Source organism: Ranitomeya imitator, chromosome 7 (assembly GCF_032444005.1).
Source record: "Ranitomeya imitator isolate aRanImi1 chromosome 7, aRanImi1.pri, whole genome shotgun sequence".
NCBI classification, from domain to species: domain Eukaryota; kingdom Metazoa; phylum Chordata; class Amphibia; order Anura; family Dendrobatidae; genus Ranitomeya; species Ranitomeya imitator.
In genome coordinates, this window is record NC_091288.1 from 183,227,262 (window position 1) to 183,341,096 (window position 113,835).

Consider the following 113,835-nt stretch of genomic DNA (forward strand, 5'->3'; position numbering starts at 1 on the left):
TGGAGAAGACAGGATCTGAGGAGGGGAATGAGGTCTGCATGCAAAGTCTGGATCAGAACAGGCCATCAATCCACAGAAATGTTTCCTGGATTTCTGTGGAGCAGACTGTCCATTTATATCTATGTGTATAAAAGACAGCGCTCTATGTACAATCCCTGGTTGCTCCGCGCACCAAACAGGGTGCCCCCCTGAAATACTTTGTGCTGCTGTCACCCTGCTCCCTCTACCATATATCTCCCAAAATCCTTGCTGCCTGCCATCCTCGGTGACCGTGTACTTGTCAGTATAACTCTGCAGTCACCAACAAAATGGCTGCTCACTGGGTTCCTGAATATCATCCTCTCTTATACCTTAGCAAACACCCAGAAGGGGAGGAGAGGAGACATCACACACGTCAGCAGACTCCGCCCATAATTACTGCAGTGCTGTAAGGTGAGCTAGTTGTACACTAGGTTTTTGTGAGATTTCAGCAGCTGCTCCCCCGAGTGTTTAAAAGTGGAAATTCCAAAACTTTTCAAATTATTTTTCATATTTTACTAAATTATAAACAAATGATATTTTTTTAAAAAATGTAAACATTAATTCTTAACATTTTTTCAATTGCTGTAAAAAAAAAATTTTTTGATGGCAGCTTCCCTTTAAGCATGTGTATGTGTAGTGCAGTAATTTCTCTGTTAATCCATTTCTAGTTAATGTAACTGTATAGGCTGTATTCTCTGCCAGCTCAGATACTCAGAAGCTATAACTGAGATTTATACAACTGGAAGTTTCTCCTAATGTTTTTCTTTACATCTGATCATCCAGAATAATTGATCCCCTTGTATCATTGTCAGATTACGAGAATTAGACCACTGTGTATTTTTCATTATTAAGAATTTTTACTATTTTCAATTGGAACCTGAACCCTGCACCTGCATCCTCCTTTCCATGCTATACATGCTGTATCGGTAGCAGGAGGATGCCCTCTACTGGCAGGGAATTATGTACCTGGATCACCTGACTGACACTGAACTGCTGGAGTCTATGGATACACAGAAGTGATTATACAGCAGAAGAGGGGCAATGAACTGAAGATCGTCCTGGGCAAACATTGTGCATCTGGTTAAGGTCCGCAAACTCATCCCTTTCTTCATCAGTGTGAACTGAGTGTTTTTTTTATCACCAAGCCCTCACGAAGTTTGTTTCACTCATTATATGTAACCAGTAGTGTCCTGTCAATGGTGGCAGACCTTGTGGCCGTTATGGGGCTCGTGATGCGGGGATGGCCTAGTGGCAGCGACAATAATGGGCCCAGCATTGTATTTCATATGTGTCGGCATTCTGAATGCGTTACAGTTTAAAACAATGATGGCTACTCAACTTTCTTCCCTCCCTTCTATTAGTATTAATTATATTGTTTTGTATTGTATTACAAAAATTTCAATAAAAATTCAGTTAAGAAAATATTCAGAAAAGTTCCCACGCTAGAGATCATTATGAGTTTATGCCACCAGGGGGCGCAGAACCACAAGTCAGCGAAACTGCATTCCATTCATTCCCCAGTTTTTACAGCCAGGGGCAGCTGCATTAGCAGGCTCCTGGTTGTAAATTTATTTAACCCCTTCAGATCGATTTACATCGTGGGACATGACTGTATGGTGGACAGGTATGTGATATTGTTGCTTTTTTATTTTCCTTTCCTGTCAGAAGATCGAGGATCGTCAGTTGGATTGAGAGTACAATAAAGATATTAAAACCCCATGTGTTTATTTATTTCATTAAAATACTTTATTCGTAATGTGTGTGTGTGTGTATTTTTTAACCCTTTATTACTATTGGATTAATAATGGATAGGTGTCTTATTGACATCTTTCCATTAGTAACCAGGCTTAATGTCACCTTACATTAGCAAGGTGACATTAACCCTTATTACCCAATATCCCACTGCTACTCAGGAGTGGGAAGAGAGTGGCTAAGTGCCAGAATAGGTGCATCTTACAGATGTTCCTTTTCTGGGGTGGCTGGGGGCAGATGTTTTTAGCCGGTGGGGCCAATAACCATGGTCCCTCTCTAGGCTATTAATATCTGCCCTCAGTCACTGGCTTTCCCACTCTGGCGGAGAAGATTGTGTGGGAACCCACGTCAGTTTTTCGGTGATTTAACCCTTTATTTTAACACCTAGAGCTCCCAAATTTTGCACACAGACACTTGTAACATTATTAGTGAGGAATACGTAAACATATAACAGATATGAAATGGTTTACTGTATGTAAACCATGTCTCATATCCTGTCGAGTTTGGGAAGGAGATAGCAAAAGCCAGCAGTTGAATTACTGGCTTTTATGCTATCTAGCTCTGTATTAAATATAAATATATATATATATATATATATATGTGTGTGTGTCAATGACATACATACTGTGTATATATATATATATATGTATATATATATATATATATAGAAAAAAACCAATAGAGAAAAAAAAAACAATCAGCACTCCCAATGTGAACACGTGCAAGCTGCAAACTGCAACATACAGAGAGAAAAAAATCACAGCAGCACATGTATAGGAATCGGCCATGTGAAAACACAAACAAATATACATTTCTCAAAAATATTTTTTCATAAAAATTTTTTCAAAAATTTTTTTTTCATAAAACTTACAGTAAAGATGAAATGGAGATTCTTAGCGCATAAATTGGCCAATTCATGTATGCCCATCAACCACGGCAAGGTGATCTCCCCCTGATGGGTCCTACTCTACCATAGATGCCACTCTTGGGCCACCAGCCTACAACTCTGGACAAAACATGTCACTCTGGGCTAAGCCTACAATATATGGGCAGGAAGAGTTTTTGAAAAAAATTTTATGAAAAAATATTTTTGAGAAATGTATATTTGTTTGTGTTTTCACATGGCCGATTCATATACATGTGCTGCTGTGATTTTTCTCTCTCTGTATGTTGCAGTTTGCAGCTTGCACGTGTTCACATTAGGCTGGTGGCCCAAGAGTGGCATCTATGGTAGAGTAGGACCCATCAGGGGGAGATGACCTTGCCGTGGTTGATGGGCATACATGAATTGGCCAATTTATGCGCTAAGAATCTCCATTTCATCTTTACTGTAAGTTTTATGAAAAAAAAATTTTTGAAAAAATGTTTATGAAAAAATATTTTTGAGAAATGTATATTTGTTTGTGTTTTCACATGGCCGATTCATATACATGTGCTGCTGTGATTTTTTTCTCTCTCTCTCTCTCTATATATATATATAGATAATCTACCAATTCTATGTGTAGACATTAATTTTTTGTCTATTCTATTTTAACCTGTGTGATTTTACTGTACACCGCACTGAATTGCCAGCTTTTCTATAGAACATCGGTGAGTATTTCTCGCAAGTCACACGTGTGGTCCATGTGTAATCTGTATTTTTCTCACCTTTCATTGGCGGATTTTTTGTGCAATATGCTGACAATTGCAGCATGCTGCAATTTTCTCAGCCCATAAAATACAGCGGAGAAATATACGGCTGTTGGGAGCTGCCCCATAGAAAAACATTGCTCGTGTGCAAAGCGTTGTTTTTACGCCTCTCCCTCGTCCGAATTCCTCTTTAGTGTGACCCTGGCCTAACAGTGTCAGGTAGAGAGAAGATCTGTACGTGGCTCTTAACCTCTTGAATGCCACTGTCATTCTCTGACAGCAGCAATAACGGTACGTAGACCAGGGGTACGCTTTTCAAACCAACCATCTACTCAATCTCTCTACGCAATTAGGGGGCGCTAACAGTCTTGCGGCACTCACCACATTGAGAAGGATATCAGAGTTCTTTTATTTCTTCTGTGCGACAAAAAACTTTGATGGGGATATGCAGGCATAGGAGGCATGCGGGGAGTGCAAGGGTGGACGACGGCCGTTTCGCATTAATCGCTTCAACACGTCCGTTTCTTCATTGCTGAGCACCGAAGACCAGTTGAATATGCTGTTTATAAATTCAGTTTACTTAAAGCAGGGGTCCCCAACTCCAGTCCTCAAGGCCCACCAACATGTCATGTTTTCAGGATTTCCTTAGTTTTGCCCAGGTAATAATTGCATCACCTGTGCAATGCAAAGGAAATCCTGAAAACATGACCTGTTGGTGGGCCTTGAGGACTGGAGTTGGGGACCCCTGACTTAAAGGATCCGACATTAAATGCAAAGTGTGAAAAAGACCATTCTGGTGCAGTTCACCTTTTTCTCTATTTCAAAGACAATAATACTTTAGTACAAGCAACTGTCTGATGGTTCATTCCAGAGGGGACGGCAAAAAAATTCTGAAAAATGTTTTTAAAAATAAAAGTTTGAATAACCTTTCTTTTCTACCATTAAAAATAAAAAAATTCACATCTGTAAAAGTCTGATCAATCAAATTGCAAAATTGATTAATCTGATCTGTAAATGTCATACAAAAAAATATCAACATGCCAGAACCTTTATTTTTCAGCTGCTGCAACATAAAACAACATAAAAATGCAATAAGCAATCAAAACAAAATGGTATAAATAAAAAAGTCAGCTCAGGGCTCATACAACTCTAAGCCTGCAGATCCATGCATTGGGAAACGTAGACAATAATCCCACAGCTTCCTATACTCAGTATGATGCCTCACAGCCCCCATCACTGTATATAGGTGGCAACTAGAACCCTCTCACACAGCATGATAGCGTTAGTAGCCCAAACACAGTAAATAGTGACATTCATGTTTTCTCCACCAAGTAGGATTGTAACACCTACAACCCCACCCCATGCAAAATGATGGCCCCTCCCGCAGTATGATAATTGCCCCTACACGTATTATAATAATATTCTCCACAGTCCCCCAACACACTATGATGGACCCCATAGTCCTTTCACATTATATTGGCTGTACACTACTCCCCACCTTCCCACACAAACATCATGAGATCACCATAATTTTTCTTTCCATTACTTTGGCTTTGCATCATTTCTCATGAAGCTCCTGAAGAATTAAATTTATTAATAAAATAAAATATGTCAGGAACAAAATATTCTCAGAATAACTGGGATATGGGATATTCCACCATTATTACCACATAAAGTAACACATGTCAGATTTGAAAAATAGAGTTTGGTCTCTAAAGGACTAAAATGCATTCTTCCCAATATGAGTTCTCTGATGTCTAATAAGTTGAGATTTAGATGAAAAAATATCCCACATTCTGAATATGAAAATGGCTTAGTTCCTGTGTGAATTCTCACACGTGTAACTAGATTTGATTTTCGACTAAAGCATTTTCCACATTTTGAACATGAAAATGGCTTCTCTCCTGTGTGCCTTTTCATGTGTAACAAGCTGATTTGATTGTAAAACAGTTTCCACATTCTGAGCATGAAATTGGCTTCTCTCCTGTGTGAATTCTCTCATGTTTAACAAGATAAGATTTCTCTCTAAAACATTTTCCTCATTCTGAACATGAAAATGGCTTCTCTCCTGTGTGATTTCTCTGATGTGTAACAAGAACTGATTGTCGACTAAAAGTTTTCCCACATTCTGAACATGAAAACAGCTTCTCTCCAGTGTGAATTCTCTCATGTCTAACAAGATTAGATTTCTGTGTAAAACATTTTCCTCATTCTGAACATGAAAACAGCTTCTCTCCACTGTGAATTCTCTCATGTCTAACAAGATTAGATTTCTGTGTAAAACATTTTCCACATTCTGAACATGAAAACAGCTTCTCTCCAGTGTGAATTCTCTCATGTGTAACAAGAACTGATTTTTGACTAAAACATTTTCCACATTCTGAACATGAAAATGGCTTCACTCCTGTGTGAATTCTCTCATGTGTAACAAGATGAGATTTCTCTGTAAAACATTTTCCACATTCTGAACATGAAAATGGCTTCTCTCCTGTGTGAATTCTCTCATGTGCAACAAGAGATGATTTCTGTGTAAAACATTTTTCACATTCTGAACATGAAAATGGGTTCTCTCCTTTGTGATTTCTCTCATGTGTAACAAGATTAGATTTCTGTGTAAAACATTTTCCACATTCTGAACATGAAAATGGCTTCTCTCCAGTGTGAAGTATCTCATGTGTAACAAGAACTGATTGTCGACTAAAACATTTTCCACATTTTGAACATGAAAATGGCTTCTCTCCAGTGTGAATTCTCTCATGTGTAACAAGAACTGATTTTTGACTAAAACATTTTCCACATTCTGAACATGAAAATGGCTTCACTCCTGTGTGAATTCTCTCATGTGTAACAAGATGAGATTTCTCTGTAAAACATTTTCCACATTCTGAACATGAAAATGGCTTCTCTCCTCTGTGAATTCTCTCATGTGCAACAAGAGATGATTTCTGTGTAAAACATTTTCCACATTCTGAACATGAAAATGGCTTCTCTCCAGTGTGAATTATCTCATGTGTAACAAGAACTGATTGTCGACTAAAACATTTTCCACATTCTGAACATGAAAATGGCTTCTCTCCGGTGTGAATTCTCTCATGTTTAACAAGATTTGATTTCTGTGTAAAACATTTTCCACATTCTGAACATGAAAATGGCTTCTCTCCGGTGTGAATTCTCTCATGTTTAACAAGATTTGATTTCTGTGTAAAACATTTTCCACATTCTGAACATGAAAATGGCTTCTCTCCGATGTAAATTCTCTCATGTCTAACAAGATGCGATTTCTCTGTAAAACATTTTCCCCATTCTGAACATAAAAATGGCTTCTCTCTTGTTTGAATTCTCTCATGTGTAACAAGAATTGATTTCTCTGTAAAACATTCCTCATATTCTAAACATGACAACGGCTTCTTCCTTGTGGGAGCTCTTTCATTTTCCACACTTATTTTGTGACTTTTATTTTTCTGTGATGAATTAGGACATTGTACTTTAAAAGGATCCTTGTCTGAGTTGTTGTCAAGCTCTTCATATTGGTCTTGTGCAATGCTACAATCATGTGCTTTGAAATCCAAACATATGAAATGTCTTTCGGGGCTCCTGGTGCGGCCATCTGCCAAGAATAAATCTGATTTAATTTTTGTGCAAAATAACCTTAATACTTATGTTTATCTAAATGTAAAATATTAAGAAAAGTAAACATAAAAAAGTTACATACAAATTGCAAGGTGTGTAGCAATGTTCTATTATTAACTCACTCAAGTGTAATTTGCATAATGTGATGATTCCACAAAGAATCAATTATTCTAATGTTTATTCTCAATCATTGGCCAGTGCAATCATCAAATAATAAAACATTTGCCCTTGGTCGCATAGTTTATATGAGTATTAAAATGATCATTGTCGACAGCACATCATCCCCTTTGTGTAAATTGAGAATATACTTCATTAATAAAAAGCCATGAGATAAAGAAACAAATCTTTATTGCTACATAAAAATTAAAGCTAATAAGCCACAATCAAATTCTTATATCATCAATCAGTGCTCATTGATTATTATTATTTATTTATATAGCACCATTTATGGTGCTGTAAACGAGAAAGGGGTTACTTACAGAGTTGATACTTACATTGATGAAATTATATTCTTCTTGCAGCCACTCGATTTTATACTTCAGGAGAAGTAGAGGGCTGTAGCAGTCAATAGGGTTGAGCGAAACGGGTCGTTCATTTTCATAAGTCGCCGACTTTTGTCAAAGTTGGGTTTCATGAAACCCGACCCGATCCCTGTGTGGGGTCGGCAATGCGGTACGCGACTTTCGCGCCAAAGTCGCGTTTCAATGACGCAAAAAACGCCATTTCTCAGCCAATGAAGGTGGACGCAGAGTGTGGGCAGCGTGATGACATAGGTCCTGGTACCCACCATCTTAGAGAAGGGCATTGCAGTGATTGGCTTGCTTTCTGCGGCGTCACAGGGGCTATAAAGGGGCATGCACGCCAACTGCCATCTTACTGCTGCTGATCTGAGTATAGGGAGAGGTTGCTGCCGCTTCGTCAGAAGCAGGGATAGCGTTAGGCAGGGTACATTAACCTCCAAATCGCTTGTGCTGTAGCGATTTCCACTGTCCAACACCACCTTTTTTTTGCAGGGACAGTGGAGGCTACATTTTTTTTTTCATCAGCTCTGTAGCTCATTGGGCTGCCCTAGAAGGCTCCCTGATAGCTGCATTGATGTTTGTACGCCGCTGTGCAAACCAACTGCTTTTTTTCAAAGCACAAATCCTGTTGCTCCTTCCTTTCTGCACAGCTATCTTGTTTGTTTGTCCACACTTTTGACTTTCTTATGCAGCAGTCCACTCCTTGTTATTGCTGCCTGCCATACTTTGCTGAGATTACTGCAGGGAGATAGTAATTGTAGGACAGTCCCTTTTTTTTTTTTCGTTATATCTCTTCAAGCCACTTTCTGCCACAGAAAATATACTCTAATACAGTGGCCCAGATTTATTCACTACTCTCCCTGAAGAGAAAAAAAAAGGGTGCAGATTAAAATTGTCAAATCTGCATCAGTGGCAGTCCTGTGTGTGGTATCTGTGTCTTATTTTCTGGCACAGAAAACATACAGTCTAACAATGGGCCTGATTTCTTGCCAATTCTCCCATAAATAAAAAAAAAATAGTGGGGGATTAAGATTGGCATTTCTGCTTTGGTGCCAGTGCTGTGTGTGCCACCTGTCTCAAATTGTGTGCCACATTAAACCTAGTGTGTAACACTGGGCCAGATTTCTTTTAAATTCTCCCTGGAAAAAAATATAGTGGGAGATTAAGATTGGCATTTCTGCTTCGGTGCCAGTGCTGTGTGTGCAACCTGTCTCAAATTGTGTGCCACATTAAACCTAGTGTGTAACACTGGGCCAGATTTCTTTTAAATTCTCCCTGGAAAAAAAAAATAGTGGGAGATTAAGATTGGCATTTCTGCTTCGGTGCCAGTGCTGTGTGTGCCACCTGTCTCAAATTGTGTGCCACATTAAACCTAGTGTGTAACACTGGGCCAGATTTCTTTTAAATTCTCCCTGGAAAAAAAAATAGTGGGAGATTAAGATTGGCATTTCTGCTTTGGTGCCAGTGCTGTGTGTGCCACCTGTCTCAAATTGTGTGCCACATTAAACCTAGTGTGTAACACTGGGCCAGATTTCTTTTAAATTCTCCCTGGAAAAAAAAAATAGTGGGAGATTAAGATTGGCATTTCTGCTTCGGTGCCAGTGCTGTGTGTGCCACCTGTCTCAAATTGTGTGCCACATTAAACCTAGTGTGTAACACTGGGCTAGATTTTTTTAAAATTCTCCCTGAAAAAAAAATAGTGGGAGATTAAGATTGGCATTTCTGCTTCGGTGCCAGTCCTGTGTGTGCCACCTGTCTCTAATTTTGTTCCACATTAAACCTAGTGTTTAACACTGGGCCAGATTTCTTTTAAATTTTCCCTGAAAAAAAAAAATAGTGGGAGATTAAGATTGGCATTTCTGCTTCGGTGCCAGTGCTGTGTGTGCCACCTGTCTCAAATTGTGTGCCACATTAAACCTAGTGTGTAACACTGGGCCAGATTTCTTTTAAATTCTCCCTGGAAAAAAATATAGTGGGAGATTAAGATTGGCATTTCTGCTTCGGTGCCAGTGCTGTGTGTGCAACCTGTCTCAAATTGTGTGCCACATTAAACCTAGTGTGTAACACTGGGCCAGATTTCTTTTAAATTCTCCCTGGAAAAAAAAAATAGTGGGAGATTAAGATTGGCATTTCTGCTTCGGTGCCAGTGCTGTGTGTGCCACCTGTCTCAAATTGTGTGCCACATTAAACCTAGTGTGTAACACTGGGCCAGATTTCTTTTAAATTCTCCCTGGAAAAAAAAATAGTGGGAGATTAAGATTGGCATTTCTGCTTTGGTGCCAGTGCTGTGTGTGCCACCTGTCTCAAATTGTGTGCCACATTAAACCTAGTGTGTAACACTGGGCCAGATTTCTTTTAAATTCTCCCTGGAAAAAAAAAATAGTGGGAGATTAAGATTGGCATTTCTGCTTCGGTGCCAGTGCTGTGTGTGCCACCTGTCTCAAATTGTGTGCCACATTAAACCTAGTGTGTAACACTGGGCTAGATTTTTTTAAAATTCTCCCTGAAAAAAAAATAGTGGGAGATTAAGATTGGCATTTCTGCTTCGGTGCCAGTCCTGTGTGTGCCACCTGTCTCTAATTTTGTTCCACATTAAACCTAGTGTTTAACACTGGGCCAGATTTCTTTTAAATTTTCCCTGAAAAAAAAAAATAGTGGGAGATTAAGATTGGCATTTCTGCTTCGGTGCCAGTGCTGTGTGTGCCACCTGTCTCAAATTGTGTGCCACATTAAACCTAGTGTGTAACACTGGGTCAGATATCTTTTAAATTCTCCCTGAAAAAAAAAATAGTGGGAGATTAAGATTGGCATTTCTGCTTCGGTGCCAGTGCTGTGCGTGGCATCGGTCTCTAATTTTGTGCCACAGAACATATACTGTATAAGAGTGGGCCACATTTCTTCAATATTCTCCCAGAAAAAATAAAAAGGGGGAGATTTTAATTTGTAGTGTCTGCATCAGCGTCAGTCCTGTTAGTGGCATATCTGTCTGCCACTGAAGCTGTGTACTGTTATACATTGGGCCTGATTTTCCCTGCAGTCTCACCGACCTATAAAGGGATATATAAATCCAACAGAAGTTTTAGTTCACCTTGTAACTGGTTTTACAGTAACAAATACCGTTAGTTTGGTTACGTTTTTAAAACAATGAGGAAGTCTGGTGGAAGAGGTCGTGGCCGTGGGCGGTCATTGCCAGCAGGTAATGATGGTAGTGGTGGTGGAGCATCAGGTGGTCGTGGGAAAAGCAATATAGCACCTACGTCTCGAGTTGTTGAGCCAGGTTCGTCGTCAGGCTACACAAGGTCTCGAACGCTCCCTCTTCTGGGAGTAGGAAAACCGCTTTTAAAGCCGGAGCAGCAAGAACAAGTTTTGGCTTTCCTTGCTGACTCAGCCTCTAGCTCTTTCGCCTCCTATTCTGAAACTGCTAAATGTAAAAGCAGTGGATGTTCACGCTCAGGGACAAGTTGCTTCCTTGTCTTCTTCACCAAGAACAACAGAGAAGGATGCTTCAGGCGACACAACGGGTTACTCCATGGAGCTCTTTACACATACCATTCCTGGGTTAGAAAGTTAAACAGTTAACAGGCCATGCCCATTACAAGTTGAATCGGACATGGAGTGCACAGATGCACAGCCACAGCCAGATTACTATGCTGTCCCTTTCACTCAGACCAGAACATTGCCCTCGCAGTGTACTGATCCAGAATCAGACCCTGATGAGACTATGGTGCCCCGTCACGAACGCTATACCACCGGCTTACACGGTGATACAGACGAAGTTGCACACGAGATAGAAGAGGAGGTCATAGATGACCCAGTTGTTGACCTCGATTGGCAGCCATTGGGGGAACAGGGTGCAGGCGGCAGTAGCTCTGAAGCGGAGGAGGAGCCGCAGCAGGCATCAACATCGCAACAGGTTCCATCTGCCGGGCCCGTATCTGGCCAAAAACGCGTGGCAAAACCAAAACCAGTTGTAGGACAGCGTGGCTATCCGGTTAAAGAAGCTCAGTCTGCAATTCCTGAAAAGGTATCCGATAGTAGAAAGAGTGCAGTCTGGCATTTTTTTTAAACAACATCCAAATGATCAGTGCAAAGTCATCTGTCAAAAATGTTCAACTACCTTAAGCAGAGGTCAGAATCTTAAAAGTCTAAATACAAGTTGCATGCGTAGGCATTTAACCACCATGCATTTGCAAGCCTGGACTAACTACCAAACGTCCCTTAAGGTTGTAGCACCCTCGGCCAATGAAGCTAGTCAGCAACACTACATCCCTTCCCTCACTGTAAGCCCACCATTTCCCGCACCACCTGCAGTAAATGTGCATGTTTCGTCGCCAGGCCAAAGCAGCCAGGGAATGACCAGGTTCGTGGTAGGAAACACTGCATGTAGGGCACCAGCAAGAATACCATCTCCAACCCTCTCTCAGTCTGCCATGTCCACCGGCACCCCTGCTAGTTCCCCGATCTGCAGCTCTCCAGTCCAGCTCACCCTACATGAGACTCTCGTTAGGAAAAGCAAGTACTCATCCTCACATCCACGTAAACAGGGTTTGAACGCCCACATTGCTAGACTAATCTCATTAGAGATGATGCCCTACCGGTTAGTTGAAAGCGAAGCTTTCAAAGTCCTGATGGACTACGCTGTACCACGCTACGAGCTACCCAGTCGACACTTCTTTTCTAGAAAAGCCATCCCAGCCCTCCACCAGCATGTAAAAGACCGCATCGTCCATGCACTCAGGCAATCTGTGAGTACAAAGGTGCACCTGACAACAGATGCATGGACCAGTAGGCATGGCCAGGGACGTTACGTGTCCATCACGGCACACTGGGTTAATGTGGTGGATGCAGGGTCCACAGGGGACAGCAATATTGGGACAGTTCTGCCTAGCCCACGGTCTAGGAAACAGTTGGCTGTAGGCGTTCGCCCCCCCCCTCCTCCTCCTCCTCGTCCTCCTGCAGAAGCGAGAGCTCGTCCACAGACCGCAGTCGCACGACCACTCCATCCGCAGCTGCCACTGTTGTACACGAGGTGTCCCATTATGGGACAACTAGTGGCAATCGTCAGGAGGCTGTATTGGCAAAGAAGTGTTTGGGCCACAACAGACACACCGCGGAAGTTCTGTCTGAGTTCTTGCAGAACGAAACTCAGTCATGGCTGGGCTCTGTATATCTTGAGGCAGGCAAGGTAGTGAGTGATAACGGAAGGAATTTTATGGCTGCCATAGCCCTTTCACAACTGAAACACATTCTTTGCCTGGCTCACACCTTAAACCTGGTGGTGCAGTGCTTCCTGAAAAGTTATCCGGGGTTACCCGACCTGCTCCTCAAAGTGCGCAGACTTTGCGCGCATATCCGCCGTTTGCCCGTACACTCCAGCCGTATGTAGAACCATCAGCGGTCTTTGAACCTTCCCCAGCATCGCCTAATCATCGACGTTGCAACAAGGTGGAACTCCACATTGCACATGCTTCAGAGACTGTGCGAACAGAGGCGTGCTGTTATGTATTTGTGGGAGGATACACATACACGGGCAGGCAGTTGGATGGCAGACATGGAGTTGTCAGGTGTGCAGTGGTCGAAGATACAAGACCTGTGTCAAGTCCTTCAGTGTTTTGAGGAATGCACACGGCTGGTTAGTGCAGACAATGCCATCATAAGCATGAGCATCCCCCTAATGCATCTGCTGATGCAAAGTTTGACGCACATAAAGGAGCAGGCATCTGCAGCCGAGGACGAGGGAAGCCTTGATGACAGTCAGCCATTGTCTGCTCAGGTAAGTCTACAGGACGAGGTGGCGGGCGAAGAGGAGGAGGACGAAGAGGATGATGGGGATGAGTATTTTTTGGATGAGGAAGCTTCTCAAGGGGCCATAGAAACTGCTGGCGTTGCAAGGCCGGGTTCAGGGTTTTTGAGGGAGACAAGTGACGTTGATTTGCCCGAAAGTGCTCCTCAACCCAGCACATGCACTGATTTGACAACTGGAACATTGTCCCACATGGTGGATTATACCTTACGTATCCTCAAAAGGGACCCACGCATTATAAAAATGATGACCGATGACGATTACTGGTTGGCCTGCCTCCTTGATCCTCGCTATAAAGGCAAATTGCAAAATACCATGCCACATGAGAACCTCGAACAAATATTAGCAACCAAACAAGCAAGTCTTGTAGACCATTTGATTCAGGCATTCCGAGCACACAGCGCCGGTGATGATTCTCACACGAGGTGCAGGGGGCAACAGGGCAGAGGTGTTAGAGGTGCACAAATCAGAAGTGGCGTTGGACAGAGGGGTTTTCTGACCAGGTTCTGGAGTGATTTCCCAATGACCGCAGACAGGACAGGTACTGCAGCATCAATTCAAAGTGACAGGAGAAAACATATGTCCAGTATGGTTACTAACTATTTTTCATCCCTTATCGATGTTCTCCCTCAACCGTCATTCCCATTTGATTACTGGACATCCAAAATAGACACCTGGCCTGAATTGGCAGAATTTGCATTGCAGGAGATTGCTTGCCCAGCAGCTAGTGTGCTATCAGAAAGAGTACTCAGTTCTGCTGGTTCAATATTGACCGAAAAAAGGACTCGTCTGGCTACCCAAAATGTTGATGATCTAACCTTCATTAAAATGTACCACTCATGGATTTCGAATTATTTTGCCCCACCTTTCCCGGCTGACACCTAGCTTTCCTATAAAAAAGGTCTTGCTTGTGGACTGGTCTTACTGACTGTTCCAATCTCTTAATCTGCAGCAGCTGTTTGTCCAGCATACAACAGGTTTACACCTCCCTAAATGGGCAAACTACCCCCACGGGGCCGTGGTCTCGCCACTTGGCGCAAGCACCCGTGAGAGTGCCGTTTGTCTGAAGAGGTGGGTGTGCCCGCTTTTGGTCGACGGCACTGCCACTGGGTCCGTCATAGTACAATAAAGTGTCTCTGGAGGTGGTGGCGCGCACCCAACATCAGACACACCATTGTAACATGAGGGGCCCTGGGCCTGTACCGCCAGCCACAAGAGAGTCCCCCCCACCCCAGCTCAAACAGTGCTCTACCACTTGCAAAATTATCTCTCACAGCTCCACCAATGTTTAGTCTATGCGCTGACATCCTTCAATGCCTGGCACTGACAATACCAATATGTTGACATGCATGATGCTAGTTAAAGGACCCCGAAAATCGCGCTTGAGGTAATCCCACCGGCATCAGGGGCTTATCTGCAGCATTCTGTAATGCTGTAGATAAGCCCCGATGTTACCTGAAAAAGGAGAAAAAGACGTTAGATTATACTCACCCAGGGGCGATCCCGCTGCTGGTCAGGTCGGATGGGCGTCTCCGGTCCGCTCCGGCGCCTCCTATCTTCTTTCCATGACGTCCTCTTCTGATCTTCAGCCACGGCTCCGGCGCAAGCGTACTTTGCTCTGCCCTGTTGAGGGCAGACAAAGTACTGCAGTGCGCAGGTGCCGGGCCTCTGACCTTTCCGGCGCCTGCGCACTGCAGTACTATCCTCTGCCCTCAAGAGGGCAGAGCAAAGTACGCCTGCGCCGGAGCCGTGGCTGAAGATCAGAAGAGGACATCATGGAAAGAAGATGGGAGGCGCCGCAGCGGACCAGAGACGCCCATCTGACCTGACCAGCAGCGGTACCGCCCCTGGGTGAGTATAATCTAACGTCTTTTTCTCCTTTTTCAGGTAACATCGGGGGCTTATCTACAGCATTACAGAATGCTGCAGATAAGCCCCTGATGCCGGTGGGATTACCTCACCCGCTATTTTCGGGATGACAGGTTCCCTTTAAAATAGTCAGGGTCAGTGTCCTATATTGACACCAGTAAATACTTAGCGGCGCCAAATTACTATGTCTGAAACTCAGCAGAGGAACCCACCCCTGTACCTAAGTATGCCACCCTTTTGTTTTTTGGTTTTGTTGTTTTGCGAGACATTAACATCTATTTATTTTTTGGGAGTACTAACTGTGTCAGACACTCCTTCCAATCGTCCTCCGCTGACCACACCAATGCTGCCTGTGTACCCCTGCAAGATAATTCGAACTGCATTGAGCCTAATTTTTTTATTTTAGGCCTACTAAGTCTGTCTGCGGTCCCTCCTTCCAATAGTCCTCCGCTGACCACACCAATGCTGCCTGTGTACCACTGGAACCTATTTAAAAGTGCATAGAGCCTACTTTTTTTTATTGTAGGCCTACCAAGTCTGTGTGCGGTCCTTCCTTCCATTTGTCCTCAGCTGAGCACACCAATGCCGACCGTGTACCCATGTAACTTTTTTCAACCTGCAGTGAGCCAAATTTGTGGTGTAAGGCCTACTAGCAGTGTCTGTCTGCGCCACTTAATACAGCTGTTCTCCTCCAAAAAAAAGGCTGGTTTTCAGCCTGTCAGAATTATAAAACTGCATTGGGGCCACAAGTTTCGTTGTGGTCTACAAACTGATTCTTCCGCTCCAAGGTGTTCTCCTGGTTGCCTTTCCTGAGCTTCAATCTTCAGGCTCTCGTTAAATAGTTTTTTAATCAAACTGCAGTGGGGCTACTAATTGGGTTGGGGCCTACTACCAGTGTCTGCCGCTCCAAGGTGTTCTCCTGGTTGCCTTTCCTGAGCTTCAATTTTCAGGCTCTCGTTAAATAGTTTTTTTAATGAAACTGCAGTGGGGCTAGTACTTGGGTTGGGGCCTACTACCAGTGTCTGCCGCTCCAAGGTGTTCTCCTGGTTGCCTTTCCTGAGCTTCAATTTTCAGGCTCTCGTTAAATAGTTTTTTAATCAAACTGCAGTGGGGCTAGTACTTGGGTTGGGGCCTACTACCAGTGTCTGCCGCTCCAAGGTGTTCTCCTGGTTGCCTTTCCTGAGCTTCAATCTTCAGGCTCTCGTTAAATAGTTTTTTAATCAAACAACTGCAGTGCGGCTACTAGTTGGGTTGGGGCCTACTAACGGTGTATGCTGCTTCGTGCTGTTCTCCTGGTTTCCTGTCCTGAAATTCCATTTTCAGGCTCTCGTTAAGTAGTTGTTGAAACAACACTGCATTAGGCCTACAAGTTGGGTCTGGGATTTAGAGACGGTGTCTGCCGCTCCAAGGTGTTCTCCAGGTTGCCTCTCCCTAGCTTCTATCTTGAATCTCTCGTTAAGTAGTTGTTGAAACAACACTGCATTAGGCCTACAAGTTGGGTCTGGGTTGTAGAGACGGTGTCTGCCGCTCCAAGCTGTTCTCCAGGTTGCCTCTCCCTAGCTTCTATCTTCAGGCTCTTGTTAAATTGTTTTTAATATAACACTGCATTTGGCCTACTTGTTTTGTTGGCCCTACTAACGGTGTCCACCACTCCTTGATGTTCTCCTACACTGAACAAACCAGTGCCGCCTGTTGTGATCTGGTGGCCTTGGAGCCGTATGGAACTTTCTCTGGAGTTGGTGGAAACTATACTGACCGCAAATCCTGAACTTAACACCGCAACTAGAAGTAGCCGTGGGGTGTGCCTAACAGATCCTAGACACCTCGACACAGCCGGAGGACTAAATACCCCTATAGATGGAAGTAGGAATTCTACCTTGCCTCAGAGCAGAACCCCAAAGGATAGACAGCCCCCCACAAATATTGACTGTGTGCCACAGAAAAAAAAAAAAACCAAACACTTATCTTTGCTGAATTAGCAGCAAGGCAGGAGGAACCAGACAGAGAACCAACTCCTCCCAGAACCATGGACAACTGGCAAGGACTAATTAATCCTGCACACCTAAATACCCCAGTCAGAACTGCAATCAGCAGAAACACCTGACCAAGACTGCACTTCAGGGACAACTGCATTACCACCTACAACCACCGGAGGGAGCCCAAAAGCAGTATTCACAACAGTACCCCCCCCTTGAGGAGGGGTCACCGAACCCTCACCAGAGCCCCCAGGACGATCAGGACGAGCCAGATGAAAGGCATGGACCAAATCAGCAGCATGGACATCAGAGGCAAAAACCCAAGAATTATCCTCCTGGCCATAACCCTTCTATTTGACATTGTACTGAAGCCTCCACCTCGAAAAACGAGAATCCAAAATCTTCTCAACCACATACTCCAGCTCTCCATCAACCAACACAGGGGCCGGAGGATCAACAGAGGGAACAACGGGCACAACATATTTCCGCAATAAAGATCTATGGAAGACATTATGGATAGCAAAAGAGGCCGGAAGCGCCAATCGAAAAGACACCGGATTAATAATCTCAGAAATCCTATAAGGACCAATAAACCGAGGCTTAAACTTAGGGGAATAAACCTTCATAGGAACATGACGGGAAGACAACCAGACCAGATCCCTGTTGTGAATTCTGTGGCAGAGCTCCCTCCTGTGGTCACAAGTGGTACTTCGGCTGGTTCTCTCTGTGAGCTTCCGTTGGTGGAGGAAAGTGGTACTGTGGCTTCTGAGTTTCCTTCCTCAGGTGATGTGGTGAAGTCGTTAGGTGCTTCTCTATTTAACTCCACCTAGTGCTTTGATCCTGGCCTCCAGTCAATGTTCTAGTATTGGACCTGTTTCCTCCTGGATCGTTCCTGTGGCCTGCTGCTCTGCATAGCTAAGTTCCTCTTTGCTATTTGTTTGCTGTTTTTTTCTGTCCAGCTTGTCAATTTGTTTTTTTCTGCTTGCTGGAAGCTCTGGGACGCAGAGGGTGTACCTCCTTGCCGTTAGTTCGGTACGGAGGGTCTTTTTGCCCCCTTTGCGTGGTTTTTGTAGGGTTTTGTGTTGACCGCAAAGTTACCTTTCCTATCCTCGCTCTGTTCAGAAAGTTGGGCCTCACTTTGCTAAATCTATTTCATCTCTACGTTTGTCTTTTCATCTTAACTCACAGTCATTATATGTGGGGGCTGCCTTTTCCTTTGGGGTATTTCTCTGAGGCAAGGTAGGCTTATTTTCTATCTTCAGGCTAGCTAGTTTCTCAGGCCGTGCCGAGTTGCATAGGCAGCGTTAGGCGCAATCCACGGCTGCCTTTAGTGTGGTTGGAGAGGATTAGGGATTGCGGTCAACAGAGTTCCCACATCTCAGAGATCGTTCTTGTTTTTTGGGTTATTGCCAGGTCACTGTATGTGCGCTGACCTCTATGTCCATTGTGGTACTGAATTACCTTTCATAACAGTACTGGAGGCCAAAAGTACTAATGATTCTCAATAGAGGGAAAAAAGAAGTTCTGCGACCATTTTTTTTTCTTTGCATTGTGTTTTGCCTTTTTTTTCCCCTAGACATTTGGGTGGTTCAGGACACAGGTGTAGCAATGGATATTAAAGGTCTGTCTTCATGTATGGATCAGCTCACGGCAAGAGTACAAAGTATTCAAGACTTTGTGGTTCAGAATTCTATGTTAGAACCGAGAATCCCTATTCCTGATTTGTTTTTTGGAGATAGAACTAAATTTCTGAGTTTCAAAAATAATTGTAAACTATTTCTGGCTTTGAAACCTCGCTCCTCTGGTGACCCAGTTCAACAAGTTAGGATCGTTATTTCTTTTTTGCGTGGCGATCCTCAGGACTGATATGCCCTGAAGAAGAGAGTAAGAAAGCTCTTGAAACGCGTAGGCTTCAATAAAAAACCTAAAATCTACCTCGTGAGCGCGGTCTTCAGTTCGCCTAAGACTACGATCCTCAGGACTGGGCATTTTCCCTTGCGCCAGGGGATCCTGCATTAAGTAATATCGATGCATTTTTCCTGGCGCTCGGATTGCTGTACGATGAGCCTAATTCTGTGGATCAGGCAGAGAAGATTTTGCTGGCTCTGTGTCAGGGTCAGGATGAAATAGAGGTATATTGTCAGAAATTTAGAAAGTGGTCCGTACTCACTCAGTGGAATGAAGGTGCGCTCGCAGCTATTTTCAGAAAAGGTCTCTCTGAAGCCCTTAAGGATGTCATGGTGGGATTTCCTATGCCTGCTGGTCTGAATGAGTCTATGTCTTTGGCCATTCAGATCGGTCGACGCTTGCGCGAGCGTAAATCTGTGCACCATTTGGCGGTATTACCTGAGCTTAAACCTGAGCCTATGCAGTGCGATAGGACTTTGACCAGAGTTGAACGGCAAGAACACAGACGTCTGTTAGGAGTCGAGTTTCCTCTGCTGCACAGGGGGAATCTCGATCCGTCTCCGCTGCGGTCTCCCATTCTCCTCCAGCCGCAGTGGAGTCTGCTCAGCAGGGACGTCGCTCCCAGCGTCTTGCTCGCCCTCACTCTGTACAGAGAGTTACTGCTGCTTCTTCAGCTCCTGCCATTAAAGTCAGTGCTGGTCAGCGGCGAGCGGACTTCCCTGGGACTAAGTCCTTGTTTGCGCACACTGAGCATGCCCAGAGCAAGATCTCCCGTTGGAGATCGAGGGTCATGTGCTCTGGCTCTGCAGCGCATTCCATTGGTCCTCTTGGCAGGTCTTGGAAGGGCAAAGTTTCTGTGGCCACTTCCTGTCCTGCAATTATATAAACTGCGCATGACCGCACGGCCATGCGCTAGTGTACATTTGAATACGTGTGTTTGTGGTGAGTGCAAGTCGTTCATTAAATACCCCTACCCTATTGTATGACTGTTCGCGTATGGAGTATGGCTGCTATCTAGCGCCTGACAAATCACTCAACATGTCACACACATATCAGCGTCTATTGCTGTGACCGTCAGTGCGGCGCCACGCGCCAGTAGTGCGCTTCCTGACCCACGTCTGGGTGCTTAGTGGTGCCTGCCAGCACGGCACAGTTCGCACTTCGGTGCTCTAATTATAGTGTTGCCTTTACACACCCAGTTGACGTGTTGTGCCAGCAAGGGTCTAATCGGACTTCAATCCTAGTTGGGGTTAAGTTCGCTGACTGCTTGCTCGCCTTCTATGTGCGGTACCGCGATCCTGTGACGCAACAGGATCGCTTCCTTCACGTTGGGTGAGGTTTAACCCACGTGTGTATTCTTATGAGTACCGCCATATAGTCCGTCGTTACTTAGCAGCAGGTTCCATCTCTGCACGGTGGACCCCGGGCTGCGAACGCACCGTACACTATCAGTCTTATTATTTGGTGCATTCCGCTAGCCCTAACATTACACTAGCGCCAGGGTCTGGCTAGTAATGACGGACAAACAGCAATCCCTGCGGTATATACAGCAGCTGGAGGGTAGGTTGGCGGCTCTCGAGAGCGCAACCTCAGCTGTGGATGTTACCGCAGTTGCTGTACAGGCTGCCAGCGTGGCTGCAGCAACTTTGTCCATTGCCACCCCTGTTCCGACATTTTCTCGCCTCCCGCTGCCAGAAAAATTTTCTGGTAATAGCAAATTTTGTAGGGGATTTGTGAGTCAGTGCTCTATTCATCTCGAGCTTCTGGCTGCACGTTTCCCCACAGAGCGGGCTAAGGTGGGATTTATTGTGTCTCTATTGTCGGACAGGGCGTTGGAATGGGCTACGCCGCTGTGGGAGCGTGGCGATCATGTGGTGCAGAGTGCTCCCCTGTTTTTGAGCACTTTGAAACAGGTCTTTTTAGGACCTCAAGTCACCCATGACACTGCGCTCAAACTGCTGGCATTAACTCAGGGAGAGTCCTTGGTCAGTCATTTTGCCGTCCAATTCCGCACTTTAGCATCTGAGCTGGAATGGTCGGATAAAGCCCTTATCCCCATATTTTGGAGGGGCTTGGCTGACCACGTAAAGGACGCTCTAGCCACTAGGGAGATTCCTGCCACACTGGAGGAGCTAATAACTGTCTCCACTCGAATTGACCTCCGTTTTAACGAGCGGAGGTTAGAGCGAGCCCAGTGTAGGCAGAGGTTTCGGCTGGCTCCTACTTTCGCCAAACCTCTGGAATCTCCGGTCCTGGTTCCTGAGTCACATGAGGCCAGGGAAGTGTCACAAGCGGGATCTAAGTCCCGGACCGCTTGTGCACTCAGGGTCTGTCATGTTTGCCAGCAGTCTGGACATTTAGCCACCAGATGTCCTCAGCGGTCGAGGAAACGTCAGCGTCTAGTGGTCGTAGGTGGAGGTACACTAGACACGGCGACGTTTGCCTCTAAATTGTCCTTTAAGGGGACAATTACTATTGGCTCATTCTCCCACTCGGTAGAGCTCTGCGTGGATTCTGGGGCGGAGGGCAATTTTATGTCTTCTGCCTTCGCCCAACGCCACGCAATACCTCTGGTTATGCTAGCTCAACCTGTAACGGTACGAGTGGTGAATGGGTCGACTCTGCCCTCACAGATAACTCACCAGACCATCCCTTTTACTCTGTCCATGTCGCCATCTCATCAGGAGATTATTTCTCTGCTCGTCATTCCCGAGGGAATTGATGAGGTCCTGTTGGGAATACCTTGGCTACGGTACCACTCTCCTCATATCGAGTGGTCCTCAGGCAGAATTCTGGGATGGGGTGAATCTTGTGGGGGTAGGTGTCAGAGGGAGTGCGTTCAGGTTGCTACAACAGAGGTACCCGCAGATCTTTCCTCTCTCCCCAAGCAGTATTGGTCTTATGCAGACGTATTCTCCAAAAAGGCAGCGGAGAACCTTCCGCCCCATCGCCCCTATGACTGTCCTATTGACCTCTTGCCTGGTGCTGAGCCTCCCCGGGGTCGAGTCTATCCGCTATCTCTCCCGGAGACGGAGGCAATGTCACAGTACATTCAGGAAAATCTGGCAAGAGGGTTCATCAGGAAGTCAGTGTCACCTGCTGGGGCAGGGTTCTTCTTCGTGCAGAAGAAGAGTGGGGAATTGCGCCCATGCATAGATTACAGGGGTCTTAACGCAATCACCGTTAAGAATAAATACCCTTTGCCTTTAATATCTGAACTATTCGATAGGCTTCGGGGAGCAAGGGTATTTACTAAACTGGATCTGCGGGGTGCTTACAACCTGATTCGCATCCGTGAGGGGGACGAATGGAAGACGGCTTTTAACACCAGGGATGGGCACTATGAATATCTAGTGATGCCCTTCGGGCTCTGTAATGCCCCAGCCGTTTTCCAAGACTTTGTGAACGATATCTTCCGGGATATGCTTTCCACCTCGGTCGTAGTCTATCTGGATGATATTCTCATCTACTCTCCAGATATTGACTCCCACCGGAGAGATGTTTGCAAAGTCTTCAACCTCCTACGGGCAAACTCCCTCTATGCCAAGTTGGAGAAGTGTATGTTTGAGCAGGAGTCCTTACCTTTCCTAGGCTACATCATCTCAGCTCAGGGATTGGCTATGGATCCTGCCAAACTACAGGCTGTGATGGACTGGCAGGAACCCCATTCTCTTAAAGCGGTGCAGCGCTTTATGGGGTTCATCAATTATTATCGCCAGTTCATCCCGCACTTCTCAACTTTGGTAGCTCCCTTGGTTGCCCTCACCAAGAAGGGGGCGAATCCCAAATTGTGGTCTGAGGAGGTCTCCAAGGCCTTTATCTCTATAAAGTCACACTTCGCTAGCGCTCCCATTCTTCATCGCCCCGATGTTGATAAGCCATTTATCATGGAGGTGGATGCCTCTTCTGTTGGTGCTGGAGCAGTCCTCTTCCAAAAGGATGCTCAAGGTCGGAAGCATCCTTGCTTCTTTTTCTCCAAGACCTTCGCACCAGCAGAGAGGAATTATTCCATCGGGGACAGGGAGTTGCTAGCCATGAAGTTGGCTTTCTCAGAGTGGAGACATCTCTTGGAGGGAGCACGTTTTCCCTTCCAAGTCTTCACAGATCACAAAAATTTGGTGTATCTGCAGACAGCTCAGCGGTTGAATTCTCGCCAGGCCAGATGGTCCTTGTTCTTCTCCCGGTTTCATTTCACCCTCCATTTCCTTTCTGGGGAGAAGAACATTCGGGCCGACGCTCTCTCTCGCTCCGTTGTGTCATCTGCGGAGGAGGAGGAGGAGCCTCGGCTTATTGTCCCCACCGAGAGTTTGAGAACCGTGGCCCCGGTTTCGCTGGAGTCTGTGCCCCCGGGCAAGACTTTTGTTCCATCTAGTTTGCGACCGGAGGTTCTCTCTTGGGCGCACTCGTCCAGGGTGGGTGGACATTTTGGTACTAAAAGGACATCAGAGTTACTGGCGAGGACATACTGGTGGCCGCATATGGCTCGTGATGTCGCGGAGTACGTTCGGGCGTGTGTCTCTTGCGCCAGGAACAAGACTCCTCGGCAACGGCCAGCTGGTTTGCTGTATCCTCTGCCCGTGGCTGACAGGCCCTGGGAGATGGTCGGGATGGACTTTGTGGTTGGCTTACCCAAGTCTCGTAATTGCACCATTATCTGGGTGATCACCGATCATTTTTCCAAAATGGTGCATTTGGTGCCTCTTCCACGGCTACCATCTGCACGGGCGTTGGCTGTCTTGTTTATCAAGCAAACCAGGGATTCAAGCTTCAGAATTTTTGCCTGTAGGACATTATTGCAAGAGAGCTTGGCTGAGTAGATTACACAAGAAGGAAAACACACAGCAAGTCAGCAGGATCTAGGAGCAACATGGCAGATGTGACAACCTACATGGTGAGCTGCAGCATGTGCTACATGTTCACAGATCGACCAGAAGAAGAATCCAATTTCACCTGTCAGAAGTGTAGACTAGTGGCCCTTTTAGAAGAAAAGGTGCGGGGTCTGGAAGAAAGAATAGCAACTTTGAAACTCATCAAAGAGAATGAAGACTTTCTAGACAGAACAGAAGCATCTCTACTGGTCACAGAAGGTGCAAAAAGTGTCAGAGAACCTCCAAAAGCAGATGAGTGGAAGCATGTGACCAAAAGAAGCAAGAAGACCATGGAGAAATCACCAACCACACAACTGAAGAACCGATATCAAATCTTTGTAGAGGATGAAGATGGCACACCTAAGAATGAAGCAATACCAGCAAGCAAAAAAGAAAAGGGCACACAGCAACAAGTGACAGCAAAAAGTACAGCCAAGAAGCAACGAAGAGTGGTGGTGGTGGGAGACTCACTACTGAGAGGCACAGAAGCAGCCATCTGCAGACTGGACATAACTGCAAGAGAAGTATGCTGCCTTCCAGGTGCGATGATCAAGGATGTGACCGATAGGATACCAAAGCTCTTCAGCTCCAAGGACGTCCACCCATTTCTTCTGATACATGTTGGCACCAATGACACGGCAAGGAAGGACCTACCGACAATCTGCAAGGACTTTGAAGAGTTGGGGAAGAAAGTAAAGGAACTGGATGCACAGGTAGTTTTTTCTTCTATCCTTCCAGTAGATGGGCATGGCACCAGGAGATGGAACAGGATCCTTGATGCAAACAACTGGCTAAGACGATGGTGCAGACAACAAGGATTTGGATTCCTGGACCACGGTGTGAATTACTGGTATGATGGACTCCTCGCCAGAGACGGACTACACCTCAACAAACCTGGGAAACACACATTCGCCAGAAGACTCGCTACACTCATCAGGAGGGCGTTAAACTAGAAGAAGAGGGGACGGGAAGAAAAACATTAGACTCGAACAAAGACGACCCAGGAAAACATACTCAGAAGGGAGGTAAGAACATTTCTAAAACAATCCACAGTGAGGAGATTGGAACAAAACAAAATCCTCTAAACTGCATGCTCGCAAACGCCAGAAGCCTGACAAACAAGATGGAAGAACTAGAAGCAGAAATATCTACAGGTAACTTTGACATAGTGGGAATAACCGAGACATGGTTAGATGAAAGCTATGACTGGGCAGTTAACTTACAGGGTTACAGTCTGTTTAGAAAGGATCGTAAAAATCGGAGAGGAGGAGGGGTTTGTCTCTATGTAAAGTCTTGTCTAAAGTCCACTTTAAGGGAGGATATTAGCGAAGGGAATGAGGATGTCGAGTCCATATGGGTTGAAATTCATGGAGGGAAAAATGGTAACAAAATTCTCATTGGGGTCTGTTACAAACCCCCAAATATAACAGAAAGCATGGAAAGTCTACTTCTAAAGCAGATAGATGAAGCTGCAACCCATAATGAGGTCCTGGTTATGGGGGACTTTAACTACCCGGATATTAACTGGGAAACAGAAACCTGTGAAACCCATAAAGGCAACAGGTTTCTGCTAATAACCAAGAAAAATTATCTTTCACAATTGGTGCAGAATCCAACCAGAGGAGCAGCACTTTTAGACCTAATACTATCTAATAGACCTGACAGAATAACAAATCTGCAGGTGGTCGGGCATCTAGGAAATAGCGACCACAATATTGTACAGTTTCACCTGTCTTTCACTAGGGGGACTTGTCAGGGAGTCACAAAAACATTGAACTTTAGGAAGGCAAAGTTTGAACAGCTTAGAGATGCCCTTAATCTGGTAGACTGGGACAATATCCTCAGAAATGAGAATACAGATAATAAATGGGAAATGTTTAAGAACATCCTAAATAGGCAGTGGAAGCGGTTTATACCTTGTGGGAATAAAAGGACTAGAAATAGGAAAAACCCAATGTGGCTAAACAAAGAAGTAAGACAGGCAATTAACAGTAAAAAGAAAGCATTTGCACTACTAAAGCAGGATGGCACCATTGAAGCTCTAAAAAACTATAGGGAGAAAAATACTTTATCTAAAAAACTAATTAAAGCTGCCAAAAAGGAAACAGAGAAGCACATTGCTAAGGAGAGTAAAACTAATCCCAAACTGTTCTTCAACTATATCAATAGTAAAAGAATAAAAACTGAAAATGTAGGCCCCTTAAAAAATAGTGAGGAAAGAATGGTTGTAGATGACGAGGAAAAAGCTAACATATTAAACACCTTCTTCTCCACGGTATTCACGGTGGAAAATGAAATGCTAGGTGAAATCCCAAGAAACAATGAAAACCCTATATTAAGAGTCACCAATCTAACCCAAGAAGAGGTGCGAAACCGGCTAAATAAGATTAAAATAGATAAATCTCCGGGTCCGGATGGCATACACCCACGAGTACTAAGAGAACTAAGTAATGTAATAGATAAACCATTATTTCTTATTTTTAGTGACTCTATAGCGACAGGGTCTGTTCCGCAGGACTGGCGCATAGCAAATGTGGTGCCAATATTCAAAAAGGGCTCTAAAAGTGAACCTGGAAATTATAGGCCAGTAAGTCTAACCTCTATTGTTGGTAAAATATTTGAAGGGTTTCTGAGGGATGTTATTCTGGATTATCTCAATGAGAATAACTGTTTAACTCCATATCAGCATGGGTTTATGAGAAATCGCTCCTGTCAAACCAATCTAATCAGTTTTTATGAAGAGGTAAGCTATAGACTGGACCACGGTGAGTCATTGGACGTGGTATATCTCGATTTTTCCAAAGCGTTTGATACCGTGCCGCACAAGAGGTTGGTACACAAAATGAGAATGCTTGGTTTGGGGGAAAATGTGTGTAAATGGGTTAGTAACTGGCTTAGTGATAGAAAGCAGAGGGTGGTTATAAATGGTATAGTCTCTAACTGGGTCGCTGTGACCAGTGGGGTACCGCAGGGGTCAGTATTGGGACCTGTTCTCTTCAACATATTCATTAATGATCTGGTAGAAGGTTTACACAGTAAAATATCGATATTTGCAGATGATACAAAACTATGTAAAGCAGTTAATACAAGAGAAGATAGTATTCTGCTACAGATGGATCTGGATAAGTTGGAAACTTGGGCTGAAAGGTGGCAGATGAGGTTTAACAATGATAAATGTAAGGTTATACACATGGGAAGAGGGAATCAATATCACCATTACACACTGAACGGGAAACCACTGGGTAAATCTGACAGGGAGAAGGACTTGGGGATCCTAGTTAATGATAAACTTACCTGGAGCAGCCAGTGCCAGGCAGCAGCTGCCAAGGCAAACAGGATCATGGGGTGCATTAAAAGAGGTCTGGATACACATGATGAGAGCATTATACTGCCTCTGTACAAATCCCTAGTTAGACCGCACATGGAGTACTGTGTCCAGTTTTGGGCACCGGTGCTCAGGAAGGATATAATGGAACTAGAGAGAGTACAAAGGAGGGCAACAAAATTAATAAAGGGGATGGGAGAACTACAATACCCAGATAGATTAGCGAAATTAGGATTATTTAGTCTAGAAAAAAGACGACTGAGGGGCGATCTAATAACCATGTATAAGTATATAAGGGGACAATACAAATATCTCACTGAGGATCTGTTTATACCAAGGAAGGTGACGGGTACAAGGGGGCATTCTTTGCGTCTGGAGGAGAGAAGGTTTTTCCACCAACATAGAAGAGGATTCTTTACTGTTAGGGCAGTGAGAATCTGGAATTGCTTGCCTGAGGAGGTGGTGATGGCGAACTCAGTCGAGGGATTCAAGAGAGGCCTGGATGTCTTCCTGGAGCAGAACAATATTGTATCATACAATTATTAGGTTCTGTAGAAGGACGTAGATCTGGGGATTTATTATGATGGAATATAGGCTGAACTGGATGGACAAATGTCTTTTTTCGGCCTTACTAACTATGTTACTATGTTACTATATCTTTCGCTTACACGGTATGCCAGACAAAATTGTTAGTGACCGGGGTCCCCAGTTTGCGTCTCGATTCTGGAGGGAGCTATGTCGTCTACTCAGCATTGAGTTAAATCTCTCTTCGGCATATCATCCCGAGACGAATGGGTTGGTAGAAAGGGCCAACCAGACCTTGGTCACATATCTGCGACATTTTGTTTCTGCCAGACAGGATGACTGGGCATCCTTGCTACCGTGGGCAGAGTTTGCACTTAACAATGCTGTAGCCGACTCCACCGGTCAGACTCCATTCCTCTTAAATTACGGCCAGCATCCGCGTGTTCCTGTGCCCATGCCTGTGTCTTCTGCTGATCCCAGGGTGGCAGACTGGGCTGTGGAGGCACGGGAAATTTGGGATCGCACGCAGGATGCCATTCAGGCCTCCAAGGAGAGAATGAGGTCCTCCGCCGATGTTCATCGGCGCCCCGCTCCGACTTTTGCCCCTGGCGACTTGGTGTGGCTCTCCGCCCGTAACATCAGGCTGCGAGTTGAGTCCACTAAGTTTGCTCCTCGCTACTTGGGTCCCTTCAAGGTTCTCGAACAGGTTAATCCTGTGGTCTACCGCCTGGCTCTTCCTCCACGCTTGGGTATCACCGACACCTTTCATGTGTCCCTCTTGAAACCCGTATACATGTCCCGGTTTTCCGAGTCATCTGCCGGGACATCGGGTTCGTCTACGGACGATTACGAGGTGAACGCTATTTTGGGGTGCAAGGTGGTACGCGGCAAAAAGTTTTATTTGGTGGATTGGAAGGGTTATGATCCAGAGGACAGGTCTTGGGAGCCTGCTGAAAACATTCGGGCCCCACAGCTCATTGCTGCCTTCGAGCGTAGCGAAGCCCAAGGAGGGGGGGGCCCTAGGAGGGGGGGTAATGTTAGGAGTCGAGTTTCCTCTGCTGCACAGGGGGAATCTCGATCCGTCTCCGCTGCGGTCTCCCATTCTCCTCCAGCCGCAGTGGAGTCTGCTCAGCAGGGACGTCGCTCCCAGCGTCTTGCTCGCCCTCACTCTGTACAGAGAGTTACTGCTGCTTCTTCAGCTCCTGCCATTAAAGTCAGTGCTGGTCAGCGGCGAGCGGACTTCCCTGGGACTAAGTCCTTGTTTGCGCACACTGAGCATGCCCAGAGCAAGATCTCCCGTTGGAGATCGAGGGTCATGTGCTCTGGCTCTGCAGCGCATTCCATTGGTCCTCTTGGCAGGTCTTGGAAGGGCAAAGTTTCTGTGGCCACTTCCTGTCCTGCAATTATATAAACTGCGCATGACCGCACGGCCATGCGCTAGTGTACATTTGAATACGTGTGTTTGTGGTGAGTGCAAGTCGTTCATTAAATACCCCTACCCTATTGTATGACTGTTCGCGTATGGAGTATGGCTGCTATCTAGCGCCTGACAAATCACTCAACATGTCACACACATATCAGCGTCTATTGCTGTGACCGTCAGTGCGGCGCCACGCGCCAGTAGTGCGCTTCCTGACCCACGTCTGGGTGCTTAGTGGTGCCTGCCAGCACGGCACAGTTCGCACTTCGGTGCTCTAATTATAGTGTTGCCTTTACACACCCAGTTGAGGTGTTGTGCCAGCAAGGGTCTAATCGGACTTCAATCCTAGTTGGGGTTAAGTTCGCTGACTGCTTGCTCGCCTTCTATGTGCGGTACCGCGATCCTGTGACGCAACAGGATCGCTTCCTTCACGTTGGGTGAGGTTTAACCCACGTGTGTATTCTTATGAGTACCGCCATATAGTCCGTCGTTACTTAGCAGCAGGTTCCATCTCTGCACGGTGGACCCCGGGCTGCGAACGCACCGTACACTATCAGTCTTATTATTTGGTGCGTTCCGCTAGCCCTAACAACGTCTGAATGGGCTGTGTTTCTACTGTGGTGATTCCACTCATGCTATCTCTGATTGTCCTAAGGGCACTAAGCGGTTCGCTAGGTCTGCCACCATTGGTACAGTACAGTCAAAATTTCTTCTGTCTGTTACCTTGATCTGCTCTTTGTCATCGTATTCTGTCATGGCATTTGTGGACTCAGGCGCTGCTCTGAATTTGATGGACTTGGAGTATGCTAGGCGTTGTGGGTTTTTCTTGGAGCCCTTGCAGTGTCCTATTCCATTGAGAGGAATTGATGCTACGCCTTTGGCCAAGAATAAGCCTCAGTACTGGACCCAGCTGACCATGTGCATGGCTCCTGCACATCAGGAGTTTATTCGCTTTCTGGTGTTGCATAATCTGCATGATGTGGTCGTGTTGGGGTTGCCATGGCTACAAGTCCATAATCCAGTTTTAGATTGGAAATCCATGTCTGTGTCCAGCTGGGGTTGTCAGGGGGTACATGGTGATGTCCCATTTCTGACTATTTCGTCATCCACCCCTTCTGAGGTTCCTGAGTTCTTGTCTGATTACCGGGATTTATTTGATGAGCCCAAGTCCGATACCCTACCTCCGCATAGGGATTGTGATTGTGCTATCGATTTGATTCCTGGTAGTAAATTCCCAAAAGGTCGACTGTTTAATTTATCTGTGCCTGAGCACGCCGCTATGCGGAGTTATGTGAAGGAGTCTTTGGAGAAGGGGCATATTCACCCGTCATCATCGCCATTGGGAGCAGGGTTCTTTTTTGTAGCCAAGAAGGATGGTTCACTGAGACCTTGTATAGATTACCGCCTTCTAAATAAGATCACGGTTAAATTTCAGTACCCCTTGCCATTGTTATCTGATTTGTTTGCTCGGATTAAGGGGGCTAGTTGGTTCACCAAGATAGATCTTCGTGGTGCGTATAATCTTGTGCGTATTAAGCGAGGTGATGAGTGGAAAACTGCATTTAATACGCCCGAGGGCCATTTTGAGTATCTAGTAATGCCATTCGGACTTGCCAATGCTCCATCAGTGTTTCAGTCCTTTATGCATGACATCTTCCAAGAGTACCTGGATAAATTCCTGATTGTGTACTTAGATGACATTTTGATCTTCTCGGATGATTGGGAGTCTCATGTGAAGCAGGTCAGAACGGTGTTTCAGGTCCTGCGTGCTAATTCTTTGTTTGTGAAGGGATCAAAGTGTCTCTTTGGTATTCAGAAGGTTTCATTTTTGGGGTTCATCTTTTCCCCTTCTACTATCGAGATGGATCCTGTTAAGGTCCAAGCCATCCATAATTGGACTCAGCCGACATCTCTGAAAAGTCTGCAAAAGTTCCTGGGCTTTGCTAATTTTTATCGTCGCTTCATCTGCAATTTTTCTAGTATTGCTAAACCATTGACCGATTTGAGCAAGAAAGGTGCTGATTTGGTCAATTGGTCTTCTGCTGCGGTGGAAGTTTTCAAGAGTTGAAGCGTCGTTTTTCTTCTGCCCCTGTGTTGTGTCAACCTGATGTTTCGCTTCCGTTCCAGGTCGAGGTTGATGCTTCTGAGATTGGAGCAGGGGCTGTTTTGTCGCAGAGAAGTTCTGATTGCTCGGTGATGAAACCATGCGCCTTCTTTTCCAGGAAGTTTTCGCCTGCTGAGCATAATTATGATGTGGGCAATCGAGAGTTGCTGGCCATGAAGTGGGCATTCGAGGAGTGGCGTCATTGGCTTGAAGGAGCTAAGCATCGCGTGGTGGTCTTGACTGATCATAAGAACTTGACTTATCTCGAGTCTGCCAAGCGGTTGAATCCTAGACAAGCTTGTTGGTCGTTGTTTTTTGCCCGTTTTGACTTTGTGATTTCATACCTTCCGGGCTCTAAAAATGTGAAGGCGGATGCTCTATCTAGGAGTTTTGTGCCCGACTCTCCAGGTGTATCTGAGCCGGCGGGTATCCTCAAAGAGGGAGTAAATGTGTCTTCCATCTCCCCTGATTTGCGGCGGGTGCTGCAAAAATTTCAGACTAATAAACCTGATCGTTGCCCAGCGGAGAAACTGTTTGTCCCTGATAGGTGGACGAATAAAGTTATCTCTGAGGTTCATTGTTCGGTGTTGGCTGGTCATCCTGGAATCTTTGGTACCAGAGAGTTAGTGGCTAGATCCTTTTGGTGGCCATCTCTGTCGCAGGATGTGCGTAATTTTGTGCAGTCCTGTGGGATTTGTGCTCGGGCTAAGCCCTGCTGTTCTCGTGCCAGTGGGTTGCTTTTGCCCTTGCCGGTCCCGAAGAGGCCTTGGACACATATCTCTATGGATTTTATTTCAGATCTTCCCGTCTCTCAAAAGAGGTCAGTCATTTGGGTGGTCTGTGATCGCTTCTCTAAGATGGTCCATTTGGTACCCTTGTCTAAATTGCCTTCCTCCTCTGATTTGGTGCCATTGTTTTTCCAGCATGTGGTTCGTTTACATGGCATTCCAGAGAATATCGTTTCTGACAGAGGTTCCCAGTTTGTTTCGAGGTTTTGGCGAGCCTTTTGTGGTAGGATGGGCATTGACTTGTCTTTTTTCCTCGGCTTTCCATCCTCAGACTAATGGCCAGACCGAACGAACCAATCAGACCCTAGAAACATATCTGAGATGCTTTGTTTCTGCTGATCAGGATGACTGGGTGTCCTTTTTGCCTTTGGCTGAGTTCGCCCTTAATAATCGGGCCAGCTCGGCTACCTTGGTTTCACCGTTTTTCTGCAACTCTGGGTTCCATCCTTGTTTCTCTTCAGGGCAGGTTGAGTCTTCGGACTGTCCTGGTGTGGATACTGTGGTGGACAGGTTGCAGCAGATTTGGACTCATGTGGTGGACAATTTGGCTTTGTCCCAGGAGAAGGCTCGACGTTTCGCTAATCGCAGACGCTGTGTGGGTCCCCGACTTCGGGTTTGGGACTTGGTTTGGTTATCTTCTCGTCATATTCCTATGAAGGTGTCCTCTCCTAAGTTTAAACCTCGTTTTATTGGTCCGTATAGGATTTCTGAGGTTCTTAATCCTGTGTCTTTTCGTCTGACCCTTCCAGATTCATTTTCCATACATAACGTATTCCATAGGTCATTGTTGCGGAGATACGTGGCACCTATGGTTCCATCTGTTGATCCTCCTGCCCCGGTTTTGGTGGAGGGGGAGTTGGAGTATATTGTGGAGAAGATTTTGGATTCTCGTGTTTCAAGGCGGAAACTCCAGTATCTGGTTAAGTGGAAGGGTTATGCTCAGGAAGATAATTCCTGGGTCTTTGCCTCTGATGTCCATGCTCCCGATCTTGTTCGTGCCTTTCATATGGCTCATCGTGGTCGTCTTGAGAGCTCTGGTGAGGGTTTGGTGACCCCTCCTCAAGGGGGGGGTACTGTTGTGAATTCTGTGGCAGAGCTCCCTCCTATGGTCACAAGTGGGACTTTGGCTGGTTCTCTCTGTGAGCTTCCGTTGGTGGAGGAAAGTGGTACTGCGGCTTCTGAGTTTCCTTCCTCAGGTGATGTGGTGAAGTCGTTAGGTGCTTCTCTATTTAACTCCACCTAGTGCTTTGATCCTGGCCTCCAGTCAATGTTCTAGTATTGGACCTGTTTCCTCCTGGATCGTTCCTGTGGCCTGCTGCTCTGCATAGCTAAGTTCCTCTTTGCTATTTGTTTGCTGTTTTTTTCTGTCCAGCTTGTCAATTTGTTTTTTTCTGCTTGCTGGAAGCTCTGGGACGCAGAGGGTGTACCTCCGTGCCGTAAGTTCGGTACGGAGGGCCTTTTTGCCCCCTTTGCGTGGTTTTTGTAGGGTTTTGTGTTGACCGCAAAGTTACCTTTCCTATCCTCGCTCTGTTCAGAAAGTTGGGCCTCACTTTGCTAAATCTATTTCATCTCTACGTTTGGCTTTTCATCTTAACTCACAGTCATTATATGTGGGGGCTGCCTTTTCCTTTGGGGTATTTCTCTGAGGCAAGGTAGGCTTATTTTCTATCTTCAGGCTAGCTAGTTTCTCAGGCCGTGCCGAGTTGCATAGGCAGCGTTAGGCGCAATCCACGGCTGCCTTTAGTGTGGTTGGAGAGGATTAGGGATTGCGGTCAACAGAGTTCCCACGTCTCAGAGCTCGTTCTTGTTTTTTGGGTTATTGCCAGGTCACTGTATGTGCGCTGACCTCTATGTCCATTGTGGTACTGAATTACCTTTCATAACAGATCCCCAACCCGAAGCCGGGAACCAACACACCGACGACGGTTAGCAAAACGTTGAGCCTCCTCCTGAGACAACACCAAATTGTCCACCACATGAGCCCAAATCTGCTGCAACCTGTCAACCACAGAATCCACACCAGGACAGTCAGAAGGCTCAACCTGCCCAGAAGAAAAACGAGGATGAAAACCAAAATTACAAAAGAAAGGTGAAACCAAAGTAGCCGAACTAGCCCGATTATTAAGGGCAAGCTCGGCCAATGGCAAGAAGGCCACCCAATCATCCTGATCAGCAGACACAAAGCATCTCAAATAAGTCTCCAAAGTCTGATTAGTTCGTTCGTGGCCATTTGTCTGAGGATGAAATGCAGAAGAAAAAGACAAATCAATGCCCAGCCTAGCACAAAAGGCCCACCAAAACCTAGAAACAAACAGGGAACCTCTGTAGGACACAATATTCTCCGGAATACCATGCAAACGAACCACATGCTGAAAAAACAACGGAACCAAATCTGAAGAGGAAGGCAATTTAGGCAAAGGCACAAAATGAACCATCTTAGAGAAGCGGTCACAAACAACCCAGATAACAGACATCTTCTGGGAAACCGGAAGATCAGAAATAAAATCCATAGAAATATGCGTCCAGGGCCTCTCAGGGACCGGCAATGGCAAAAGCAACCCACTAGCACGGGAACAACAAGGCTTGGCCTGTTGTGAATTCTGTGGCTGAATTCACTCCTGTGGTCACAAGTGGTACTGCAGCTTCTGAGCTTCTTCCCTCAGGTGTTCTGGTGAGCTCGTTAACTGCTTCGTTACTTAACTCCGCCTGATGCTGCTATCCCTGCTCCTTGTCAATGTTCCAGTGTTGGATCTGAGCTTCTACTGCTTGTTCCTGTGTCCTGCTGCTCTGTATAGCTAAGTGCTTTTTTGCTATTTTGTTGCTTTTTTTCTGTCCAGCTTGTCTTTTGTTTTGCTGGTAGCTCTGAGAAGCAAAGGGTGTACCGCCGTGCCGTTAGTTCGGCACGGTGGGTCTTTTTTGCCCCCTTTGCGTGGTTTTTGCTTTAGGGTTTTTTGTAGACTGCAAAGTTCGCTTTACTATCCTCGCTCTGTCTAAGATTATCGGGCCCCACTTTGCTGAATCTATTTCATCCCTACGTTTTGTCTTTTCATCTTACTCACAGTCATTATATGTGGGGGGCTGCCTTTTCCTTTGGGGTATTTCTCTGGGGGCAAGTCAGGCCTATTTTTCTATCTTCAGGCTAGCTAGTTTCTTAGGCTGTGCCGAGTTGCATAGGTAGTTGCTAGGCGCAATCCACCGCCGCTTTTAGTTGTGTTTAGGATAGGTAGGTGTGCAGTCTACAGAGTTTCCACGTCTCAGAGCTCGTTCTTTGTTTTTGGGTATTTGTCAGATCACTGTGTGCGCTCTGATTGCTAGGCACACTGTGTCTCTGGATTGCCTTCATTACACCTTTCATTAGCAGACATAACAGTACAAGGAGCCAACTAATGATTCTCAATAGAGGGAAAGAAAAAGTTCTGACATCTTTTTTTTTTTTTTTCCTCTGCTCTGTGTTCATTTTTTTTTTCCCCTAGACATTTGGGTGATTCTGGACACAGGTGTGGACATGGATATTCAGGGTCTGTGCTCTTCAATGGATAATCTCGTTTTAAATGTACAGAAGATTCAAGATGCTATTGATCGGAAATCTATGTTAGAACCAAGAATTCCTATTCCTGATTTGTTTTTTGGAGATAGAACAAAGTTTCTAAGTTTCAAAAATAATTGTAAGCTATTTCTGGCCTTGAAACCTCATTCTTCTGGTAATCCTATTCAACAGGTTTTGATTATTATTTCTTTTTTGCGCGGCGACCCTCAAGACTGGGCATTTTCTCTTGCGCCAGGAGACCCTGCATTGAGTAGTGTCAATGCGTTTTTCCTGGCGCTCGGATTGCTGTACGATGAGCCTAATTCAGTGGATCAGGCTGAGAGAAATTTGCTGGCTTTGTGCCAGGGTCAGGATGATATAGAAGTATATTGTCAGAAATTTAGGAAATGGTCAGTACTCACTCAGTGGAATGAATCTGCGCTGGCAGCTTTGTTCAGAAAGGGTCTCTCTGAGGCTCTTAAGGATGTCATGGTGGGTTTTCCTATGCCTGCTGGTTTGAATGAGTCTTTGTCTTTGGCCATTCAAATCGGTCGACGCTTGCGCGAGCGTAAATCTGTGCACCATTTGGCGGTATTGCCTGAGGTTAAACCTGAGCCTATGCAGTGCGATAGGACTATGACCAGAGTTGAACGGCAGGAATACAGACGTCTGAATGGGCTATGTTTCTACTGTGGTGATTCCACTCATGCTATTTCTAATTGTCCTAAGCGCACTAAGCGGTTCAATAGGTCTGCCGTCATTGGTACTGTACAGTCCAAATTCCTTCTGTCCATTACCTTGATATGCTCTTTGTCGTCGTTTTCTGTCATGGCGTTTGTGGATTCAGGCGCTGCCCTGAATCTGATGGATTTGGATTATGCTAAACGTTGTGGGTTTTTCTTGGAGCCTTTGCGGTGTCCTATTCCATTGAGAGGAATTGATGCTACACCTTTGGCCAAGAATAAACCTCAGTACTGGGCCCAGCTGACCATGTGCATGGCTCCTGCACATCAGGAAGTTATTCGCTTTCTGGTGCTACATAATCTGCATGATGTGGTCGTGTTGGGGTTGCCATGGCTACAAACCCATAATCCAGTATTGGATTGGAATTCCATGTCGGTATCCAGCTGGGGTTGTCAGGGGGTACATGGTGATGTTCCATTTTTGTCGATTTCGTCATCCACCCCTTCTGAGGTCCCAGAGTTCTTGTCTGATTATCAGGATGTATTTGAAGAGCCCAAGTCCGATGCCCTACCTCCGCATAGGGATTGTGATTGTGCTATCAATTTGATTCCTGGTAGTAAATTCCCTAAAGGTCGATTATTTAATTTATCCGTGCCCGAACACGCCGCTATGCGCAGTTATGTGAAGGAATCCCTGGAGAAGGGACATATTCGCCCATCATCATCACCACTGGGAGCAGGGTTCTTCTTTGTAGCCAAGAAGGATGGTTCGCTGAGACCGTGTATTGATTACCGCCTTCTTAATAAGATCACTGTTAAATTTCAGTATCCCTTGCCATTGTTATCTGACTTGTTTGCTCGGATTAAGGGGGCTAGTTGGTTCACTAAGATAGATCTTCGTGGTGCGTATAATCTGGTGAGAATCAGGCAAGGAGATGAATGGAAAACTGCATTCAATACGCCCGAGGGTCATTTTGAGTATCTAGTGATGCCGTTCAGACTTGCCAATCCTCCATCTGTGTTTCAGTCTTTTATGCATGACATCTTCCGTGAGTATCTGGATAAATTCCTGATTGTTTACTTGGATGACATTTTGATCTTCTCAGATGATTGGGAGTCTCATGTGAAGCAGGTCAGAATGGTTTTTCAGGTCCTGCGTGCTAATTCTTTGTTTGTGAAGGGATCTAAGTGTCTCTTCGGTGTGCAGAAAGTTTCATTTTTGGGGTTCATCTTTACCCCTTCTACTATCGAGATGGATCCTGTTAAGGTCCAAGCCATCCAGGATTGGATTCAGCCGACATCTCTGAAAAGTCTGCAAAAGTTCCTGGGCTTTGCTAATTTTTATCGTCGCTTCATCTGTAATTTTTCTAGCATTGCCAAACCATTGACCGATTTGACCAAGAAGGGTGCTGATTTGGTTAATTGGTCTTCTGCTGCTGTGGAAGCTTTTCAGGAATTGAAGCGTCGTTTTTGTTCTGCCCCTGTGTTGTGTCAGCCAGATGTTTCTCTTCCGTTCCAGGTCGAGGTTGATGCTTCTGAGATTGGAGCAGGGGCGGTTTTGCCACAGAGAGGTTCTGATTGCTCAGTGATGAAACCATGTGCTTTCTTTTCCAGGAAGTTTTCGCCCGCTGAGCGTAATTATGATGTGGGCAACCGAGAGTTGCTGGCCATGAAGTGGGCATTCGAGGAATGGCGCCATTGGCTTGAAGGAGCTAAGCATCGCGTGGTGGTATTGACTGATCATAAGAACTTGACTTATCTCGAGTCTGCCAAGCGCTTGAATCCTAGACAGGCCCGTTGGTCGTTATTTTTTGCCCGCTTCGACTTTGTGATTTCGTACCTTCCGGGCTCTAAAAATGTGAAGGCGGATGCTCTGTCTAGGAGTTTTGTGCCCGACTCTCCGGGTTTATCTGAGCCAGCGGGTATCCTCAAGGAAGGAGTCATTGTGTCTGCCATCTCCCCTGATTTGCGGCGGGTGCTGCAAAAATTTCAGGCGAATAAACCTGATCGTTGTCCAGCGGAGAAACTGTTCGTCCCTGATAGGTGGACTAATAAACTTATCTCTGAACTTCATTGTTCGGTGTTGGCTGGTCATCCTGGAATCTTTGGTACCAGAGAGTTAGTGGCTAGATCCTTCTGGTGGCCATCTCTGTCACGGGATGTACGTACTTTTGTGCAGTCCTGTGGGATTTGTGCTAGGGCTAAGCCCTGCTGTTCTCGTGCCAGTGGGTTGCTTTTGCCCTTGCCGGTCCCAAAGAGGTCTTGGACACATATTTCGATGGATTTCATTTCTGACCTTCCCGTTTCTCAAAAGATGTCAGTCATTTGGGTGGTCTGTGATCGCTTTTCTAAAATGGTCCATCTGGTGCCCTTGGCTAAATTGCCTTCCTCCTCTGATTTGGTACCTTTGTTCTTTCAGCATGTGGTTCGGTTGCATGGCATTCCTGAGAATATTGTTTCTGACAGAGGTTCCCAGTTTGTTTCAAGGTTTTGGCGAGCCTTTTGTGGTAGGATGGGCATTGACCTATCCTTTTCCTCGGCTTTCCATCCTTAAACTAATGGCCAGACCGAACGAACCAATCAGACCTTGGAAACATATCTGAGATGTTTTGTTTCTGCTGACCAGGATGATTGGGTGTCCCTTTTGCCGTTGGCTGAGTTCGCCCTTAATAATCGGGCCAGCTCGGCTACCTTGGTTTCTCCATTTTTTTGCAATTCTGGGTTCCATCCTCGTTTCTCTTCAGGACAGGTTGAGTCTTCGGACTGTCCTGGTGTGGATTCTGTGGTGGACAGGTTGCAGCAGATCTGGACTCAGGTAGTGGACAATTTGACCTTGTCCCAGGAGAAGGCTCAACTTTTCGCTAATCGCAGACGCCGTGTGGGTCCCCGACTTCGTGTTGGGGATCTGGTTTGGTTATCTTCTCGTCATATTCCTATGAAGGTTTCCTCTCCTAAATTTAAACCTCGTTTTATTGGTCCATATAGGATTTCTGAGGTTCTCAATCCTGTGTCTTTTCGTTTGACCCTCCCAGACTCCTTTTCCATACATAATGTATTCCATAGGTCGTTGTTGCGGAGATACGTGGCACCTATGGTTCCATCTGTTGAGCCTCCTGCCCCGGTTTTGGTGGAGGGGGAATTGGAGTATATTGTGGAGAAGATTTTGGATTCTCGTGTTTCTAAACGGAAACTCCAGTATCTGGTTAAATGGAAGGGTTATGCTCAGGAAGATAATTCCTGGGTTTTTGCCTCTGATGTTCATGCTCCCGATCTTGTTCGTGCCTTTCATGCGGCTCATCCTGGTCGGCCTGGGGGCTCTGGTGAGGGTTCGGTGACCCCTCCTCAAGGGGGGGGGTACTGTTGTGAATTCTGTGGCTGAATTCACTCCTGTGGTCACAAGTGGTACTGCAGCTTCTGAGCTTCTTCCCTCAGGTGTTCTGGTGAGCTCGTTAACTGCTTCGTTACTTAACTCCGCCTGATGCTGCTATCCCTGCTCCTTGTCAATGTTCCAGTGTTGGATCTGAGCTTCTACTGCTTGTTCCTGTGTCCTGCTGCTCTGTATAGCTAAGTGCTTTTTTGCTATTTTGTTGCTTTTTTTCTGTCCAGCTTGTCTTTTGTTTTGCTGGTAGCTCTGAGAAGCAAAGGGTGTACCGCCGTGCCGTTAGTTCGGCACGGTGGGTCTTTTTTGCCCCCTTTGCGTGGTTTTTGCTTTAGGGTTTTTTGTAGACTGCAAAGTTCGCTTTACTATCCTCGCTCTGTCTAAGATTATCGGGCCCCACTTTGCTGAATCTATTTCATCCCTACGTTTTGTCTTTTCATCTTACTCACAGTCATTATATGTGGGGGGCTGCCTTTTCCTTTGGGGTATTTCTCTGGGGGCAAGTCAGGCCTATTTTTCTATCTTCAGGCTAGCTAGTTTCTTAGGCTGTGCCGAGTTGCATAGGTAGTTGCTAGGCGCAATCCACAGCCGCTTTTAGTTGTGTTTAGGATAGGTAGGTGTGCAGTCTACAGAGTTTCCACGTCTCAGAGCTCGTTCTTTGTTTTTGGGTATTTGTCAGATCACTGTGTGCGCTCTGATTGCTAGGCACACTGTGTCTCTGGATTGCCTTCATTACACCTTTCATTAGCAGACATAACATTGGCCCGCGCACAAGTCCCACAGGACTGCACAAAAGAACGCACATCATGTGACAAAGAAGGCCACCAAAAGGACCTAGCAACCAAATCTCTGGTACCAAAAATACCAGGATGACCAACCAACACAGAACAGTGAACCTCAGAAATCACTCTACTAGTCCATCTGTCAGGAACAAACAGTTTCCCCACTGGACAGTGGTCAGGTCTGTCAGCCTGAAATTCCTGAAGGACCCGTCGTAAATCAGGGGAAATGGCAGAAAGGACCACCCCTTCTTTCAGAATGCCGACCAGTTCAAGGACCTCAGGAGAATCAGGCAAAAAACTCCTAGAGAGGGCATCAGCCTTAATATTCTTAGAACCCGGACGATACGAAACCACGAAATCAAAACGGGAAAAAAATAAGGACCATCGAGCCTGTCTAGGGTTCAGCCGTTTGGCAGACTTGAGGTAAATCAGATTCTTATGATCGGTCAAGACCATAATACGGTGCTTAGCTCCCTCAAGCCAATGTCGCCACTCCTCAAACGCCCACTTCATAGCCAACAACTCCCGATTGCCGACATCATAATTGCGCTCAGCAGGCGAAAACTTACGGGAAAAGAAGGCACACGGCTTCAACACGGAACCAACAGAATCCCTCTGAGACAAAACGGCCCCTGCCCCAATCTCAGAAGCGTCAATCTCAACCTGAAACGGAAGCGAAACATCCGATTGGCGCAACACCGGAGCAGAAGTAAATCGGCGTTTAAGCTCCTGAAAGGCAGAGACAGCCGCAGAGGACCAATTCGCCACATCAGCGCCTTTCTTAGTCAAATCGGTCAAGGGTTTAACCACGCTGGAGAAGTTTAGCAATGAAACGGCGATAACAATTTGCAAAACCCAAAAATTTCTGAAGGCTCTTCACGGACGTGGGTTGAATCCAATCATGAATGGCCTGAACCTTAACCGGATCCATCTCCATAGATGAGGGAGAAAAAATGAAGTCCAAAAAAGAAACCTTCTGCACCCCAAAGAGACACTTAGACCCTTTCACAAACAAAGCATTGTCACGAAGGATCTGAAATACCATCCTGACCTATTCCACATGAGACTCCCAATCATCGGAAAAAATCAAAATATCGTCCAAATATACAATCAAGAATTTATCAAGATAAGTCTGGAAGATATCATGCATGAAGGACTGAAAAACAGATGGAGCATTAGAGAGCCCGAATGGCATCACAAGAGATTCAAAATGGCCTTCGGGCATATTAAACACAGTTTTCCATTCATCACCCTGCTTAATACGAACAAGATTATATGCCCCCCGAAGGTCAATCTTTGTAAACCAACTAGCCCCCTTAATCCTAGCAAACAAATCAGAAAGCAAAGGTAAAGGGTATTGAAACTTGACCGTGATCTTATTCAAGAGGCGATAATCAATACAGGGTCTCAAGGAGCCTTCCTTCTTAGCAACAAAAAAAATCCCGCTCCCAGCGGTGAAGAAGATGGCCGAATATGCCCTTTCTCCAAAGTCTCCTTAATAGTTTTGAGCGACTTTTACTTTTATAGGATCGGGTCGGATTTCACGAAACCCGACTTAATCAAAAGTCGGGTCGAGTGAAATCGGCCGATCCTATAAAAAAGTCAGGGTCGGGGTTGGCCGAAACTCGAAACCCAATGCAGTGCATTGGGTTTCCAATGGTTCCCAGGGTCTGAAGGAGAGGAAACTCTCCTTCAGGCCCTGCGATCCATATTTAAGTGTAAAATAAAGAATAAAAATAAAAAATAACGCTATACTTACCTTCTGACGCGCCCTGGTACTAACCGGGAACCTTCCTTCCTTCGAATCAGGCCTTCCAGGACCTTGCGGTGAAGTCGCGGTGACGTCGCGGCTTGTGATTGGTCGCGCGACCGCCCATGTGACCGCTCGCGCGACCAATCAGAAGCTGTGACGTCACCGCGACGTCACCGAAGGTCCTGGAAGCACTGATTCTTAGGAAGGAAGGCTTGCCGGAAAGAAGCAGGGCGCGTCCGAGGGTGAGTATATACCTAATAGGAATATACTCACCCTCGGACGCGCCCTGCTTCTTTCCGGCAGCCTTCCTTCCTAAGAATCAGCGCTTCCAGGACCTTCGGTGACGTCGCGGTGACGTCACGGCTTCTGATTGGTCGCGCGAGCGGTCACATGGGCGGTCGCGCGACCAATCACAAGCCGCGACGTCACCGCGACGTCACCGCAAGGTCCTGGAAGGGCTGATTCGAAGGAAGGAAGGTTCCCGGTTAGTACCAGGGCGCGTCAGAGGGTAAGTATAGCGATATTTTTATTTTAATTCTTTATTTTACACTTAAATCTGAATTCCGATACCAATTCCCGATATCTTAATCATATCGGGAATCGGTATCGGAATTCCGATTCCAGATTCAGAAGATCGCCGACTTCATGGCCGACCCACACAGGGGTCGGGTTTCATGAAACCCGACTTTGCCAAAAGTCGGCGACTTCTGAAAATTGCCGACCCGTTTTGCTCAACCCTACTCCTTAATATAACTCCGCATGGCGGTATGTTCAGGCACAGACAGATTGAAAACTCGGCCCTTAGGAAACTTACAGCCTGGAATCAAGTCAATAGCATCATCACAGTCCCTGTGCGGTGGAAGGGAACTGGACTTGGGCTCATCAAATACATCCTGAAAATCAGACAAAAACTCTGGAATTTCAGAAGAAGAAGAGGAGATTGACATCAAGGGAACATCATTATGAACCCCCTGACAACCCCAACTAGTCACAGACAGACATAGACTTCCAATCCAACACATGATTATGTACCTGCAACCACGGAAAACCCAGCACGATAGCATCATGCAAATTATGCAACACCAGAAATCGACAATCTTCCTGATGGGCTGGCGCCATGCGCATGGTCACCTGTGTCCAAAACTGGGGCTTATTTTTAGCCAAAGGTGTAGCATCAATGCCCCTTAAAGGAATAGGGTTCTGCAAAGGCTGCAAGGGAAAACCAAAACGCCTGGAAAACTCAAAGTCCATTAAGTTCAAGGCGGCACCTGAATCCACAAACTCCATGACAGAAAATGATGACAATGAGCAGATCAAGGACACAGATACCAGAAATTTAGGTTGTACAGTACTGATGGTAAATGAACTAGCGTTCCTCTTTGTACGCTTAGGGCAGACTGAAATGACATGAGAAGCGTCGCCACAATAATAACACAACCTATTCTGACGTCTGAATCCTTGTCGTTCCATTCTAGACAGAATCCTATCACACTGCATAGGCTCAGGAACTGTTATGACCTGGTGGTTAGGAGCACCCGGCACGACCTGATAGTTAAACTCACACAGGATGAGCTCTGAGATGTGGGAGCTCTGCTGACCGCAAGCCCTAATCCTATCACACACACTAGACATAGCCGTGGAGCGCTCCTGACATGACCTAGGCGCCTCGTCACAGCCTAAGAGCTAGATAGCCCTAGAGTTAGAAAATAAAGCCTACCTTGCCTCAGAGAAATTCCCCAAAGGAAAAGGCAGCCCCCCACATATATTGACTGTGAGTAAGATGAAAGTCACAAACGCAGAAATGAAACAGGTTTTGGCAAAAGGAGGCCAGACTTACTAAATAGACAGAGGATAGGAAAGGTATCTTTGCGGTCAACACAAAAAACTACAAAAGACCACACAGAGTGTGCAAAAATGACCTCCGCACCGACTCACGGTGCGGAGGTGCCACTCTGCATCCCAGAGCTTCCAGCTAGCAAGACAAAATCATGATAACCAGCTGGACAAGGAAACATTGAACTAATAATAACTATCAGGAACTTAGCTTCTGCAGGAGAAGACAGGTCACCAGAAAGATCCAGGAGCGAACTGATCCAATGCAGAGACATTGACAGCTGGCCTGGAGTAACGATCAGAGTGGAGTTAAATAGATCAGCCAAGCAAAGGATAAACCACGTCACCTGTGTCAGGAACCTCAGAAGCAGCAGCTTCACTCATAGCCACCAGAGGGAGCCCATAGACAGAACTCGCCGAAGTACCATTCACGACCACAGGAGGGAGTTCAACAACAGAATTCACAACAGGAATTTGCTCTGAGGACAACGCCACAGCGCGCACAGTTCTGCGCTCCCGCAAGCTCCGGTCAATCTGAATGACCAGAGACATAGAATCACTCAGACCGAAAGGTGTGGGAAACCCCACCATAACATAACATCTTTAACGGATTCAGAAAGACCCTTTCTGAAAATTGCCGCCAAAGCATCATCATTCCATTTAGTCAACACATACCATTTTCTAAATTTCTGACAATACAATTCTGCCGCCTCCTGACCCTGAGACAGGGCCAACAAGGTCTTCTCTGTTATGACCTGGTGGTCAGGACAATAATGGACCTGGTGGTTAAGAACACACGGAATGACCTGATAGTTACTGATAATAAGGACGAGCTCTGGGACGTGGGAACTCTGCTGACCGCAATCCCTAAACCTATCAAACACACTAGAAATAGCCATGGATTGCGCCTAACGCTCCCTATGCAACTCGGCACAGCCTAAGAAACTAGCTAGCCCTGAAGATAGAAAAATAAAGCCTACCTGGCCTCAGAGAAATTCCCCAAAGGAAAAGGCAGCCCCCCACATATAATGACTGTGAGGAAAGATGAAAATACAAACACAGGGATGAAATAGATTTAGCAAAGTGAGGCCCGACTTACTGAACAGACCGAGGATAGGAAAGGTTACTTTGCGGTCAGCACAAAAACCTACAAAAAGACCATGCAGAGGGCGCAAAAAGACCCTCCGCACCGACTCACGGTGCGGAGGCGCTCCCTCTGCGTCCCAGAGCTTCCAGCAAGCAAGACAACAAATTAAATAGCAAGCTAGACAGAAAAATAGCAAACCAAAGAAATACAAGCTGAAACTTAGCTTCTGATGGGAAGACAGGTCACAAGAACGATCCAGGAGTGAACAGACCAATACTGGAACATTGACAGGTGGCATGGAGCAAAGATCTAAGTGGAGTTAAATAGAGCAGCAGCTAACGAATTAACCTCGTCACCTGTGAAACTCAGAAACACCCACTAGAGGAAGTCCATGGACAGAACCAGCTGAAGTACCATTCATGACCACAGGAGGGAGCCCGACAACAGAATTCACAACAGTACCCCCCCCCCTTGAGGAGGGGTCACCGAACCCTCACCAGAGCTCCCAGGCCGACCAGGATGAGCCAAATGAAAGGCACGAACCAGATCGGCAGCATGAACATCAGAGGCAAAAACCCAGGAATTATCTTCCTGACCATAACCCTTCCACTTGACCAGGTACTGGAGTTTCCGTCTCGAAACACGAGAATCCAAAATCTTCTCCACCACATACTCCAACTCCCCCTCAACTAACACCGGGGCAGGAGGATCAACGGATGGAACCACAGGCGCCACGTATCTCCGCAATAACGACCTATGGAACACATTATGGATGGCAAAAGAAGCAGGAAGGGCCAAACGAAATGACACAGGATTGATAACCTCAGAAATCTTACACGGACCAATGAAACGAGGCTTAAACTTAGGAAAGGAAACCTTCATAGGAACATAACGAGACGACAACCAAAGCAAATCCCCAACACGAAGTCGGGGACCCACACAGCGCCAGCGGTTAGCGAAACGTTGAGCCTTCTCCTGGGATAATGTCAAATTGTCCACCACATGAGTCCAAATCTGCTGCAACCTATCCACCACAGTATCTACACCAGGACAGTCTGAAGACTCAACCTACCCTGAAGAGAAACGAGGATGGAAACCAGAATTGCAGAAAAACAGCGAAACCAAAGTAGCCGAGCTGGCCCGATTATTAAGGGCGAACTCAGCCAACGGCAAAAAGGACACCCAATCATCCTGATCAGCAGAAACAAAGCATCTCAGATATGTTTCCAAAGTTTGATTAGTTCGTTCGGTTTGGCCATTTGTCTGAGGATGGAAAGCCGAGGAAAAAGACAAATCAATGCCCATCCTAGCACAAAAGGATCGCCAAAACCTTGAAACAAACTGGGAACCTCTGTCAGAAACGATGTTCTCCGGGATACAATGTAAACGAACCACATGCTGGAAAAATAATGGCACCAAATCAGAGGAGGAAGGCAATTTAGACAAAGGTACCAAATGGACCATCTTAGAAAAGCGATCACAAACCACCCAAATGACCGACATCTTTTGAGAGACGGGGAGATCCGAAATAAAATCCATAGAAATATGCGTCCAGGGCCTCTTCGGGACCGGCAAGGGCAAAAGCAACCCACTGGCACGAGAACAGCAGGGCTTAGCCCGAGCACAAGTCCCACAGGACTGCACAAAATAACGCACATCCCGCGACAAAGACGGCCACCAGAAGGATCTAGCCACCAAATCTCTGGTACCAAAGATTCCAGGATGCCCAGCCAACACTGAACAATGAATCTCAGAGACAACTCTACTAGTCCATCTATCAGGGACAAACAGTTTCTCCGCTGGGCAACGGTCAGGTCTATCAGCCTGAAATTTTTGCAGCACCCGCCGCAAATCAGGGGAGATGGCAGACAAAATTACCCCCTCTTTGAGAATACCCGCCGGCTCAGGAACACCCGGAGAGTCAGGCACAAAACTCCTTGACAGGGCATCAGCCTTCACATTCTTAGAGCCCGGAAGGTACGAAACCACAAAATCAAAACGGGAGAAAAATAATGACCATCGAGCCTGTCTCGGATTCAACCGTTTGGCAGACTCAAGATAAGTCAAATTCTTGTGATCTGTCAAGACCACCACGCGATGCTTGGCTCCTTCCAGCCAATGACGCCACTCCTCGAATGCCCACTTCATGGCCAACAATTCACGATTACCAACATCATAGTTACGCTCAGCAGGCGAAAACTTTCTAGAAAAGAAAGCACATGGCTTCATCACCGAGCCCTCAGAACTTCTTTGCGACAAAACAGCCCCTGCTCCAATCTCAGAAGCATCAACCTCAACCTGCAACGGAAGCGAAACATCTGGCTGGCACAACACAGGGGCAGAAGAAAAACAATGCTTCAACTCCTGAAAAGCCTCTACAGCCGCAGAAGACCAATTGATCACATCAGCACCCTTCTTGGTCAAGTCAGTCAACGGTTTAGCAACAGTAGAAAATTTAGCGATGAAGCGCCGATAAAAATTAGCAAATAATACAAAACCCGGCACTCAACTTTGTGGTGTGAAGAAACGAAAGATTTATTATCCCAAATCAGAAAACGTTTCGGTCCCACAACTGGACCTTCATCAGTAACGTTTACTGGGACAATGTATAGATTCAAGTGGCTATATGGCCTGCCCGGAGGTTGCTCTGGGAAGTGGAACCTCTGCTGACCGCCATCCCTAATCCTATCACTCACACTAGAAATAGCCGTGGAGCGCTCCTATCATGACCTAGGCGCCTCGTCACAGCCTCAGAACTAGCTAGCCCTAGAGATAGGAAAAATAAGCCTATCTTGCCTCAGAGAAAATTCCCCAAAGGAAAAGGCAGCCCCCCACATATATTGACTGTGAGTAAGATGAAATCACAAACACAGAGATGAAATAGATTTAGCAAAGAGAGGCCCGACTTACTAAACAGACAGAAGATAGGAAAGGTCACTTTGCAGTCAGCAAAAAACCCTACAAAAGCCACACAGAGAGTGCAGGGAAAAATACCTCCGCACCGACTAACGGAGCGGACGCCCTGTTGTGAATTCTGTGGCTGAATTCACTCCTGTGGTCACAAGTGGTACTGCAGCTTCTGAGCTTCCTCCCTCAGGTGTTCTGGTTAGCTCGTTGGCTTCTTTGTTATTTAACTCCGCCTGATTCTGTCTTCCTTGCTCCTAGTCAATGTTCCAGTGTTGGATCTGAGCTTCTGGATCTTTCCTGTGGCCTGCTGCTCTGCTTAGATAAGTGCTTCTTTTCTTTTGTTGCTACTTTTTCTGTCCAGCTTGTCAATTCGTTTTGCTGGAAGCTCTGAGACGCAAAGGGTGTACCGCCGTGTAGTTAGTTCGGCACGGTGGGTCTTTTTGCCCCCTTTGCGTGGTTTTTTGCTTTAGGGTTTTTTGTAGACTGCAAAGTTCTCTTTGCTATCCTCGCTCTATCTAGAATATCGGGCCTCACTTTGCTGAATCTATTTCATTCCTACGTTTGTCTTTTCATCTTGCTAACAGTCATTATATGTGGGGGGCTGCCTTTTCCTTTGGGGTATTTCTCTGAGGCAAGTCAGGCTTGTTTTTCTATCTTCAGGCTAGTCAGCTCCTCAGGCTGTGCCGAGTTGCATAGGTAGTGTCAGGCGCAATCCACAGCCACCTTTAGTTGTGTTTAGGATAGGTTCAGGTTTGCAGTCTACAGAGATTCCACGTCTCAGAGCTCGTTCTATTGTTTTTGGGTTATTGTCAGATCACTGTATGTGCTCTGATTGCTGGCACACTGTGTCACTGGATTGCCTTCATAACAGTACTAGGAGCCAACCTAATGATTCTCAATAGAGGGAAAAAAGAAGTTCTGACATCATTTTTTTTTTTCTCTCTCTCAGCTCTGTGTTCAGTTTTTTTTTTTTTCCCTAGACATTTGGGTGTTTCAGGACACAGGTGTGGACATGGATATTCAGGGTCTGTGCTCTTCAATGGATAATCTCGTTATAAATGTACAAAGGATTCAAGATACTATTGATCAGAAATCTATGTTAGAACCAAGAATTCCTATTCCTGATTTGTTTTTTGGTGATAGAACTAAGTTTCTTAATTTCAAAAATAATTGTAAGCTATTTCTGGCCTTGAAACCTCATTCTTCTGGTAATCCTATTCAACAGGTTTTGATTATTATTTCTTTTTTGCGCGGCGACCCTCAGGACTGGGCATTTTCTCTTGCGCCAGGAGACCCTGCATTGAGTAATGTCAATGCGTTTTTCCTGGCGCTCGGATTACTTTACGATGAGCCTAGTTCAGTGGATCAGGCTGAGAAAAATTTGCTGGCTTTGTGCCAGGGTCAGGATGATATAGAAGTATATTGTCAGATATTTAGGAAGTGGTCAGTACTCACTCTGTGGAATGAATCTGCGCTGGCAGCTTTGTTCAGAAAGGGTCTCTCTGAGGCTCTTAAGGATGTCATGGTGGGTTTTCCTATGCCTGCTGGTTTGAATGAGTCTATGTCTTTGGCCATTCAGATCGGTCGACGCTTGCGTGAGCGTAAATCTGTGCACCATTTGGCGGTATTGCCTGAGATTGAACCTGAGCCTATGCAGTGCGATAGGACTATGACCAGAGTTGAACGGCAAGAACACAGACGTCTGAATGGTCTGTGTTTCTACTGTGGTGATTCCACTCATGCTATTTCTCATTGTCCTAAGCGCACTAAGCGGTTCGATAGGTCTGCCGTCATTGGTACTGTACAATCCAAATTCCTTCTGTCCATTACCTTGATATGCTCTTTGTCATCGTATTCTGTCATGGCGTTTGTGGATTCAGGCGCTGCCCTGAATCTGATGGATTTGGATTATGCTAAACGTTGTGGGTTTTTCTTGGAGCCTTTGCGGTGTCCTATTCCGTTGAGAGGAATTGATGCTACACCTTTGGCCAAGAATAAACCTCAGTACTGGACCCAGCTGACCATGTGCATGGCTCCTGCACATCAGGAAGTTATTCGCTTTCTGGTGCTACATAATCTGCATGATGTGGTCGTGTTGGGGTTGCCATGGCTGCAAACCCATAATCCTGTATTGGATTGGAACTCTATGTCGGTATCCAGCTGGGGTTGTCAGGGGGTACATGGTGATGTTCCATTTTTGTCTATTTCATCATCCACTCCTTCTGAGGTCCCAGAGTTCTTGTCTGATTATCAGGATGTATTTGAAGAGCCCAAGTCCGATGCCCTACCTCCGCATAGGGATTGTGATTGTGCTATCAATTTAATTCCTGGTAGTAAATTCCCTAAAGGTCGATTATTTAATTTATCCGTGCCTGAACACGCCGCTATGCGCAGTTATGTGAAGGAATCCCTGGAGAAGGGACATATTCGCCCATCGTCATCACCACTGGGAGCAGGGTTCTTTTTTGTAGCCAAGAAGGATGGTTCGCTGAGACCGTGTATTGATTACCGCCTTCTTAATAAGATCACTGTTAAATTTCAGTATCCCTTGCCATTGTTATCTGACTTGTTTGCTCGGATTAAGGGGGCTAGTTGGTTCACTAAGATAGATCTTCGTGGTGCGTATAATCTGGTGAGAATCAGGCAAGGAGATGAATGGAAAACTGCATTTAATACGCCCGAGGGTCATTTTGAGTATCTAGTGATGCCGTTCGGACTTGCCAATGCTCCATCTGTGTTTCAGTCTTTAATGCATGACATCTTCCGTGAGTATCTGGATAAATTCCTGATTGTTTACTTGGATGACATTTTGATCTTCTCAGATGATTGGGACTCTCATGTGAAGCAGGTCAGAATGGTTTTCCAGGTCCTGCGTGCTAATTCTTTGTTTGTGAAGGGATCAAAGTATCTCTTCGGTGTGCAGAAAGTTTCATTTTTGGGGTTCATCTTTTCCCCTTCTACTATCGAGATGGATCCGGTTAAGGTCCAAGCCATCCAGGATTGGACTCAGCCGACATCTCTGAAAAGTCTGCAAAAATTCCTGGGCTTTGCTAATTTTTATCGTCGCTTCATCTGTAATTTTTCTAGCATTGCTAAACCATTGACCGATTTAACCAAGAAGGGTGCTGATTTGATTAATTGGCCTTCTGCTGCTGTGGAAGCTTTTCAGGAGTTGAAGCATCGTTTTTGTTCTGCCCCTGTGTTGTGTCAACCAGATGTTTCTCTTCCGTTCCAGGTCGAGGTTGATGCTTCGGAGATTGGAGCAGGAGCGGTTTTGTCAGAGAGAGGTTCTGGTTGCTCAGTGTTGAAACCATGTGCTTTCTTTTCCAGGAAGTTTTCGGCTGCTGAGCGTAATTATGATGTGGGCAACCGAGAGTTGCTGGCCATGAAGTGGGCATTCGAGGAATGGCGTCATTGGCTTGAAGGAGCTAAGCATCGCGTGGTGGTATTGACTGATCATAAGAACCTTACTTATCTCGAGTCTGCCAAGCGCTTGAATCCTAGACAGGCCCGTTGGTCGTTATTTTTTGCCCGCTTCGATTTTGTGATTTCGTACCTTCCGGGCTCTAAAAATGTGAAGGCGGATGCTCTGTCTAGGAGTTTTGTGCCCGACTCTCCGGGTTCATCTGAGCCGGCGAGTATCCTCAAGGAAGGAGTCATTGTGTCTGCCATCTCCCCTGATTTGCGGCGAGTGTTGCAAAAATTTCAGGCGAATAAACCTGATCGTTGTCCGGTGGAGAAACTGTTCGTCCCTGATAGGTGGACTAGTAAAGTTATCTCTGAACTTCATTGTTCGGTGTTGGCTGGTCATCCTGGAATCTTTGGTACCAGAGAGTTAGTGGCTAGATCCTTCTGGTGGCCATCTCTGTCACGGGATGTACGTACTTTTGTGCAGTCCTGTGGGATTTGTGCTAGGGCTAAGCCCTGCTGTTCACGTGCCAGTGGGTTGCTTTTGCCCTTGCCGGTCCCAAAGAGGCCTTGGACACATATTTCGATGGATTTCATTTCTGACCTTCCCGTTTCTCAAAAGATGTCAGTCATTTGGGTGGTCTGTGATCGCTTTTCTAAAATGGTCCATCTGGTGCCCTTGGTTAAATTGCCTTCCTCCTCTGATTTGGTGCCTTTGTTCTTCCAGCATGTGGTTCGTTTGCATGGCATTCCTGAGAATATTGTTTCTGACAGAGGTTCCCAGTTTGTTTCAAGGTTTTGGCGAGCCTTTTGTGGTAGGATGGGCATTGACCTATCTTTTTCCTCGGCTTTCCATCCTCAGACTAATGGCCAGACCGAACGAATCAATCAGACCTTGGAAACATATCTGAGATGTTTTGTTTCTGCAGACCAGGATGATTGGGTGTCCTTTTTGCCGTTGGCTGAGTTCGCCCTTAATAATCGGGCCAGCTCGGCTACCTTGGTCTCTCCATTTTTCTGCAATTCTGGGTTCCATCCTCGTTTCTCTTCAGGACAGGTTGAGTCTTCGGACTGTCCTGGTGTGGATTCTGTGGTGGACAGGTTGCAGCAGATCTGGACTCAGGTAGTGGACAATTTGACCTTGTCCCAGGAGAAGGCTCAACTTTTCGCTAATCGCAGACGACGTGTGGGTCCCCGACTTCGTGTTGGGGATCTGGTTTGGTTATCTTCTCGTCATATTCCTATGAAGGTTTCCTCTCCTAAATTTAAACCTCGTTTTATTGGTCCGTATAGGATTTCTGAGATTCTCAATCCTGTGTCTTTTCGTCTGACCCTCCCAGACTCCTTTTCCATACATAATGTATTCCATAGGTCGTTGTTGCGGAGATACGTGGCACCTATGGTTCCTTCTGTTGAGCCTCCTGCCCCGGTTTTGGTGGAGGGGGAATTGGAGTATATTGTGGAGAAAATTTTGGATTCTCGTGTTTCTAGACGGAAACTCCAGTATCTGGTTAAATGGAAGGGTTATGCTCAGGAAGATAATTCCTGGGTTTTTGCCTCTGATGTCCATGCTCCAGATCTTGTTCGTGCCTTTCATGTGGCTCATCCTGGTCGGCCTGGGGGCTCTGGTGAGGGTTCGGTGACCCCTCCTCAAGGGGGGGGTACTGTTGTGAATTCTGTAGCTGAATTCACTCCTGTGGTCACAAGTGGTACTGCAGCTTCTGAGCTTCCTCCTTCAGGTGTTCTGGTTAGCTCGTTGGCTTCTTTGTTATTTAACTCCGCCTGATTCTGTCTTCCTTGCTCCTAGTCAATGTTCCAGTGTTGGATCTGAGCTTCTGGATCTTTCCTGTGGCCTGCTGCTCTGCTTAGATAAGTGCTTCTTTGCTTTTGTTGATACTTTTTCTGTCCAGCTTGTCAATTCGTTTTGCTGGAAGCTCTGAGACGCAAAGGGTGTACCGCCGTGCCGTTAGTTAGGCACGGTGGGTCTTTTTGCCCCTTTTGCGTGGTTTTTTGCTTTAGGGTTTTTTGTAGACTGCAAAGTTCTCTTTGCTATCCTCGCTCTATCTAGAATATCGGGCCTCACTTTGCTGAATCTATTTCATTCCTACGTTTGTCTTTTCATCTTGCTAACAGTCATTATATGTGGGGGGCTGCCTTTTCCTTTGGGGTATTTCTCTGAGGCAAGTCAGGCTTGTTTTTCTATCTTCAGGCTAGTCAGCTCCTCAGGCTGTGCCGAGTTGCATAGGTAGTGTCAGGCGCAATCCACAGCCACCTTTAGTTGTGTTTAGGATAGGTTCAGGTTTGCAGTCTACAGAGATTCCACGTCTCAGAGCTCGTTCTATTGTTTTTGGGTTATTGTCAGATCACTGTATGTGCTCTGATTGCTGGCACACTGTGTCACTGGATTGCCTTCATAACAGCGCCCCTCTGCGTCCCAGAGCTTCCAGCAAGCAAGGCAAAAATCACATAAGCATGCTGGACAGAAAAAATAGCAAAGCGAAACTTAGCTTCTGCTGGAGGAAACAGGTAACCAGAAAGATCCAGGAGCGAACTAGACCAATGCTACAACATTGACAGCTGGCATGGGACAAAGATCCAAGTGGAGTTAAATAGAGCAGCCCACTAACGAATTAGCCTCGTCACCTGTGGAAGGAAACTCAGAAACACCCACAGGCATCAGAGAAAGTCCATGGACAGAACCAGCCGAAGTACCATTCATGACCACAGGAGGGAGCCCGAAAACAGAATTCACAACAAGGGGCTGCCTTTTCCTTTGGGGAATTTCTCTGAGGCAAGGTAGGCTTTATTTTTCTATCTTCAGGGCTAGCTAGTTTCTTAGGCTGTGCCGAGTTGCATAGGGAGCGTTAGTCGCGATCCACGGCTATTTCTAGTGTGTTTGATAGGTTTAGGGATTGTGGTCAGCAGAGTTCCCACGTCCCAGAGCTCGTCCTTATTATCAGTAACTATCAGGTCATTCCGTGTGCTCTTATTGTCCTGACCAACAGGTCATAACAGTACAGGTGGCCCAAAGTACTAATGAATCTCAATAGAGGGATAAGAGAAGTTCTGAGACCATTTTTTTTTCTTTGCAGTGTGTTTTGTCTCTATTTTCCCCTTTACCTCTGGGTGGTTCAGGACACTGGTGTAAACATGGACATTCAAGGTCTGTCCTCTTGGATGGATAATCTCACTGCAAGGATACAAAACATTCAAGATTTTGTGGTTCAGAATCCGATGTCAGAGCCTAGGATTCCAATTCCTGATTTGTTTTTTGGTGATAGATCTAAGTTCTTGAATTTCAAAAATAATTGTAAATTGTTTCTTGCCTTGAAACCTCGCTCCTCAGGTGACCCTGTTCAACAAGTAAAGATCATTATTTCTTTGTTACGTGGTGACCCTCAAGACTGGGCATTTTCCCTTGCGCCAGGAGATCCGGCATTGCGTGATGTTGATGCGTTTTTCCTGGCGCTTGGATTGCTTTATGACGAACCTAATTCAGTGGATCAGGCAGAGAAAATCTTGCTGGCTCTGTGTCAGGGTCAGAATGAAGCAGAGATATATTGTCAGAAGTTTAGAAAGTGGTATGTGCTCACTCAGTGGAATGAATGTGCCCTGGCAGCAATCTTCAGAAAGGGTCTCTCTGAAGCCCTTAAAGATGTCATGGTGGGATTTCCCATGCCTGCTGGTCTGAATGAGTCTATGTCTTTGGCTATTCAGATCGATCGGCGCTTGCGTGAGCGTAAAACTGTGCACCATTTGGCGGTACTATCTGAGCATGGGCCTGAGCCTATGCAGTGTGATAGGACTTTGACCAGAGCTGAACGGCAGGAACACAGACGTTGGAATGGGCTGTGTTTTTACTGTGGTGATTCCACTCATGCTATCTCCGATTGTCCTAAGCGCACTAAGCGGTTCGCTAGGTCTGCCACCATTGGTACGGTACAGTCTAAATTTCTATTGTCCGTTACTCTGATTTGTTCTTTGTCTTTCTACTCTGTTATGGCATTTGTGGATTCAGGCGCTGCCCTAAATTTGATGGACTTGGAGTATGCTAGGCGCTGTGGTTTTTTCTTGGAGCCCTTGCAGCATCCTATTCCATTGAGTGGAATTGATGCTACGCCTTTGGCCAAGAATAAGCCTCAGTACTGGACCCAATTGACCATGTGCATGGCTCCTGCACATCAGGAGGATATCCGTTTTTTGGTGTTACATAATCTGCATGATATGGTCGTTTTAGGGTTACCATGGCTACAGGTCCATAATCCAGTATTGGACTGGAAATCTATGTCTGTGTCCAGCTGGGGTTGCCAGGGGGTACATGGTGATGTTCCATTTTTGTCAATTTCGTCTTCTACTTCTTCTGAAGTTCCGGAGTTTTTGTCGGATTATCAGAATGTATTTGATGAGCCCAAAGCCAGTGCCCTACCTCCTCATAGGGATTGCGATTGTGCAATTAATTTGATTCCTGGCAGTAAGTTTCCTAAGGGCCGATTGTTCAATTTATCTGTGCCAGAACATGCCGCTATGCGGAGTTATATAAAGGAATCCTTGGAGAAAGGCCATTTTCGCCCATCGTCATCACCGTTGGGAGCTGGGTTCTTTTTTGTGGCCAAGAAGGATGGTTCTTTGAGACCTTGTATTGATTACCGCCTTCTTAATAAAATTACTGTCAAATTTCATTATCCTTTGCCGTTGCTGTCAGACTTGTTTGCTCGTATTAAAGGGGCTAGTTGGTTTACCAAGATAGACCTTCGAGGGGCGTATAATCTTGTGCATATTAAACGGGGCGATGAATGGAAAACAGCATTTAATATGCTCGAGGGCCATTTTGAGTACCTGGTGATGCCATTCGGGCTTTCCAATGCTCCATCAGTATTTCAGTCCTTTATGCATGACATCTTCCGAGAGTACCTGGATAAATTCCTGATTGTGTATTTGGATGATATTTTGGTCTTTTCGGATGATTGGGAGTCTCATGTGAAGCAGGTCAGAATGGTGTTCCAGGTCCTTCGTGCGAATTCCCTGTTTGTGAAGGGGTCAAAGTGTCTCTTTGGAGTTCAGAAGGTTTCATTTTTGGGGTTCATTTTTTCCCCTTCTACTGTCGAGATGGACCCTGTTAAAGTCCAGGCCATTCATGATTGGACTCAGCCGACATCTGTGAAGAGCCTGCAAAAGTTCCTGGGCTTTGCTAATTTTTATCGTTGCTTCATCGCTAATCTTTCTAGTGTTGCTAAACCGTTGACTGATTTGACCAAGAAGGGTGCTGATGTGGTCAATTGGTCTTCTGCGGCCGTGGATGCTTTTCAGGAATTGAAGCGTCGTTTTAATTCTGCCCCTGTGTTGTGCCAGCCAGATGTTTCGCTCCCGTTTCAGGTTGAGGTCGATGCCTCTGAGATTGGAGCAGGGGCTGTTTTGTTGCAAAGAAGTTCTGATGGCTCGGGAATGAAGCCATGTGCTTTCTTTTCTAGAAAGTTTTCGCCTGCTGAGCGCAATTATAATGTTGGTAATCGAGAATTGTTGGCCATGAAGTGGGCATTCGAGGAGTGGCGTCATTGGCTTGAAGGATCCAAGCATCGCGTGGTGGTCTTGACAGATCACAAAAATTTGACTTATCTTGAGTCTGCCAAAAGGTTGAATCCGAGACAGGCTCGATGGGCGTTATTTTTCTCCCGTTTTGATTTTGTGGTTTCGCACCTTCCGGGCTCTAAGAATGTGAAGGCTGATGCCCTGTCAAGGAGTTTTGTGCCTGACTCTCCGGGTGTTCCTGAGCCGGCGGGTATTCTCAAAGAGGGGGTAATTTTGTCTGCCATCTCCCCTGATTTGCGGCGGGTGCTGCAAAAATTTCAGGCTGATAGACCTGACCGTTGCCCAGCGGAGAAACTGTTTGTCCCTGATAGATGGACTAGTAGAGTTATCTCTGAGATTCATTGTTCAGTGTTGGCTGGGCATCCTGGAATCTTTTGTGCAGTCCTGTGGGACTTGTGCTCGGGCTAAGCCTTGCTGTTTTCGTGCTAGTGGGTTGCTTTTGCCCTTGCCGGTCCCGAAGAGGCCCTGGACGCATATTTCTATGGATTTTATTTCGGATCTCCCCGTCTCTCAAAAGATGTCGGTCATTTGGGTGGTTTGTGATCGCTTTTCTAAGATGGTCCATTTGGTACCCTTGTCTAAATTGCCTTCCTCCTCTGATTAGGTGCCATTGTTTTTCCAGCATGTGGTTCGTTTACATGGCATCCCGGAGAACATCGTTTCGGACAGAGGTTCTCAGTTTGTTTCGAGGTTTTGGCGATCCTTTTGTGCTAGGATGGGCATTGATTTGTCTTTTTCCTCGGCTTTCCATCCTCAGACAAATGGCCAAACCGAACGAACTAATCAGACGTTGGAAACATATCTGAGATGCTTTGTTTCTGCTGATCAGGATGATTGGGTGTCCTTTTTGCCGTTGGCTGAGTTTGCCCTTAATAATCGGGTCAGCTCGGCTACTTTGGTTTCGCCGTTTTTCTGCAATTCTGATTTCCATCCTCGTTTCTCTTCAGGGCAGGTTGAGTCTTCGGACTGTCCTGGTGTAGATTCTGTGGTGAATAGGTTGCAGCAGATCTGGACTCATGTGGTGGACAATTTGACATTGTCCCAGGAGAAGGCTCAACGTTTCGCTAACCGCCGGCGCTGTGTGGGTCACCGACTTCGTGTTGGGGATTTAGTTTGGTTGTTGTCTCGTTATGTTCCTATTAAGGTTTCCTCTCCTAAGTTTAAGCCTCATTTCATTGGTCCGTATAAAATTTCTGAGGTTATCAATCCTGTGTCATTTTGTTTGGCCCTTCCAGATTCTTTTGCCATCCATAATGTGTTCCATAGGTCGTTATTGCAGAGATACGTGGCACCTGTGGTTCCATCCGTTGACCCTCCTGCTCCGGTGTTGGTTGAGGGGGAGTTGGAGTATGTGGTGGAGAAGATTTTGGATTCTCGTATTTCGAGACGGAAACTCCAGTACTTGGTCAAGTGGAAGGGTTATGGTCAGGAGGATAATTCATGGGTTTTTGCCTCTGATGTTCATGCGGCCGATCTGGTTCGTGCCTTTCATTTGGCTCATCCTGGTCGGCCTGGGGGCTCTCGTGAGGGTTCGGTGACCCCTCCTCAAGGGGGGGGTACTGTTGTGAATTCTGTTTTCGGGCTCTCTCCTGTGGTCATGAATGGTACTTCGGCTGGTTCTGTCCATGGACTTTCTCTGATGCCTGTGGGTGTTTCTGAGTTTCCTTCCACAGGTGACGAGGCTAATTCGTTAGTGGGCTGCTCTATTTAACTCCACTTGGATCTTTGTCCCATGCCAGCTGTCAATGTTGTAGCATTGGTCTAGTTCGCTCCTGGATCTTCCTGGTTACCTGTTTCCTCCAGCAGAAGCTAAGTTTCGCTTTGCTTTTTTCTTGTTTGCTATTTTTTCTGTCCAGCATGCTTATGTGATTTTTGCCTTGCTTGCTGGAAGCTCTGGGACGCAGAGGGGCGCCTCCGCTCCGTTAGTCGGTGCGGAGGTATTTTTCCCTGCACTCTCTGTGTGGCTTTTGTAGGGTTTTTTGCTGACTGCAAAGTGACCTTTCCTATCTTCTGTCTGTTTAGTAAGTCGGGCCTCTCTTTGCTAAATCTATTTCATCTCTGTGTTTGTGATTTCATCTTACTCACAGTCAATATATGTGGGGGGCTGCCTTTTCCTTTGGGGAATTTTCTCTGAGGCAAGATAGGCTTATTTTTCCTATCTCTAGGGCTAGCTAGTTCTGAGGCTGTGACGAGGCGCCTAGGTCATGATAGGAGCGCTCCACGGCTATTTCTAGTGTGCGTGATAGGATTAGGGATTGCGGTCAGCAGAGGTTCCACTTCCCAGAGCTTGTCCTGTATTAATGTGCTATCAGGTCTTTTCTGGTGCTCTAACTACCAGGTCCACTATTTGTCCTAACCACCAGATCATACCAGCCCCCCACATATAATGACTGTGAGTAAAGATGAAAATATAAACACAGAGATGAAATAGATTTAGCAAAGTGAGGCCCGACTTACTGAACAGACTGAGGATAGGAAAGGTTACTTTGCGGTCAGCACAAAAACCTACAAAAAGACCATGCAGAGGGCGCAAAATGACCCTCTGCACCGACTCACGGTGCGGAGGCGCTCCCTCTGCGTCCCAGAGCTTCCAGCAAGCAAGACAACAAATTAAATAGCAAGCTGGACAGAAACCAAAGAAATGCAAGCTGAAACTTAGCTTCTGATGGGATACAGGTCACAAGAACGATCCAGGAGTGAACAGACCAATACTGGAACATTGACAGGTGGCATGGAGCAAAGATCTAAGTGGAGTTAAATAGAGCAGCAGCTAATGAATTAACCTCGTCACCTGTGAAACTCAGAAACACTTACCAGAGGAAGTCCACGGACAGAACCAGCCGAAGTACCATTCATGACCACAGGAGGGAGCCCGACAACAGAATTCACAACACTTCTCCGCTTGATCCACAGAATTAGGTTCATCATATAATAATCCTAAAGCCTGAAAAAAGGAGTCTACATTAAGCAAAGCCAGATTCCCAGATTCCAGGGAAAATGCCCAATCCTGTGGATCGCCACGCAGCAGGGAGATGATGATTTTAACCTGCTGAATGGAATCACCGGAGGATCGAGGTCTCAGAGCAAAAAACAGTTTACAGTTGTTTTTAAATCTCAAAAATTTGGACCTGTCACCGAAAAACAAATCAGGAGTAGGAATCTTCGGCTCTAAAGCAGGAGTCTGAATAATATAATCAGAAATACCCTGTACCCTAGCAGCAAGCTGGTCTACACGAGAAGCTAATTCCTGAACATCCATGCTAGCACAAGACTCCTCAGCCACCCAGAGATAAAAAAGGAAGAGAAGAAAAAGCAGACTACAGAAAAAAAATGGCTCAACACCTTTCTTCTCTTCTTCTGAGATGCATTTAAGTCATCATTGGCCAGTTGTACTGTTGTGATCTGGTGGCCTTGGAGCCGCATGGAACTTTCTCTGGAGTTGGTGGAAACTATACTGACCGCAAATCCTGAACTTAACACCGCAACTAGAAGTAGCCGTGGGGTGTGCCTAACAAATCCTAGACACCTCGACACAGCCGGAGGACTAAATACCCCTATAGATGGAAGTAGGAATTCTACCTTGCCTCAGAGCAGAACCCCAAAGGATAGGCAGCCCCCACAAATATTGACTGTGAGTAGTAGAGGAAAGACACACGCAGGTAGGAAACAGGATTTAGCAAAAGAGGCCACTTCTAGCTAAATAGGAAAGGATAGGACAGAGTACTAAGCGGTCAGTATTAAAACCCTTCCAAAAAATATCCACTGCAGATGATACAAAAAATTCCACCATCTAACTAAAGATGTGGAGCGTATATCTGCAACTCCTGAGAATCCAACAAGACTGAGAAAACACTGACACAATCTAAGCTGGACAAGAGAAAACAAATGAATAGCACAAAATAATTAAGCACACAGCATGTGTGCCACAGAAAAAAAAACCAAACACTTATCTTTGCTGAATTAGCAGCAAGGCAGGAGGAACCAGACAGAGAACCAACTCCTCCCAGAACCATGGACAACTGGCAAGGACTAATGAATCCTGCACACCTAAATACCCCAGTCAGAACTGCATTCAGCAGAAACGCCTGACCAAGACTGCACTTCAGGGACAACTGCATTACCACCTACAACCACCGGAGGGAGCCCAAAAGCAGAATTCACAACAGCCGCCTGTTTACTTCTGTTACCAATTTTGAACTGCATTTAGCCTACTTACTGATTTGAACCTACTCACTGTGTCAGCCTCTCATTACAGTTGTACTCCACTGAACAAAGCAATGCCCCCTGGTTAGTCCTGTTACCAATTTTGAACTGCATTTAGCCCACTTTATTATTTGGGCCTATATCTGTGTTTCCTCCTCATCCTGCCCATTGCCCAGCCAGTGATAGATGAGTCTGCTGGTACATTGACCCAGAACGCTACATTCCCCATGCACGCTACACAGCCAGAATGTGACCCTGCTGAAAGTCAGGTTCCCCTTCCCGCATACCATACCACCTTACACGGGGACAAAGAGGAAGGTGCAGATGAAAGTGCAGGTTCCTTCATCAGGTGTGGGGGGGAATACTCGTTGGCGATGTCACTGGCACAGGGCCCCTCATAGTACGCAAAAGTGTCGCTGCCGGTGGGAGGCGCCCCCGCCGTGCAAACACACCGCCGTACTTTGAGGGGCCCTGTGCCAGTGCCAATGCCAACGAGTGGGCCCACCCTGCTTGCTCAGGATCACAGTACTTGCAAAGTTGAAATACTTACCTCTCCCTGCTCCACTGCCGTGACGTGGTCCAGATTTCCTGGGCCCACTAAATACTTGAACCAGCCCTACCCCCCCACAACTTTAGCCAAATGACCCCCAATTTCCAATGCCTTACTATTATTATAAGGTAAATTAAGATTGACAAGCTTCAGTAACAAGAATGGATGTTTTTGCCATTAAAATGGGCACTGTTGGTGTTTTCCTGGCCTCCACTCTCTGCCGACTATGCTTCCCCATTAACTTGCATTGGGTTTCGTGTTTCGGTCGATCCCCGACTTTTCGCGATAATCGGCCGATTCCACTCGACTCGACTTTTGACCCTTTTGACCCTAAAAAACTAAAAGTCGCTCAACCCTAGCAGTCACCTCTCTGTGTTGGAGCTTCATGCAACACCTCAATGACTGGAAGCGAACGGCTGCAGGGAAAATATAACTTCAATTACTGGTAGCCGCTTTCCCAGTAAAACAGCCTAACATACTTTAAATATTATTTTCCTACAGGTTACCAATATATCTACAAGTAAATAGCATTTTTGTAGCTGACAGGTTATCTGTAAGGGTTTATTTACGCAGGCAGATATTGGCCTGTAACAAGCACCGATTCATGATGTGGGAACATTTTTCCTCTCCCCCCATTTTGTTGAATAATAAATAATTAAATAATAATAATAAGTGGTTTCCATATACCATCTTTTAGTGTGTGCTGTAGAAATGATATCTATTCTATACCACTAACACCCCATCATCCATGTGACAGAGTGCGGGAGTTGATCATATTGTGTTACTTGTGCCTAAAGAAATGCTCATGCATGTAAAGAAGCTGCGGAGACACCATCACGTGTTTCTCGACGCAAGCAGTGAATAGCCAGGCCTTTCCCCGGGAAGGAACAACCACGGGAAGGGCAGCATCCTATGAAGGAAAGCCACCTATGCCAAGCATGGTATCCATCCACAGACAGCTGTTTTGGGGTTTTTGCCCCTCATCAGTGTGGAGTAGGAATCTGGCTATTAGGAGCAGTGCCTAGTAAAAAGGCTATAAAGGCACAGATGATTGGCCTCGGGGAGACCAAAACATCCAACACCGCGGAGACACCATCACGTGTTTCTCAACGCAGTGATTCCAGAACACTGCCCCTATCCCTTATGGGAAATATGCAGATGCATGTAAAGAAGCTGCGGAGACACCATCTCGTGTTTCTCGACGCAAGCAGTGAATAGCCAGGCCTTTCCCCGGGAAGGAACAACCACGGGAAGGGCAGCATCCTATGAAGGAAAGCCACCTATGCCAAGCATGGTATCCATCCACAGACAGCTGTTTCGGGGTTTTTGCTCCTCATCAGTGTGGAGTAGGAATCTGGCTATTAGGAGCAGTGCCTAGTAAAAAGGCTATAAAGGCACAGATGATGGGCCTCGGGGAGACCAAAACATCCAACACCGCGGAGACACCATCACGTGTTTCTCAACGCAGTGATTCCAGAATCATCTGTGCCTTTATAGCCTTTTTACTAGGCACTGCTCCTAATAGCCAGATTCCTACTCCACACTGATGAGGGGCAAAAACCCCGAAACAGCTGTCTGTGGATGGATACCATGCTTGGCATAGGTGGCTTTCCTTCATAGGATGCTGCCCTTCCCGTGGTTGTTCCTTCCCGGGGAAAGGCCTGGCTATTCACTGCTTGCTTCGAGAAACACGTGATGGTGTCTCCGCAGCTTCTTTACATGCATCTGCATATTTCCCATAAGGGATGGGGGCAGTGTTCTGGAATCACTGCATTGAAAAACACGTGATGGTGTCTCCGCGGTGTTGGATGTTTTGGTCTCCCCGAGGCCAATCATCTGTGCCTTTATAGAGAAATGCTCAGGCATCAGTACTACTGGGTGGTGTCTGTCTCACACAATCGATGACTGTTGCATGCAGAATAGAGGAGCCATATGGTCGTGCATTAGGAAGACACGGCCATAGAGAAAATATAAAGATGGATCAGGCCAAGCAATTTCCTGATTTCTCTTATTATCTACTCCTTGCAGTGACTATGAGAAAATTGTGTTAAAACAGTTTTTTAAGCCCCAGCAAGTTCAGTATATCAATATGTTACTTAGGTTCCATATTAATCGTGAAACCATAGCCATGATGGATATGATATTAAACACTAAACTAGATACTTTGCCCATAAAGTTTTATGCGTATCTTTGATGCTCTATCATCCTAGTCTATTCTTCAATCCAGGGCTGGCATTATGGGCAGGCAGAACAGGCAGCTGTTTAGGGCCCCGGCTTCTCCAGGGGCTCTCAGCCAGTGGCCATTATGTTGCCCGTGTGTAAGAGGAGCCCGGCACCTACCCGCATTCAACTTATCAGCATCATACATGCCGATATAGCTGAAAGCAGTGATGCAGGAGAGAGCGTCAGATGACATTCAATCTCCCATCACTCCCCCTCTGCCTCTGACTCAGCGTGTGCCAGCTGAGGAGTTGAGACGCTCTGCAGAAGGCAGAGCAGGGGTGAATGAGGAGAGGTAAGTATTGTGTGTGTGTGTATGCATTATAGCGTGTGTGTGTCTTCTGCACTATACTTTTTGTGGGAGGAATGCACTATACTATGTATGTGTGCAGCTGCATTATACTGTGTGTGGCGGGACTGCACTATACTGTGTGTTGGGTGTTGTGAATTCTGTGGCTGAATTCACTCCTGTGGTCACAAGTGGTACTGCAGCTTCTGGGCTTCCTTCCTCAGGTGTTCTGGTGAGCTCATTAGCTGCTTCGTTACTTAACTCCACCTGATGCTGCTATCCTTGCTCCTTGTCAATGTTCCAGTGTTGGATCTGAGCTTCTCCTGATTGTTCCTGTGTCCTGCTGCTCTGTATAGCTAAGTGCTTTTTTGCTATTTTGTTGTTTTTTTTTTTTCTGTCCAGCTTGTCTTTTGTTTTGCTGGAAGCTCTGAGACGCAAAGGGTGTACCGCCGTGCCGTTAGTCCGGCACGGTGGGTCTTTTTGCCCCCTTTGCGTGGTTTTTGCTTTAGGGTTTTTTGTAGACTGCAAAGTTCGCTTTACTGTCCTCGCTCTGTCTAAGATTATCGGGCCCCACTTTGCTGAATCTATTTCATCCCTACGTTTTGTCTTTTCATCTTACTCACAGTCATTATATGTGGGGGGCTGCCTTTTCCTTTGGGGTATTTCTCTGGGGGCAAGTCAGGCCTATTTTTCTGTCTTCAGGCTAGCTAGTTTCTTAGGTTGTGCCGAGTTGCCTAGGTAGTTGTTAGGTGCAATCCACAGCCACTTTTAGTTGTGTTTAGGATAGGATCAGGTGTGTGGTCTACAGAGTTTCCACGTCTCAGAGCTCGTTTCTTTGTTTTTGGGTATTTGTCAGATCACTGTGTGCGCTCTGATCGCTAGGCACACTGTGTCTCTGGATTGCCTTCATAACACCTTTCATTAGCAGACATAACAGTACTAGGAGCCAGTAAATGATTCTCAATAGAGGGAAAGAAAAAGTTCTGACATCATTTTTTTTTCCTCTGCTCTGTGTTCATTTTTTTTTTTTTTCCCCCTAGACATTTGGGTGTTTCTGGACACAGGTGTGGACATGGATATTCAGGGTCTGTGCTCTTCAATGGATAATCTCGTTATAAATGTACAAAAGATTCAAGATACTATTGATCAGAAATATATGCTAGAACCAAGAATTCCTATTCCTGATTTGTTTTTTGGAGATAGAAAGAAGTTTCTAAGTTTCAAAAATAATTGTAAGCTATTTCTGGCCTTGAAACCTCATTCTTCTGGTAATCCTAGTCAACAGGTTTTGATTATTATTTCTTTTTTGCGCGGCGACCCTCAAGACTGGGCATTTTCTCTTGAGCCAGGAGACCCTGCATTGAGTAGTGTCGATGCGTTTTTCCTGGCACTCGGATTACTGTACGATGAGCCTAATTCAGTGGATCAGGCTGAGAAAAATTTGCTGGCTTTGTGCCAGGGTCAGGATGATATAGAAGTATATTGTCAGAAATTTAGGAAATGGTCAGTACTCACTCAGTGGAATGAATCTGCGCTGGCAGCTTTGTTCAGAAAGGGTCTCTCTGAGGCTCTTAAGGATGTCATGGTGGGATTTCCTATGCCTGCTGGTTTGAATGAGTCTTTGTCTTTGGCCATTCAGATCGGTCGACGCTTGCGCGAGCGTAAATCTGTGCACCATTTGGCGGTATTGCCTGAGGTTAAACCTGAGCCTATGCAGTGCGATAGGACTATGACCAGAGTTGAACGGCAGGAATACTGACGTCTGAATGGGCTATGTTTCTACTGTGGTGATTCCACTCATGCTATTTCTAATTGTCCTAAGCGCACTAAGCGGTCCGCTAGGTCTGCCGTCATTGGTACTGTACAGTCCAAATTCCTTCTGTCCATTACCTTGATATGCTCTTTGTCGTCGTTTTCTGTCATGGCGTTTGTGGATTCAGGCGCTGCCCTGAATCTGATGGATTTGGATTATGCTAAACGTTGTGGGTTTTTCTTGGAGCCCTTGCAGTGTCCTATTCCATTGAGAGGAATTGATGCTACACCTTTGGCCAAGAATAAACCTCAGTACTGGGCCCAGCTGACCATGTGTATGGCTCCTGCACATCAGGAAGTTATTCGCTTTCTGGTGTTGCATAATCTGCATGATGTGGTCGTGTTGGGGTTGCCATGGCTACAAACCCATAATCCAGTATTGGATTGGAATTCCATGTCGGTATCCAGCTGGGGTTGTCAGGGGGTACATGGTGATGTTCCATTTTTGTCGATTTCGTCATCCACCCCTTCTGAGGTCCCAGAGTTCTTGTCTGATTATCAGGATGTATTTGAAGAGCCCAAGTCCGATGCCCTACCTCCGCATAGGGACTGTGATTGTGCTATCAATTTGATTCCTGGTAGTAAATTCCCTAAAGGTCGATTATTTAATTTATCCGTGCCCGAACACGCCGCTATGCGCAGTTATGTGAAGGAATCCCTAGAGAAGGGACATATTCGCCCATCGTCATCACCACTGGGAGCAGGGTTCTTCTTTGTAGCCAAGAAGGATGGTTCACTGAGACCGTGTATTGATTACCGCCTTCTTAATAAGATCACTGTTAAATTTCAGTATCCCTTGCCATTGTTATCTGACTTGTTTGCTCGGATTAAGGGGGCTAGTTGGTTCACTAAGATAGATCTTCGTGGTGCGTATAATCTGGTGAGAATCAGGCAAGGAGATGAATGGAAAACTGCATTCAATACGCCCGAGGGTCATTTTGAGTATCTAGTGATGCCGTTCGGACTTGCCAATGCTCCATCAGTGTTTCAATCTTTTATGCATGACATCTTCCGTGAGTACCTGGATAAATTCCTGATTGTTTACTTGGATGACATTTTGATCTTCTCAGATGATTGGGAGTCTCATGTGAAGCAGGTCAGAATGGTTTTTCAGGTCCTGCGTGCTAACTCTTTGTTTGTGAAGGGATCAAAGTGTCTCTTCGGTGTGCAGAAAGTTTCATTTTTGGGGTTCATCTTTACCCCTTCTACTATCGAGATGGATCCAGTTAAGGTCCAAGCCATCCAGGATTGAATTCAGCCGACATCTCTGAAAAGTCTGCAAAAGTTCCTGGGCTTTGCTAATTTTTATCGTCTCTTCATCTGTAATTTTTCTAGCATTGCCAAACCATTGACCGATTTGACCAAGAAGGGTGCTGATTTGGTTAATTGGTCTTCTGCTGCTGTGGAAGCTTTTCAAGAGTTGAAGCGTCGTTTTTGTTCTGCCCCTGTGTTGTGTCAGCCAGATGTTTCTCTTCCGTTCCAGGTCGAGGTTGATGCTTCTGAGATTGGAGCAGGGGCGGTTTTGTCACAGAGAGGTTCTGATTGCTCAGTGATGAAACCATGTGCTTTCTTTTCCAGGAAGTTTTCGGCCGCTGAGCGTAATTATGATGTGGGCAACCGAGAGTTGCTGGCCATGAAGTGGGCATTCGAGGAGTGGCGTCATTGGCTTGAAGGAGCTAAGCATCGCGTGGTGGTATTGACTGATCATAAGAACTTGACTTATCTCGAGTCTGCCAAGCGCTTGAATCCTAGACAGGCCCGTTGGTCGTTATTTTTTGCCCGCTTCGACTTTGTGATTTCGTACCTTCCGGGCTCTAAAAATGTGAAGGCGGATGCTCTGTCTAGGAGTTTTGTGCCCGGCTCTCCGGGTTTATCTGAGCCAGCGGGTATCCTCAAGGAAGGAGTCATTGTGTCTGCCATCTCCCCTGATTTGCGGCGGGTGCTGCAAAAATTTCACGGGAATAAACCTGATCATTGTCCAGCGGAGAAACTGTTCGTCCCTGATAGGTGGACTAATAAACTTATCTCTGAACATCATTGTTCGGTGTTGGCTGGTCATCCTGGAATCTTTGGTACCAGAGAGTTAGTGGCTAGATCCTTCTGGTGGCCATCTCTGTCACGGGATGTACGTACTTTTGTGCAGTCCTGTGGGATTTGTGCTAGGGCTAAGCCCTCCTGTTCTCGTGCCAGTGGGTTGCTTTTGCCCTTGCCGGTCCCAAAGAGGCCTTGGACACATATTTCGATGGATTTCATTTCTGACCTTCCCGTTTCTCAAAAGATTTCAGTTATTTGGGTGGTCTGTGATCGCTTTTCTAAAATGGTCCATCTGGTGCCCTTGGCTAAATTGCCTTCCTCCTCTGATTTGGTACCTTTGTTCTTTCAGCATGTGGTTCGGTTGCATGGCATTCCTGAGAATATTGTTTCTGACAGAGGTTCCCAGTTTGTTTCAAGGTTCTGGCGAGCCTTTTGTGGTAGGATGGGCATTGACCTATCCTTTTCCTCGGCTTTCCATCCTTAAACTAATGGCCAGACCGAACGAACCAATCAGACCTTGGAAACATATCTGAGATGTTTTGTTTCTGCAGACCAGGATGATTGGGTGTCCTTTTTGCCGTTGGCTGAGTTCGCCCTTAATAATCGGGCCAGCTCGGCTACCTTGGTTTCTCCATTTTTTTGCAATTCTGGGTTCCATCCTCGTTTCTCTTCAGGACAGGTTGAGTCTTCGGACTGTCCTGGTGTGGATTCTGTGGTGGACAGGTTGCAGCAGATCTGGACTCAGGTAGTGGACAATTTGACCTTGTCCCAGGAGAAGGCTCAACTTTTTGCTAATCGCAGACGCCGTGTGGGTCCCCGACTTCGTGTTGGGGATCTGGTTTGGTTATCTTCTCGTCATATTCCTATGAAGGTTTCCTCTCCTAAATTTAAACCTCGTTTTATTGGTCTGTATAGGATTTCTGAGATTCTCAATCCTGTGTCTTTTCGTCTGACCCTCCCAGACTCCTTTTCCATACATAATGTATTCCATAGGTCGTTGTTGCGGAGATACGTGGCACCTATGGTTCCATCTGTTGAGCCTCCTGCCCCGGTTTTGGTGGAGGGGGAATTGGAGTATATTGTGGAGAAGATTTTGGATTCTCGTGTTTCTAGACGGAAACTCCAGTATCTGGTTAAATGGAAGGGTTATGCTCAGGAAGATAATTCCTGGGTTTTTGCCTCTGATGTTCATGCTCCCGATCTTGTTCGTGCCTTTCATGCGGCTCATCCTGGTAGGCCTGGGGGATCTGGTGAGGGTTCGGTGACCCCTCCTCAAGGGGGGGGTACTGTTGTGAATTCTGTGGCTGAATTCACTCCTGTGGTCACAAGTGGTACTGCAGCTTCTGGGCTTCCTTCCTCAGGTGTTCTGGTGAGCTCATTAGCTGCTTCGTTACTTAACTCCACCTGATGCTGCTATCCTTGCTCCTAGTCAATGTTCCAGTGTTGGATCTGAGCTTCTCCTGATTGTTCCTGTGTCCTGCTGCTCTGTATAGCTAAGTGCTTTTTTGCTATTTTGTTGTTTTTTTTTTTTCTGTCCAGCTTGTCTTTTGTTTTGCTGGAAGCTCTGAGACGCAAAGGGTGTACTGCCGTGCCGTTAGTCCGGCACGGTGGGTCTTTTTGCCCCCTTTGCGTGGTTTTTGCTTTAGGGTTTTTTGTAGACTGCAAAGTTCGCTTTACTGTCCTCGCTCTGTCTAAGATTATCGGGCCCCACTTTGCTGAATCTATTTCATCCCTACGTTTTGTCTTTTCATCTTACTCACAGTGATTATATGTGGGGGGCTGCCTTTTCCTTTGGGGTATTTCTCTGGGGGCAAGTCAGGCCTATTTTTCTGTCTTCAGGCTAGCTAGTTTCTTAGGTTGTGCCGAGTTGCCTAGGTAGTTGTTAGGCGCAATCCACAGCCACTTTTAGTTGTGTTTAGGATAGGATCAGGTGTGTGGTCTACAGAGTTTCCACGTCTCAGAGCTCGTTTCTTTGTTTTTGGGTATTTGTCAGATCACTGTGTGCGCTCTGATCGCTAGGCACACTGTGTCTCTGGATTGCCTTCATAACACCTTTCATTAGCAGACATAACAGTTGGGGACTGCATTATACTGTGTGTGTGGGGGACTGCACTATACTGTATGTTATTATTTTTGTCTGGTTGTGTATTTATTAGGGAGCTGAATTATACTGTGTGTGTGAGATTGCATTATATTCTGAGGGAGCGGCATTATACTCTAGTGGCACTGCATTGTACTCTTATTGGGCTGAATTATACTCTGAAGGGGCTGCAATATGCTCTATGATGGGACTACATTATACTCTATGAGGAGGACTGCAGTATACTCTGAGGGGGCATAATTGTACTCTATGAGGGGGCTGCAGCATACTCTGAGGAGGGCTGCAGTATACTCTGAGGGGGGCTGCAGTAAACTCTGAGGAGTGCTGTAATATACTCTGAGGGGGGCTGCATTTCACTATATGTACTATATGGGACCTGCATTATACTGTATTGAGGACTATCTGTACCAATCATTCTTCCACAGCCGTAAGGGTAGGTTCACACGGTCAGTAAACAATACAGGTTGGACACTGCGTACTTTTGCAGCTTCCAGATGTTACAGCATAGTGTATGGGATTTCAAGAAATCCCATGCACACCATGCATGCATAGAGGCCCGTGGCTCACCCACGGAGAAGGACATGCGTCGCGTCTCTCCAGACTGTAGCATGTCTATTTATCTTTAAGGAGACAGGAGCCTCAGCAAGGTAAATTTCACCCATATGATGTATTGGATGCGGTGAATCCGAACGGTTCAATGAACACATGCGGAATCACCTACATTCAATAGCCAGTAGCGGACATGTGCTGCATCCAAAGCGCTGCCAAGTACTGAACTTGGGAACATACCCTAAAGAGGCCGGGAAACAAGCATCAAGCGACTTCAATATTTTCAATCACGCTCATTAAGCTGCCTGAACTCAGCGCATGTAAATACAACAGAAATGTTTCTGTGTGATGGTGCAATATGTGAGCATTTGGGACACGACTTTAAACTTTTACCCAGGGCCCCACTTTGTCTAAATATGGCCCTGCTTATATCCAAGTTATAGATACACATCCGGTCTTATTACATATTGCGTCATTACATTGTTAGCCATATATAATCTGTATTTTAGCTGAAAGGAGGAATCGCTAGCCAAAAACACTGAGAAAACACATAACATATAGCTTCAAGCCTAAAATTGTCCGGTCCGCTGAATGAGGAGAAATTGACTCTTCTCTGCTCTATTTAATGGTGACTCTCACTGGGGCAGTTACCTGTAGGAACGTCCTCTTTGCACCACTCATCATATCGCACATCACGTTTTCCTTTCTCCATTATGGCTTCAGATTTGATTTTCTTCAGATATTTTCCTGGATGTCAAAGCTGTGAAAGTAATAATGTTAGAGTCACAGACAGAAGGAAAACTTAATTGGGATGATCTAGATGGAGGCTTTTACTACAAGCTCATGGGGCACTTGAGCTGCCAAAAGATGCCAACATCTCCGCCTCCTACAGTATATAACTGGGGCTGCCCTCAGTCAATGCGGCGGCGTGTAGTGATAGAAGCAGGCGTCACTGTAAGTAACTGCATTATGGCAAATTGATTTCCTTCATTATTGTGTCTTCACATTTCAGATGCACTAACATTTTTAATTTTCCATCATTTCAGGAATATTTTGTCTGGAAATGTTGTATTTTTGAGACACTATTTTTTTGTGAGGTTGGAAGCAATTTAGCAGTTTTTCATGGCATTCACTTCTGATATAAATGTCATGTTAGAAAAGTCGTTCACCCATTTTTTAATATTTACTTGCATCCTTGATGCCAATGCAGTTGAAAGCAATGATGAAGAAGGGAGCGTCAGCCATCAATCTCCCTCTGCGTCTGCCTTCTCAGCGCAGCAGGTGCAATAACATCTCTATTTTACATCCGCAGTGCAGACTGAAGAGCTCCACAGTGCTCGCTGTGTAGATTGGAGAAGTAGGGCACCGGGGAGAGCTGAGTATTTATTTTTTTAATGTAGGGATCAATTTACTGTATGGAGGACTTTGTGGGGCCATTATACTGTATGGAGGGCTATGTTGGGACATTATTCTGAATATAGGACTATGTGTGGCAAATTATACTGTAGGGATGAATATGTGAGGCTATTATAACGTATGGAGGACTATCTTTGGCCATTATATTGTTTGAAATACTTTGTGGGGCCCATTATTATTCTCTATGGAAGACTATGGGAGGGCATTATACAGTATGGAGGACAATATGGGGATATTATACTGTATGGATGACTATGTGGAGCCATTACACTGCATGGAGGACTATTTTGGGTCCATTCTACTGCTTGGAGGACTATGTGGGGCCATTCAACTGTAATGTGGACTATGTGTGGCCATTATACTGTACGGAGGACTATGTGGAGTCATCACACTGAATAGAACACTATTTCTTGCCCATTATATTGTATGCAGGACTCTGGGGCCCATTATACTGTTTGGAGGACTATGCAGGGATATTATACTGTATAGAGTACTATATAGAGTCATTGCTCTATATTGAAGACTATTTGATTCCCATTATATTATAATTAGTACTATGTTGGACCAACTATTTTGTATGGATGACTACGGGGGTTCCACTATACTGCATGGAGGACTATATGGGCCCATTGTACTATGTGGTTGGCTTTGTGGAGATCACAGTTGTGGCATTTATATATATATATTTATATATATATATATATATATATTCCTTATGAGAAAAGCAACAAGGGCACTCACCAGTCTTCAACGGGTCCCGCAGAAGCGCAGGCACAGCGCAAATTGGCCGTCGTCCTCCCCTGCTCACACGAGCTTCGGCTCCCTCTCCCCCGGTCATGAATTTTATCTGGAGTTGTCATTAATAAAGAAGTGACTTGTTGAAGACTGGTGAGTGCCCTCGTTGCTTTTCTCATAAGGATTATGTGGATAGAAGTCTTTCTTTCTGAAGGAGCACCCGAAGTCTAAAAGTCAGCGGCCTATGTATGAGTGACATCTACCCTGATTATAAGAAGTATATAGCAGGGTAAACCATCAGCACTCAGACAGCGGATGCACGCTCCAGGGTCCAAGGATCCAAATGGACAAAAACGTATAAGAAAAAAGAAGAGCAGCATCCATACCAGGTGATGAAAATCCAAAACGTATCTTTATTCTGCCATGGTAAAATACAACTTGACAAAGGCCAACCTGGCCGAAACGTTGTATTTTACCATGGCAGAATAAAGATACGTTTTGGATTTTCATCACCTGGTATGGATGCTGCACTTTTTTTTTCATCTACCCTGATTATAGTCTCGTTAACACAGTTGGATGAGGGACTGTGCCGCTTGTTTTTTACTTTTGCGGTAGTATTATATATATCTATCTATATATATACATATATATATATATATATATATATATATATATATATATATGTACGTACACACACACATGTGGAGCTAATAATGAAATACAACATTGTCTATATACTGTATTTTGAAGGAGAGGGGGGTATTGATGATCTCTTCACCTAGCTGATTTATACAATTTTTCAATGTAAATAACACAAAAATCCCCTGTTACTATTTGGATGCTGTAGTATAATATGTATAGCTAAAGAGAAAGGAGTCATTAAGGGAGATTCCCAACTTAGGTAGAACCCTGTATGAATGTAATGCATGTGAAAATTGGTCTGGAACCATGTGGAACTAATAATGGAACATAATATTCCTCCTTGAATTTAAACCCTGTGGGAATCGAAGCTGCTGATAATCTCCTCTCCTGGACGGTTTATGTAATTTTTCAGTGCCAAAAACCTGGAATCTCCTGGTGCTACGTGAATGTTGTAATATAACAGGTTTAGGTGCATTCCAAGTGAGGCAATCTGATGAATTGTAAATATCATTTAGGGCACGTGTCCCCAATCAGGAGTAGCAGCGAATTGGACGCGGGGCATCTGTTCTGCATCCAAACGATGCGTCCTGCATTGCCAGCACAGTGGTTGTGATTTATAGAAATTCCATGCCCACTGTGCTTCTATTTAGCTTTGCGTAAACTCACCCACAGAGCCGGTCTTTGAACCGCAGCACGTCAATCATCCACTGCGTAGTTTCACCCATAGCCATTCATTAGATGCGGTAAATGCGCACGGTTCAGTGAACACATGCGGACTTACCTGCGTGATTAGATCGCAGCATTTTAGAAGCAGTGAAAATACGCTATGTCCAAAAACGCTGCTATTTCCTGATAGCACATAGCCTTAAAAGCTCAAGAATATGCTTTTTCACAGACCTTGTAGTGCAGGCATGTCAAACTCAGGGTACCCCGAGGGCCACATGAGTAACAAGAGGTTGTTGCGAGGGCCGCACACAGCAGCTAATGTCACACACGTATTTTAACAGCAGTCATGAAAACAAGATATGAAGTAGTAATATGTAACAGCAACATATATTTGCAGTGCGCAAGAGCAACTAATATATTTAACAAAAATACAGCAATTAAAAACTAAACATTTATTTGCTATCATTTTTTGCAATCATTAGTGTTTTGTCCTGAGGCTTGACACCTCTTTGTGCTAACAATTATTCGTATATCAGGCTGAAATGACAACGCAGTGCCTACTTTGATCAAAGATGATAAGTGGTGATCAGTCAGCCTTGTTCTCTGAGAAGATTTTGTAAGTTTCATAAAAGAAAATAACTGTTCGCAAACATAGGTTGAACCAAACATTGCCATAATCTTTGTGGCAAACTTTTTAAAGTTGTTAAACTTTTCAGGAAGGTATGAAAAGAAACCAGGTATTCCCACTTCAAGATACTTTGCTCTGAGTGTAGAATCAGATTGTATTTCTAAAAGTTCCATCTGCAGGCTTTGTTGGGGGCGCATTGGCCATTTTATAATCAGAGTTTTCTGTGAAGAAAATTATCTGTTTACAAACTTTGCAAACACTGGATTTCTCTAGCCTAAGCACACAGCTTGCCAAAATGCAGTCCCCAGATGCTGTCGTTAAATCCAAATGGAGCAGTTCTGCCGGAACATATAGTAACGACTCCCCCAGCAGGTTTTATACAGATGGAGCTGTTCCACTGGCCAATATAGTAATAATTCCCCCAAAAGGTTATGTACAGATGGTGCTGTAATACTGGTATCTATAGTAACAGCACCAATGGCAGGTTACATACAGATGGTGTTCCACCAGTTCATAGAGTAATAGCTTTCCATTTGCATCACAATTATTTATAATCTGAGTGCTCACCCCTCTCTTTAATTTTTAATGGTTACATACAGGAGGGCCACTCACTTGCTTGGACTTTGCCTGTGCGGCAGTGGGTCCCTTCTTCCTCAGCACGGTCACAGTATCCCAGTCACTCTCAGCCACGACTCTTCCTCCGCTCACAACAAAACTGACTTAGGACGGTGATGAGCAGCCACGCGAGCCGCAGATGTACAAAACTCACAATCAGCACTTCCGGGTCGTCATTCAGGGAGAATTTAAAAGAAATCTGGCCCAGTGTTACACACTAGGTTTAATGTGGCACACAATTTGAGACAGGTGGCACACACAGCACTGGCACCGAAGCAGAAATCCCAATCTTAATCTCCCACTATTTTTTTTTCCAGGGAGAATTTAACAGAAATCTGGCCCAGTGTTACACACTAGGTTTAATGTGGCACACAATTTGAGACAGGTGGCACACACAGGACTGGCACCGAAGCAGAAATGCCAATCTTAATCTCCCACTATTTTTTTTTCCAGGTAGAATTTAAAAAAATTCTGGCCCAGTATTACACACTAGATTTAATGTGGCACTAAATTAGAGACAGGTGGCACACACAGGACTGGCACCGAAGCAGAAATGCCAATCTTAATCTCCCACTATTTTTTTTCAGGGAGAATTTAAAAAAAATCTGGCCCAGTATTACACACTAGGTTTAATGTGGCACACAATTTGAGACAGGTGGCACACACAGGACTGGCTCCGAAGCAGAAATGCCAATCTTAATCTCCCACTATTTTTTTTTCATGGAGAATTTAAAAGAAATCTGGCCCAGTGTTACACACTAGGTTTAATGTGGCACAAAATTAGAGACAGGTGGCACACACAGGACTGGCACCGAAGCAGAAATTCCAATCTTAATCTCCCACTTTTTTTTTTCCCAGGGAGAATTAAAAAAAAATCTGGCCCAGTATTACACACTAGGTTTAATGTGGCACTAAATTAGAGACAGATGCCACACACAGCACTGGCAATGAGGCTGAATTGCCAATCTTAATCTCCCACTATTTTTGTTTTATTTATGAGAGAATTGACAAGAAATCAGGCCCACTGTTAGACTGTATGTTTTCTGTGCCAGAAAATGAGACACAGATGCCACACACAGGACTGCCACTGATGCAGATTTACCAATTTTAATTTGCACCCTTTATTATTTTTTTCTTCAGGGAGACTAGTGAATAAATCTGGGCCCCTGTATTAGAGTATATTTTCTGTGGCAGAAAGTGGCTTGAAGAGATATAATGAAAAAAAAGAAAAGGGACTGTCCTACAATTACTATCTCCCTGCAGTAATCTCAGCAAAGTATGGCAGGCAGCAATAACAAGGAGTGGACTGCTGCACAAAAAAGTCAAAAGTGTGGACAAACAAACAAGATAGCTGTGCAGAAAGGAAGGAGCAACAGGATTTGTGCTTTGAAAAAAGCAGTTGGTTTGCACAGCGGCGTACAAACAGCAATGCAGCTATCAGGGAGCCTTCTAGGGCAGCCCAATGAGCTACAGCGCTGAGGAAAAAAAAAATGTAGCCTCCACTGTCCCTGCAAAGAAAAGGTGGTGTTGGACAGTGGAAATCGCTACAGCACAAGCTGTTTGGGGGTTAATGTACCCTGCCTAATGCTATCCCTGCTTCTGACGAAGCGGCAGCAACCTCTCCCTATGCTCAGATCAGCAGCAGTAAGATGGCGGTCGGCGTGCACGCCCCTTTATAGCCCCTGTGATGCCGCAGAAAGCAAGCCAATCACTGCAATGCCCTTCTCTAAGATGGTGGGGACCAGGACCTATGTCATCACGCTGCCCACACTCTGCGTCCACCTTCATTGGCTGAGAAATGGCGCTTTTCGCTTCATTGAAACGTGACTTTGGCGCGAAAGTCGCATACCGCATGGCCGACCCCACACAGGGATCGGGTAGGGTTTCATGAAACCCGACTTTGCCAAAAGTCGGCGACTTATGAAAATGACCGATCCGTTTAGCTCAACCCTAATAATGACTCTTTGTTTTTCCCCTAAAATTATAACAATCCCTCATTGTGTCGCCTTATAATAATTATCCTCAGTGCCTCTTTATTGTAATAATGCTCCTGAGCAGGGGTGTACATAGAAATAACAGGCCGCACATAGAAAAAGTCCTATCACGTCACAGTCAAAGAAGAACATATCTCAAACATTTAAAGAAATAGAGAAGGTTATGTATTGCAGCACTTAGGGGCTTCAGCAGGGGTAAAATAACTAACTGGTCTTACTTTCTATGATACCCCTTTCATGACCTGCGTAGAGTATTATGCCTCTACAAAGTATGAGGACCCCACACAGTATGATGACTCCATAGCACATAAAGTGTGATGTCCATCAAAACCACCCGTACAGTGTTGAGGACCTCACAGCCCCCATACAGTATGATGTCCCCCATAACCATCCCATACAGTATGATGGTCACCACAGCCCCCAACATAGTATAATGTACCCCATAGACCTCCAGACAGTATAATTTCCCCCACAGCCACCTCACACAGTATAATATCAACCACAACCACCCTACACAGTAAGATGGTCCCCCCACGCAGCATGATAGATGCCCCATACACTATGAAGATCCCCTATAGTCCCAATACTGTATGATGGTCCCCCTACAGCCCCCTATATAGTATGATGGTCCTCCAACAGCCCCCTATCTAGTATGATGGTACACCCCACAGCTTCTTAAATATTATTATGGTTCACCTCACAGCTCCTATGCAGTATGATGGTAGCCAAAACAACCCCCATACAGTATGATGGTTCACATAATTGCTCCCTATCTAGTATGACGGTCCACCTCACAGTCCCCTATATAAAATGAAGGCCGTCCCAACAGCCCTCTAAGTAGTATGATGGTCCCCCCAATAGTACACTATATAGTATGGTGGCCCACCGCACAGCCCCTTATATACTATGATGGTCCATCTCACAGAGCCCTATATACTGTGATGGTCTCCTATAACCCCCACAAATAAACAAAAAAATCCCTATACTCACTTAATCCAGACACCTCATTCTCTGCAGCATTTGACTCTTCTATCCATTCTCGCAGTGGATGCTGGAAGTGTGATGCAGTGACATCATTGTGCAGCGCCCCAGAGACCTGGTCGTTGCAGTATGATGCTCTGCCACTAAAGGGAGTGATGGTACATCTGATGCCACTAAAGGAGTTCTTCTGACCAGGTATCACCAGCACACATTACACTTCACACTCCGGCCACTAGGGGGAGAAAAAGGCTTTATTTATTTATTGGGCCACTCCTCACATTGGTAAAACTAGGGGTTGGGGAGGAAGTTAGTCAGAAGCTGACTGGGTTGGATTCAGGCAACATCCCTTGGCAGGGGGTGTTGCAGGGAGAAGACACAGGGGTCCCTGTCAGGCGTGGGAACCTTTGCACGTTTTGAAGGGACTATGTCCAAATCTAAAAACCATACTAATATGTAGCCATTAGTGATGAGCGAATATACTCATTGCTCTGGCGTTCCCGAGCATGCTCGGGTGATCTCCGAGTATTTTGCCGTGCTCGGAGATTTAGTGTTTGTTGACACAGCTGCATGATTTGCGGCTGCTAGACAGCCTGAATATATGTGTGAAATTCCTAACAAACAGGCAACCCTCACATGTATTCAGGCTGTCTAGCAGTCATAAAATCATGCAGCTGCGTCGACAAACACTAAATCTCCAGCTTTCTACAGATGTCCACAGCAAACTACACAATAACAATCTTCTCCTCCTCATTTGATGCGTTCCTGGTGCAGATGTGAAGCCGCGTTAATGTGTTTGTTTCATACAACAGAAAAGCTTTGATTTTGCATTTAAAAACATAACTGCAGTTCTTTACATGCATTTTTTTTAGGCTCCGCATAGAACAGAGAAAAAAATATCACCAAAACCGCAGATCAGCAGCGTTATTAACCCCTTTCTGACCTCGGACTGGATAATACGTCCGAGGTCAGATCCCCTGTTTTGACGTGGGCTCCGGCTGTTTTGAACAGCTGACATGTGCGCTCAATAGCGGCGATTGGAATCGCGATCCACCCGCCGCTATTATCTAGCTAATGGCGGAATTTTTGTTTTTAGCAAACTTTGGAATTTGTTTTCACCACTTAGGTAAAAATAACCTAGACATGTTTGGTGTCTATGAACTCATAATGACCTGGAGAATCATAATAGCCGGTCAGTTTTTGCATTTAGTGAACCTAGCAAAAAAAGCCAAACAAGAAATACGTGTGGAATTGCACTTTTTTTGCAATTTCACCGCACTTGGAATTTTTTTCCCGTTTTCTAGTACACGACATGCAAAAACCAATGATGTCGTTCAAAAATACAACTCGTCCCGCAAAAAATAAGCCCTCACATGGCCACATTGACAGAAAAATAAAAAAAGTTATGGCTCTGGGAAGGAGGGGAGCGAAAAACGAACACGGAAAAACGGAAAATCCCACGGTCATGAAGGGGTTAAACACACAGGGGACACCGTTTTCATGAAGTCACATCCACTTTGCTTGGACAGGTAAACGCGGAAGAATTTTTGTGCAAAAAAATCAGCAGAAAAAACACAGCATCTACGCTACATATCAACACGGTCTTAAATTTTGAAGGAAAGTGGATGTGAGTCCATGAAATCTCCAACCCTGTGGTCTGAAGACTGAACCTTGGAGTTTTGGTGCATTTTTTCTCTATAGGCTTCTTCTGAAAAAAAAACACATGAAGAAAAACGCTGTTACATATTTAAGAGCAGAATCAAAGTTTTCCTGTACTATGAAAAAAGTGTTAAAAACGCTGCTTCATCTTACTAACCGCTTCTTTTTCTACAATGCAGACTGTTATAGAGGTTTTATTAGAACTCAACACACAGTATTTTACACTATTTAATAGATAGTATTTCTCTATATCCTTGTCTCTCCACTTGTTTTACAGATGTTCTTCATTTCCCTTTTCTTTCCTTGCCTTTCCCATTCATTTTCTTCCCCTTCTCCGGCTTAAATATTTTATACATAAGGTATCTTATGTGTATCGTACCCTCTTTCCCTTGAATATCCTGTGCATACAGCGACACCAAATATGTCCTTGTTATGTGCTGATTTGTGTTTATTTATTTATTTTTTTAAATGCATTAAAAATTACATTATTTTGTTCATTATCAAGTGTTCTTATTGGGGTGGGGGCTGATGATGATGAGTGGACAATCGCAGGTCCTCTACGGGGACTAACAAATACAATGAAAATTAAAGAAAATTCACATCTCCCTCCTTTTTCCCCAATAAAAAGAAAACAACATACAGATGTATCGCTACATTCATAAAAGTCCGATCTATCAAAGTATAAAATAAATAACCAGATCAATAAATTTTATAATGAGAAAAAAAATAAAATCCCCAGAATTGTGTTTCTTCGAACACTGTAACAAAATGAAATAAGTGATAATCAAAACATCGTATCTACTCCAAAATTGTATAAAAAAAAAGAATGGATTAGGGCACAAACTCTCAGATAGCTATGGTGAGGGGAAAATAAAAAAGTTGTGCTTATTGGAAAATGGGAGGAAAAAACAAATGTGTTCATGAATACAAGAGGAAGATAATAAATGACATACTGTAAAAAGTTGCAGACAAATTTCTTGAAATAAAAGGAAATATACCAGAAACAGATCACTTACATTTTGTGTTTAGGATCCAGGGGAGGCAGAAACTGGGACAAGTCTTCAATTTGACTGACTCCAAGAAATGACCAACATCCAAAACGCACATTATTAACACCTTGTCGGTTTGTTCCCATCCCCCATCCTGTGATGTCACCTCCAGGCAGGGTCAGGGTAATTGCATTCTATGGCTCTTTATGTTGATGTATCCCAACCTGTGGTTTGTGATATTTAAGGTCAAAGAAAAGCAATTCCCAGACCAAATAACAACCAGTCCACAGAGGAATCCTCCACAATAAACCCTATTCCTATAAGTCTATGACATTTTACATGAAACTTCATGGCATATTAAATGTTCACAGACCAATGTCAAAGGAGAGCTGAGGTCCAGTTTTTCCATTTACCATTTACAAAATTTACATATTCCATTTACAATAGGGACTGTTAAGTCTGTGTTTTTTGTGCCATTAGCATGTTAAAAGCCCATTGAATATCCCCCACAATGGTCCCACATGTATAAGTACTATTGTCAGGTCTGTGCTGGGACACCCTGGGGGTCTGTGGCTTTGTGCTGCAGGAGGCCTAGACCAGTGTCTTTTGTCCTCTTACTGGAAGATGTGAATGCTTTACCTGTTACCAATGGACGACAATGACAGTTTGGGGCCCCTGTTCAAGAAATGTGTCTGTGCCCCACTCTTTTTATGAGGACACAGCTACAGATATATATATATATATATACAGCCACACACACACATACATGTATATATTACATAGTCTCCATTATTATGTATATTGCCATCCCTTATTACATAGTGCCCTCTCTTTTTATGCATAGCACCGTCCCTTAATATCGGTTTACATAGAGCCCTGTCTTTAATGCATACTGTCCTCTCTTGTTAGATATATAGTGCAAAGACGGCTGATGGAGCATAGGAAAGCTTATTTTCTAATGGAGGAGCTGATGGACTAGTCGTCTGGTCACCAGCTGCTCCATCAGCAGTCATTTTATATCTAACAAGAGACAACTGTGTAATAAAAGAGGGCGGTGTGAATAACAGAAATAACAAAAATACACTATGTAAGAGACAGCACTGTACGTAACAGCAGAGGAAGCTATATAATAAGGGATGGCAACATATATAACTGGAGAGAATGGTACGTAATAAAGGACGGTGTTATAAATAATAAAAGAGGAAACTATGTAACTAAGGACAGTGTTATACATAATAAGAGAGTACAGTATATACTTAGGGACTGTATTATACATAATAAATGAGTACACTATATACTAAGGGAGTAAAATATAAAATGATAAGCAGCACTGTCCAACATTAACTATAATCTCTGACTCCCAACAATATAAATTATTCAGTCTGTGATTCTCCCCAATTACCTGTAAGGCTATGTGCACATGGAATATAATAAAGGTTTTACAGTACAGGAAAAGTGAATGAGATCCCTGAAATCTCATGCACACACTGCTAATTTTTCCCTGCAGATTAAAATCTGCATAATGTCAATTCTTGCAGTGTATTTCACCCATACTGATGGTGAAAAATACATAACAAAAGCATGGCAAAAAATGTGGAAAAAATAAATGTATTTTTTGCAACTTTCTTCCTGCCAACACACTAGAATATGCAGCAGAATCTTCTCCTGCAAATCATGAATGTGTGCACACAGCCTTTGTCCCTGTCCTGTGCCCCCCTCTCATTCATTACAGTATAAGTCCTTGATAGCAACATAATAAATATCGGGGTTAGAGAAGATGCCATCAGGTACAGAGCCTCATCCTTCACCTCACCATTTAATTCAAATCACTGGCAGGGTCTTCTCCCTCCTTTCAATTCATTATAAAGTGTCCTATGCACCTTATCGCCTCCTCTCCCACTACTCAATAAATTTTAAGTACTCGATAGCATCACAATGAATTGTGAGATGGGGAGGATGCTACCAGGGACTTAGCATCCTCCTCCCCCACCCAATTCATTTCTAACATCCCCCTCTCCCTGTTCGTAAATCCATTTTAAGTCCCCCTTCCTTCCATCCCAATCCCCCACATCATCATTGTCCTCCTCTCTCCCCCCCCGCATTCCATCAATGTCCTATCCCCCACCTCCACGATTACCCTCTCCACCACCCCAATCATTGTTCTCCTCCACCACCTCCATCATTGTTCTCCCCCACCTCTATCATTGCTCTCTCCCACCACCTCCATCATTGCCCTCTCCATCACCTCCATCATTGCCTTTTCTACCACCCCCATCGTTTCTCTCTCCACCACCCCTATCATTGCCTTATTCCCCACCCCCATTATTGCCCTCTCCACCTCCCCATCATTGCCCTCTCCACATTCCCATCATTGCCCTCTCCATCACCTCCATCATTACCCTCTCCACCACCACCATCATTGTTCTCCCCCTCTACCCCATCATTGTCCTCTCCACCACCCACATCATTGCCCTTTCCACCACCTCCATCATTGTCTTCTTCCCCAACACACACATCATTGCCCTTTCCACCACCTCCATCATTGCTTTCTCCCCCACCAGCACCATCATTGCCCTTTACACCACCTCTATCATTGCTTTCTCTTCACCACCCCCATCATTGCCCTTTCCACCACCCCATCATTACCCTCTCCATCACCTCCATCATTGTGCTCTCCACCACCTACATACACAGATACACAGATAGACATATACACCACTATCCTCTCCGTACGCTCCCGGCAGCTTCCACTCTGGCACAGTCGGGCATTGAATGCTGACATCATCCAACCGCACTGCTGTGTGAGACAGGAAGCATGGGCAGGAATCACAGGATGGATCCCTGCAGCTTTGCTCTGCTGCCATTCTCTCCTGTAGGCAGCAGAGCTCCAGCTCCAGGAATCGCTCCCTGCCCGCCGCACATGTGGGCAATCTGGCCTGGGCCCCCACCGGAGCTTTGGGGCTGGATAAACAGGCCAGATTGCCCTCAGTGTTTGCCCCCTTCCACCTTCGGGCCTCGCTGCAGCCACACCAGCTGCACATGTGGTATGGCCGTCCCTGCCTGTTACATTTCAACCATTCAGTGTCGGACTACTGCACCCAACCCATTGTCATTATCTAATGACAATGTCAATCACTAAGGAATGTATCAGACAATAGTTTCATGGAGTCATCTGGCACATTAGGTTTTGCACATCCTCTTTTGTGAGTTCAGTCAGAGGTTCAGACATAGTAAATTGTGTCCAAGTGTCCGGATTATACACTCGAAATTTATCCACATCAGAGCACATTTTGGCTCTGTCGGAACTATTATAGTCTATGGCCCCATCAGCAGCCACATCTGAATCCCGTTTTGCTGGGGGTTCAGATAGAAGCCCCAATGGGAACCTTGAAAGTGAGCAAGAACACATTGTGAAAGGGACCTAAGAATCTTTTTCAGTAGATGATCATAAGAAATTAGTTTAAAAAACACTTATTAAAAAGATTGACTTGGGTAGAATGTTGGGTCCCTTTTCCTTATTACCAATTGATAACTTAAGGGTCTCGCCGTTAGGTTTGGTCCACAAAAAGGAGGTCAGAAAATTTTATTTGATCCACTATTTGTCAAATCCTAAACGGGTATCGGTAAATGATGATATTGATGAATCCTTGTCAAGTGTTTCTTACACATCACTTGTTGAGGCAACTAAACTGGTTCAGCAGGCGGGTCAGGGTGCTTTATTGGCAAAGGCAAATGTTGACTCTGTATTCCGCCTCCTGCCGGTACATCCCGGATTATGTTGAATCATTATAGGCTGCTTCACGTTATGTGATTATTTTGAGGCTTTTAAAGCATTTCTCCTTTTTTTGGATCCAGCTCATCATTTCACATATGGTATTAACTTGTGTTTGGGTCACAGTTGGGGGATCATACTATGTTGGGGTCAACAAACTTAGTTGTGTACAGTAGCATCATCATAGTGTGCATGTAAAGGGTACTGTGTAAAAATGTACTATGTGTGTATCATACTGTGTTTTGAAGGCACTTTTTAGGGCATCATAATTTATAAAGGCAATGAAAAGGGAATCTTTGGCTTGAATAGGAGGAAAATTACCCTGTAAAGGCTGTAAAGTTTTGAGATATGCTCTTCTGTGATCCTACCTAATATTATTTACTATTTCTGTGGAGGGGAGAGGTCCAGTGAGAACATCTGCCATGGGGTCCATGATTTTTATGTACATCCTTGGGCTCAGCTCCTGAACTCGCTACATACAAGCAAATCCTTCTAGTGAGATAGTTACACCAAGGTGCATGAAGAGTTAAATTCAAAGTTCATAAAAGACAAATAGACTTTCCTAGCCCAGATGTGAAGGAGCCCTTATAACTTTAGTAAGTGTACACCAAACATATGAATATTTTACACATCACAATAGACAATTACATGCGCACATCTTACAATAATACAAATAATTCCAGATACACAGACAAAAACGTACACAGATTTACACATACATACACTGTGTGCAGAATTATTAGGCAAGTTGTATTTTGATCACATGATACTTTTTATACATGTTGTCCTACTCCAAGCTGTTCAGGCTTGAGAGCCAACTACCAATTAAGTAAATCAGGTGATGTGCATCTCTGTAATGAGTAGGGGTGTTTTATAATGACATCAAAACCCTATATAAGGTGTGCTTAATAATTAGGCAACTTCCTTTCCTTTGGCAAAATGGGTCAGAAGAGAGAATTGACGGGCTCTGAAAAGTCCAAAATTATGAGATGTGTTGCAGAGGGATGCAGCAGTTTTGAAATTGCCAAACTTTTGAAGCATGATCACCATACAATCAAGCGTTTCATGGCAAATAGCCAACAGGGTCGCAAGAAGCGTGTTGGGCAAAAAAGGAGCAAAATAACTGCCCATGAATTGAGGAAAATCAAGAATGAAGCTGCCAAGATGCCATTTGCCACCAGATTTGCCATATTTTAGAGCTGCAACATTACTGGAGTAACAAAAAAGCACAAGGTGTGCGATACTCAGGGACATGGCCAAGGTAAGGAAGGCTGAAAAACTACCACCTTTGAACAAGAAACATAAGATAAAACATCAAGACTGGGCCAAGAAATATCTTAAGACTTACTTTTCAAAGGTTTCATGGACTGATGAAATGAGAGTGATTCTTGATGGGCCAGATGGATGGGCCAGAGGCTGGATCTGTAAAGGGCAGAGAACTCCACTCCGCCTCAGATGTCAGCAAGGTGGAGGTGGGGCACTGGTATGGGCTGGTATCATCAATGATTAACTTGTGGGACCTTTTTGGGTTGAGGATGGAGTGAAGCTCAACTCCCAGACCTACTGCCAGTTTCTGGAAGACAACATCTTCAAGCAGTGGTACAGGAAGAAGTCGGTACTTGCCACGGTCTTCATCCCAACCCTAACACACGTCTTCAACCTCTCACTCACAACAGGTGTCTTTCCCTCATCCTTCAAGCATGCCAAGATCACACCCATCTTCAAAAAGCCCTCCCTCAACTCATCCTCCGTGTCTAGCTATTGCCCAATATCTCTTCTCCCTTATGCCTCAAACTTACTGGAACAACATGTCCATCTTGAACTGTCCTGCCACCTATCCTCTTGCTCCCTCTTTGACCGGTTACAATCTGGCTTCCGATCCCATCACTCAACTGAAACTGCGATAACTAAAGTCACCAATGACCTACTAACTGCCAAGAGCAAGCGACACTATTCTGTCCTCCTTCTCCTGGACCTGTCTTCTGCATTTGACACTGTGGACCACTCCCTTCTGCTACAGATCCTCTCATCTCTTGGCATCACAGTCTTGGCCCTAACCTGGATATCATATCTGACAGACCGAATATTCAGTGTCTCCCTCCCCCACACCACCTCCTCACGCTGCCCCTTGTCCATCAGCGTTCCTCAAGGTTCTGTTCTAGGACCTCTATACTTGTCTCCATCTCCACCTTCAGCCTAGGACAGCTCATAGAATCCCACGGTATGCAGTATCATCTCTATGCCGATGACACACAGGTCTACCTATCCGGACCTGACCTCACCTCCTTACTTACCAAAATCCAACACTGTCTGTCTGCTATCTTGGCCTTCTTTTCTGCTCACTTTCTAAAACTGAACATGGACAAAACAGAATTCGTCATCTTTCCCCCATCTCACTCTTCCCCTCCACCAGACATATCTATCAATGTCAATGGCTGCTCACTTTCCCCAGTCCCATATGTCCAGTGCCTCGGGGTGATCCTCGACTCTGCTCTCTCTTTCAAGCCACATATCCAAGCCCTTGCCACCTCCTGCCATCTCAAACTCAAAAAAATCTCCCAGATCTGTGCATTCCTTGACCGTGACACCACAAAAAAACTAGTGCATGCCCTTATCATCTCCTGCCTTGACTACTGCTCTACGCAGCATCAAACATGCAGTGTTTCCTGACCGTGGAAGCACACCCTTACAGACACATATATCAGGGTCTGGGACAACATTTAGAGCTTTGAATTTAAGTTTAAATTAAGATGAAGTGGGTAAAGGACCGGTGTAATCCCGATGTGCTGGGAGCCCTGATATTTCATGCAACAGGTCAAACTGTTTTTCTGGTTATTCACACTCAGTTGCCTGAAACCTCAGTTTTGTAGACTACTATTGGTAGAAAAATGTAAGGATAGTAGCACAGGTAGTTAACTGATGATCAATTCACCCACAGTATTAATTTGATAAAAGCACAGCAGCAGTCAGCCATGGACCATTCATGAGGCATCAGGGTCTGTACCAGCATTTAAAGCTTTGAACTTAAGTTTAAAATAAGACGAGGTGGCTGAGAGATTGGTGTAAGTCTGCTGTGCTGGAACCCCTGATACCTCATGCAACAGCTCAAACTGCATTTTTGCTGAGCCACACTCAGGTGGCACAAATATCAGCCTGGTAGACCACAAATGTTAGAAAAATGTAAGGATAGTAACACAGATAGTTGACTGAAAGTTAGTGCACGCCTGCTGGTCTGGGAGCCATAGTGCTACAGGCAACACACATGAAGGAGGCCCAACTTGCAGTCCAAACATTTAAAACAGATATTGCCAAACGCCACTAAAGTGGCATCAATTTCCCCAGAGAAGAAATAGTATCAGCAGCAGTAGCCACAGCATGCACAGAAGCCACAACAATATTGCAAGATCAATGCAGCACACTAAAAACCACACCATCGCCTAGTTTGCTCAGACTGTGACTGGGTTGCAAAAGTCACTGGAGATCCATGACTTGTTCATCTTGATGAAAGTTAGGTGGCCTACACTTTTTGTGTGTAGCAGAGGCGATCGAAGTATTGGATCTTCTAATCTCCCATGGAGACTATTGAAGCATGCAAAAGAGTAAAAAAAAAAAAAAGATTTTAAAAATATTTGAAAAATAAAAAAATATAAAAGTTAAAATTACCCCGCTTTCGTCTCATTGAAAATAAAACAATAATTAAAAAAATTAAATATACACATATTTTGTATGGCAGAGTTCAGAATCGCCCGATCTATCAATATAAAAAAGAAGTAACCCGATCGCTAAATCACGTAACAAGAACAAAATTAAAAACACCAGAAGTACATTTTTTGGTCGCTGCTACATTGCAATAAAATGCAATAACGGGCGATCAAAAGATCATATCTACACCAAAATGGTATCAATAAAAACAACAGCTTGGCAAGCAAAAAATAAGCCCTCATACAGACCCAGATCACAAATCAAAAATGGAGATGCTACAGGTCTCAGAAAATGGTGCCATTTTTTTAATAAATTTTGAATTCTTTTTCACCACGTAAATAAAAAAGAACCTATACATGTTTGGTTTCTGTAAACTCGTAATGACCTGGAGAATCATAATGGCAGGTCAGTTTTAGCATTTAGTGAAGATGGTAAAAAAAAAAACAGACTCAATTATTTACCAATCAAAAATTAGTATATAGCAGCAAGGTAAACATATAGGTATCAAATATTTAAAAATTAACGTTTAATAGATCCCACTAAAATGCCATAGGGTATACAGTTAGGTCCATATATATTTGGACAGAGACAACATTTTTCTAATTTTGGTTCTAGACATTACCACAATGAATTTTAAACAAAACAATTCAGATGCAGTTGAAGTTCAGACTTTCATTTGAGGGTATCCACATTAAAATTGGATGAAGGGTTTAGGAGTTCCAGCTCCTTAACATGTGCCACCCTGTTTTTAAAGGGGCCAAAAGTTATTGGACAATTGACTCCAAGGCCATTTCATGGACAGGTGTGGGCAATCCCTTCGTTAGGTCATTCTCAATTAAGCAGATAAAAGGCCTGGAGTTGATTTCAGGTGTGGTGCTTGCATTTGGAAGGTTTTGCTGTGAAGTAAACATGTGGCCAGAGGAGCTCTCCATGCAGGTGAAACAAGCCATCCTTAAGCTGCGAAAGCAGAAAAAAACCCATCCGAGAAATTGCTGCAATATTAGGAGTGGCAAAATCTACATTTTGGTACATTCTGAGAAAGAAAGAAAGCACTGGTGAACTCATCAATGCAAAAAGACCTGGGCGCCACGGAAGACAACAGTGGTGGATGATCGCAGAATAATCTCCATGGTGAAGAGAAACCCCTTCACAACAGCCAACCAAGTGACCAACACTCTCCAGGAGGCCGGCGTATCAATATCCAAATCTACCATAGAGAGAAGACTGCATGAAAGTAAATACAGAGGGTTCACTGCACGGTGCAAGCCACTCATAAGCATTAAGAATAAAAAGACTAGACTGGACTTTGCTAAAAACATCTAAAAAAAGCCAGCACAGTTCAGGAAGAACATTCTATGGACAGATGAACCCAAGATCAACTTCTACCAGAATGATGGAAAGAGAAAAGTATGGTGAAGGCGTGGTACAGCTCATGATCCAAAGCATACCACATCATCTGTAAAACACTGCGGAGGCAGTGTGATGGCTTGGGCATGCATGGCTGCCAGTGGCACTGGGTCACTAGTGTTTATTGATGATGTGACACAGGACAGAAGCAGCCGAATGAATTCTGAGGTATTCAGAGCCATACTGTGTGCTCAGATCCAGCCAAATGCAGCCAAACTGATTGGTTGTCGTTTCATACTACAGATGGTCAATGACCCAAAACATAAAGCCAAAGCAACCCAGGAGTTTATTAAAGCAAAGAAGTGGAATATTCTTGAATGGCCAAGTCAGTCACCTGATGTCAACCCAATTGAGCATGCATTTCACTTGTTAAACACTAAACTTCAGACAGAAAGGCCCACAAACAATCAGCAACTGAAAACCACCACAGTGAAGGCCTGGACGAGCTTCAAAAAGGAGGAAACACAGCATCTGGTGATGTCCATGAGTTCAACACTTCAGGCAGTCATTGCCAACAAAGGGTTTTCAACCCAAGTACTAAAAATGAACATTTTATTTAAAATTATTGAATCTGTCCAATTACTTTTGGTCCCTTTATAAACAGGGTGGCACATGTTAAGGAGCTGAAACTCCTAAACCCTTCATCCAATTTTAATGTGGATACCCTCAAATGAAAGCTTAAAGTCTGAACTTCAACTGCATCTGAATTGTTTTCTTTAAAATTCATTGTGGTAATGTCTATAACCAAAATTAGAAAAATGTTGTCTCTGTCCAAATATATATGGACCTAACTGTATATACCAAGACGGTCTGAGAGAAGAGAAAATGAGAAATAATAATACACCAAAGACAAATTACACCATTTAAAATTCCAAACAACCTCCCTCCTTTAAGAATAGGAGGAAAAAAGGTAGATGTATGTCACAATAGCTTCAAAATTGTGCTACACCGGATAAGCCCGAAGGCCAAATCAACACCTTATAGCCCGAAGGCCCAAAAAACACCTTGTTTCATAGATTTTGTTATCTCTAATAAATAACAGAAACAATCTCACCCAGCGTTGCTGTTTTCAAGAAGCATTCGTAGGGTTCAGAATATCCGTGGATCCCGGGGCAGGCCCGCTTCCTCATGCAAGAGGGGGGTTGTTTGGAATTTTAAATGGTGTAATTTGTCTTTGGTGTATTATTATTTCTCATTTTCTCTTCTGTCAGACCGTCTTGGTATATATACCCTATGGCATTTTAGTGGGATCTATTAAAGGTTACTTTTTAAATATTTGATACCTATATGTTTACCTTGCTGCTATATATTAAAAAAAGCCAACAATTGTGGTATTGCACCTTTTTTTGCAATTTCACTACACTTGGAATTTTTTTCCTGTTTTCCAGTACACAATAAGTTAAAACCAATGGTGTCATTCAAAAGTATAACTTGTCTCGCAAAAAACAACCCCTCACATGGCCATACTGACCAAAAATAAAATCGTTATGGGAAGAAGGGGAGCAAAAAAACAGAAATTCAAAATCTGAAATACCCATGGACATTAAGGGGTTAATGAGGCACGTGTTCCTATAGTGCTGTCAGGACTCTGAACATTTTTTATTACCTTTTGTGCATTACTGCCCTTTTCCAAGATGGTCTTTGGTCTCATGTGCACTGTGTCTTCCTGCTATAATAATCCACCCCAGCCTTCAGTCTGTGCTAGAGTATTCTGCCTTGCATCCAGCTCCTGACCCTGGTGACTTTCTGGCTATATACCTGCTCCTTTGAACCTGTGTGGTGATCCTGCTACTCTGCTCTGAGTTCCTGCTGCATACACCAGTTCCAGTAATCCTCCTTCATTGCTGCTCGTGTTTACTTCCATCTGCGTTTGCTGGACATGTAAGCTGTTGCTGCTTTGCAAGAACCTGAGACTATTACCCAGGCCTCCCTGGTTGTGCTAAGATATTATTTGAACTGCCTTATAAGCATATCTATCTGTGTTTTGGACTAAGCAAGGACTTATTCGTTTCAAGTATCCTCAAGAATAATTGTGCTTCATAGACTTTCTGCGTGATTGCATTTTCCTCTGAAGTTTTCTATAGACTGCTAAGCTGCGTTTAATATGTGCACCAAGTGTTGTGGACTTGAGTTTCTCTCTGCACCTGTTTGAATCACCGTGTGATAATATAGACTTTACCACTTATAAAACTGTGTCCTGTAGTTGTCTGTTCCACGCAAAGAGTCTCCTGAGTTATCCCCTATAATTATTACAGGATACTCTAGCCTAAAAAAAAAAAAGGAGACTGCTGGAACAATGACTGCAGAGAGCAGACTAGAACAGGTGTTTTCCATAATTAGATCACTGCAGAAAGATGTGGAAGGTCTGCAAAAGCAGTTTGGAAGCTTTAAACACAATTAACAAGTGTTTGGACAGACTTTGCAGGACTTAAGCACCCACATGGCAGCCCAGAAAAACAAACTTGCTGGCATAGAGTCCCAGTATGGATGGGGTTTTCAGGACATAAGCACACAAATAGCTGCACAAGTGACTTTTCCCTCTGGGCAACCGCCACTAGCTAGCCCACCTAAGTTGCCCCCATTCAGATTTAATGGTGATCGTGACAAATTTTGTGGCTTTGTGAATCAACGTATGCTATATTTTGATGTGCATGCTGACCGTTTTCCTAATGATAGATCCAAAGTATTGTGTGTAATAATGCTCCTGACCGCACGAGCGCTCGCCTGGGCGAATCCGATGATTGAGTCTCGTGACCCATGGTTAAATAACTTGGATGATTTCTTGGCCGATATGGCATTAATGTTTGATGATCCTAATCGCCGTGCAACCGCTGAATCTGCTTTATTGTCTTTACGCCAGGCAAAACGTTCTGCTATTGAGTATGCTACTGAATTCAGGAGATTAGCGGTAGATACCAATTGGGACAGTTATGCACAATTGCCTATTTTTAAAAAGGGTCTGTCTAGTATTGTAAAATATGAAATAGCTCACTCTGAGTCACCACAAGAGCTAGAGACATTTATACCGCATTGTGTGTGCATTGACATTCGCCTTACTGAGCGTAGGCAGAAGTTTGCTGTATATAACCGTATTTCTAACTTTTCCCTTCCTTCCAAATAGCCTGCAGGTAAGACATCTCAGGAGGTGGAGGAGGTGCCCATGCAAATTGATTCCGTTCAGAGGCGCGAGATCAATGAGCGCTGGGAGCATCGCCTTCGTGAAAGTCTGTTTCTACTGCGGCCAGTCTGACCACCTCCTGATCAATTGTCCTAAGTGTCCTAGACGGCCTAACAAGGTGCTAGCAGCAGTAGGGGAGTATGACAACTGTGATGATGAATCTGACATCTCTGAATGTAGCCTGCCTTTAAATGCTGTATTCCATTCACTTTCTATGACTTCACTCCCCAAAAAGCTTAAGGAAAAGAACTCTCACTGTTCTCTCCCTATTAAGATCCTGTGTTCAGGACAGTGGATTTCCAGTGCAGCTATGGTTGATTCTGGTGCAGGTGGCAATTTCATGGATATCACATTTGCCAAGGAACATGGTATTGAAATTCATCAAAGAGCCTCTCCAATTACCCTGGAAACAGTGGATGGGTCACCTTTAATCTCTGGGCCTGTGGATCAGGAGACCATACCCCTTGAAATTTTGTTGTAGCCTAATTATCAGGAGCAACTTTCTTTCTTGCTAACTTCTTCTCATTTTCCTGTGATTTTAGGCATTCCTTGGTTGCGTTCTCAGAACCCAATTATCAACTGGGAGACCAAGGAGATTATCTTTCCAACAAGGAGCAACTCAGCGTTAACAGAAGCTGTCCCTGAGTCCACAGCTACGGAACCACCGGTACAGGTATTTACTTTAACTCCAGCATATAAAGAGTTCTCTGACATCTGTGACAAGAAGAATGCAGATCAGCTTCCTCCACACAGGCATTATGACTGTCCCATTGAGTTGCTTCCTGGGGCAGCTATTCCTTTTGGTAACGTATACCCTTTGGCAGCACCTGAGCTTCAAGCCTTAAAGGAGTATATTGATGAAAATCTGGCCAAATGCTTCATATGTCCTTCTTCCTCACCAGCAGGGGCACCTATATTTTTTTGTAAAGAAGGATGGGACCCTGAGACCCTGTGTTGACTATCGGAAACTCAATAAGGTAACCGTACAAAACCGTTACCCTTTGCCTCTGATTCCTGAATTACTGGAAAGAGTCCACCATGCTAAGGTGTTCTCTAAACTGGATCTTCGTGGGGCTTATAATTTGGTGCGTATTCGTCCAGGGGATGAGTGGAAGACAGCATTCAGATGCCGGTATGGACACTTTGAATCTCTTGTGATGCCCTTCGGGCTTTGTAACACCCCTGCAACGTTTCAACACCTTGGTAATTACATTTTCAGAGATTTGTTGGACCAGTTTGTGGTGATCTATTTGGACGATATACTAATCTTTTCTGACTCTCTACAGGAACATGAAGAACATGTCAAAACTGTTTTAAGACGTCTGAAAGAGAACCATCTGTATATTAAGCTGGAGAAATGTGAGTTCCATCGTTCTGAGATACAGTTCTTGGGTTATATCATCTCTCCCCAGGGGCTGAACATGGAATCTGGTAAGATTCAGGCTATCCTTGACTGGCTGGTACCCAAGAACGTTAAGGAGGTCCAACGTTTTATTGGTTTTGCAAATTTCTACAGACTCTTCATTCGAAATTTTTCTGATATTGTCCATCCCATTACTTCCTTGACAAAGAAGGAAAAGCCCTTTAAGTGGTCATCACAGGCTCAAGAAGCTTTTGATCGGCTTAAGATCTGTTTCACATCAGCACCGCTGTTGATAAACCCAGATCCAACACTTTCTTTCATTGTGGAGGTGGATGCTTCTGATAATGCTTTGGGGGCTGTTCTCTCCCAAAGAACTGGAGAGAAGGGTCTGCTACATCCTTGTGCTTTCTTTACCCGTAGACTAACCTCAGCAGAGAAGAATTACCACGTGGGAGACAAGGAATTGCTGGCTATTATTGCAGCTTTCAAAGAATGGAGGCATCATCTGCAAGGAGCTGCACAAAAGATCATATTGCTAACTGACCATCGCAATTTAGAGTTCCTTAGATCCGCTAGATGTCTTTCTCCTCGTCAGGCTCATTGGAACTTATTTTTAAATCAATTTAACTTTGTTATCTCGTACCATCCAGGTTCTCGTAATGGGAAGGCTGATGCTTTATCCCGAATCCATGCTGCGGATTCCGTACCTGGAGCCCCATCCAAGACCATTCTATCTGTTGCCAATTTCATCAGAGTTATCCACGATCAGGACTTGTGGAAGGAGTGCAGGGAGGCCTATGACAGTGATGTATTTCTGGCCAACCCACCTGTGGATATTAATCTTGTCTTTAAGGGTGGCATGTGGTTCAGAGATCGACGTATCTACGTCCCTTAGGTCGTCCGTCTGCAGATCCTCAAGTTGGTACATGACTCCAAGTTGGCTGGTCACAGGGGGTACAGAAGACACAAGAGTTCCTGAGCTGATTCTTCTGGTGGCCATCCTGCCTGAAGGATACCAAGGACTATGTTCTCTCTTGCGAGGTATGTGCTCGTTACAAGACTCTTCATGCGGCACCTATGGGTCTTCTACAAACATTACCTGTTTCATCCCGCCCTTGGGGGTCTATATCAATGGACTTTATTGTGGAGCTGCCTACATCGGGGGACATGAATACAATCATGGTAGTAGTTGATCGCCTGACTAAAGCTGCTCATTTTGTTCCGTGCACTGGCCTCCCCTCAGCTAAAGATACAGTGAACTTGGTTATACAGAATGTCTTTCGGTTGCATGGGGTTGCGGATGAGATCATCTCTGACCGTGGAGTACAGTTCACTTCAAGATTCTGGAAGGGGTTTTGCTCTGCACTCAATATTAATGTCTGTCTCACTTCCGCTTACCATCCCCAGACAAATGGTCAGACTGGAACAAGATCTAAGATGCTATGTCGGCCATCTCCAGGATGATTGGCTGGAGTTGCTGCCGTTAGCTGAATTTTCATATAACAATTCTCAGAGCGCCTCCACTAAATTTACACCTTTCTTTGCCAATCTGGGTTATCATCTGTGTATCTTACCTAGGTCTCCAATTAATTCTCCGGTTCCGGCAGTGGAGGAAAGGCTGACTGCGATGAGGCAAAATCTGGAGGTTCTGAAGGAATCCCTGACCACAGCTCAAGAACGTTATAAGAGATCGGCTGATAGATTCTGTAAATCTGCACCCATGTTAAAGGTAGGAGATTCCGTGTGGTTAGCAACTAAGAATCTGAAGTTAAACATTCCTTCACAAAAACTTGGACAAAAATTCATTGGCCCTTTCAAGATCAACGGTATTGTGAGCTCTGTGGCCTGCCGGATGAAGCTGCCTAGGACTATGAAGGTACACCCAGTTTTTCATGTATCTTTACTAAAGCCTGTATCTCCTAATACCTTCCAGGGACGTGTTGTACCACCTCTGCAGCCTGTGGTGATTGATGGGCAAGAACAATTTGTGGTGGAAATTGTTGATTCCAGGATTCTCAGGAATCTGCTCCAATATCTGATAAGATGGCAGGGATATCCCCCTGAGGAAGACTCTTGGGAACCTGTGGAAAACATCAATGCCCAACAGAAGATTTCTCGTTTTCATCAGAGATTCCCTGAGAAACCAGGTCCAGGATCGTCCTGAGGCCGCTTTTAAGGAGGGAGTAATGTCAGGACTCTGAACATTTCTTATTACCTTTTTGTATATTACTGCCCTTTTCCAAGATGGCATCTTTGGTCCCATGTGCACTGTGTCTTCCTGCTATAAAACTCCACCCCAGCCTTCAGTCTGTGCTACAGTATTCTGCCTTGCATCCAGCTCCTGACCCTGGTGACTTTCTGGCTATATACCTGCTCCTGTGTGGTGATCCTGCTACTCTGCTCTGAGTTCCTGCTGCATACACCAGTTCCAGTAATCCTCCTTCATCTGCTGCTCGTGTTTACTTCCATCTGCGTTTGCTGGACATGTAAGCTGTTGCTGCTTTGCAAGAACCTGAGACTATTACCCAGGCTTCCCTGGTTGTGCTAAGATATTATTTGAACTGCCTTATAAGCATATCTATCTGTGTTTTGGACTAAGCAAGGACTTATTCGTGTCAAGTATCCTCAAGAATAATTGTGCTTCATAGACTTTCTGCGTGATTGCATTCTCCTCTGAAGTTTCCTATAGACTGCTAAGCTGCGTTTAATATTTGCACCAAGTGTTGTGGACTTGAGTTTCTCTCTGCACCTGTTTGAATCACCGTGTGATAATATAGACTTTACCACTTATAAAACTGTGCCCTGTAGTTGTCTGTTCCACGCAAAGAGTCTCCTGAATTATCCCCTATAATTATTACAAGTGCAGAGAGAATCCCCCCCCCCACCTCCATACTGCACAGCCTGGACTCACCGCAATCAGGTAGTGTTTAAATTAATATGCTCTGGAGATTGCAGTCACACAGCTCAAGAGTTGTGAACAGCTATCCTGGATGAGTTTGAGCAATGGCTATCTCTACTGAACCTGGAGCCAGGAAAGTCCATGTGCGATAACAGTGTGAACATGTTGGCGGCCACACGCCACCGCAACCTCACACACGTGCCTTGCGTGGCTCAATGTCCTCAAACTGGTGGTATGCAATTTCTCCGCCATTATCCCGGCCCGGATGCAATGCTGCAGAAATAACGGTCGGTGTGCGCTCACTTCAGCCGTTCACACCCCACGTGCCTTAAATTGCTACAGATGTCTTTTGGCCTACCGGTTAACCGTTTGATATGCAATGAGCCGACACAGTGGAATTCTATGGGGCATATGTTGCAGCGACTGTAGCATCAGCGACAAATCCTGGTGCAGTATGTCCTTTTGCCTAGCCTGGGCCAACACACTACAGACGTGGTGCAAACCATGCTTGCTTTCGAAATGGCTACTAAGATGGTTAGCGCTGACAATGTCATCATCAGAATCACTATTCTGGTCATCTACATGCTGGAGCACACTTTGAATAGTCTGTGGGAGGAGTTGATGGACCCAGCCCATTCACCAGCAGAAAAGAGTAAAAGTCTGAAAAGATGTAAATAACTAGAGAGGACGGTGCAGGAGTATCTGGAGCTCAATATCAATGCCATTGAAGGGGTTTGGATTCTTTTTCATTTTGGTCTTCAAAAATAGAAGAGTGAGGAAAACAGAGGAAAAAATGAATACAACAGTTCAAGGATAAAGTGAATAAGTTACTTTTATTAAACTAATGACATAGACAAGTGAGGTAAGGTTGGGGGAACACCAGAAAAAATTGGGCACATCACAAGGGACGAAAAAGGTATGCACAATATATGAGTTATAAAATAGTAAAAAATAGCAGCAAAAATGTGCTCAATTTTTTCTGGTGTTTCCCCACCCTTACCTCACTTGTCTATGTTATTAATATAATAAAATGTACTTATTCACTTTATCTTTGGACTGTTGTATTCGCTTTTTTACTGTTTTCCTTGTTCAGTTTACCGAGGATTGTCTATGAGTAGCACATGACATAACTGTATGCCGCATAACAATATGAAATAATATTTGATTTATGGCTATGTATCTTATGTGCTCTGTACCTTCGAGGTTGGCCTGAGCTCACCTATCATGCCTTGGAGGTTTTGTCATGCCCGGCAGCCAGTGTTCTCTCTGAATGAGTCTTCAGCACTGCTGGTGGTTTCCTCACAGATAAGCGCAACCGGCTGTCCCCTGAAAATGTAGACTACCTAATGTTCATCAAGATAAACAAGTCATCGATCTGCAATGACTTTTGCACCCCAGTTGCAGACAGGGCAGATTATGTGTTGGTGTCTTTTTTAGTGTGCTGCATTGATCTTGCATTATTGTAGACTGTGACACCTTTGTCGTGGCTTCTGTGCCTGCTGTTGCTGCTGATGTTACAAACTATTTTTTTGAAATGTGGAGACTCCAAGTTGAGTCTCCATCTGGTGGGTTGCCTGCAGTGGAAGGGGTCTCAGAGCCCCATTATACTATTCATGCTCTGGGGAAATTGGTGTTACTTCAGTAGTGTGTGGCAATGATATTTTGAAAAGTTTGGACTCCAAGTTGGGTCTCCTTCATGTGTGTTACCTGTAGCAGTAGGGCTCCCAGACCAACAGGCCTGCCCTTAACTTTCTGTCAATTACCTGTGTTACTATCCTTAAATGTTTCTAACAATAGTAGTCTGCAAAGGTGATATAAGTGCCACTTGAGTGTGGCTGAGCAGAAAAGCAGTTTGAGCTGTTGCATGAAGTATCAGGGCTCCCAGCACAGAAGGCTTACACAGGACCCTCACCCAACTCCTCTTAATTTAAATTTAAACTTTAAGCTGTAAATGCTGGCCTAGACCCTGTTACCTCAGGTTTGGCCTATGTCTGACTGCTGCTATGCCATTATCAAATTTCTACTGTGGGTCAATTGATGCCACTTTTCCTGGTGTTTGCCCCTAATTTTTGGAAATGTTTGGACTCCAAGATAAGTCTCCTTCATGTGTGTTGTCAGGGCTTTTAGAGCACCAGGCCTACACCAGTCACTCATCTACCTGTTACTGATTAATGTCTAAACTAGAAATGCTGGTCCAAGCCCTGTCCCAAGCATCCATGCTGTGCAATTATACTATTTGTACTCTAGGTCAATTGATGCCACTTTTCCTGGTGTCTGTCCCTAATTTGAGCTGTTTTGGCATCTTTTTGCCCCCGTCATATGTGTTTGGTTTTGATGCCCATTGAATTTAATGGGGTTTGGATATGTTCAATGAATTGTTCGGCGAACATTGGGATGTTTGCCAATGAGAACTGCACCGAACCTTGAAAGTTTTGTTCATCTCTAATTAAGACCCGTATACAGTATTTTCAAAAGGTGTAAACACGATTCTTGCAGCCTCACTTCCTAACAAGGATGAAATAAAGATTGAAATTATTATACCAACAGCTTTTTTTTCCTTCTTCATACTGGCATTTTTAAATGACTAAACAGCCGCAATCAGCATGCATGACTGTGTATCACAGCTGGCATGTGCCAGCTCAGATGCTACATCTATAATAATAATCTTTATTTTTATATAGTACTAACATATTCCGCAGCGCTTTACAGTTTGCACACATTATCATCACTGTCCCCGATGGGGCTCACAATCTAGATTCCCTATCAGTATGTCTTTGGAATGTGGGAGGAAACCGGAGGAAACCCACACAAACACAGGGAGAACATACAAACTCTTTGCAGATGTTGTCCTGGGTGCGATTAGAACCCAGGACTAGTGTTGAGCGATACCTTCCGATATCGGAAAGTATCGGATAGGATCGGCCAATATTCAAAAAATATCGGATATCGCCGATACCGATACCCGATCCCAATGCAAGTCAATGGGACCAAAATATCGGAATTAAACTAAACCCTTTCTTGCCTTGTAGGTTCATTCTACATGAAGGAAAACAACTAAGAATAATGCCGGATGTATTTAGGGAGGTGGCGGAGACATTAAAGTCATAGAGGTTTATCCCAATCAAATAGAATAGCATGTTTTTTTTTGTTTTTTTTAAGACGTTCGGAGTGACAAAGATATTGACTATGTAAATTTTTTTTTTTATTTTGTGAGATATTGATGTTTCACTATTCCACGCCCTTCCCCTTCTTTTTTTTCTTTTTTTTTTTTCTTTTCACACACTTTCATCTTCATCATCATCAGCATCTTTGACATCAACTTCTTCACCTTATTCATCTTCTTCTTCATCCTTTACCTTTTTTTTTTTTTTATTACATTCTTCATATTCATTTTATTCCACTGTTATTATTCTTCCTATTCTACTTCTTCATCATATTCTCATTTGTGACAGGCATTCCCGTAGTTGTTATCTATAAAAGTTTGAAGATTACACCTTCCGTTCTGCCAGTCACAAAAGTTACATTTGTCCGCGTTCAGTTTGGCCTGCAGCATCAGGCTTTATCCAGGGGCACCACGAGGAGGAACGGACTCACCCCCATACACTGCTTAGTCTTCTTCTGCATATAATTTAGATAATATCTTTTGCTCTGATATTAAGTCTTCTGCTTAATGTTCTTCTGCTCTTTGTTCTGCAGCCTCTTGTTCTTCTGCTTCTCGGTCTTCCATGTCGTCGTCTCCAGGGTCGTCGTCTCCAGTGTCGTCATCTCCGCCGTCGTCGTCGTCATCGGGGTGGTCTTCCGGGTCGTCGTCATCGGGGTGGTCTTCCAGGTCGTCGACTTTAGGGTCTTCAACTTGGAAATGTAGCAGAAGGTACAAGAAGGCTGAGAAAATGCCAAGAACCAGCTGATGGAACTGGAACTCGGATGGCTACCCGAAGGTTCAAGAGCCTATGGAACTACCGAGGACCAGCTGACGTTATTGGAACCCGGTTACTAAGCAGGAGGTACCCGTGCTAAAAAGCACTACCAAGGACCGCCTGACGTTGGCGGAACTCGGATACCCAGAAGGAGGCACCTAAGCCAAAGGCTCTGCCCGGAACCAGCTGACGTTACTGGAACCAGGATGGGGAGCAGAAGGTACAAGAGCAAAAGACACTGCCGAGAACCAGCTGACGGTACTGGAACCCGGATGGGTAGCCGAAGGTCCAAGAGCCAATGGAACTACCGAGGACCAGCTGACGTTACTGGAACCCGGTTACTAAGCAGGAGGTACCCATGCCTGAAAGCACTACCAAGGACCACCTGACGTTGGTGGAACTTGGATACCCAGAAGGAGGCACCTAAGCCAAAGGCACTACCAGGAACCAGCTGACGGTACTGGAACCAGGATGGGGAGCAGAAGGTACAAGAGCAAAAGACACTGCCGAGAACCAGCTGGCGTTGCTGGAACCCGGATGCGTTGCCCCAGTGTGCAAGAGCCAATGGCACGACCGAGGACCAGCTGACGGTGCTGGAACCCGGTTACTAAGCTGTAGGTGCCCGCGCTTAAAAGCACTACCAAGGACCGCCTGACGTTGGCGGAACTCGGATACCCAGGAGGAGGCACCTAAGCCAAAGGCTCGGCCCGGAACCAGCTGACGGTGCTGGAACCAGGAGGTGGACCCGAAGGTCCACAGGAGAGGAGAGAACAGCTAGGCCGCGAGGCAGCCGCAGTTACCGAACCCCAACAGTCCTACAGGGGGAGCTGGGCCTACTGGCACTACAGAACCAGCCTTGACTACCAGTTCACGCAGCCCACATAGGAAGCTCCTAAACTGGAGGCACCCTGGAGTTGGCTAACCCGACCGCACCACGACGGGGCAAGCATAGGCGTCTCAGTGAACTTGACACAACCCGGAAACAGCTGACGGTGCTGAAACCAGGCTTGGCACGAGGGAGTACCTGTGACAAGAACACTGCCGAGAACCAGCGGGCGGTGCTGGAACCCGGATGCGTTGCCCCAGTGTGCAAGAGCCAATGGCACCGAGGACCAGCTGACGGTGCTGGAACCCGGTTACTAAGCTGTAGGTGCCCGCGCTTAAAAGCACTACCAAGGACTGCCTGGCGTTGGCAGAACTCGGATACCCAGGAGGAGGCACCTAAGCCAAAGGCTCGGCCCGGAACCAGCTGACGGTGCTGGAACCAGGTGGTGGACCCGAAGGTCCACAGGAGAGGAGAGAACAGCTAGGCCGCGAGGCAGCCGCAGTTACCGAACCCAACAGTCCTACAGGGGGAGCTGGGCCTACTGGCACTACAGAACCAGCCTTGACTACCAGTTCACGCAGCCCACATAGGAAGCTCCTAAACTGGAGGCACCCTGGAGTTGGCTAACCCGACCGCACCACGACGGGGCAAGCATAGGCGTCTCAGTGAACTTGACACAACCCGGAAACAGCTGACGGTGCTGAAACCAGGCTTGGCACGAGGGAGTACCTGTGACAAGAACACTGCCGAGAACCAGCGGGCGGTTCTGGAACCCGGATGCGTTGCCCCAGTGTGCAAGAGCCAATGGCACGACCGAGGACCAGCTGACGGTGCTGGAACCCAGTTACTAAGCTGTAGGTGCCCGCGCTTAAAAGCACTACCAAGGACCGCCTGGCGTTGGCGGAACTCGGATACCCAGGAGGAGGCACCTAAGCCAAAGGCTCGGCCCGGAACCAGCTGACGGTGCTGGAACCAGGAGGTGGACCCGAAGGTCCACAGGAGAGGAGAGAACAGCTAGGCCGCGAGGCAGCCGCAGTTACCGAACCCCAACAGTCCTACAGGGGGAGCTGGGCCTACTGGCACTACAGAACCAGCCTTGACTACCAGTTCACGCAGCCCACATAGGAAGCTCCTAAACTGGAGGCACCCTGGAGTTGGCTAACCCGACCGCACCACGACGGGGCAAGCATAGGCGTCTCAGTGAACTTGACACAACCCGGAAACAGCTGACGGTGCTGAAACCAGGCTTGGCACGAGGGAGTACCTGTGACAAGAACACTGCCGAGAACCAGCGGGCGGTGCTGGAACCCGGATGCGTTGCCCCAGTGTGCAAGAGCCAATGGCACCGAGGACCAGCTGACGGTGCTGGAACCCGGTTACTAAGCTGTAGGTGCCCGCGCTTAAAAGCACTACCAAGGACCGCCTGACGTTGGCGGAACTCGGATACCCAGGAGGAGGCACCTAAGCCAAAGGCTCGGCCCGGAACCAGCTGACGGTGCTGGAACCAGGAGGTGGACCCGAAGGCCCACAGGAGAGGAGAGAACAGCTAGGCCGCGAGGCAGCTGCAGTTACCGAACCCCAACAGTCCTACAGGGGGAGCTGGGCCTACTGGCACTACAGAACCAGCCTTGACTACCAGTTCACGCAGCCCACATAGGAAGCTCCTAAACTGGAGGCACCCTGGAGTTGGCTAACCCGACCGCACCACGACGGGGCAAGCATAGGCGTCTCAGTGAGCTTGACACAACCCGGAAACAGCTGACGGTGCTGAAACCAGGCTTGGCACGAGGGAGTACCATTGTCAAAAACACTGCCGAGAACCAGCTGGCATTGCTGGAACCCGGATGCGTTGCCCCAGTGTGCAAGAGCCAATGGCACGACCGAGGACCAGCTGACGGTGCTGGAACCCGGTTACTAAGCTGTAGGTGCCCGCGCTTAAAAGCACTACCAAGGACTCCCTGACGTTGGCGGAACTCGGATACCCAGGAGGAGGCACCTAAGCCAAAGGCTCGGCCCGGAACCAGCTGACGGTGCTGGAACCAGGAGGTGGACCCGAAGGCCCACAGGAGAGGAGAGAACAGCTAGGCCGCGAGGCAGCCGCAGTTACCGAACCCCAACAGTCCTACAGGGGGAGCTGGGCCTACTGGCACTACAGAACCAGCCTTGACTACCAGTTCACGCAGCCCACATAGGAAGCTCCTAAACTGGAGGCACCCTGGAGTTGGCTAACCCGACCGCACCACGACGGGGCAAGCATAGGCGTCTCAGTGAGCTTGACACAACCCGGAAACAGCTGACGGTGCTGAAACCAGGCTTGGCACGAGGGAGTACCTGTGTCAAAAACACTGCCGAGAACCAGCTGGCGTTGCTGGAACCCGGATGCGTTGCCCCAGTGTGCAAGAGCCAATGGCACCGAGGACCAGCTGACGGTGCTGGAACCCGGTTACTAAGCTGTAGGTGCCCGCGCTTAAAAGCACTACCAAGGACCGCCTGACGTTGGCGGAACTCAGATACCCAGGAGGAGGCACCTAAGCCAAAGGCTCGGCCCGGAACCAGCTGACGGTGCTGGAACCAGGAGGTGGACCCGAAGGCCCACAGGAGAGGAGAGAACAGCTAGGCCGCGAGGCAGCCGCAGTTACCGAACCCCAACAGTCCTACAGGGGGAGCTGGGCCTACTGGCACTACAGAACCAGCCTTGACTACCAGTTCACGCAGCCCACATAGGAAGCTCCTAAACTGGAGGCACCCTGGAGTTGGCTAACCCGACCGCAACACGAAGGGGCAAGCATAGGCGTCTCAGCGAGTTTGACACAACCCGGAAACAGCTGACGGTGCTGAAACCAGGTTTGACACGAGGGAGTACCTGTGACAAAAACACTGCCGAGAACCAGCTGGCGGTGCTGGAACCCGGATGCGTTGCCTATTAAAGATTGTCTTCCTAGAGCCCCAACTAGCGATGCTGGAGCAAAGGGTAAGCAGGGGGAGCAGAGTGTAGGCCGAAGCCTGCACTGGAGGCAGCTTTGTGTCTGCGTTGCGTTTGCAGGACACTTTGCCGGCTACACAGTGGGGGAACAGCTGGCGTTGCTGAACCCCACTAACACAATGGCGTGTGTTTTTCTCTGTGCAGCTATCACTTGCGGGCAAAAACTAGCGATGTTTGAGCCCGTGTTGAAGCAGGAGGAGGAGGAGAGGAGCAGAGTGTAGGCCGAAGCCTAGTTGAACCAATTTCAAAGGAAACCTTTAACCCCCCCCCTCAGGTGTTACAAAGTACAAGAGACACACCTTGTGCAGTATTAATGCTGCACAAGTGAAAGGTTTCTCTATTAATTTGTCTACTTGCACACGCTGAATGAAACAGGTACACAATTTAGCCCATTCTACAGTCAAACTGTAGTGGATGCGTGACTTGGCTTTTTAAGGAGAAGCAGCACAGGTGTCCCAAATAACGCCTTAGTGCAGCTTCCTGAGCGTTGTTATTTGCTGTACAGGAGTCTGCGCTATTGTGATCCCTTGGCCATGCGCTGTGAGCGTTTCCTGTCTTCTGACCTCATTTCATGTTGGCCGGTGCGGTTAACGATGGCCATAAATCCCAGACCCACAGTGCCTTTTCATAAAGTCACACTGCGGTGCTGTGATTCGTGGCCTTGAGCAGTAAATATTTTGGCCGCTCACACACGTCCTTACACCTGCTTCAGACTGGGCGGCCTCTGCTGATCCCTTCTCGCATGCCGCGGCCATGAGGCTGCACAGTCTGAAGAAGGCGGAAGGAGATGAGTTAAGACAGGCGAAGATATGCACTGCTCATGCCCATCAATCACACCCTTGCAGTCAAAATAAGTAAGACAACGAGGAGCATTGATTCAGGCAGGGCGGACGCACAGGCGCAACAAGCCAACCAATGATGTCAGAAGACGGGAAGCGCTACCAAGGGGGGTGCTGCGTATCATTAGAAAGGAAAGTCACACCTCAGGGACAGTGGAATGGTCTCAATGAGACACATTTTGTACGTGTTGAGTTCCACGTGGGCAAGGAGAAAAAGTCAGCCACCTTATACAAATGCAGCAGTACTGCTGTACAAGGTGGCTGTTATACATAGAAACACCTGGGGGTGGGGGGCAGGCTCCCTTCAATTTCAGTTCATGTGCCTGCGTGGCGTTTGCAGGACACGTTGCCGGCTACACAGCAGGGGAACAGCTGGCGGTGCTGAACCCCACTAACACATTGGCTGGTGTTTTTCTCTGTGCAGCTAGCACTTCCGGGCAGAAACTGGCGGTGTTTGAGCCCAGGGTCAGCAGGAGGAGGAGAGGAGCAGAGTATAGGCCGAAGCCTGCACTAGTGGCAGCTTTTGGTCGGTTGTGCTGGACACGATGCCGGCTACACAGCAGGGGAACAGCTGGCGGTGCTGAACCCCACAAACACATTGGCTGGTGTTTTTCTCTGTGCAGCTAGCACTTCCAGGCTACAACTGGCGGTGTTATAGCCCAGGGTCAGCAGGAGGAGGAAAGGAGCCGAGTGTAGGCCGAAACCTAGTTGAACCAATTTCAAAGGTAACCTTTAACCCCCCCTCAGGTGTTGCAAGGTACAAGAGCCACACCTTGAACAGCATTAATGATGCGCAAGTCAAAGGTTGCTCTATTTAATTTTGCTCCTTGCACACGCTGAATAAAACACGTACACTATTTAGCCCATTATACTGTCAAACAGTAGTGGAGGCGTGACTTGTCTTTTTAAGGAGACGCAGCACAGGTGTACAAATTTACACCTAGCTGCTGGGCGCAAATTCCTTACCGTTGTTATTTGCAGTACAGGAAACTGCGCTCTTGTGTTATCCCTTGGCAATACCCTGTTAGTGCAGGCCGTCTCATGACCTCATTTCATGTTGGCCTGTGCGGTTAACGATGGCCATAAATCCCAGACCCACAGTGGCTTTTCCTAAAGTCACACTGCGGTGCTGGGATTCGTGGCCTTGTGCAGTAAATATGTTCGCCGCTCACACATGTCCTTACACCTGCTTCAGACTGGGCGGCCTCAGCTGATCCCTTATCGCATGCCGCGGCCATGAGGCCGCACAGTCAGAAGAAGGCGGAAGGAGGGGAGTGAAGACAGGGGAACATATGCACTGCTCGTGCCCATCAATCACACCCTCGCAGTCAAAATATATGAGACAACGAGGGCCGTTGTGTCGGGCAGGGCGGACGCACAGGCACAGCCAGCCAACCAATGATGTCAGAAGACGGGCAGCGCTAACAATGGGGGTGCTGCGTGTCATTAAAAAGGAAAGTCACACCTCAGGGACATTGTAATGGTCTCTAATGAGACACATTTTGTACGTGTTGAGTTCCACGTGGGCAAGGAGAAAAAGTCAGCCACCTTGTACAAATGCAGCAGTACTGCTGTACAAGGTGGCTGTTATACATAGAAACACCTGGGGGTGGGGGGCAGGCTCCCTTCAATTTCAGTTCATGTGCCTGCGTGGCGTTTGCAGGACACGTTGCCGGCTACACAGCAGGGGAACAGCTGGCGGTGCTGAACCCCACTAACACATTGGCTGGTGTTTTTCTCTGTGCAGCTAGCATGTCCGGGCAGAAACTGGCGGTGTTTGAGCCCGGGGTCAGCAGGAGGAGGAGAGGAGCAGAGTGTAGGCCGAAGCCTGCACTGGTGGCAGCTTTTGGTCGGTTGTGCCAGCGTGGCTTGTGCTGGACACGATGCCGACTACACAGCAGGGGAACAGCTGGCGGTGCTGAACCCCACTAACACATTGGCTGGTGTTTTTCTCTGTGCAGCTAGCAGTTCTGGGCAAAAACTAGCGGTGTTAGAGCCCAGGGTCAGCAGGAGGAGGAGAGGAGCAAAGTGTAGGCCGAAGCCTGCACTGGTGGCAGCTTTTGGTCAGTTGTGCCAGCGTGGCTTGTGGTGGACACGATGCCGACTACACAGCAGGGGAACAGCTGGCGGTGCTGAACCCCACTAACACATTGACTGGTGTTTTTCTCTGTGCAGCTAGCCGTTCCGGGCAAAAACTAGCGGTGTTTGAGCCCAGGGTCAGCAGGAGGAGGAGAGGAGCAGAGTGTAGGCCGAAGCCTAGTTGAACCAATTTCAAAGGTTACCTTTAACCCCCCCTCAGGTGTTGCAAGGTACAAGAGCCACACATTGTGCAGCATTAATGCTGCACAAGTAAAAGGTTGCTCTATTTAATTTGCTCCTTGCACACGCTGAATAAAACACGTACACTATTTAGCCCATTATACTGTCAAACAGTAGTGGAGGCGTGACTTGTCTTTTTAAGGAGATGCAGCACAGGTGTTAAAATTTACACCTAGCTGCTGTGCGCAGATTCCTGAGCATTGTTATTTGCTGTACAGGAGTCTGCGCTATTGTGATCCCTTGGCCATGCGCTGTGAGCGCTTCCTGTCTTCTGACCTCATTTCATGTCGGCCGTTGCGGTTAGCGATGGACATGAATCCCAGACCCACAGTGTGTTTTCAAAAAATCACACTGCGTGGCTGGGATTCGTGGCCTTGTTCAGTAAATATGTTTGACGCTCACACATGTCCTTACACCTGCTTCAGACTGGGCGGCCTCATCTGATCCCTTATCGCCTGCCGCGGCCATGAGGACACCCAGTCTGAAGAAGGCGGAAGGAGATGAGTGAACACAGGCAAACATATGCACTGCACATGCCCATCAATCACACCCTCGCTGTCCAAAAAAATAAGACACCGAGGGGCGTTGTTTTGAGCAGGGCAGACGCACAGGCGCAGCCAGCTAACCAATGATGTCAAAAGACGGGCAGCGCTAACAAGGGTGGTGCTGCGTATCATTAGAAAGGAAAGTCACACCTCAGGGACAGTGGAATGGTCTCAATGAGACATATTTAGTACGTGTTTAATTAAACGTGGGCAAGGAGAAAAAGTCAGCCACCTTGTACAAATGCAGCAGTACTGCTGTACAAGGTGGCTATTATACATAGAAACACCTGGGGGTGGGGGGCAGGCTCCCTTCAATTTCAGTTCATGTGCCTGCGTGGCGTTTGCAGGTCACGTTGCAAGCTACACAGCAGGGAAACAGCTGGCGTTGCTGAACCCCACTGACACATTGACTGGTGTTTTTCTCTGTGCAGCTCGCATGTCCGGGCAAAAACTGGCGGTGTTAGAGCCCAGGGTCAGCAGGAGGAGGAGAGGAGCAAAGTGTAGGCCGAAGCCTGCACTGGTGGCAGCTTTTGGTCGGTTGTGCCAGCGTGGCTTGTGCTGGACACGATGCAAGCTACACAGGAGGGGAACAGCTGGCGTTGCTGAACCCCACTGACACATTGACTGGTGTTTTTCTCTGTGCAGATCGCATGTCCGGGCAAAAACTGGCGGTGTTAGAGCCCACGGTCAGCAGGAGGAGTAGAGGAGCAGAGTGTAGGCCGAAGCCTGCACTGGTGGCAGCTTTTGGTCGGTTGTGCCAGCGTGGCTTGTGCTGGACACGATGCAAGCTGCACAGCAGGGGAACAGCTGGCGTTGCTGAACCCCACTGACACATTGACTGGTGTTTTTCTCTGTGCAGATCGCATGTCCGGGCAAAAACTGGGTGTTAGAGCCCAGGGTCAGCAGGAGGAGTAGAGGAGCAGAGTGTAGGCCGAAGCCTAGTTGAACCAATTTCAAAGGTTACCTTTAACCCCCCCTCAGGTGTTGCAAGGTACAAGAGCGACACCTTGTGCAGCATTAATGCTGCACAAGTAAAAGGTTGCTCTATTTAGTTTTCTCCTTGCACACGCTGAATAAAACACGTACACTATTTAGCCCATTATACTGTCAAACAGTTGTGGAGGCGTGACTTGTCTTTTTAAGGAGACGCAGCACAGGTGTCAAAATTTGCACCTAGGTACTGGGTGCAGATTCCTGAGCGTTGTTATATGCTGTACAGGAGTCTGCGCTATTGTGATCCCTTGGCCATGCGCTGTGAGCGCTTCCTGTCTTCTGACCTCATTTCATGTCGGCCGTTGCGGTTAGCGATGGACATGAATCCCAGACCCACAGTGTGTTTTCAAAAAATCACACTGCGTGGCTGGGATTCGTGGCCTTGTGCACTAAATAGGTTTGCCGCTCACACATGTCCTTACACCTGCTTCAGACTGGGCGGCCTCAGCTGATCCCTTATCGCCTACCACGGCCAGGAGGCCGCACAGTCTGAAGAAGGCGGAAGGAGATGAGTTAAGACAGGCGAACATATGCACTGCTCGTGCCCATAAACCACACCCTCGCTGACAAAATAAATATGACAACGAGGGGCGTTGTTTCTAGCAGGGCGGATGCACAGGTGCAGCCAGCTAACCATGATGTCAAAAGACGGGAAACGCTACCAAGGGGGTGCTGCGTATCATTAGAAAGGAAAGTCACACCTCAGGGACAGTGGAATGGTCTCAATGAGACACATTTTGTACGTGTTGAGTTCCACGTGGGCAAGGATAAAAAGTCAGCCACCTTATACAAATGCAGCAGTACTGCTGTACTAGGTGGCTGTTATACATAGAAACACCTGGGGGGGTGGGGCCAGGTTCCCTTTAATTTCAGTTCATGTGCCTGCGTGGCGTTTGCAGGTCACGTTGCCAGCTACACAGCAGGGGAACAGCTGGCGTTGCTGAACCCCACTGACACATTGGCTGGTGTTTTTCTCTGTGCAGCTAGCACTTCCGGGCAAAAACTAGCGGTGTTTGAGCCCAGGGTCAGCAGAAGGAGGAGAGGAGCAGAGTGTAGGCCGAAGCCTGCACTGGTGGCAGCTTTTGTTCTGTTGTGCCAGCGTGGCTTGTGCTGGACACATTGCCGACTACACAGCAGGGGAACAGCTGGCGGTGCTGAACCCCACTGACACATCACCTAGTGTTTTTTCTGTGTAGACAACACTTCCAGGTGGCAACTGACAGTGTTGAAACCCAGGGAATCAAAGAGGAGCAGAGTGTAGGCCGAAGCAAGTTGAAAGGGAACCTTTAACCCCCCCCCCCCCCAGGCATTTGTTGCTGAAAGAGCCATCTTGTACAGCAGTAATACTGCACATGGAAAATGGTGGCTCCGAAAATTATGCTCCTTGCAAACGCTGAAGTACACACTCATATAATGTGTCCCCTCACACCGTCAAACCATCCCGGAAGTGGGACTTTCCTTTGTAATGTGACACAGCACAGCCGTCATTCCAACCCCCTTGGTGCCGGGCGCCACCTCCTCAACGTTGTTTGGTTCTGTCACGGAGCCCGCGCTGTAATGTTATCCCTTGGCCATGCACAGTTAGCGGTGCCCGTCTTCTGACATCATGTAGGTGTCAGGCTGGCAGTGCCTGTGCGTCCAAGCTGCCCGAGATCCAACCTTGCAGTGTCATCTAATGTAGTCCCACTGCGGGCCTGGGATCCATGGGCATGCGCAGTGCATATCATCGCCTCTCACTCACCTCCTTCCTGCTTCTTCAGACTGTGCGGCATCACGGCCGTGGCATGCTATTAGGGATCAGCTGACGCCGCCTAGTCTGAAGAAGCGTGAAGAAGGGGAGTGAGAGGCTAGTATATGCACTGCGCATGGCCATGGATACCAGGCCCACTGTGGGATCACATTAGACGACACTGCGAGGTGTGATTTCGGGCAGCATGGACGCACAGGCGTAGCCAGGACGACAACAAATGATGTCAGAGGACGGGCAGCGCAAACTGTGCATGGCCAAGGGATAACATAACAGCGCAGGGTCCATGACGGAATCAAACAACGCTAAGGAGGCAGCGCACGGTACCAAGGGGGTAGCAATGACGGCTGTGCTGCGTCACATTACAAAGGAAAGGAGGAGCAGATTGGAGGTATTGCCGCACACACAGCTGGGGATCAGCTGACGTTACTGAACCCCAATAACAGAGGAGCGACTGTTGACTGTGCACACAGCACTTCCAGGCACCAACTGGCGGTGTTAGAGCCCAGGGACAGCAGGAGGAGCAGATTGGAGGTATTGCCGCACACACAGCTGGGGATCAGCTGACGTTACTGAACCCCAATAACAGAGGAGCGACTGTTGACTGTGCACACAGCACTTCCAGGCACCAACTGGCGGTGTTAGAGCCCAGGGACAGCAGGAGGAGCAGAGGAACAGAGTGTAGGCCGAAGCCTGATTGGAGCAAGTTGAAAGGGAACCTTTAACCCCCCCCCCAAGACGTTTGTAGCTGAAAGAGCCATCTTGTGCAGCACTAAGGATGCAAAAGGAAAAGGTTGCTCTTTTAATTATGCTCCTTGCAAACACCGAAGTAAACACTAAAAATGTGTCCCCTTATACCGTTAAACCGTCCCGGAGGTGCGAATTTCCTTCGTAATGGGACACAGCACAGCTGTCATTCCTATCCCCTTGGTGCCGTGCGCTGCTTCCTCAGCGTTGTTTTAAGCTGTCACGGAGCCTGCGCTGTTCTGTTAGCCCTTGGCCATGCCCAATTAGCGCTGCCTGTCTTCTGACATAATTTGGTGTCAGGCTGTCAGTGCCTGTGCGTCCACGCTGCTCCAGATCCCACCTCGCAGTCTCGTCTAACGTAATCCCACTGCGGGCCTTGGAACCATGGGCATGCACAGTGCATAACCTCGACTCTCACTCCCCTCCTTCCCTCTTCTTCAGACTGTGCGGTGTCACGGCCGTGGCATGCTAGGGATCAGCTGACAGTGCACAGTCTAAAGAAGGCGGAGGGAAATGATCGAGAGCCCGAGGGGAAGATATGCACTGCGCATGCCCATGGATCCCAGGCCCGCAGTGTGACTCAATCAGAAGACACTGCGATGCGGGATCTCGGGCAGCGCGGCCGCACAGGCGCAGCCAGCCTGACACCAAATTATGTCAGAAGACAGGCAGCGCAAATAGGGCATGCCCAAGGGATAACAGAACAGCGCAGGCTCCGTGACAGCTTAAAACAACGCTGAGGAGGCAGCGCATGGCACCAAGGGGGTAGGAATGACGGCTGTGCTGCGTCACATTACGAAGGAAAGTCCCAGCTCCGGGACGGTATAACGGTATCAGTGAACACATTTTATAAGTGTTAAGTTCTGCGTGTGCAAGGAGCTAAAAAAAAGAGCTACCTTTTCCTTGTGCAGCATTACTGCTGCACAAGATGGCTCTTTCAGTAACAAACGATGGGGGTGGGGGGACAGGTTCCCTTACATTTAGGTTGTTGTGCCAGCGTGGCGGTCGCAGAACACATTGCCGGCTACACAGCTGGGGATCAGCTGACGTTACTGAAACCCAATAACACTGGGTCGTATGTTTTTACTGTGCAGCCTGCACTTCTGAGCCGCAACTGGCGGTGTTGGAGCCCAGGAATAGCAGTTCAGGTGGTAGAAAGATCAACACAGCAGGAGACCTGGATGACACCCAATTACTTAATCAGGCAGAGGAGTGGCAAATTCCTGCGAGATCCAGGCCTGGTTCATTTTCAGGAAAGTAAGCCGGTCAACGTTATCGGAGGATAGTCGCATGCGACGGTCTGTTAGTACACCACCTCCGGCACTAAAGACACGTTCCGATAAGACACTAGCCGCAGGGCAAGCCAGCACCTCCAATGCATACTGGCTTAGCTCTGGCCATGTATCCAGCTTAGAGACCCAAAACTTGAACGGGG

General features: G+C 46.0%; 1 protein-coding gene across 1 annotated transcript; it reads right to left on the reverse strand.

Moving 5' to 3' along the window:
- Nucleotides 1–5,441: 5,441 nt before the first annotated feature.
- LOC138646127 (oocyte zinc finger protein XlCOF22-like) lies at nucleotides 5,442–72,086 on the reverse strand. The gene is made up of 7 exons (XM_069735591.1): nucleotides 72,029–72,086; nucleotides 71,493–71,588; nucleotides 6,888–7,009; nucleotides 6,359–6,491; nucleotides 5,916–6,223; nucleotides 5,664–5,819; nucleotides 5,442–5,591 (listed from the first exon to the last, which is right to left on the reverse strand). The coding sequence occupies exons 1-7, from the start codon at nucleotides 72,084–72,086 to the stop codon at nucleotides 5,442–5,444; spliced, it is 1,023 nt and encodes a 340-aa protein (XP_069591692.1).
- Between the last annotated feature and the right edge of the window lie 41,749 nt (nucleotides 72,087–113,835).

What these genes read in the sequence shown, in the direction of transcription:
- LOC138646127 (XM_069735591.1), bottom strand. Translation starts at nt 72,086, where the DNA reads ATGGCTGACGCTCCCTTCTTCATCATTGCTTTCAACTGCATTGGCATC. An exon ending in CAAAGAGGACGTTCCTACAG is followed by an intron (nt 7,010 to 71,492) that starts GTAACTGCCCCA and finishes TATTCTTGGCAG; the next exon opens with ATGGCCGCACCAGGAGCCCC. An exon ending in ATGTTCAGAATGTGGAAAAT is followed by an intron (nt 6,224 to 6,358) that starts GTTTTACACAGA and finishes TTCACACAGGAG; the next exon opens with TGAAGCCATTTTCATGTTCA.